The sequence below is a fragment of the Theobroma cacao genome, chromosome 8 (assembly GCF_053813885.1).
Source record: "Theobroma cacao isolate CCN51 chromosome 8, ASM5381388v1, whole genome shotgun sequence".
NCBI classification, from domain to species: domain Eukaryota; kingdom Viridiplantae; phylum Streptophyta; class Magnoliopsida; order Malvales; family Malvaceae; genus Theobroma; species Theobroma cacao.
The window spans coordinates 3,736,363-3,858,258 of record NC_142646.1 but is presented as its reverse complement, the minus strand read 5'-3'; the positions used below and the strand labels follow the sequence as shown (position 1 = coordinate 3,858,258).

The 121,896-nt window shown below is 36.5% G+C and overlaps 14 protein-coding genes and 1 long non-coding RNA gene across 23 annotated transcripts; 8 read left to right on the top strand and 7 right to left on the bottom strand.

The window, feature by feature from the left end:
- Positions 1-8,605: 8,605 nt before the first annotated feature.
- On the bottom strand, positions 8,606-9,467 carry LOC18591886 (protein ZW2). Its single transcript, XM_018125475.2, is given in 2 exon segments — positions 8,606-9,044; positions 9,047-9,467. Coding segments are annotated over 2 exon segments (549 nt in total). The 5' UTR covers positions 9,345-9,467; the 3' UTR covers positions 8,606-8,793.
- A 2,315-nt stretch (positions 9,468-11,782) lies between these two features.
- On the top strand, positions 11,783-17,750 carry SUT4 (sucrose transporter 4). Its single transcript, XM_007018300.3, has 5 exons — positions 11,783-12,738; positions 13,947-14,692; positions 15,058-15,121; positions 15,218-15,261; positions 17,456-17,750. Exons 1-5 carry the CDS (start codon positions 12,210-12,212, stop codon positions 17,612-17,614), a joined length of 1,542 nt encoding a protein of 513 aa, XP_007018362.1. The 5' UTR covers positions 11,783-12,209; the 3' UTR covers positions 17,615-17,750.
- Positions 17,751-21,851: 4,101 nt separating this feature from the next.
- Positions 21,852-24,159, top strand: ZF14 (MATE efflux family protein). Its single transcript, XM_007018297.3, has 2 exons — positions 21,852-22,177; positions 22,300-24,159. Exons 1-2 carry the CDS (start codon positions 22,049-22,051, stop codon positions 23,818-23,820), a joined length of 1,650 nt encoding a protein of 549 aa, XP_007018359.2. The 5' UTR covers positions 21,852-22,048; the 3' UTR covers positions 23,821-24,159.
- A 7,780-nt stretch (positions 24,160-31,939) lies between these two features.
- On the bottom strand, positions 31,940-34,666 carry LOC18591881 (uncharacterized). Its single transcript, XR_001928910.2, has 2 exons — positions 34,523-34,666; positions 31,940-32,703 (listed from the first exon to the last, which is right to left on the bottom strand). It is a non-coding gene; the product is annotated as an uncharacterized LOC18591881 (long non-coding RNA).
- Positions 34,667-35,071: 405 nt separating this feature from the next.
- On the top strand, positions 35,072-37,494 carry LOC18591880 (soluble inorganic pyrophosphatase 6, chloroplastic-like). The gene is made up of 6 exons (XM_007018295.3): positions 35,072-35,347; positions 35,533-35,693; positions 35,926-36,026; positions 36,119-36,300; positions 36,687-36,785; positions 37,087-37,494. Exons 1-6 carry the CDS (start codon positions 35,156-35,158, stop codon positions 37,177-37,179), a joined length of 828 nt encoding a protein of 275 aa, XP_007018357.2. The 5' UTR covers positions 35,072-35,155; the 3' UTR covers positions 37,180-37,494.
- Positions 37,495-38,760: 1,266 nt separating this feature from the next.
- Positions 38,761-41,865, top strand: IRX9-L (Nucleotide-diphospho-sugar transferases superfamily protein). Of its 2 annotated transcripts, none has more exons than XM_007018290.3 (4): positions 38,761-39,711; positions 40,463-40,712; positions 40,823-40,972; positions 41,335-41,865. In XM_007018290.3, the coding sequence occupies exons 1-4, from the start codon at positions 38,945-38,947 to the stop codon at positions 41,365-41,367; spliced, it is 1,200 nt and encodes a 399-aa protein (XP_007018352.1). In that variant the 5' UTR covers positions 38,761-38,944; the 3' UTR covers positions 41,368-41,865. The 2 variants fall into 2 exon arrangements, with proteins under 2 accessions (XP_007018352.1, XP_088665379.1); XM_088809253.1 differs by having other exon boundaries at positions 38,762-39,711; positions 40,823-41,039.
- Positions 41,866-42,255: 390 nt separating this feature from the next.
- LOC18591878 (putative disease resistance protein RGA3) lies at positions 42,256-46,843 on the top strand. Its single transcript, XM_018126402.2, has 3 exons — positions 42,256-42,469; positions 42,559-46,374; positions 46,524-46,843. Exon 2 carries the CDS (start codon positions 42,882-42,884, stop codon positions 46,371-46,373), a length of 3,492 nt encoding a protein of 1,163 aa, XP_017981891.1. The 5' UTR covers positions 42,256-42,469; positions 42,559-42,881; the 3' UTR covers position 46,374; positions 46,524-46,843.
- A 333-nt stretch (positions 46,844-47,176) lies between these two features.
- LOC18591877 (symplekin) lies at positions 47,177-66,952 on the top strand. Of its 2 annotated transcripts, XM_018125696.2 has the most exons (28): positions 47,177-47,626; positions 47,960-48,119; positions 48,500-48,592; positions 49,964-50,063; positions 50,256-50,427; positions 55,791-55,965; positions 56,254-56,382; positions 56,504-56,624; positions 56,721-57,106; positions 57,221-57,832; positions 58,889-58,957; positions 59,725-59,838; positions 59,917-60,162; positions 60,578-60,625; positions 60,743-60,886; positions 61,349-61,510; positions 61,600-61,662; positions 62,602-62,712; positions 62,820-62,903; positions 63,009-63,056; positions 63,286-63,360; positions 64,067-64,162; positions 64,387-64,467; positions 64,557-64,628; positions 65,076-65,120; positions 65,252-65,335; positions 65,454-65,557; positions 66,352-66,952. In XM_018125696.2, exons 1-28 carry the CDS (start codon positions 47,421-47,423, stop codon positions 66,461-66,463), a joined length of 3,912 nt encoding a protein of 1,303 aa, XP_017981185.1. In that variant the 5' UTR covers positions 47,177-47,420; the 3' UTR covers positions 66,464-66,952. The 2 variants fall into 2 exon arrangements, with proteins under 2 accessions (XP_017981185.1, XP_017981184.1); XM_018125695.2 differs by having other exon boundaries at positions 56,504-57,106.
- LOC18591876 (putative disease resistance protein RGA3) lies at positions 65,875-71,559 on the bottom strand. Of its 4 annotated transcripts, none has more exons than XR_016027853.1 (3): positions 67,463-71,559; positions 67,248-67,364; positions 65,875-66,127 (listed from the first exon to the last, which is right to left on the bottom strand). XR_016027853.1 is itself a non-coding variant. In XM_088808893.1 (3 exons), exons 1-2 carry the CDS (start codon positions 71,032-71,034, stop codon positions 67,495-67,497), a joined length of 3,471 nt encoding a protein of 1,156 aa, XP_088665019.1. In that variant the 5' UTR covers positions 71,035-71,559; the 3' UTR covers positions 67,153-67,364; positions 67,463-67,494. The 4 variants fall into 4 exon arrangements, 3 of the variants coding, with proteins under 3 accessions (XP_088665019.1, XP_088665018.1, XP_007018346.2); XM_088808893.1 differs by lacking the exon at positions 65,875-66,127 and having other exon boundaries at positions 67,153-67,364; positions 67,463-70,668; positions 70,738-71,559; XM_088808892.1 differs by lacking the exon at positions 65,875-66,127 and having other exon boundaries at positions 67,153-67,364; positions 67,463-71,081; positions 71,173-71,559.
- Positions 71,560-71,864: 305 nt separating this feature from the next.
- On the top strand, positions 71,865-73,805 carry LOC18591875 (ubiquitin-fold modifier-conjugating enzyme). Its single transcript, XM_007018283.3, has 3 exons — positions 71,865-72,337; positions 72,420-72,481; positions 73,494-73,805. Exons 1-3 carry the CDS (start codon positions 72,005-72,007, stop codon positions 73,621-73,623), a joined length of 525 nt encoding a protein of 174 aa, XP_007018345.1. The 5' UTR covers positions 71,865-72,004; the 3' UTR covers positions 73,624-73,805.
- A 1,129-nt stretch (positions 73,806-74,934) lies between these two features.
- Positions 74,935-79,380, bottom strand: LOC18591874 (putative disease resistance protein RGA3). 3 transcript variants are annotated; one of them, XM_088808890.1, is made up of 3 exons: positions 77,946-79,380; positions 75,625-77,780; positions 74,935-75,304 (listed from the first exon to the last, which is right to left on the bottom strand). In XM_088808890.1, exons 1-2 carry the CDS (start codon positions 79,210-79,212, stop codon positions 75,625-75,627), a joined length of 3,423 nt encoding a protein of 1,140 aa, XP_088665016.1. In that variant the 5' UTR covers positions 79,213-79,380; the 3' UTR covers positions 74,935-75,304. The 3 variants fall into 3 exon arrangements, with proteins under 3 accessions (XP_088665016.1, XP_007018344.2, XP_088665015.1); XM_007018282.3 differs by having other exon boundaries at positions 75,625-79,380; XM_088808889.1 differs by having other exon boundaries at positions 74,935-75,301; positions 75,625-79,380.
- Positions 79,381-79,803: 423 nt separating this feature from the next.
- LOC18591873 (phosphoenolpyruvate carboxykinase (ATP)-like) lies at positions 79,804-85,214 on the bottom strand. 2 transcript variants are annotated; one of them, XM_007018281.3, is made up of 13 exons: positions 84,855-85,212; positions 84,407-84,700; positions 84,118-84,290; positions 83,763-83,916; positions 83,586-83,670; positions 82,361-82,461; positions 81,876-82,174; positions 81,621-81,794; positions 81,412-81,477; positions 80,880-81,058; positions 80,566-80,735; positions 80,300-80,468; positions 79,804-80,182 (listed from the first exon to the last, which is right to left on the bottom strand). In XM_007018281.3, the coding sequence occupies exons 2-13, from the start codon at positions 84,676-84,678 to the stop codon at positions 80,039-80,041; spliced, it is 1,986 nt and encodes a 661-aa protein (XP_007018343.2). In that variant the 5' UTR covers positions 84,679-84,700; positions 84,855-85,212; the 3' UTR covers positions 79,804-80,038. The 2 variants fall into 2 exon arrangements, with proteins under 2 accessions (XP_007018343.2, XP_088665020.1); XM_088808894.1 differs by having other exon boundaries at positions 81,621-82,174; positions 84,855-85,214.
- A 5,562-nt stretch (positions 85,215-90,776) lies between these two features.
- On the top strand, positions 90,777-94,015 carry LOC18591872 (glutamyl-tRNA reductase 1, chloroplastic). Its single transcript, XM_018126150.2, has 3 exons — positions 90,777-91,201; positions 92,156-92,397; positions 92,525-94,015. Exons 1-3 carry the CDS (start codon positions 90,919-90,921, stop codon positions 93,653-93,655), a joined length of 1,656 nt encoding a protein of 551 aa, XP_017981639.1. The 5' UTR covers positions 90,777-90,918; the 3' UTR covers positions 93,656-94,015.
- Positions 94,016-96,785: 2,770 nt separating this feature from the next.
- LOC18591870 (Zinc finger (C3HC4-type RING finger) family protein) lies at positions 96,786-100,389 on the bottom strand. Its single transcript, XM_007018278.3, has 2 exons — positions 99,382-100,389; positions 96,786-99,274 (listed from the first exon to the last, which is right to left on the bottom strand). Exons 1-2 carry the CDS (start codon positions 99,754-99,756, stop codon positions 97,337-97,339), a joined length of 2,313 nt encoding a protein of 770 aa, XP_007018340.2. The 5' UTR covers positions 99,757-100,389; the 3' UTR covers positions 96,786-97,336.
- An 11,524-nt stretch (positions 100,390-111,913) lies between these two features.
- Positions 111,914-116,539, bottom strand: LOC18591867 (auxin-responsive protein IAA9-like). Its single transcript, XM_018126041.2, has 7 exons — positions 116,276-116,539; positions 114,875-115,320; positions 114,568-114,794; positions 114,268-114,494; positions 113,979-114,120; positions 113,050-113,111; positions 111,914-112,361 (listed from the first exon to the last, which is right to left on the bottom strand). The coding sequence occupies exons 2-7, from the start codon at positions 115,283-115,285 to the stop codon at positions 112,324-112,326; spliced, it is 1,107 nt and encodes a 368-aa protein (XP_017981530.1). The 5' UTR covers positions 115,286-115,320; positions 116,276-116,539; the 3' UTR covers positions 111,914-112,323.
- Positions 116,540-121,896: the final 5,357 nt, after the last annotated feature.

The following is a 121,896-nucleotide window of genomic DNA, read 5'->3' as shown; positions in this document are numbered from 1 at the left end:
TTTACCAGACAAGCGTCAGGTGCCCCCCATTGAAAGGCATCCGTCCTTCATCATTAATCACGGGGCAGGGGAGAGGTACGGTCAACGCTTCCTGGGACCGGTTCAAGGAAAATTGGGTTGCGGTTAAAATTATTTTATTATATGTTTTTGTACATTGACTTGACTTGATGCGTAATGTAAAGATGACCGGCAATAATTTTATTTTGACATATTAACGGTAATCATTTATAATAATATGTCAATTTACATTAATATCATTTTATATAAAATTAAAAATTTTATTTAACTTTTTTTAATAATTTAAAAACTTTTTATATAATATATTTTTTATTATTTATAAAAAAATATTTATTGTTAAGTCAAATGTTTAAATAATTTATTGTATTTTGTCTTATAAAAATATAGATTTAAGTTTTAATTAGTTATAGATAATTTACCGTAAGATTATTATCGTTTTGTAAAAAAGTAGGGTGATGCAAAGTACAAAAAAAAAACAGAAGATGACAGAAACAAAGAAAGAGAGAAAGTATGTATGATGAAGATTTTGCATTAATAAAGGCAGCGAGAGATCTTTTGTGAAACTTTTATATTGGACTACAAAAGTTCATTTCGCTTTTATAAAATATAGTTTCTTCCTTTTTGCCTTTATTAAAAAATAAGTCATTGATAAAAAGCTATGAAGTTAGTTTATTGAAGGAGAAACGAGCAAAAGGACTATGTAATATGAACATTTGTGTTCCCTAGCTAGTTAAGAAAAATATTACCTCTGTATTTTTGTGAGATTTTTCCTCAATTGGTTGTTATACCAAATTAAGATGGGATATTGCCTTATCACTTTACCACCTAATGAGGAATTAAAGTGGTTAATATTGGAATTTCTTTTCCTAGCTACCTTCATTTCTCCTTTACAATTCTCAGTTATTAAGAGCAGCACCAAATTAAACCATGTAAGTAAACATTATAAAATAGGGTTGGAATGAGACTTTTGGTAGGTACTTAAAAAATTTGTTTAATCTCAAAAAAAATATATTGTCATTATCATAAACAATTACTATAGTTCGCAAGAGTCATTGCTGTTCAAAGAGTTTATAATTAATTAACCTCCTTAATTTCTCTCTATTGTTATGGCAGTTGGTCGAATCATGGTTGGTGTCCCCCAAAAGACAAGAACATAAAATTATAAGGTAACAGCTAAGAGAATCATGAGCCCCTTAAAATAAGACAAAAGAAAATTAGTTTGTGCAGCAAATTTATAATTAAAATCTTTATGAATATATATATATATATGGTTGAATTTCAAGTAAATAAATAAATTAAATTAAATTAAAAATGACATGAGTGATATCATAGATGAATATCTAGCTATCTTTGTGATCTCATTCAGGACCACTTGGTAATAAGATTGCTTATAAGATGCATGTAGCTGTCACTTTTTAGTTCTTAACTTCAAGAATCACGAGAGTAACATCAAATCCAAAATCAATTTCTTTACTGCTTTTGTTTATTTTTGCTAAATATTAAGGGGGCAGCAGCTTTATTTTCTGATGGAGAGGTTTTTTTAATTTCTAGTAACTTTCATTCCTTTATGTGACATCAGATATCCATGCAAATGTTTTCCACGAGTAGGTGTTGATAGTTTACTAACCCACTTTGATTCAAATTTATTCTGGTGGGCATTCTCCCATCAATCTTTATATCGAAAGTTTTTCACTCATTTTTTCTCTTTCACATGGTTTCAATCACTTTTCATTCAATTGAGATCTTTTTTTTTTTAATTTCATTGATTTCAATTCAGATGATTTTAAATTCCATCAAATCAATTTAGAGTTCAATCAGATAGTTTACTTTTAGAGTCATCAATTCAGACGATCAAATTAATTTTTAGGCAAGTTGAGTGAACTTTTCAAATTTAAGTTATTTTTACTACATTTTACCCTATAAATAAATAGCAATTGAATTTAATTTCTTTAGAATTAATTAAGTTTGAATCTTTTACCAGTTTAAAATAATTATTTCAAATTCAATTCAAAATTAATTTTAAAAAAATTAAACTAGATTAAATCAACTTTAATCATACTAATCCACTCTACACACCCTACAAATTATTTTCTTTTTGTCAAACTTTAACACTCAATCATTTAATCTCAGCCCCCAAACAAAAAAAAATTGGCCTTGCCTCCATGTGAGAAACGTTCATCATTGGCCATATGCCGCCCATGAAGCACTAAAAATTGTGTTGTACTGACTAGTGATGATGGCCTGTCATAAAAATGCTTTTAGCTCCACAATTATATACAGATCGATAAGATTTGATAAAGGAGGCAAACAAGAAAGAACGTAAATCGAATATGAACGTGACATTAGTACATATATGTCAAACCAGAACTAAAAGAAGAGAAGAAACCCAAGTTCCATTTTTCCTTGGTAATTGCCTTTGATCTTGATGTGGTAGCAGACCAATAAGAAACTGACAGATTATTGAAAATAATTGAATCATCATCAGTCTAGGTTTGTTTTCTTTTGTCCTGGGCTGCTTCATCTTCTTTACCTAGTCAAAATTTTATCACCAGCAACACTAGGTGCAGGCCTTTTAGCCAAACTATGTCCTTGGGCTGCTTGATTTTTGTTTTGAATCAACCCTAGCTTCTACATCTTATCCTAATAATGTAGCACCTTTTGATTATTTTATGCAGCTTAGCTTTTGTCTTACCTTGCTGTGTTTCATTTGAATATGATTGTCGGTTGCTTTAAATGTGTCAACAATGTCGAGTGGTGAGTTCAATTATATTTTCTTTCTTTACTCTCTAATTGTTGATACTTAAACAACAAAGAATGGAAAGTAAATAAAATTGTGAGTGAAAAATGGAAGTGAAAATGAAATTTCTGTAAGTTATCAATGTTGCCGGGTTTATACGGTTCTTGTGTTCTTGAAGAAACCGGAGATGGGACTTGTTGAGACGATTTCCTTGCGTAGAAGGGAAACCATTTTCCTGACTTGAGTGACAGTGCCATTTTACACTTGAAGTGTGCTTTTCTGTCTATTTCGATTTGCCTGTTTGCCATGACAAAAGATGAGACAGCACTACCGCAAAATAAAAACTAGCAAGAAACAAACATTTTGAACAGGGAAGGGATCGGACGATTGGGTCAATGGTCGGGCTCTTCGTAGGGAACCCAAGCTGTCAATGGCTCTATGAACCTTTAAATAATAGAGGAGACTCTCATGTGAACATCCAAATGGGTAAAGAAATACAATCAGCTACGTAGCTAAACCTCTTACTTAGCTTGAATATGTTTCAAAGAGGATGTAGTAGGAGAAGACATATCCCAATTTTGAAGCAGAAACTAGCAGCAGACTGCATAGCATCCATCTACATGCATATGTTTGGATGATGTAGTTGTCATAGATTTTAGCATGCCACAAAAGAATCAGTGAATCTGTGTGATCCTAAAAGCAGTTTGGTTATATTCTTTAAAGTTTCTCAATTTCTGATGCAGGAAAGTTTCCATGTGAGAAATGAACATTAAAACCTCAATTGATTGCGCCTGAAAGAATATTAATGATAATCAGATTCTTCTCTTGATTGAGCCAAAAATGCCAGCAAAACCAAGAAGATCAACAGGTCTCTATTCCCTTGATTAATAATACAAACAAGAAAACGGAAGACAGGGCAAGCACAAAATTCCAAGACGATCCTTCTGAATATCCAGCATTTATTTAATCTTTTGTCCTTTTTAAAACGAGAGAAAAGAACACCAATGATCCCAACTCAAAAAGGGCGGCATGGTCCAACTTTTGCCAATCCTTTTCACACCTTGCCCACACTTTCACCTGTCCCCCAATCCATCAGATCAGAATAAAATCGGCTTCCAATTTCCATCACTCCCCTTCTATCAGCTGCAAAAGGAAAGAGAAAAAAAACAAACAAGACTGTGCCTGATCTGGCCATGGACTGTGGTCTGCAGTCATGGGTCCATTTCTTTTTGGCACCATGTTATCTTAAAACTGTAAACAATAATATCAAGTGCATGTTGCGTCATAACCCATCAATTCTTGCTCGAGCTTTGTTTATCAAATTTCCTACTCACTAACCCACTTCATTAAAAGAAGTTTGACCACCCCATTCATCCCTGAACTTTTTCTCAACTTTCACTTTGGCCCTAGCTTTTTCTACCTTTTGGCAGATATGAAAGGGAGCTTTAATCTTTCTAGTGGTCTAGAAAATAACTTTTTTTAACTGTTGCTGGGGCCCCTTTAGCGTCTAATTTCAATAGTCCGTTCAATGTTGGGCTGTTTTTTTCTATTTCAGAATGCTGGTGAATCATTTCAATCTCCTCTTTTTTTTTTCTGTGTCATTTTCATGTTAATTAGAGCAACTTCAAGCAATTTTATTTTTTAAATTTAAAGAAAAGAATTTAAATCTTATTTTTTAAATAAAAAATTATATATTAATTAATAAATTAAATACTCGAATACAAATTCAAACATGCATTATTATGGTGTCAAAATAATAGAGCATTAAGCTAAATGCTGTAATACTTCGAAATCTAACAGATTATCTCCACCAGGGTCGTTTTAGAGAAAATCAAGTCAATAAACGTCAATGTCTAAGTGGAGAGGAAACTGCAGTAGTATTCCTTATGAGTTTGAACGTTGAAATTTGATACATGGCTCATAATTCACCTCCAATATGCCGGAACCCAGACAAGGCTCATTTAATTTATCCTGAAGATTGTTTACACATTAATTATAAAATCGTCAATATAGATAGGATTTTCGTTACTTTGAAATATTTTATTTTTAATTGATAAAATACTCCAACCTTATAAATATTAATTAAATTTGAACACGACTTCTTGAACTTATATTTGAATATTCTAAATATTACTTATTAAATGTCCAATCCCGTTAAAAAATTTATTAAAATAAATTTAAAATAAAATTTTATGTATATAATTAATAAAAATTAAATTAATTCATAAAATATATATTAAAGTTTAAATTCATACTTAAAATAATTAATAAATTTTAGTAAGTATTACATTAATTATAAAAAATTATATATATAACTAAAAATTTAATATTAAAAATAATTATTTATAATCGAGTTTAAATAGTAAATATCTTAATCTTAAAATCACTACCTAAACTCAATTATAATATATTTTAATCTTACTTAATTAGATTAAATAATGTAAGAAATCCAATTATCAGGTGACTATTGTCATCTCCACTTAATTACTTATCTCTTAAACTTAATTTCACATTAAGTGTTTGTTTGGCTTGATTTTTTTTCAACTTATCCATCACTTAAAAGTAAAAGTTAGGTCAAATAAAAATTTGAAAAAACTCTTAAAAAAATAAACAGTTTTTTTTTTTAAAGAATAAAATTTTGAAAAAAAAAGTTTTAGAAAAAACTCCAAAGAGGGACTTTCTCTCCTCTTTTGTAAAAACACCTATCTTTTTTAGGAGAATTTTTTTTTATTTTAAAAATATTCTCATCTATTAAAAATAATTCTAATATTATCTATTTTCATTTTTATATGATTTATTATTAATTATAAATTTTATGTTATATAAAAATACTTTTTATACTTTTTATAAATAAAAAAATAAAATTAATTTTTTTTCATTACGAATAAAGGAATTTGTGATTAATAAAATTATTTATTAAATACCTTTTATGTTAATTTTAATCTAAATTAGAACTTATATAAATTATTTTGTTAAACAATTTATTTATAAAAAAAACTTATAAAAGTGAATTTACTAAATAGATTTAATTTAATTTTAAAAATTATTATTTTTCATATGAGCTTCACAATAATTTTTAAATTAAAAAAAAGTTAAGCCAAACAAACTCTAATTAGTTATCTGTTAACCCTTTCTTGCAAAACATCATGCTTTATTTCACATTAATCAATCCATCTATTAGAATCCAATTTATTTAATCTTTTGCATGGAAAATTTTCTCTTACATTACTTTAGATTAATTTGACCAAGAAAAAAGGTGATAAAGATACTCTTGTTAATGTTTATTTATATAGTCTCTCTCCTAATTTGACTATTACACTCACATTATTGGTTCAATTATAACTTTGTCAACATTCAATGTTCCAACTATTGTCAGTCGCAGATATATATACAATTCCTCTCGAAAATGACTTGAATAATAACAAAAAAATAATACCTAAGTAACCAAAAATAAAGAGCCATTTAAGGCTGACATGGTTGTTAACATTATCCGGAGGAGAAGTGGGGTTGGTGGAGGTGTGGCAGTCATATAAGGCTAAGAGATGAAACAAAAACCATGCCTCTCCACATATTCTATGGAAGGATTTTCTTTTTATTTTTATTTTGTAGACAGGGTGTTTCAACTTTCAACGTGAATTATGCAAATGGCATTAATATTTTATTTTATATTAAAATAACATTATATCCTGGCAAGCTATCTTGTGCCTTCCGTAACGTTTATTTGATCAAATTTCTTCAATTACATTATGGAAAAAAAAAAAATCATTGTCACCCACATATGGTTAGACATGGCTTTAAATTATTTGTACATATCTTGTCCATGTCGTAAGCACACACATCCCCACTGTTCTCTTTTAGTGAAGAGAATTTTGGATTATTTATTTTGTGCAGATTTCAATTTAAAAACCCATATTTTTTTTCAAATTAAAAAGAATATTTAAATGTAATAAAATCTTGACATTTATTTCATATATAGATTGCGGTGGAAAGCTCCCATGGAATGATGAGGACGGTATCTTAAAATTAGGAAATGGAAAGAAGGTTTAATTCATTGATGAAATAAAAGAGTTTCGATATTAGTAAGTGAAAGAGGCAAGGCATTTGGTGTCACCAGAAATTATAAAAAGGAAAATATCTTATTCTTAGAGAGAGGCTAGGAGGTATGATATGGAGTAGTGGCATAATGCCAAATGATACAACTAATTGAATGAAGTGTGGACACGAATATGCGAATCAAGGATCATACATTGTGGATAGTGAGCTCCCTACATAGGGAAAACAAACACGCCAAGAAATTCAGTAACATGTCAACGATTGATATGTTAATGTATTTCTAAATCAATATATATATATATACATAAATGGTAATGTATATGCATAATTATTTTATATTTTTTTAAAATTCATATTACTTTTTTTTTTGTTTCGACAATTTTGTTTCAATTATTTGTACTTTTTAATATAACATAAAATTGTTAAATAAATTCAAAGACGAAATATGTCAACTCATTTATGAGTAAATCAAATAATTTATCAATGAAATATCAAAGTCAAACGAATAAGAAGGACAAAAATATTGGAAGAGAATAGTGTTTTGCTTGTGGTAAACGTTAATCTCAATTCTCACGTCAAGGAGGTGAGGACACCCTCATATTTAGAGGTGTCAATATGGGTTGGCTTGGTCTAATTCAGTCAAACTCTTGTGAGTTGAAAAAATATTAATTGGGCTGAATCAACTCATTTTTACATGGGTCATCAAAATCCAACTCAACCCAGCCTTTGCCATGGGTCAGATTAAGCCAATGCATTTCTTTTTTTTTTAAAGAAAAAATCATTTTTACAAATCTATTTAACAAACTCTTTATCAATAAAATTATTTCATGATTTAATCTATAAATTGATTAATAAAAATATATTATAAATAAATAAATTACACTAAACATAAATAAGTAAATAAATTATATCAAACATAAATAAAATTTCAATTTTTAACACTAACTACCATACCATGAATATAAGTATATAATTAAATAAATAAAAACTTCAAGACTCATTTATATCCTCTTCAATTCTCATCTTTAAGCAAAACATTTGAATCTTGTTTGTACAGGAATAATGTCTAAGGTTTGAATCATTATTAATTTATTATCTAATATTTATTGCCATAAAAAGAAAAAGAGATATCAAGTTTCAATTTTAACTAAAATTATTAGTCTGACAAGTAAATATTAAAGACATTGAAATATATAAAATAAGTAATATAATTGGTAACTAAATTATTAATTTTATATAATTAAATATATAAAATTATTAAATTAACTAAAATTATTAATTTATTTTTTTTGACCCACAAGGTTGACCCACCTCAACTAAGAACAGTCCAGTAATCAGATAAACTGGTCAATTTAAACCTGATTTTAATATGAATCTAAATTTTCCAACCAATCTACTTCACTTTCAATACAAAATGAACCGACCCAATGAACGAGCCCCATTTTGACAAGTCTACTCACATTCATTCTTCAATGAGCCTTAAACCTTTGGGTAGACATGAATTTGCTCCAGGTAAGCCCAGCAACCTGCAGAGGGCTACAGAGACGAGAGCAGATCCCATAGGCCTGTAAGACTGTCGAGTCCAACAACGACATCAGTAGCGAGGTTCTTGAAAGAAACAGTTTGCTTCAGTTCCCAGCTGTGATCCTTGTGAGTTTGGGATGATTGAATGACTCAAAAAGGAAGGGGAAATGAAAACAAAGTTGATCTTAAAATCATAGTCCAAAACGAACAGAAATCATTGTCATAAATATGTCAAATTACAAAGAAAGTTGCATCCAGATGATTTTGGCAGCATTCTTTGAGGAGCGTGGCCTTGATCCACTCTTATTCAACCGCTGCAAGACAGAAAAAGAAAGGGGCCTTGATATTCATTATCGCAAATACAGACAAGAAATTGACGGCAGAGCAGATTCTCTTTCCAGAATAGCACAAAATACTATATATTAGTTATTAATTTGAAATTAACTCGCAGTTCCAGGAGTCTAGGCTAACCGCAATCCTGTTGCTCTGTGTTGGTCTTTTTGTAAACCCCATTTCCTTACTCTAAGCTGAAACTCAGCAGAAGCAGCTAGAAACTTCACTGTCTGCACTGGACTCAGGATCTCAATCACCTTCTTCACTGTCCCCATTGCCTCTGTCAACTCTCGCTCTTCTCTTCTAGTCTCGTATTTAACTCGCTCGATGGTTTCTTCTTGTTCCGGAGTTAACTCTGTTACTGAGCTGGCGAGTAGTTAAAGAGTAAGAATGGTTTGAACCCGCCAATCCAGAGCAAAGTCTTCTCGAACGAACTTAACCATGGTGGAGAGTAGAAGAGGAACACTTGGTCTTTCGCTGCCTTGGATTTCTCTTCTAAGTACTGTTCGTAGTGAGACAAGACTTCCTGAACCAAGCTTCCGCGCTGCTCGATTTCGTGCCCATCCTGGGATGTGAGTGCTTGGACGGGCTGGTCGAGGAAGTTTTCCTGGCGAACGAGCCAGCCATTGAAGAAAGATTCAAAACTCTCACGAACATTTGATCCATTTCTGTCCGCCATGGATGCTATTTGTCTTGTGAATAAAAAGTGAGTATTATTTTGCAAAGGGCTATGCAGGGAGGGGAAGGCGGTTTATATAGTTATGGAAATACCGACCACCGAGTGTCATTTGAATTAAATTATTTAAAGGATTGTTTACTTCGTCACTCCTTGATGACGGAGGGGTCAGAAATTTTGAATTTTCTTCAGCAGTAGGCATTTGGAAAGGCTAAGTAGGAGAATCAAAGTTTTCTGCTTTTCTTTTGGAGGAAGGTGTAAGCCGCTTTTCGTGCATTCATGTGTCGGAATTCTGGTGGTCTAGGAATGACATTTGCTTAATATGGCAATGCTTTGTGGCAGTGGAAGGCTTCTGACCATACCCATAGACAGAAAGATCCCAATGAAATCGCAATCTTACTGATGCAGGAATTTGTCCCTTCTTGTGCTTGAAGTCACAAGAATACAAGAGTGGCCTTTTCCAGGAACTGGGCTGCGGGAACAAATAAGGTTTAACATGGGCTTAATTCACTTCTCGGTACAGGCCTACACTGAAACAATAAATGAGGGCCTAAACACTAAATTAGGCGACCTTCTATTCTGTTTCTCTTTTGGGAAAATGAAAATGGACGATTATTCATTCCATGGAAGTTTTTTATAATTTAATGGAATATGTGACAACCTTTTCATCTTATTTATGAAATTTCAAAATTTTAGTGTAATATTTAACGATTCAAGAAAAATACTGTATAATATATAACCCAGCTGGCTGGCTGGCTGGCTTTTCACACTGCTGATCAGTGATCACTCTCTGTTTGTATGGTGCAGTCCACGGCTCGGTAGCTGATACAACCAAGGCCCCACATAGATACGAGATCGTGTTGTCTTTCCAAGTACAAGGAAGAAAGGACCGAAAGCACTGACAAAGACAAAACCAGATATGTCTAGCTGTTGTGTATAGTTGACTGTGACGAGGGAGCCGGTGGCCCAAATCTAAGGCACTCAATATTTTCTGCCTTCTTGGACGTATGTCGTACGCGTACGCCTTCCCCATTTGCCTTCGTCTTCAAGTGCAACTGATAATGGGCAGCTTTTGTCGTCGAGGTGAAACCGAGGTCATGTGCCTAAAAGTTTTCTTGTTTTTCTCCATCCCATCTTACCGTTTCCAATTGGATTGTAAATTCCCTCTTATCCTGGGTTTCCCCCTTAATTCAGAGACGCTTCAAACACTTTTCCGAAGACAAAATTAGACGTGTATATAATCATAACATATACGGATTAGGTGTGTTAACCCTAATTAAGATATGAATATTAACGTTAATCAAGGGTTCATTTAAAAGGATGTTTCATAAGATGTCATGGTTTATACCTTTCAAACCGTTTCCTTTAGTTTTTTTTTTCTTTGCATCATCATTCCTTGGGTGTTGCAAACCCCCACCCCCCAAAGAGTCTATTTGCGGTGCAAGCAAGCAAATAGTAGGCTAGCTAGCAAAATATTCCACCCTTGTGCTGAGTATGCTGATCACTAAAGTCATTATTAAAACAAGATCAACATCCAAAATAAAATCAAGCCTGTGATTATACATGTCTTCCCAAATTTCATTTCCTTACTCAAAACAATTTCAATAAATGTTGTATGTCATTTCAAACAGTACTTAAATTTGGCCATATCTCCTTGGACAATCATAATCCAAATTTTAGATATTTAATGAGTCGTTGTTTATTTTAATTTTTTAAAATTTTAATTAAAATCTTACCGTACTGGGTTCAATTTAATTTTATGTTGATTTATGTAATTATATTTACATCTTAATAAAAAGAAGCACATTCTTAATTAGTGATGAGAATTAGTTAAGTTAATGCAAGGAGCTAATTAAAGCATTATCTTTGGGTTGTGTTGTGTTGTGTTGAAAAGAAAGACAGTGACCAAAGTAGTGACCCCTTGACTAATTATATCGACAGGTGAGGGAAAAGCCAAAAGGCAGGCTAAAATCATGTTGCCAACACTTAGAAAAGGAGCCCCACATAATTTGTTGCCGTATAATAAATCAATAAATAAATATATGAAATGCAATGATTAACATTACTATATAACCTAATAATTTATCACCAAAAAGAACAAAAAAAAAAGTAGAATCATAGGACAGTGATAAAACGACAATCCAAACAGGAAGAAAACGAAGCAATCCTCTGGGTATACTTGGCAAATAAGCATAAGCTCTTTAATCTTAACTTTAACAGCCCAAAAGCTAAAAAAAGAAAGAAAATAAAAAAGAGTAAGCCAATTATTTATTTATTTATTTTTGAAGTGTTTGATTCAAGAGCACATGCTAAAAAGAGCAAAAGTTGGCCGACCTTGAGGGGCCACCTAAACAAACTTCGCAAATCCAACTACACGGAAATCTTTTAATTATTAAAATTTGTTTCTATTTTTTTCCCTAAAATGACCATGTTGTCTTGCATTTTTGTAAGGGTGGTTTCGTCATTTGAAGAGGAATCCTACAATTTCGAAACTGAACCTTATTATCGGGGAAACTTTGCCAGTTGAGGTTACGATGGATTGGAAAACAACAAAAATATCCTGAACCGATATTTGCCCTCGGAATAGCCTCAAAATTTCCATTTAAGTCAATTTCCTAATTTCTCGGTTATTTTCGCGTCTGGCTTCCTTTGTAATTTTCTTCAATTTGAAGGTCATTTCCATTACTTAGTTGATTATCTCGTCACAGTCTAACCTGCCAGTCTTCTTTCCACTCTCTCCACGGGAACCGCCACCTCGCACAACGGAAACTCAAATTTCAACGACCAGAGTACCAGAAATTCCGTCTTAGAGAGAGAAAAAGGAAACAGTTATAGAGAGAGAAAGAAAGAAGAAATCGTGAAATTCAAATGAAAGGGATGGCGATCCCCGAAGCAGACCGCCAACGAGCCAGAGGGAGACCTCCAACGTCGTCTTCAACTCGACCGGCAGCTCGACCGCCGGTTCGAGCTAGAGTTCGACTCCGGCAGCTGCTTCGAGTCGCATCCGTGGCGTGCGGGATACAATTCGGGTGGGCCTTGCAACTCTCTCTCTTGACACCTTACGTTCAAGAGCTAGGTATACCTCACGCGTGGGCCAGCATCATATGGCTATGCGGGCCACTTTCGGGCCTCCTGGTACAGCCTTTGGTGGGCCACATGAGCGACCGATGCACCAGCCGGTTCGGTCGTCGTCGACCTTTTATTGTGGCTGGTGCAGTTTCGATTATCGCTGCCGTTTTGATCATCGGTCACTCCGCCGATATCGGATGGTTGTTCGGCGATACAGGAAGCTACCGACCGAGAGCTATCGCGGTGTTTGTTTTCGGGTTTTGGATTCTTGATGTTGCTAATAATATGACACAAGGTCCTTGCAGAGCTCTTCTAGCTGATCTTACTGGTTGGTTTCTTTTTCCCTTTTTTCATGCATTTTCCTTTTGTTTTGTTTAGAATCATATAAACCCTAGAAGATACTGTTAGCTTAATTTCTTTTCTTTTTCTTTTCAATATTTTTTATGGAGAAATATGGTTATTTCGTTTTCTGTGGCATCTTTTTAAAGAGTAAAGCAAGGGAGCCATCACTGGACACTCATCATTGAATATTAATTATTTTACATTTGATAATTGGTAGTATTTATCTTTTTATGATTGTGCCTCTAGTGCTTGTCTGAAATTTTATTTTTTAAAATATGAATTCGGTGGACGGTTGTGCCCCTTCAGATATAGTTTTGGTTGTTATAATAATTACAATAGTTTTTTTTTTTTTCATTTTGGTTCCGTACAGTTTGTTGAATATTTGCAAATGCAATGTGATAGGTAAGTATATAACTGTTACCAACTTAGGGTCTACCTAAATGCAGCTTGATCAGATAATTTAGCTATCATGTGATCATTTCATTTCCTTCAAGAATGAATAACCTTCCGAGATTGTTCCACATGTATATGGTATGTATGCTGATCAGATGTTTTCCATCCCACATTTTTAGCAATCATGGGTGGTATGTAGGGAGGTTTCCAAGTTTAATTAGAGCTTGAAAATGCATACTACTAACAGCTCCTGCAATGTCTTGAAGTAGGTTGCAAAAGTTGTTTGTTTGAGCTAGACATAAAAATTCTTCTCTTAGGTTTTGTTTATTCCTTTTTCACATAGAGATTATCATATCATTGCCATTTTAAGCGATAAATCTTCATGTTTCAAAATATCTTATGTAATACTACTTAGAATGTGACTGTCTGAGGCATGGAGCCAAACTTCTACAAAAAGGTTTTCAATAGATTATCCTTTTTACTGGCACCTGAGATTATACTACAACATTTCATGATAATAATACCTAAAGTTCCTGCACATAGAATAGATGAAAGAAATTTGACAGCTATTGTTGCCAGGTTTGCAATTCCAATCAGAAACCAAGTGAAAATATTTCAGCAGTTACATGTTTTTGCATGTAAATGCACACACAAACATATTAAAGTTACAATGATGGGGTTATTTATATTGCCCAATACCAGTAAAAAATTGTGTCTGCACTTGTTTCATGTATAAAGATAAAATCCTTGGAACCAAGCTACAAATTGACATTATCTTGCTGTCTTTCTCTCTTATGTTAGGAAAGGATCATAGAAGAACTCGAGTAGCAAATGCTTACTTCTCACTGTTTATGGCTGTTGGCAATGTTCTTGGCTTTGCAACAGGATCATACAGTGGTTGGTTTAAGATTCTTTCATTTACCATGACAGCTGCCTGTGATGTTGACTGTGCAAATCTCAAGTCTGCCTTCTTTCTAGACATTATTTTTATTGCAATTACTACATATGTAAGCATTTCAGCTGCAAAAGAAGTACCTCTAGGTTCATTGGATAGATCTACACCCTTTCATGAAGAGGGGCCTGAACAGTCAGGCCAAGCTGAAGAAGCTTTTCTATGGGAATTATTTGGAACATTTAGATATTTCACCGGGCCTATATGGATAATCTTGTCTGTTACTGCACTAAACTGGATTGGATGGTTCCCTTTTCTTCTCTTCGATACTGATTGGATGGGTCGAGAGATATATGGTGGCCAGCCAAACGAAGGGTATAATTACAATGCTGGGGTCAGGATGGGTGCATTTGGGCTGATGTTAAATTCAGTTGTTCTAGGAATTACTTCAGTGCTTATGGAGAAGCTTTGCAGCAAATGGGGAGCTGGTTTTGTCTGGGGAGTTTCAAACATTCTCATGGCTCTCTGCTTTCTTTTAATGCTCATTCTATCTTATGTGGCAAACCATATGGATTATATCGGCCGTGATCTACCCCCAAATGGCATTGTGATTGCTGCACTAGTGATTTTTTCCATTCTTGGTGTTCCATTGTCGGTAAGCTGCTCTTTCTCCTACAGAAAATCATGTGATCTTTTCTATTGAATTTATCAAGAATAAAAGGTGAAGAAATTGTAGTTGTTTTCTGCACATGGACTTTGTGCAATCAACATTTGGATACCCTGCATAGGCATTCAGAAAATTAAAGTTAATCAATCTCCACTTGCTGATCTTCTTGGTTCAAAGATAAAACATCATCAATGATTAGGCATGAAAGTACTAAAATATTGAGTGTCCTATTGATATTTTAATGGTGAATTTGAGCATGACAGTTCTTAAAACAGGCCCAATTTTTTTAAAAAATTTTCTGGTAGTTTTCAGCTTGTAAATTTAACTAATGTCATTGGAATATTTTGTTGCAGATTACTTATAGTGTTCCATATGCCTTGATATCCACACGAATAGAGGCTTTGGGACTTGGGCAGGGTAGGCAAAATTTTTATTTTTGTATCTAAAATTTTCCTCTCTTTTACCGTGTCTAGAAGTGGCTAAGGCACTGATTCTCTTGGTTGTTTTCTGTAGGTTTATCAATGGGTGTCCTAAATCTTGCCATTGTGATTCCACAGGTATTGCTTTGCTCCTGAATTCATTTTATTGCCTTTGGGACTGCACTAAACTGAACTTCATTGGAATTTATTAATTTTCGGCTCCCTGCCCCTGACTTCAATTGACATGCCCTCAGTGTCCCTATAGATTCATGATGGGAATGGGATCCCTGAATTGATTATACATACATACATACATATGGAACTAAGAGATTGTAACACTCACTTGTTTAATTTTCACTTATTACACCTAAATAACCTAGTTAAATAAGAATTGACATCAATTGGAACAACAATCCCTCCTGAAGAAAATTAATCAAAAAATTTGCTAAGTTAATTGTAAAATAGATTAAAAATTTCATTGATGATTGATGTCCCAGCAGGGCAGGGAGTGTCTCCCTTGTCCCTGTCCCCATTCCCAATCCATGAAGTAAGCCCCGATATGAAGCTGATCAGGGCAAGAGGCAGAGTCCTTGTTGGGCCAGGGAATTTTTGTTTTGTTTATTATAAAAAGGGCAGGGCAATTTGACATCTGTAAATTTTAAATGTTCTTATGAGCTAATTGTTTAATGCAAGTAGCATTTTATTACGGTAGGTTTGCTTATAGTTGGTCTTATTATGAAGGGGAACATTCCATCACACGGAGTGATAAAAGTCATGCACTGTGCTTACATGTGTAGGAACTGCTGTTCATTTTCACCTACTCCTTATGGAGATATCACTAAAAAAATTTATGTGGTAGTATCATTTGTTCTTGAAATTATGCAATCACCTGTTGGATGCCTCTCAGTCTTCATCATATCCCAGTAGTTGGACTACTGATGGCCTCAGTTAACTTTTTGGTTTGATGGTTTATTTAATTGGAAATAAAAATGTGATATCAGCCTGTCATGCATGGGACCACTTTTTTGAAATGATCACATCATTCATTATAGCCCATTTGAATAATTGAAGTGGATTAGATTTCTGCCTTTCTTATAATTTCTGAAATGTGGTTTAAGTTTAAACAATTCATTCTTCTTAATGTCATTCAAACATTTTAACAAGTTGGAAATATGTTAATTTGTGTTTGTAGTGAATATTATTAGGTTTGGGGGGAGTTCTTGTTTCATGTTCATCTCATGAAGGATTTTAATATGAACACGCACATGCACACAGATAGTGCATTAATAGTAGCATCAATTTTTTAGGTGCTACCAAGCATCCATTCCAACAATTTGAGGGAAGAGATGATTTATGTATCACTTCTTGTAGTTTAGTTTTCAACTTCTGTAAATTTTCTTTTCCTGGAAATTCTTAGTATTCAAATATAACATGATTTTGAAATGATATGGTCTTATGCACTTCTCGTATTTGACTTAAAATATTTTATTTGCACATGTGTCTGTAAACATTAAAGTCTTAGGAACATATTTTAATACTCCGATTATAAGGATAAAATTATGGGGACATTGGATGAATAACCTTTTGAAAATTTGGGAAAAGCAAAGACTTGCTTATGTTTATGTGGAAGTTTAATGATACAGGTCATTAAAATGCTTCTATAGCTTTGTTACATAAATTGGGAAACTAATTTGGACCACCTCATTGTTGTATTAGTTCATAATTTTATTAGATTAATCCTGCCCCGCTTCAGTGCAAAGACCGTGTTCTCCTTTTTAAACTTCGATCTAGTCTGGCCAGCAAAACTCTCCTTGACTAAGAGTGTTTCAAACTAATCAAGGGCTTTCCTTCTCTATCATAGTTGTACATCAGTTTCTATAATATATAGCGAATGGCAGTCCTTTGCTCAAACTTATGTGAAATTGTAATTTATTGGTCTTTTTCTGTTTAAAAATTTCTAATTTTTTTTGCTAACTACACGTTAATTTTATCCATGATTGGTAACTTCAGAATGTTGCTTTTATTCTAAACATCTAGCATCATAAATTTGTAAGTTTACATGTTCTTAGCTTGACCCCTAAGTGAATGCAAGACTGAAAATTGCAATCGCAATTTTGATATGTTATTAAAGTATTTGTCCAATATATTTCCTTAAGTACATCAACTATGATCTTCTAAAATGCCTTCCATCTTTGGGGCTTAGCATTAAGAGAAAATATGTTACTCGATATTTTTAATGTGATGGAAATTCTGTGGGACAGGCTTCATAGCTCGTCTTTCTATTATCTTCTTCTAGCTACTTAAGTTGTGAAATTTTGGTTGTTAACAATAGGTCGTGGTGTCTGTGGGAAGTGGACCATGGGATCAGCTATTTGGTGGTGGAAACTCACCAGCTTTTGCCGTAGCAGCTGTTGCAGCCCTCACCAGTGGACTGATAGCAATCTTGGCTATCCCTCGCAGTAGTTCACAGAAGCCCAGGGCCCTCCCATGAGGTATTTTGTTGTACCTTATTTTTTGTATGCCATGAACATGAATATTAAATTGTTCAGATAGCAAGAGTTTTGTATATAGCTATTGTTACTTTATTGATCAATAAAATCATTATGATCTGAGGTTTTGTTTGCCAATATATTTTTCTATTTGACATTTGAAACACCGAAAGTTGAGCTGGTTTTCAACTAGTAATGAGCCAGAGTTCGGCTAGCAGTATGTTATGTTGCAAATCATGAGTGAATTACTGGACTGCATCACGTTTTGAAGCTTTTACATCTTTTAGAAGTTCACACCTTTACAATTAATATTTAGAAGCAAGAAACTCAAAACAGATCGTTTCTAGAACAGTAGCTAAGTTTCCAGAATTGCTCATTGAGGCGGCCCTTCAAAATGGAAATGGCGGACACCACGTGGAAGGAATGATGGAAAATGAAATACAACTAATGGGTATATTGTAGCTTTCATTGAATTCTGGCAACTTAAAATGTAATGGTAACAAATAATGTAGCTTTCAATGAAGTTTGTCCCAAAAAAAGGTATATTGTAGCTTTCATTGAATTCTGGACGAGCCAAGTTATCTAAAAATCAGTGGAGAATTTTATTTTGATGAAAAATCTGCCCACCTGCTTGAAAATGTTGGTGTAAGCCTTGAATGTTGATTCGAGAATTAGTCCCAAGACTACTTCCTTAGCACCAAGATAAGTTGCTGCTGATTGGGATCTATTCCTTTCGAAAACATCAACTTTTTTTTCTTTGTATGCATAAAATTTTTTGTATTTTGGGTGAAAGGAAATCTTGCAATTGCCCATTTGTGGTCCAATCATGATGGATTGGAATCTCATGCATTTTGTGCCCGAATTCGTTGTATGAATGTGGTGAATTGTGCTTGGTGGCCAACAGTAAGTATGTGAGTTGTGCTGATTGAAACCTTGATGGAGACATGTCTTTTATGCTCTTGATTTTTCCTTTTTTCTTTGAAAAGCTTGGTTGATTTTTATGGAAGGGCGCTCTTTATGATTGTTCTGTTCTTTTTTCACATATCTTTATTTTATTTTTCCTCTATTTTTTCGTTGCTTGCATCTGAACGTTGGAATAAATTCTTGTGTTTATTGCACTTTATCAGTATCCATGAAAGGCTGTTTTGCTTTCAATGCTCCCCCCACACAGCGCTTTCTATCGAATCCCTGTAGAAAAGCATTTAAAAGATCTGACCCTTTTAGAGTACAGTTTGATCCAGCATGTTACAATCATGCAAAAGAAACTTGTAGTCTTGTGGCTGATTAACACTGATAGAAAAGAACTTTCTACGTATTATGTGGGTAAAAAAAAAAACCCAAATGTACCATCGACTATGCATTGATATTGGTGCATTTGCATTTCATCAGACACAGCTGTGGCATTTGGATGGAACATTGGAAACAGGAAAACAGTAGTAGTAATAGAATATTTGTGACTTTTCCCCGTACAAAAATGAATAAAAAAAAAACCAAACCAAAGCAAAGCTTGCATTCTTGTACATTCAAGTTCCATCAAAGCTCAATTTGTTGACACATGAGCTAGTAAGAGATACCTTAGGGCATCAATGCGAGCTTTTTCCTTTCTTCTTCGTCTTAGCATCAAGCTTTTTCTAGGGGAAGAAAAAAAAAAGGGGTATGGAATCTGTGAATTTGTTCGAGTTTCTAGACAAGTGTGTGTGAGATAAAATGTTTTATTAATGTCAAATCCTGAAAGGTGTTGTCACTGTTGCATATCCTTTTCCTCCATTGAAACTTGTATTTGGTAATTGTACGAAGCTCTTCGGTGATGCCAACAAAATTGAAATTCTGTCTGAACTCCACTTCGACAACAACTTGGTGCAAAATTGTTTTATCTTTTCTCTTCTTTTTATTAAACTTTAGAAGCGAATAGAATCGTCGTCGTCATCATCATCATCATCATCATCATCATAGTCGCTCACCCTTGTGATCCTCGAACTTGTCAATTTCTATTTTTACAATGTGGCGTCGGATCTACCTTCGGTAAGCCCCACTTCCCAATTAGAATGCTAAATTCGAAATTGGGGTTTCACATTTTTTCAAACCGCAGTAATATAAATTTTTATGGGAGACGAACATTTGTCCGTTGGTTGTGTTGCATGACACATTACTCTCATCTACAGCAACTTATCGAGCTGGGGACACATGGAGTCTGACATTGGGGTGGGGGGGTATGGATTTCAGGGAAGAAGTAGTAATTTCTTGTATCTTGTACAAGAAACAAAGCAAAAATCTGATTCTTGAAGTTGCCCAGTGCCCCAGACTGCAGAATGAGAGGAAAAAAAAAAAGAAAAAGAAAAGAAACGGGTTATGCTGCTGCTGCTGCTGCTCTACTTGGTTGGGAAGGGTGATGGTAGGGTTGGGTTTCTGTTGCCCCTCCCAGTCCCAGACAGAGCCACGGGTCTCTCTCCCGCAGAGCGACAATTTCATCTCTGTTGTGAGGAAAGGGATACATATTAAATGGTTGCAATTGGAGCACGTAATTGTCTCTCAGTGTTCCCTTTCTTCCATCTGCCGGTTTTCCATACAGCCATTTTACTGTCATCTCCATTAACACACTTGGTGGTCCCATTCATGACACCAACACCTACCTCCACATACCCATGAAGATAAACCTTTTTAAACAAGACCCCGAAATACAGTTTTCCCTTTTCTTTTTCTTTGGGGTTATAACAACAAAAGGGTCAATAAAAAGAAAAAAGATCCACTGGATATGACACTTTGGTCACTTGAACCCCTAAATCCCCCACATGTTTAGCTCATTTCCCTAACCTCTCAAGTCTCAAGTTTCCCCGCTAACAAAGCATGATTTTGTTCCCCCATTTGGAAAACAGGGCAGTTTTCTTTTGCCCATCTTATCTCTCAAATCTTCCAATCTCTGACACATGGGGAGTAAGCAACTTGGAGGAAACTGATAACCTTATATATAGATATACACCTACACCAGACTCAGACAGCCACCCCTGATTATTTCTATTACTTTTAGCCTACTTGGATTTCAACAGCCCCACTGGCTTAAATAAAAATTTTTGAAGGGCCTGACTTCAAGAATAGCTTGATAACATACTTATTTTATTGCTGCGGATGATATGATAGTATTATATAAGATTAAGATCTTAGCATATCTCTTGATGGAGAAGCAAGCAATTCTTTTTCCTTTCTTTTTTGCACCACCGATGGCGCAGCAGCAAGCTCAGCCATATATGATAGACAAAGAAACTCCGCCACAAGTTTGTTCTTTGGTATTAATATTTTATTGCTTCAACGCCATGCCAGTATATCTGCTTCATTGCCCTCAAATAGAATGAAGTAAAAGAGAGAACAGATGGGGCCTAAAACACAGATATTAGCAAAAGCTTGCCACCCTTCATATTCCGCGACTAGTCAAGCGCCATGGAGTTGGTTTCCTTCACATGGGCTGTGCGAAAATGGAACATGCATGGCTCCCTTTAGAACATGCAAAAAAAAAAAAAAAAAGAAAACAAAAAATTATCTGCCTGCAAAGCTATAGCTAGCAGCCATTGTCCAAAAAAATACCGATATGCTCCTGTCATTTCGCCAAACAGAGGATCGAATTAATTTGCTTGTCAATCCACTCCCACTTGACAAAACTCAAGATAAACTTCTTTACCTTTTTTATAGTGTAGTACAAAAGAAAAACCTAAAAAGAGAAGAGAGAAGGGTTTCTTCAAGATTATCCACTTAAAGGGAAACAAGTAATTTAATTACTCTTTTTAAGAGTAAACCCACCATATGTGTGTGTATACATATATGAATACAAAATGGCAAAAAGGGCCCCCCATTATCATTATACCAAACTCTCATTGACCTGGCGGTTAAAAACAAATGCTACAAAATCACCTTCGTGGGGTTTGGGTTTCACCCCATCTAACTAAGAATATATTATTATATTAATGGAAAGATGAGAACAAAGGGCTCTGCTTCCCCTTGTACACACTTCACAGCTTTGAGCTCTCGCTCCGTCTTTCTTTCGAGTACTCCGCCACTCCGCGTGAGCAAAAGGAATACAAATTCGAAAAGACTATCCTCACATTCAGAGATAAGAGATAGAGAGAGAGAGAGAGAAAAAAAAAAAGAAAAAAAAGATAAGATGGCCGACCCCTACACCCTCCAAGTTCGAAAGCATTTCTGAGTAGACGCTTTTACAGCATCCTCCTGGATATATTGACACGCTCTTAGGAGTAGGCCCCTATCCCCTCCATGTATAAATATCCACATTCCTCCCTCTCCAAACCCCTCAAAACAAACAAACAGCTTTAAGCAAAGCAAAAACCGACTTCTTTCCCCCTTTGCAATCAGCCTCATTTCCTTTCTCTTCTTTTTGTTTCTCCCTTAACTTGTTTTATCCAGGAATTAAGGTTGCTAACCTCTGAGCTATGCGTAACCCGAAGCCATCTTCTCCCACGTCCTCATTTCTCTCTTCTAACAAAACCCCTTTCAGCAAAACCGTGGATCTTCCCAAGGATGATGAAGAGCAACTACATAGATTGCCAACGCTCTCTGAGGTATAACAACAGCTTAAATTGTGAAGACAAACTATATATGTAGCCATTTAGGAAAGAGTCTTCCTTTTTTTTCTTTTATTTGTCAGCCAACAGCTTATTTTTCTTGTTTTCTTTGCTTTCAGGCCATGGAAGAAATCAAAGCCATAGGGAAGATCTCAGGCCCGACAGCTATGAGTAGTTTACTTCTATATTCAAGAGCCATGATCTCCATGCTCTTTCTTGGATATCTTGGTGAACTTGAGCTTGCTGGTGGCTCTCTTTCCATTGGTGTTGCAAACATTACTGGCTACTCTGTAATCTCTGGTTTAGCCATGGGGATGGAACCCATTTGCGGGCAAGCTTATGGTGCCAAACAATGGAAACTTCTTGGTTTAACCCTACAGAGAACTGTGCTTCTCCTCCTCTCCGCTTCAATCCCTATCTCTTTCATGTGGGTCAACATGAAAGGCATCCTTCTTTGGTGTGGTCAAGATCAAGAAATATCATCCGTGGCTCGTACATTTATTATTTTCTCCATCCCTGACCTATTTTTCCTTTCACTCCTTCACCCACTTCGCATTTACCTCAGGACTCAAAGCATTACATTACCCGTAACTTACTGTTCAGCCATCTCTGTGCTTCTCCACGTCCCATTGAATTTCCTTCTCGTAGTCCATTTTAAGCTTGGTGTAGCAGGGGTGGCCATAGCTATGGTCTGGACTAATCTCAATCTCTTCCTCTTGCTCTCTTCATTCGTATACTTCTCTGGCGTATATAAAGATTCTTGGGTAACTCCAAGCACTGACTGTCTTAGGGGATGGTCCTCCCTGCTTGGTCTTGCTGTGCCAACTTGTGCCTCAGTTTGCCTTGAATGGTGGTGGTATGAAATCATGATATTGCTGTGCGGCCTACTTGCTAACCCTAAGGCTACCATTGCTTCCATGGGGATCCTTATTCAGACAACCTCTCTAGTCTATTGCTTCCCTTCAGCTTTGAGTGTTGGAGTATCCACAAGAGTTGGAAATGAACTTGGCGCAAAGAGGCCTGGACAAGCTCGCATTTCCATGATCGTTTCTCTCTTTTGCGCTGTAGCTATAGGCGTGGCGGCGATGTTGTTCGCAACCTTGATGAGACACCAATGGGGCAAGCTTTTCACTAATGATGCTGAAATTCTTGAGCTTACAGCAGTTGCATTGCCAATTGCTGGGCTTTGTGAGCTTGGGAATTGCCCTCAAACAACTGGTTGCGGGGTGTTAAGGGGTAGCGCCAGGCCAACCATTGGAGCAAACATAAATTTGGGGTCATTTTACCTGGTGGGGATGCCGGTATCTCTCTTGATGGGCTTCATGACCAAAATGGGGTTTGCCGGGCTCTGGCTTGGCTTGCTTGCAGCTCAAGTATCCTGCGCATTCTTCATGCTAGTAGTTCTTTGTAGAACAGATTGGATGCTTCAAGCAGAGAGAGCAAGTGTGCTGACACAAACAAGTAATAAACTTCCATCATTGCCCATATCAACAAAACAAGAAGAGTACTCCAACTCTAAGGAAACTAACAAGAAGGCTGATCTTGAAGGGATACTGTGCATTAATGATGAACTTGTGAAGCCTGCTTCATCACTTGAAACAGACCCTCTCCTATCTAACTCACATACTGATGAGCATTGATTAGAGTTCAGTTACCCCCCATTTTTGCCCCCACCTCATAAAAGAGTTTGATGTGAAAAATTATATTTGTTTTTAAGACTTTCCCACTTCTCACTTGTGCTGTACAAGACCCCTTTTTCCTTTTCTTGTTTAACTTTTCTTTCATTTTTGTTTCCTGTTCCCCCATGTTGTATTAATAACAAATGTAGAATGAAATAGTCATACTTAAAAATCACTTCTCCTTATATATACTTGGATTGAGAAGTGAGAGAGAGAGAGAGGGAGAGATAAAAGAAAAGGGTTAAGCTGTCGTTTGTTCTAAAGACGTGTGGAAAAGGATATCTGCCCTTCCTTTCTTGTTGTTCCCTTCCTTATTAGGCAGCATCCTTTGCCTGAGCATTACCTAAAAGGGAAAATTAGCATAATTAGCTGTTGGCCAATAAACCATCCCTTATTTCTTAATTCATACAGTATCTTCCTTCTTTTCCTGCCAAGTATAACATGTATCGCTCCTACTTTTAATCCCATCATCCATAGCCTTCAACCCCCTGGAGCTGCTTGTTATCTTAATTATACAAATTTATTAAAGTCCAGCCTTTTCCTTTGCTTTAAAGCTGGACCAATCTTCAAGAATTTTCCTTTTTCCTGATCTCTTTGTTTTTTAGTTAAACTGAAATAGTATTTAAAAAGTAAATTTATTAAATACACATGTTGGGTTTTTAATATAAAAAAGACTACTCTAAGCTTATAGACAAGAATCTCTCTATACAACTATGATCATATTCATGGTTGTAGAGCTATAAATATACACATACATGGCAATTAATTCCCAGTGGATAGATTCTGTACAATAAATTAGCATCACCAATAAAATTAAATCAAAGTACAATCTGGGATTCAAGTAACTTGGAAATAAATATAGGATTAACTGAATCTAAAACATGTGGACCCTTCCTTTTCTCCTAGTAAGTATTACCTAACCCCAAGACCTTTATGTACTGAATTTGTCCAAATAAAATCTTACTATTTTCTTTTGAATTAATAATCAAAGAAGTTACTGGGGAAAATATTCCCTATATCAATGGGAAACAAACAGTGATTCCATGTTTGTGACAGGATTTATGTCATATCAAACATAAAAACAAAAATCAAATCCATAGAAAAAGAGAGGGAGATAGAGAGAGAGAGAGAGAGAGAGAGAGAGAGTAGGGTTGTAACTTGCGTGTGTATAGATATATATACACAACAAAAAAACAAAAGCAAAGCAGTAAAGACTGATAATAATTGGCAATAGGAGAGAAGTATCCACTGAAGTCTGAAGAGAGGCCTTGGGTGGAGGGGTAAGGGGGGCCCCTGCTTCAACTGAAGAAACAAAATCCAGCTATTATTACCTCTGTCTACTTCTCAGATGACAAAAATTGGAGCAGTGCCTCTGCATTTAGCAGTTCCCCACCCCCACTCCCCCACCACCTCAACCTCCACTTCTTCCTTAATCCTTCTACAAGTATCTATAACACAATACCACACCCCATTGCACCCAAAAATAAAATAAAAATCATATAACTCTAGCAAAAATGAAAAAGGGTAAGCGTTTAACAAGTGATTTTTATTCATTCTTATGCATACAGCATGTGCATGCAACACAGAGAAAAGAGAGAGAGGATAACATGGAAAAAGCTCCCTCTCAATTGCTGCTTTTGAGTGGTACACGTAAGGCTATCTCATTTTATTCAACTTTTTTTATTGTTGTACTTTCATATAAATTCTTTTTTTTTCCCTCTCCCCTCCTGCCACCTTTCCTTTTGTGTTCCCCTTATCTTCTTATCGGCATAATATATACTATCTGATATCTCCATCCCTACCTAGCTATCCTAGTATTACTCCACAACATGCTAACTGTGGTAAGGAATTGCCTTTAAAACGTGTGGCATACCATTTTTTCGTCAAAAGAATTCAATTTCTCAACACCCCTTATGCTGCACTACACTGTTTCTCTTTTGTTTATCATCAATATTCCAAAAGTTTGTAGCTTTTGGACTTTTTGGTCGTATGAAGTATAAAGTAATATATCATCCCCATCATCTTTATGATTTAATTTAATTTATACATTACATCTTAAACTAATAAAGAATATATGAGCTTAATATGACATGCATGCAGAGCTTATTAATTTCATATGTATATATATATATATATATATTTCCCACATTTATCTTGACCAAACTTGCATTTTACCATGATACAGAATCTGAAATCTGTTACTAAAATATATAAAAACATGTTAATTAGTAGAAGAAAGCATGCAATTAAGCCAAGTTGATTCTGTCAAAAGGTTTGTATAGTAGAGTGAGTTAGAGTGATGGAGATAGGGTTGGTGTAAAACAGAAGTTGTATTTTTCCATGTAATAAATAGCAGAAGATGCTGTGGCAGTTGAAACCCTGGGATGGGTCAGTTGTTGGGCACATTGGTACTGATGTACCTTGAGTTTGGATAGAATCTGGTCCCCCATCAAAGTCCCACCCCAACAGGACAACTAACCTCTCATCCTTCCCATTTTACTACTAATTGTACTCAAAGTTTGTTAGGTTCCCCATGTAGCCCTAGATTGCAGCCCCCACCCCCCCTCCTCTTCTCCTTTCCCCATTAGAGCCCTGCCTGCACCACTTATATTCTCTTTTTCAAATTATCATGAATCCACCAGATATTTTGTCTATACCAATTACCAACACAATTATCAACTCATGTACTATCACATAGTTTCTGCTTTTCCCACTATGATTTCTAAACCCTGATGACCGTCCCCTCAAACTTATGATCATATTTCCTGAAAATGCAAATTAAAATAGCACGACGTAATTGCATTACATGCTTCAATATTTTATTATGTAGTTTGAAGATTTGAATCGCTTTTTCTCCGCATATACATTATTTTATCTTATAAGATTTACAAGACGAAAATAGTGACTATATTTAAAAGAATTGAAATCTAAAGATGTTTAATAGATAATATATACTACAAGACAATGACTCTACTGCAAAGTCGAGGAAATAAACACTAGCAATAAACAAGAATTATCCCCTAAGTATTTGATTAGGTCACCTAAACTTAGGTAATTTTTGTTTCCAGCCGAGTTATGAAAGTGGTCCATATTTTATCAAATAAAGTGCATTTATTATAAAATGGAACTGGTTTAATACATAGTTTAATTGCCTGGTCAAATTATATATAGAAGTGAGAAGGAAAAGCCAACTTTCTTGGAACAAAGTAGAGGTTTCTTTCATGGCTAGCTAGAGGGTGGAGGGCCAATCACATGAGGTCGTTTCATGACACTTTTAACCGCTAAATAAGCTAGAATTTGCATTGTAATTTTATGTCTGAATAAACAAAGACTTGAAAAGATTTTCCCGATGAGGCCCTTGAAAGAAAGGAATAATACTACAAATATATGAACTTTTTGGTGTGTTGGGAATCTGCTCAGATTGCCACCCATTATGGGATATAGCAATCAAGCCATCATTTTCCAGCACACTATTCTGGACTTTATGTCGAATATTTTTATGCCACGTGTCATTATAAGTCCTTTTCAAAGTTTTATTGGACAAGTTAGCCGTTGGAAAGCTGACACGTGTCCCGCATCTCAAACCACTTTGCTTGAACTTTATGTGCCATGGGAATCCCATTTCTTTAATTAAAAAAGAATAAATATAAACAAGAGAGAAAGGAAACAGAAGAGAAGAGAAAAAAAAAAAAAAACCCCAATATATAAATCAAACCGCCCCAATTGCTTGAAACAGTGGTGTGGAGTGTTAATGCACCAAAGAATTTGACAACTGAGACGATCAGAGTAGGATTAAAGAAATGCTTTACAACATGTTTATAAAGTGGCAATAAATAATTGGGACGATGGTTGACGCCCCAACAATACCTAAAACTGGCAGAAGGGTATATGTGCCATTTAGCCTATTTTTTCCCCTCTTCAAACATCTTTTCAAGATCCCCACTCTCCCTCTTTGGGCGGAAGCTGGGGTGAGTGGTCGGCCCTTGTCTCCCTTTTTATCCTTGAATGAAAGGGAAGGAAGCTGTGCCTCGCACTGGCCACTATCTTTTAAACCATCACAAGTGTTTTTCCAGGACCTCGAGTTTGTGTCAAAAAAGTTCGAAAACCCCTACTCTGATGCCACCAGACCCTGGCCGAAAGCCCTCCCTTTTGAGCTAAAAAAGCCTTCAAAACAGGGTGACTTGCTGACTTATTCAATCACTATTCTTCTCATAATGATGATCCACATTATTTGATGCCCCATGTCCTACATATACACAGCTACACCTACACTTGCCAAATTCCCTAAAGTGCTAATAATTCTGCAGCGTACAGTCCATATATATATATATATATATGTATGTATGCCTTGCAGGCCATTCGCACCTTGGGATTGCATGCAACCTAGCTAATCGTGCTTTTGGTCTATGCGTGCCATGATTCCTTCTTGGTATAAATTTAAACTCAAAATTTCTTAAATTTTTCTATAATGTCAAAATTAGACACTATAGATATGAGATGAGGAAAGTATTTACATATTTTTTATGTAACATGTTTTTAAATATATAATATTTGTATCAATTTAGATAAATTAAGCATTAAGAGAATATTCATATAAATGAGTTTTTTATCATAAAAAAAAAGAATCACGAATTTATACATATCTTATCCAGAATTTATCCATAAGATTTACGAATAATGAATGTGACGGAAACGTGGGAAGAGCATTCTTTACAAAAAATGGAATGTGTAAAAGGCTAAAAGGTTTTGGTTTACTTATTTGTTTTAGTGAGAGAACAATCCGGGGTTCGATTCGATTGTAGTGTATGACCAGGCTTCGCCATCAAAGCATAGCATGCTGACCTGAATGAGTGAAGTTTTTAGAAAGGGGAAGCCAATAAATTTTGTCAAAAGAAAAATGGATCATGTTGTACTCGTTCAAAGATGCCAATCGTGTGGCATTAGGATGGTCACGCAAGGACAGTAGGGAGGGCAGTGAGCAGTGGCGTATTGGCTTCCCCCCCCCCCCCCCCCCCCAAAGTTCAAAAGGGTCCCCTATACTTAGACTGTACAAAGGATCGCATGTTGGCAAATGTTTGGACCATCTTGCATATTTCTCGTAGGGCACATGCACTAAGGGACCGACACGTTCTAAATGACTTTCAATTTCCTTGTGGGGTGCCCTGGGTACCACTAGGAGGAAACAAGAATGGTCATTTGTAGGGGCAGGGAGGGGGTTGTCAAGTTTCTTGTGCATTTTTTCTTTTGAAGGTTTGACAAAAGTAAGAGTCTTTCTTTGTCACTTTGTGGAGAGAGCTAAATACGAACCGACCTTTCACTCTGGGAATGTCCCCATAATTAATAAAAGAAAAAAAAAAGGAGAAAATACATTTGTATAGAGACCCCACACCTTGTGTTTTCTCACTTACCCAATAAACCTTTCTCATTGTTTTCTTTGTCTAAATATATATATATATATACATATATCTTTCCCACACAAAGTCAATCGACCTTTTCACTTTTATGATATTATTGTTAATGAAAAGTCAATTACAAAGCAATCACCAGCCACCCTTCATGATCAGAGATAAGCCACGCCTTTTGCCACTACAATTAAGGGTGCTTAGGCTTTACGATAATCCTTTTTGTTTATTTGGGACAAGAAAAGAGAGGAAATTGTATCAACTCTTGGCTAAAACACACGTGGAGGATAGGTCTAGGAGTAGGAGAAATGTTTTTAAGTGTGCTTTTGATTATTGTAAAGTATCTTAACTTAGTGGTTTGACATTTTTTTTGTTTGTTTATGATTCATTAGTGTTTTGACACTTTAACCCATTTCCAGTTCTTTCATGGGGCTTTGACTATGTGAGCTTAGGTGGTTTTCAACTTCCATGTCTTCTATTCTTAATCGAACAACCCACAAATGAGAGGGGGAGAGAGAAAATGGTGTCCAACAAGCCATAAACTCTTTGGAATCAAAGGGAAAGATACTAAAACTTGCCCTGTTAGCGTTGCCTTTTTGGGTGGGGTTTGCGAAAAGATTAAGCCTCGAGCGTAATGGCTGACGATTATGCTGATGACTCTCGAGTTTTCAGTCAAAAGAGACTCGGTCAAACTTCAAACAAAGAGCATGACAGAGATTTGGGCCGGCGGACAAGAGTCTTGGCAATGAATAATTCGAAAGCATGTCCATTCTGATCGACACCACTAGTTGGTAGTGCATCCGGTTCAACTTCATTTGTTGTTATCCCCAACAACATTTATGTCTTGGTTACAGAATGAAGACAAGAACTTCATTCAAGTAAAGCGCAATGACTTGGTGGTTTGGTCTTTAGACTCTCAGTCAAGGGTCTTTTAGCAATGAGTAACACGAAAGCATACACACAATACAATTATTATCAAACAAATTATGGGCAGCAAGACCAAGTCCAAGTTTGTAGCATAGAAGTCAAGAAACATATATCCATTATTGAGCATGATGAAAGAAGATTCTTCTAAAGTTATGAATGATGGAAATCTATATGGATGTTTGCATTTACAATATTCAAATCTCTGAGTTACAATCATCATAGTTACGTTTCCTATAAAAACAATGACATTTTGCTAATAAATCAATGATAGAATTCTTCTGTCACAAGTGTTTGCATATTTTTCATCCCAAAACTCTGCAAATCTTAACCTCAAAACAGTTATTTTGGAGAATGGAGATAATGTAATAAATGATCCAGACATTCTTTCCCTGCTAATACCTGTTCAATGTAAACTGCATATTACGAAATGTCTGCAAGACAATGACATGTATGTTTTACATAAAAATGCGCGGGGTAGTCAATATCCCTACATTAGAATTTTAAAGCAAAAGAACTCTTTTCTAGAATCTCAAAAGTCTCATTGACTGGACCATTTCTAATTAGGATGAAGAATCAGAGTAAACTCAACTTCAAAGTTAAAATATGAGCATCACTTTCATTCATTCCCTTTGTGCAAATACCATGCTGTACTATCAGGACATCCTCCTGCTGTACAGAAACGATAAGAATGACATGTATAACTTTGAAGTTTACACAAGACATAAAATTCCAAAAGTCAAAGAATGTTCAAATAGTGTTTCTTATGTCGAGCTAAATCCAAGAAGTAGCTGTCCTAGAGGATGAATTTAAGAGAAAAACAAATATGTTGTTGAAGGCTTTACCTTATGCAACTTGGTAGCCATCTCTCATTTGTCAGTTCAAACATTCAAAATTTGACTGGAATTCTTGTCCTTACAAGTCACAATTTGCACTTTACAGGGTGCGTATGATCCAGTCTGGTTCGGTTTTGAATAAAATTTTTTATTAACTTGCACTATTTAGGTTTTTCTAACACCAAACTGAATCCTTCTTAACGAACCAACCCAAATCAAATTTTATCAGTTTGGATTGGTTTAATTCTTCGGTATTTAAATTTTTAATACTATTTTTAGTTTATTTAGGTAAAGTTAGAGATAACATAAACGTTTTCTATTATATAAAAAAAAAAGTAGTATAAAATATAATTAGAAATATAATTTGATTTGGTAAAAGGCAAAAGGATAAAAGAGGGCGCTCTGGTGTGGAGGGAGGGAAAGGTGGCAAGAGCATTCTCATCTAGAATAGTCTAGAGTGACTTGGTTAATTGATCAGCTATATCCAGGTGAATGGACAAAGTAACCCAGATTGATAAATTAAAGGCCTATTAGAAATTGCTGCACAGCTTTATGCCTAGAACAATAATAAACTCAATATACCTAGCTAAAAAAAGGGGGGAAAGTCAGAGCAAAGTTGTGATGTTTACTCAGAGCTCAGGTTTTCACTCAAAATTCTACCCTACGCAAGCATTTTAGATATGTTCACATTACCACTAGAATTGTCTTTACTATCTCCATTCAAAGAACGTATGACCTTCAAGCTGAATGATAAACACATTTTCTAGGCCCAACTCAGAAAACTCATGATATATAGAGCATGCAATGCCACAAATAGTTGCAGCAAGTGTGACACCAGGACCCAGAGAGATGAGAAAAGAAGAGGGATAGGGGGAGGAGCAGACAAGAGGCAGAGATAAAAAAAAAATGTCTGCAGTGTACAGAAATAAAAACACAAGTCAAAGCCATTTATTTACTACAATTTGCATGCTGTCTACAGGAAGTCCAATACAATACTTATCAGTCATCAATTATCCATTTTACATTTCAAAGACAGTCTAGACAGCAGGAACAAACCTGGTCCACTTACTATAAATTTCTGATATATGACCAACTTCACTAAAGGTTCTAAGCAATCTGCCTCAATACATTGTGTTTGAGACCAGAAAACAAAAGTAGACATCAGCTGCAAGCTTATTATACAATAGACATATTTGGCCCGTGAAGGAGCATCAACTTGAGCCCACAGATAGCTGGACCTAAATTCTATAGACAAGCTGATCCATCAATCTCAAAATCTAGCAGATGAGAAAAATCACTCTTGGTTCATAACTTTTCACCTATATTTCACCTTGGTAACCATTTCAAGTCTTCTGATTTATCTGGATCAACATGGACTTAGTGTTTTTATTATCATCATTCAAAGAACCTCTGTACTGGAGGCTTAATACTGACATTTCCTACCCCCTAGCCCAACATCCCTTGCCAAAAGGAATGCAACACATAAAAGTCATGCAAAGAAGTAGAAGCACATATCCCAATGTACAGAAGTAAAAATTGCAAAGCTAGTACAGCCGCTTATTTACCACATTTTAGATTCTATTCACGGGAACTCAAATAAAACATTCATCTGTCACCTTTTAATCTTTTGGTCTCAATGATGGCCCAAGGAATTTGAGAGTTGTTTGGCTTCTGGAAATTATCTGTTATTGGAGGCAGTTCAAAGTATGTTGTTAGAAAATTCTAGCTACATTTCAATACAATATAAGGACTTTTTGAAATTTTTTGGGGAAAAAAATGGTTTCATTTTTTATTTTCTTTTATTCTTTCATACATAGATATAGATTTAGATGTTGATACGATTTATACATATAACACATAGCAAAAACCTTTTCAAACAACATGTTTCACTCCTGCTATTTGAAGCCGGTAACTCAATGTTGAGCAGTTATGACCTGAAGTAAACTTATACATGCATACACATAAAAGGTCATGTCACACTCTCGTCCTCTCTCTCTTGGACACACAAACCTAAAATTTCAAAACCTCCAGATACTTATAAGTAAGAGAAACAATACTCTGACTAGCAACAAAATTGGTACAGATTCGATATCCGACCGGCTTGAGATAAAAATCTACCAACGTGAGGATGTATGGTGACCATATTACTCATATTCTATAAGCTCTTCTGATCTATTCACATTGCAACCACAATTGTCCTTGCTATCATCATTCAAAGAACCTACGAGTTTTGAAGCTGAAGATTGACACGTCTTTCCCTGACCCAAAATCTAAGAACCAAACCATCGTCTATCAATGGAATGGCTTGGGTGGAATCAACAGTATGACCTTAGTGTAAACCAAATAGAGGTCAGTCACAAATGCCATATATCCACAGAGATAATTGCAAGTATCCAGTTACTGCTTATATTAACTATTGATCATTCCTCTGCTATAAATATCTAGGGTTAACGTCGATTAATAAGTTGCAACATCTTAAGTTGATTTTTTAGAATGAAAATTCTGATCATCAAATTTTAGATCCAAAAGAAAACTTTGCAATTGACAAATGTCTTTCAAAACAGAAAAAAGAGCACCATGCAAGAAGCGATCAAGCATCTCATTTTCTGTGAGAAAGATGCCATAATTGTGGAACCATTAGAACAGTTACAGCAATCAGTCATTTACCACACATGCTTGTTCCATGTTGGCTGACAAATGTAAACTTTTATTACTTCCTTACTTATTTTATCCAGTCTTCAAATTAACAGCTAGTCTTAAGGCCCATGATTTTCAAATCATTCAGAATTTGATCTTTGTTCAGCTTTCAAATTTAACACATCATTTTTCTTATATTTTCTATATCACCGGTAGCATTCTCTATTTCTTTCCTCTAGAAAGAAAAGTTTCTAATGAACCTATCCTGTCTGATTGATTTGAGTAAGCCCAAAATCAAGTTCAAAATCTAACAATTGAGCTCGACTGACCCGTTACAGAAGGAAGCATAAAAAACTTGCCATTGTGTAGCATATGCAGCAGCCTCCCACAAATCAACCGAGTCTTCCCTTTGAAGCATATACACTAAATGAATGTCATATCATAATTGGCCAGTAATTGTCTTCTATTAGAATATACTAAGAATTAAAGACTACCAGCATTGCAAAATGTTCACCTAAAACAAAAGGGTTTAGCATAGGCATTGCTGGATACTACAAGATTCAGAACTAGCAACCCATTTTCTCCCATATTTCATTGCACCAAAAATGAAAAGAAAAAGAAGACTAAAAATTGAATACATTCGCCTATAATTCACTCCAAAACTCGGTTGCAAGCAAGAAACAGGCATAAATGGTCAGCCACTCATGGGATTAATAGCTGATTCATGTTCAATTTCAATATGAAAATCATGGAAAGGATTAGATCCTTGAGAATAGAGCTTGGCCAGATTAAGCTGTTTACTTTTTTAAGTTTCCAAATTTGAATGTAAAAAAGAAACAACAAAGCTAAAATTAGGGTATTTACCAGGGAAGTATGAACTGAGAATCTTCGTTAGCCATATTGTCGGAAGCCGCAGGAAACAACCGTTGGCGCTTTCCCTTCTTCATTTCTAGTTCTCCCGGTGGTTTTGGGTGCTTATCGAATTACAGGTTAGTTAATTGACCACGTGAAGAAAATAAATCAATAGTGTAACATTTATTTAAAATCCCCTAAACTTTAAGATTTTTTTTATTTTCCCCGTTGTATTACTTATTAACATTTATTTCATAAGAAAAATAATTTTTTTATAATTAATAGAATGAGAACTCGAATTTTATTTTTTAAATAAGGGTTTATGTATCAATTAATGAATTAATTATTTAAGTGTAAAAAAACCTTTTTATTATGAATTCTTTAGCCTCAGTTTCTTATTGACTCTAAATTGTCCTTCTTAATATATAAAATTCATTTTTTTATAAATTTTTTTAACATCATTTGTTTCACTAATCCGTAATTAATGTAAATGTTTTAAAAAAATAAAAAAGCGTGGGGCGTTTTGTGATATTTCAGAAAAACAAGGGAGCCAATGAAAAAATAATAAAAACAAAGGGAGATGTTTGTAATATCTCCCTGTTAGCCCCGGAAACCCGACGGTGGAGGCTAAATTTGGTCATAGAAATGGCTACCGTGGCCAGAGCTATAGCCTTAGCGGGAGCATTTCACCACTGTTCCCACATCACCATTAGATCACCAAGGAGACTTTACCATTCTTGCAGGGCTATCTATAACCCAAAGGTCCAAATCAAAGAGGAAGGACAGCCTCAGACCCTTGATTACAGGGTCTTTCTTGTTGATCACTCTGGCAAAAAGGTCACTTGCTTTCTTCGTTCCCATTTCCATCTTTCTTGTCAAAAATGGTTTTTTTCTTATTTGGGGTTGTGAGTATTTGTTTGGGATTTTGATGTTGGTTTTAAAAGTTGTGTGCTTTTTCTTGTTTAGAATTGGCAACTAGAATGGAGATTAGGGGGCTGAGCTGATTGATTAGTTTTGTGCAGGTATCTCCTTGGCATGATATTCCATTGCATTTGGGTGATGGAGTTTTTAATTTTGTTGTTGAGATACCCAAAGATACTAGTGCCAAAATGGAGGTTGCTACTGATGAGCTGTACACTCCAATAAAGCAAGATACAAAGAAGGGAAAACTTAGATACTATCCGTGAGTTTTTGCTTTTTCTTGTATTTAGTTGGATTTATGATGTGGATGGAAAATTTTGGGTTTGCATACGAACAAGATGTTGATATGAGTAGCATTTATGAAGTAATTATTCATCACCGGGATCATGGTTCCTTGTCAAGCAAAGAGTTTTGTAATGCTCGTGTGAAAGCTTATTATCCACGGAATCCTTAGGAAAATTAAATTTTTATTCTTTCTCAATATTATTTGTCAGTTACAACATCAATTGGAACTATGGATTGCTCCCTCAAACTTGGGAAGATCCATCATTTTCAAACCCTGAAGTTGAAGGAGCGCTAGGAGATAATGACCCAGGTATATTAGCATTCACTTTGTTTTGTTCATGAAACCTTGCCTTTTCTTAATACAAAGTTTTGGTTGTCTTTAATTGTTTTCCGAACTTTTAGTTGATGTTGTTGAGATTGGAGAGAGACAAAGAAGGATTGGTCAGATCCTCAAGGTTAAGCCCCTAGCTGCTTTAGCTATGATTGATGAGGGGGAGATTGATTGGAAAATAGTTGCAATATCTTTGGATGATCCAACAGCTTCACTTGTGAATGATGTTGATGATGTTGAGAAACATTTTCCAGTATGTCCTGTTGTCTGAAGCCGCACCTAGTAATTTATTAGCAATGCTTTAGTTAGAGGAAAAGCTTATCATTTCATGAATATTATTCTGTGTTATATATTAATATAGCATGTCTGTGCTACTTACTATGAAATTACTAATTGTGTCAATATTCAATCAAGAAAATATCTGCAACAGGTCAATAGCCGCAGATGCCTTGCTGGTAACATTATGTTGGCTCTAGCCTATTTTTACCTAAAACTAATATCTTTCCTCTTTATCTTGTTTCATCTTGTTTTCTTTTTGGTATGTATTTGGAATGTTGTCATGAAACTTTCTATCAATTATAACCTGGTGTTTTTTCAGTTTAGTAGTTGACATATCACTTGAACTCACCATCTATACAGGGTACTCTTGTTGCGATTAGGGATTGGTTCATAGATTACAAAATCCCAGATGGGAAACCTGCTAACTGGTTTGCTCTTGGCAACAAGGTGGCAAACAAGGTAGACTCAATTTTCTTACACTGTTGTTTGTTTTTCAATGTTCTAGCTTTGTTGGAACAAGAAAGGGCTTCCTACTGAATATTTTTATTTCACTGTACTGTTCTTGTTTTTGTACTAGCGGAACTTAACAACCTTTTCTACTCAAAAATTGAAAAAATGATCACAAATTTTGGCCCTCCCGGGGGAAAAACCATATGCCTCATTTTCTCCCCTTGAAACTTTCTAGTTCAGATGCTTTACCCTTTCTTTCTAATAATGGCTGGTTTTAACTTCTGGATTTTAAATGTGATATGACAAACAGGATTATGCTTTGAAGATTATCAATGAAACTAATGAGTCATGGGCAAAGCTAATGAAGAGATCTATACCTGCTGGGGATCTTTCTCTCCTGTAAACTAATGCCAATAATCTGATTGTGTAGTTTTGCTTTAGTAAACAATGCCTCGACAGATCATTTTTCACTTTCTTTTGAGTTATGTGTGTGGGGTGGGGGGGGGAGGAGACTCAAGTTTTGCTGAATTATGCCTCATATGGTCCATTTATCCTTACCTTACATAGCATCTCTTTCATTAATGTACTTTCCAACTTTCAAAAAAAATTAATGTACTTCCCAAGAAAGAAAGAAGCTTTTATGGTTACTTGTAATGGGTCTTTGCTACCTAAACCAGAGTTTATTAAATGGTAATTCATGTTATTTGTTGTCCCCTCTTTTTCATGCTCTCACAATATTTATTAGGCTAGATTTTGCATTTGGTTTGAATAAAAAGTTCGTGTTGATTTATGGTATCTTTTTAAAAGGAGTTAATTGTATGTGTAATTGTCTATATGCATCAATATAGAGTTAACTGTATTTATTGATGAAACACAAACTAGTTGTTTTGTACTTATCTTGAGTACTTAATTGATTGTTCTAAGCATGTGTTTTGGATTGAAGGGAGAAAAAGAAATCATGGTATGGATGGCCATGTCTTATCCAAACCTCCAAACCCACATTGGAATTGGTAACATGAGCCACCACATGATGAAACTCAATGGAAAAAACCCAAGGAACAAACAAATTTGCAATTTCAAACCGCCCTTCTCCCCCTTGTCACCATCCCCATTTTCTATGCCATGTGCAAACAATGTAGTTTGTTAAAAGGTGCAAGAAATTGATCAGTTCAAATTCAATCCTAATCATCAATACTGTTGGCTCTTAGTGGCAGGTCACTAGGTGCCATTTTTAGGTTCAATAAGAGGCCAAATTTTAAGAGAGGTCGTTTTTTCTCAAACCTTGAAAAGAAGCATCTTCCATGGATCTCTTCAACAATACGGTTCTGAGATCAAGGGCGAAATTAAGGGGGTAATGAGTGATAATGACCGCCGCTTCTCAATTTTTAATTTTCTATATTATTATAATTATAAAATTTAATATATATATAATATAATATAATTATTTTTATAATTACATTTTAATCACTTCTTATGTAAATTTTTGAATTGGTCATTGCAATTTACCGTCAAACTCAAATTAGGCTGTGTAATGAATTAACATTTATATATTATAAATCTTTGCTACTTGCAAAAACTTATTACTAGCATTTTTTTCCCTCAAAAAACCAAAAACTAAATGTTAAACAAATTGAAGTAAACCATTGAGATTGGCCAGCTTTTTGTTCAACCCCAACATTAATTTATATTCTACTTCTACATCATCAACTAAATTCAATTATTTTTTTGGGTCTCAAATACTAGAATGAGAGCAAAAGAAGGAGCCGTAGGTAGTCATTGGTAAGTACACTTGAATTCAAATAATTACATTTCATTTATGTAGAAAGATTACCAAATGATTTTGCAAAAATTCAAAACAAGCAAAATTTGCCACCTCAGCCGACAACAATAACTACAGAAGCCAGCATGCATTTCCACACCCTCATTGGCCACGTGTCTTTTTCCATTTGCCAGCACGACGCGTAACTTTAAAATAAATAAACAACAAAAAAAAAAAAAAACCAAGTCCACCCTGGAAGACGAAGAGCTCCTCCGTGCTCAAAAAAAAAAAAAAAAAAACAGAAAAAGTCTCAGCTCTGCCTCTTACTTCACTAGATCTCAGGCCTTCCCCTTTCGTAAAGATCCGATTATGTAATTTCCTTTTTTTTTAATTCTTGTTAACCAATCAGATGGCTTCGATCCGTCGAACTCTCTCACCAGCATATCACGACCGTTCTTACCAGAACGGCGCCGGATTCTCCTCTCCGTCACATAAGTTTTTTCCTAATGGAAACAGTAAACAGTTCTCATCGTCTTCATCGTCAGCGCATTTGCGGTTGTTATTCAACGCGGTAAATTTACTCTACCGCAAAGGATGGCGGCGATCTTTTTGCAGGTGCACCTTCTTTTTCCTAATAGGGTTTCTTTTCGGAATTACTCCGTTTGGACACATCGATACCGATATCCAAGCCAAGGATTTCACTTTCCCCGAACTTAAGCCTCCACATGTGAACCTCCAACTGGACGACCAGATTGTTACTTCCGTTTCGTTGGGCGTTAATACGAGGTTGCAAGAAGACAAGGAATTCACCGCCGATTTAATCGAGCCGTTAAAGCAGTTAATCGTCGTTACGCCGACGTATAATCGGGGATTCCAAGCGTATTTCTTGAACAGGTTAGGGCAAGTTTTGAGGTTAGTGAAGCCACCGCTGGTTTGGATTGTGGTTGAGGAGAAAGTGGCGTCGTTTGAGACGGCCGAGATTTTGAGGAAAACGGGAGTTATGTATCGGCACGTGGTGTGCACACGCAATTCTAGTAACGTGAAGGACCGAGGGGTTCATCAAAGAAACGCCGCTTTGGAACATATCGAACGGCATAAGCTCGATGGGATCGTGTATTTCGCCGACGACGACAATGTCTACTCGCTGGAGTTGTTCGAAAGCTTGAGAACTATTAGGTAATTTAACTTTGATCTTATTTATTTATTTTGGGAATGTTGCTTTTAAGAGAGTTAATGAGGTCTACAAATTTGGATAAAAGTTGGTTTTTGTAAAGCATATGTTGGGATGTTAAATAATTGTTGAATGTTTTTATTAACATTTTGTTTTGGGGAAGTTAGTTAGAGATGGGGTCAGTGGTAAATGGATGTTTATGGAAAATTTAAGTGATTTACTTGTGGTTGCTCATTCGCCATCTTAAATATATTGCCATTACCTAATGCATTGATACTTTTTGTTGGTGGATCAAATCAGCCTGTTACCTTTTTATAATTTGAGTAACTGGATCTAGTTTCATTTTCATACAAGTAGCAACGCATATAGCAGGGATTGTCCTATGTTTTAAGCCTTTCCTCAATCTTCTGTTTATTGTAGAATTGGTTGCTTATAAAGTGTCATTTCATCAGTTTGCGATGAGATTTGAATGAGGAATTAAGTTGAAACTGTTAGCTGCTTGTTAACAGTTTCCCCCGTTCAAAAGATAAATGAGGAAGTTCATAATTGTTTACATTGATTTTTCTTAGATCGGAATGATTGCCATTGATAGTTTGCTTCTAACTGAATTCCAAGTTTGTCTTGTTCTTCAATATGTTAGTGTCTGTAAAGAGTTCTTCAATGGTGTGGAGTAATAATTACTGTGAAAATTGCTTTATCTTCTTCTAATCGTGCTAGCATATGCAAATTTATAATACTTATCTTCATCTGTTGTAGCCGTTTTGGAACTTGGCCTGTTGCCATGCTTGCACAAAGCAAAAACAAGGCAATTCTGGAAGGTCCAGTATGCAATGGAAGTCAAGTAATTGGATGGCACACAAATGAGAAAAGTAAAAGACTTCGTAGGTTTCACGTTGATATGTCAGGATTTGCTTTCAACAGCACTATCTTGTGGGACCCAAAGAGATGGGGACGCCCATTCTTAAACCCAACTCGACAGTTGGACACAGTGAAGGAGGGTTTCCAAGTATGTATTTTACTGCTGCATTTTGTATTTTCACGTTGAAGCTATTGTGTAATATCTCAGGAAATGTCATAGAACGATTCTTGGCTTTGGTCACTTTTTCCTCTATGCAGGAAACTACATTTATAGAGCAAGTGGTGGAAGATGAAAGTCAAATGGAAGGTGCACCACCTGGTTGTTCAGGGATTATGAACTGGCATCTCCATTTAGATACTGGCAATCTTGTTTATCCCAAAGGCTGGCTACTTCAGAAGAACCTAGAGGTTACTTTGCCTATTAAGTGATGCGAAGCTCATCTCTACATTTTTTTGATGCGGAGTGCATAAAGGGGTATGAGATTTAATTCTGCTTTTGATTTAAATTCTCTGTATTTGTAAGTTTGACTTTGGTTATGAGAAAGATTGGCCTGCCTGAAAAGAAGGGTAACAGAAACACTCATGAATAGATGGCAAAGAGAGAGGGAGTGAAACTAATGAATTGAAAACAAGTGGAGATCAGTTATCTCTCAAGCTGTTTCTTTGTTTTGAAGTTTATAGTAATCATATATTTTGCATTTGATTTTAGTAAAATATCTAAACAACCTTATGCTGAAGAGTTTCTGATTGTAGCTATTTTCCTGTGACAGTCCTGCTCTTATTTTGTGCTGGTGGTTCATTAGTTCAACTTTCCTGAGCAGATTTTCTGCAGCCGTCATATAGCAGGCCCTACAGATATTCATCTGGCGGTGACAAAGAAACAGAAGATTTGTGACTTTTTGTTTCTAGAATTTTGTAGCGTGAATATTCTTACAGAACAAATTCTTGTAGAGTTCCGGTGCTTTGGTGTTTTGGGGGGGATTTAATTTGTTATTTTTCAGGAGCAGTTTACATTCCCCCCCGCTCCCCCATTCCACAAAAATAGGTTGGTGTTTGATGGGGGTTTGTTGTGGATCCATAGTCTATACCCTGTACTTAGGCATTGTATCGAAATCAAGGGCGATTTGTTACTTGTCCAAGCATTTGAAATGCCTTCACCTCATTCTTGTAAGTTCATGTTCTTTTGTTGTTTTCTCCCTCAACTTGGACGTTTGGTTCAGAATTTGGGATGGTTGAACAGGTCTCTTATATGTTGACATTTATTTTACTGGATTGGAGAAAGAAAATCGAATTATACTTTCCATTATGCGCAGACACGATTATTAATTCTAGCAGATGTTTCAAAGGTAAATTGGCATTTTCGTAGTGCTATAAGCTGATACGGCGCAAAAGAATGTGCTATTACTAATTTTGTCTTGTAAAATACCACACAACTTATGGAACTCTTCATTACCCATTTTCAAGCTCATCCTGACAGGCAGGGACTGATCATTTTTCTTTAAGTTTATTTTCCTGCACCTTCAATGCTTGCAATAACAGTTTGTCATGCAGCTGTCGCGCATCCGTTGGTCTATATACTCTATGGTATTCTAGTTGTCTGACAGAGACAGCCTCAGCTTTCAACCACTCCTAAATCCTATCCTTTTAAGTCCTCCTCCGTTCTGATTTTTCCCTGTTACTGTAGCAACTAGAAAGGGAAATTATTGGAGAGGATAACGCTCTTGTCTGCTCTCTGGATTCACCTTTAGGCTTTAGCCAAATCCAACATTCACGGATGCAGAAGTATTTAGTTGACATTTTAATTGCCTTAAATCATTTACTTTGCAGGCTAATAAATGGGGCACTGATTAACAAAGAAAAGGAACTTCCTAATTCGTTTCTTTTTTTTCTTCTTTAAAACAAATGGTAAGTCTGTTCTTTTTCCTGTGTTGTATCACTTTGTTTGGTGGTTTACTTACTCTTGTGTGCTTTTTATATTCTTCTTGTGACTACAGATGAAGGAAATGTAAAGATGCAGGTTAACGTCTTAATCCGCCACAATTACTCGGAAGCACCCAAGAAAGAAATACCGTCTTACATAGATAAAAAGCGAAGAGTCTTCTGAAGTCTCCGCGTTCCTCCAGCCACATGAAAAGTAAATATAGTAGTAGTAGTCAAATGACAGAAATGTTTCGTTCTGTTGAGAGCACCAAACAGGAGCCATCGTCATAAATTATAGTCTGAGAACCTGGAGGAGGCTCTGCTTCTTGGACCTGGAGGAGAAATCATTTCTCTCTTACATTTTTAACCTACCTCTTTTTCCTACTTGCTCCTGCACATGGCAGAAATAATTGTGTCTCCTCTGCTACAGGTGGTCTTTGACAAGTTGGCCAGTCGTTTATTACAAGAGATTGCTAATATACTTGGCCTCAAGAAGGAGGTTAGGAAGCTTCAAAGATCTTTATATGTAATACAAGCCGTGCTTGAAGATGCAGAAGAGCGACAACTGGCCGATAGAGCTCTGAGAATTTGGCTGACAGAGCTCAAGGAAGTTGCTTACGAGGTGGAAGACTTGCTTGATGAGTTCTATTTGGAAGCTATGCAATCCAGGAATCAGGGTGGCTTTGCTGAACAGGTACGCTCTTTCATTCCCTCCCTGGCACGAGTAGCAGGTTGTATGGATTTGTCAACTAGATTACAGCAGATCAAGGAGACATTAGAAGTGTTAGCAGAAGAGAAGTCTAGTTTCAATTTAAGAGAGATGGTCACTAAAGGAGGTAGCAGGAGACGAACGGCAAGGCAAACTGGCTCCTTTATAATTGAATCAGAAGTTTTTGGGAGAGAAGAGGATAAAGATAGGATAATAAACATGTTACTGTCAAGCAATAGTTTTACTAAGGGTGATATCTCTGTTGTCTCCATTGTTGGTTTAGGTGGTCTTGGTAAAACAACTCTTACTCAGTTACTCTATAATAACGACAGAGTAGCGGCACATTTTGATTTGAAGATCTGGGTCTGTGTCAGTGATGATTTTGATGTAGGAAAAATCATGATCTCGATCATAGAATCTGCCAGCAAAAATAAATGTGACATCTTTGGGATGGATGTATTGCAGTTTCGACTACAAGAACTACTATTTGGGAAGAGATACTTACTTGTATTGGACGATGTGTGGAATGAAGATGACAGTGAATGGGAGAGGTTAAGAATGTCACTGAGAAGTGGTGTGGAGGGAAGTAGAATTATTGTCACTACACGAAGTAAAAAAGTGGCACTGATGATGGGATCTACTTACACATATCAGTTAGAAGGTCTATCTGATAATGATTGCTGGGCTTTGTTCAAGCAACGAGCTTTTGGCAATAATGAAGTAGAGCACCAGAACTTGATTCCAATTGGTAGGCAAATTGTGAAGAAGTGTAGAGGTGTCCCTTTAGCTGCAAAGACTCTAGGAAGCCTAATGCGGTTCAAAAGAGAAGAAAGAGATTGGTTGGTTGTCCAGGAGAGTGACCTTTGGAATGTATCTCAAAGTGAAAATGGAATTTTACCTGCCCTAAGATTGAGTTACAGTCATATGCCATCCCATCTTAAAGCCTGCTTTGCATATTGCTCGATATTTCCGAAGAACTACATAATCAAGAAGGAGAAGTTAATCCAGCTTTGGATTGCAGGTGGTTTCATTCAATCGCCAGAAGGAAGGAAGTCACTGGAATTTATTGGAAATGAATACTTTGATGATTTGGTGTGGATGTTTTTCTTTCAAGATATTCAAAAGAGTGAAAATGGCAATATAATTGAGTGTAAAATGCATGATCTCATTCATGATCTTGCACAATCAATAGTGGGAAACGAATTCAATATGCTGGAGAATGATAATATAAGAGAAGATTTATGCCAAACTCGCCATTCATCAGTGGTTTGTAATTTCAGATTCTATGCAATTCCAGAAGTTTTATATGCAGCAACAAAATTACGAACCCTCATCTTATTGTTCCCAAAAGGTGACCTTGGCGAACTCCCCTCTAAGATATTTTCAAGTTTTAGATATCTGTGGGTCCTTGATATAAGCGGTAGTGGGATCAAAAAGCTGCAGGATTCAATTTCCTCCTTCATATTTTTGAGATATCTTGACATCTCCAACACCCATATAGAGAATTTGCCTGAAAGTGTTTGCAGACTTCGCAATTTACAAGTGTTGAACCTTTCTGGTTGCTATAATCTCATCGAGTTACCAAGTGGCATGGCCCAAATGAATAAACTGAGGCATTTGATACTAGATGGCTGTGAGAGATTAACCAAAATGCCAACTTGGATAGGAAGACTTCTGTATCTTCAGACGTTGTCGATGTTTATTGTTGGAAAGGAAGTAGGCCAACACCTGAACCAGCTGCAAAATTTAAACCTTGGTGGGGAGCTTCAGATTAGAGGATTAGAGAATGTAAGGGATGCAACATATGCAATGAATGCTGACTTGGCAGCAAAGCGAAACATTCTGTCATTGAAACTATGTTGGGGAAGTGTTTTTAGTGGTCTAAATGGGAATTTTGCTAATGATGACATGCAACAGAAAGTGCTCGATCACCTTCAACCACACGGGTATCTGAAAAAGTTGTCTATAAGAGGGTTCGGAGGAATCCGTTTGCCTGGATGGATGAGTATTTCCAAACTTCCAAATATAACTGAACTTGTGTTGGTTAACTGCAGGAGATGTGAATATCTGCCTGTGTTGGGTCAACTTCCCTTCCTTAAGGTCCTCTATTTACAAGGGATGAATGCAGTGAAGAACATTGGAAGAGAATTCTATGGTGATGGCACTGGGACATTGTTTCCGTCATTGAAAGAGCTAACACTCATGGATTTCCCTTCTTTAGAGTTCTGGTGGAGTTCCAAAAAGAAAGAAGAATTCCCTTCTTTGGTCAAACTAACACTCAGCAAATGTTTCAGGTTGCAAAACGTGCCATGCTTCCCATCTCTTCAACATCTGGAGCTACGCAGCTGCAATGAGATGGTACTACAGTCAGCATCTGACCTAACTTCCCTAAACATCCTTGTCATTGATGATTTTGCAGAGCAATTGATTCCCTTGGAAAATTTGCTCAAAAACAATGCTCTTCTCATGTCTCTCAAGATTAGTTCTTGCCCAAAGCTTCTCTCGATCCCTCCAAGTTTAGGAGTGCTTGTCAATCTGAGATCACTAGTGATACGCTGGTGTGAAGAGCTATATTCATTACCTCGAGGATTGCAAAACCTCACCACCTTGGAGTCTTTGGAAATAATTGAATGCCATAGTCTTATTTCCTTGCCAGAGGATATACAAGGCCTGCACTCTCTTCGATCATTGTCAATAGAGAACTGCAGTAAACTCATGTCCTTGCCAGTAGAACTGGAATTTCTAACAGCCCTTGAGCACTTGACTATAATGTACTGTCCAAATTTGGCTTCTTTACCTGACAGTTTCCAACATCTGTCCAAACTTAAGAGCTTATCGGTTTTGAACTGTCCAGAGCTGAAATGTCTTCCTGAGGGGTTACGATGTGCCACCTTAATGCAGAATCTAGAAATTCGTAGCTGCCCTGGTCTGATGGCTTTGCCAGAATGGGTATCAGAGCTTACCTCACTCAGATCTTTGGCATTATCAGATTGTGACAATTTAACTTCTCTCCCTCGTGGACTGCAATCTCTTGGTTCCCTTCAGCATTTGTCTATTCTAGAATGTCCAACTCTGGAAGAGAGGTGCAAGAAGGAGATAGGTGAAGATTGGCCTAAAATAAGTCATGTTGCAGATGCCTATATTGGATCACGAGAGTTTGAGAGCAGCGCAACTCATTGAGGTCTGAATATTTTTTCCCTTGATTGTTATCCGTCATATCAGTTCTTTATTTTCCATTACTTCATTTTAGTTGGCGAAGCAACATAACAAATATTATCTCTTAATAATTGCTAAGAGTTTCTTTCTTGTCTTGTCATGAACAAAATGCAGATTGAGAACTACAACTGCTTACTGATGCAGTTGAATCAGAGACTAATGGTTTGAGCATTTTATGTTCCTGAAGATAGTTCTGCACATTCCCATCATGTTAAAGAATTCCCTTTCTTTTTTTTCCTACATTTCTGTAAATTATGGACAGTGTTGATATCAGTCCCCCAGGACAACTTGTGTACAGTTAGCCTTAGGGCATGGTACCGGATTCTTACTGTAGAAAATATTGGATGACAGAATCTGATGATGTATTGATAGTGGCAACAGACATCAGGTTGCTAAATTTCCTTAATTATTCAGAAGAAATTATTTTCATATAATCTTGTGTACAAGATTTATTGTGGACCCTGAACCACTCTTTATTAAGCTCATGGAGAAAATGAAAACTGCTAAACTGCCAATCAATTGACTAATTTTTATCTTTATTTATTTATGAAATTATGTACGATTTAATTTAATTTTTTATATATATATGGACGTTTTAATTTTGCTTCTTTTCCCCTATATTTTATTTTTTGGAAGGATAAAAAACAAAAGAAAAAAAAACAATTAAGAGGCGCAATTTGCCAGGGGGCGCATGTTAGCGACGCGTGCGGCAAACGAGCATTAACGCAACGTTCAACTTACAAAACCCACTTCAAAAGCCCACTTCGACCCTATCTCCTTATAACGAGAATTCAACCTCTCTCCCACGACGCCAGAAAATTAAAAAAAAAAAAAATTCAAAATTTCTAATTTTTTCTCTCTCTCTGACCTCCCAAAAATTTTCATATGCTCCCTCTACTCCAAACCCCTTCACCCCTCGAAACCCTAACGCTTTCCCCCTTCTAACAATTCCACCCAAAATCGATCAAAATTCTACAGAGGGAAGCTGAAGCCGAAGCCGAGGCGGAAGCCATGGCCATTGCAGATTCTAGAGACCAAGCCCTCTCTCTCCTCACCGCCGCGAACAACCACGCCGATTTGGCGGTGAAGCTTTCGTCACTTAAACAGGCTAAGGATATTCTTTCCTCTCTCGATTCTTCCTCCGCTGCCGATCTCTTCCCGTACCTCGCCGACCTCCAGGGTTCTCCTGAGTGCCTCGTTAGGAAATTTCTTCTCGAGTGAGTTTAAAACCCTAATTATGCTCTTTCTTTTATATTAGTTCTTTACAATTTTGTTTTCTTTTTCTTAAATGGTGCAGCTGCATGCTTAACTCCTTCGTCTATCAGTTTTGAGATTACGCTGGTGAATGAGCTGCGTTTTTTGTGGTTTGATTTCATGTATTGCGAATGTGCGAAATTGGAAAATCTTTTGTTTAATTTCCTAGTTAAATATATAATTGCTGATCTTATTGCTTAGCAAGGCTCACTTTGCTTTGTTATCTCATTTTCTGTTGATAGGTTTCTAATGCTGTAGCTGGAATTTTATTCTATTCTTTTGTCAATGGTTGGCAGGATAATTGAAGATATTGCATTAAGAGCGATTGAGCATTCTTCTATACTAGTACCTGTATTAGTAGCGTTTTTGAAGGATAGTGACTCTGATGTTGTAAGGCAATCTATTGTTAGTGGCACAAATTTCTTCTGCAGTTTTTTGGAAGAAATGACATTGCAGGTTTCTCTCTACCTTTATAAGTTAACATGTAGTCCAAACTTAGTCAAATATTTATTAATGATTTTTTATCCTTTGCTGATAATATTTTATGTCTCCATGTACAGTTTGAATGCAATGCTTTTAGATTTTGAACATATATGTTTTGAACTATGAAAGATTGCTGTTGGTTTTGGATTACTGTTTTGTTATCATTTAGAGTGCATGATAATACGCTAATGCTTAGCAATGGTTTCTTTTCATTTTTAATGTCGATAACCCAAACAAATAATGGTAGGATCTCTTGGTCATGCTTGTCATATTTTCTTATTTGATATATCAGTCTAAATATCTAGTTTTCTTACCTACTCGTAACATTGTTCAATTTTTCCTGGAAATTATAGTTTCAGCAGCATGGTAAAGTTGACCGGTGGCTTGAAGAACTATGGATGTGGATGGTTAGGTTCAAGGAAGGGGTGTTTTTCATTGCATTGGAGGTATGACATATCCACTTCGGCTTCGAAATTCCAAACAAATGTGGGCTAATTTTCAGTGGCTTACTGCATTTTCATATTTTGACCAATTTTTGATAAATTGAAAGATTAGATGCTGAAGTTTTAGTACTGAATTAATATTATGAAAACTTTTTGGTTTGCTATTGAAAATTTATACACTAAATAGATTTTGATTGAGTTTCTTCAAAAACAGAGATATATGTTTTTATAGAGATTTCACATCTAACAAGAGTTAAAAAGTGGCATAAAATAAGATTTAATTAAAACATTTGGGTAACATTATGAAATGATAGCGTTTTTAAATATTATTAAAGAGAATGCATTAATTAGGTTTTAACTACTTAAAAACGTTTAGCAGGTTTCATTCAAAATTTTCGATTAATTAGTGTCCAAAATGAGTGACCAAACACATTTTAAATCTTAAATTTGAAAATTAAAAATTTCAGCAGGTTGAAAATTATCAACGAATTATCAAACAACACTTTGTTCTGATGGCCTTCATTCATTTAATATTGGATAAGTCTGTTCTTTTTCTTTCCTTCTTCCATTCCCTTGGGGAAAGTGGGTGGGTGAGTGGACTTGCAAAAAGGAGTAGCTTTTGAGTGAGCAGCTTCTTAAGGTTAACAGTTAGAAACAGTTACTGGATTGCATATTAGGTTTCCTTTATCTCCATGTTCACACTACAGAGAAACTGTATGTTAGAAAGCTAGTTTATCTCTTTTAGATATGTGATCAAAGTGACAAACCGTAAATTTTTGGGTATTTCACTCTTAACACTTATTAGATGAGAGAGACAGATAATTAGATGTTTTAATTTGAGGTGCTGATGGATCTAGGAGAAAAGCTTTTTGAGCTGAGGTACATATCCAAAGGCATTCTTTAAGCATCTAACTGTCAGTGACGATACATAATGTTCATAACTTGATACCTTAATGTGAGCAATAGGTTCTGAATGCTGGTGTAGGAGATTGTGCTTTTGGGATGGGGATAAAAGGTGGGAAGATTGCCATTTGTCAATGTCTTATTATTTGAAGGTTCTACAAACCAGGATGACTAGTCAATTCTGGCCCCTTCTGAAAAGGGAAAAGATGTTTTGCTGTCTTTTCTTTTTCATTTTCTCCTTTCCTTTATTATGTTGGTGGTATTTTTCTACTTGTTTTTGTATACTCGTGTGCTTAACATGTAGGTGTTTTTTCCACTTGCATTTTCTTTTCTTTTCCTTCATTTTTGTTACGCTTCTGGAAATTTATTCAGTTCTGTGGATAGAGCATTATTTAACGTTATAGCTGAAATAAGTTGATATTTTCCACTTGCTAATCATGTGCAATATGTTTCTTTGATTTGAATTTGTAGCCTGTTCCAGTTCGGACAAAGTTGCTGGCGCTGAAATTTTTGGAGACCTATGTTCTACTCTTTACATCTGACAACGTTGATTCTGAAAAAGTTGTTGAAGGTATTTGCAATCCGATTGTTAAGTGCTCCAAAGTTCTCTAGGACATGATTTGGTTCAATCCCATAAAGCCATGTTTGACTTTTTGGTTCATTCATACGATTTCCATTTTTTATATCATTCACAGGACTTCCATGTTGATATATTCTAGTGGCTGGTTTCTCTAGAAACTTATTTCTTTTAATGTTTCTCTAGCTACCAGAGGAAGTAGATGGACTTTTAATGTATCATGGCTAAGTGGTGGTCATCCTGTTTTGGATCCAGTTGCGCTAACATCAGATGCGCACAGGACTCTTTACATTTTACTGGACATGTTACAATCAGCCAGTAGTCTCCCTGGGTCTGTGACAATTACTGTTGTCAATTGGTGAGTTTTCTGTCACCATTAGTCAATTGTCTTTATTTGTTATAGAGGTTAGAGCCTTCTTCTTCTGAATTTATGGTATTTTTTTTTATTTTTTGGCTTTCTTGTTGCATTATTATTGTTAATCCTTCTCACTGCCTAGTTTTTGATAAAATCTGGAAACTTGGAGTTTAATTGCTTGATCATCTATTATTTTACCTCAATGTTTAATGTAGGATAAACATAAGATCATAATTTAAAAGATGAATTTTGCTGCAGACTTTCCTTAAGAATCTTGTTAGACAGTTCAAACCTTATGCTACCTATTTGTGCAGGTATTACACCATTAATAAGTTCATTCCCCCACCCTTTCCCCTCTTAAAAAAAAAAAAAAAAACCCTTTAAGAGATGACAAAAAGGAGGGGTGGGAATATAATCGAATTTTTGAGGGGGTCATAAAGCTGTACATCATATTGCTAACTTTTTTGTTTATTTAGCTTCATAGATTAGGACATATAACGGTTTGATTGGACTTGGAGAAAGAAAAACTGTTTTGTTCATTTTGGAGTTAATCAGCATGTTCATCGAAACTTAGTTGATCAAGAGTGCTTTACAGGTTGCCCTTTGCTTATTCCTGTTAAAGTTAGAGCTGGGAGCTTTATTGGCAGCTTCATTGTGCTTTCTTTTTCTTGTATCATTAGAGTCCAAGATGATATTATGCCCTGCCATATCTGAAGAGCACTTTCTTTCAAGCTAGAAGTTGACAGTGTCATGTAATGCTACTTTTCCATATGCAAACTATTGATTGCATTTCCTATCCATATCTGATCAATGAAGGTATTAAATTTTATACATATGGGGACTGCACTGCATTTGGCATTTGCCCTCTGTTTGACCATCTTTAAAAGTTTTGGAGGGATTGCTGAAGCTTGGAAACAGGTTTTAGTGCAAGTTCAACTGCTTGTTTGTGATATCATTGCAGCATGCTGTCCAGCTCTCTTTGAGGAGTTAATGGCCTTGGATACTGCTGCATTGCTGGTTCAGATATTGGGAGTTACAGGCTAGACAGTGTTCACATTTATGTGTACTATGGAGCACCATTGGCCAATGATAGGAATGGTTAAGCGGTGGATATAATGGTCAACTTGTGCTGAGAAACTTGGTGATCAGGCAACGCAGTAAACTTTTAGGGAGATCATATTATTATTTAGGTTTCTGCTGTATATTTGTGCAGCTGAAAATGTGCAAGCTACTTTAAAATGTATTGGTTATTTGACAACAGTTGATGCACATTAAATAGTTTAATAATCAAAATTCGTTTTAACTGGGGATTATCCCGCTAAATCTGCCATGTTTTCATTTTGAGGTTTCCAATTTTTGTTATATTTTATTGTCGTGATGCTGCATTCATGGAGCTAAGTTTGTTGGTTTTATGGTCAACAGTAATCCTTAAGACTACATTCTCTGCAAGCTCTTCAGCTGTTTGGATATTGGCTTAATTGCCTTTTTCTTGTAACTACTTCTCTTGGTAGGTATTGATTGGCCTCTTTGACCTGGTTCCTTGAAATACATTGTACAGCATAGGCATGGAAGTGGTTGGATTCAAAACTTTGTTGCTTTCCAAGAAAATTTTGTAGAATAACCAATGACTCTTCCTGTGATGTCTCAACCAGTTTCTGTCTGCACAAAGGCAAGCATTTAGATTACATATAAGGTTTTTGCTTAGGGCATGCAATTCAAAGTTTTTATCCATGGAGTAGTATTTTTAAGCATTCAAAAAAAATGTTAACAGATAATTTAGAATTTTTCCTCTCTCTTTTTCAAATATACATATTTTAAAGGGTCACATTGTGCAGATTTTTTATTCCAAAAGGGAAAGTGCATATAATGATTTTTGTACCGTTATCATCAAAACTGCCAGTTTCCTCTGAGCTTTGATCTTAGCAACTAAATTTCTTTCTTTAGATCACTTTAATCTCCAACCTTTATCATATAGGTGAAAAATGTATTATGTTCATTCACAACTTACCACTAGAAGAGATTCAAGAATTTGAAAGATAATCCTCAATCTGGTTACTTGAAACTTGTTTAAAAATTTTTTAAGAGTTTTTGTTTGATGAGATGGTGTGTGCTTCCTACTTGTCCTTTAGTTCATTGCTGCTAATATAGAGTTTATTTGTTTGGCATGTAAATGTATGTATTGCGAGAACCAAGCGCAGCTAAGTTTGCTGGTTGCACCATCTTTTGTATGTTGAGCAGGTTTGCATGCATGGTTGGTGGATATGCAAGAATTACATTTGCTGTTTTCTAAAAGGATAGCATCTTCAATGAAATTGAGATCCTAATTGTTTACGTTATGGGATACCTAGCAGCTGGGAAAGATGGGAGATATTTTGATATATATTGAGTATCTGGAGGACTTAACTTTCTAGAATGATCAACAATAAACAAGCTTCGAAATGGTCAAAGAAATTGTGTCCACTTTTAAAGCCTTTATTAGAGTAAATAGTATTGTTTGTAAGTAGCAAATACTATGATTTATCTATGAAATTCTTCAAATGTTAGAAAATATTTTATGCCAAAAAAAAAAAATCCTTGAACTCTGTCAAATTTGGACTGTAATTTATTGACAATATTGAGATGTTGCTTCACTGCATGTTACATACTTAGGCATGAATTTGAAAAAAGGTCTGCAAAAGATTTCTTGTTCATGTGATGCTATCTGTTGGTTGGTTTTTCTGTGTGCTGAATTCTTCTGTGTATTGATTGGATATTTAAAACAGGTTTTTTTGGTAGACATGCCTCATGGCTCTATGGGCATGGTTATTACTAAGTTAATGTTATTCTTTGGGGCTTCAGTGGTTGCATCCATTGAGGCACCTTCTATCTGGGAAATCAAAATGTAAAACATAACAATTCTGATTGCTTAATAATACCTTTTTTATGTGACTCCCTTGAGGCAGTATCTGCAAGGGTTGGCTGCATGTCTGCTGATAGTGTGATGCATGACTATATACCTGCTAATTTGCATTGCAGGTTAAATTCCTCTAGTTGTCAGTGAAGTTGGAGGCTGATATGCCATGGAAAAAATGGATTTTTTTTGCTTCCAATGTTGCTATTAGACTGTTTACTTTTCTTTTTTTTTTCTCTCCCCAATTTTTATACTAGATTGTAATTCTTGTCATCTGTTAAGTTTAAATGCTGACCTGAACTCATTGGGTTGACTTTTATTTTAGTTGATGTCTCTTTGTATTAACTAAAGTGTAAGCTCTATGTACTTAAAATAACCATGAAGCCAAAGTGTTCAAGGTCTGAAGTAGCTTGAGTCATTGATGTTTTAAATGGCATTCCACCAAGGATTTTTTAGGGAAGTGATTTTAACTTTTGGGTAACAAAGTGATTGCTTATATGTGTCAAAAGATTGATCAAGATTTTCTAGATGTGACTTGACCTCTTTGTGAAAATATAACCGTGCTCTGGAAATGCAAGCCTTTTTTGTATATGGTGAACTAATCTAGTAGCATGTTTTTAGGAGTCAATCATTAGTAATTAGGTGAGTATCATGAAGTAAATAGTTTTACTTCCAGTGAGGTTTGAATTGTTTAAGGATTTTCTCTTTGTTCTCTCACTTTGGAACTGCTTGAAATACATGCTCAGGGCATTTTTTGATCATGTTGGTTTTAATTCCTGTAAGGCATATGGAACCCTCCCTTTCTTTGCTCTTCATTTATCTTGGGTCATATGCTGTTGTGCTCTCCTCAGATGGACATTATCTGTCCGTTTGTTAACAAATATAAAGGAGTTAAGCATAAGGAGGAAGGGCTCTCTCTCTTTCATTCCTTCCCAATTGTGTATATGATGTTCCATTTGTGCATTTGTGAGGCAGACTTCCTCCATTAAGCTGTATGGGTGAAGTCTCTGGTTGGTTGAATTATTGAATTATTGGTTCAAATTGAATTATTGGTTGAGATCTCTGGTTGAGAAACTAGAAATATATGCGGAGAAAAAACTAAAATGGCTAAAACAAAATCCATTGCACTTGGAATTTATTATTAAAAGGGTTTCTTTTGTGGAAGGACTCAGAGTTGTGGTGACCAAATGGATGATGGAGGTTGCAACAATAGCAATTGACTGTTAAGAGATGTTGGAAGGGCAATGGCGTTGGCTTTCTGCATGTTCTTTGCTGGTGATAGTGGTGGGATTGGTTTTTCATTACAATGCATGGCATTTGTTTTGGAATCTGCAAATGAACTTGTCTTGGGTGCTGCAATAGCTTTAAGAGACCTAGAAGTTTGAATTGATTAGCTTAACTTTTAAGAGATACAGGTGTATCTATGGGTCGTGAGATATGTTCAAGTTCGATTATTGAATTGTTTTATGTTACTTCAAATGGAAAATAGTTGAAAAAGAAATTCGATTATGGTAATAACATCTGATGATTGTTGAATTAAGTATTATATTATTGTTAAGTGTGCTCTGTTGGTAGCCACATGGCAGTCAAGTATTTGCTGTCACTAGTTTTCTATGCTTTATTTCTGGTCTACTGTTCCTGGATATCCTGCAGAATAGTTAAAAAACTTGTTCCTAAATGTTGGTTCATTGATGACATTTCAAATAAGATTCTAGAGAAATATTTGCTCTACTGATATAATGTGGATGAATGTGGGGAACTAGCTTGTTCTACAGAAAGCGTTAATGGAAAGTTTCTGGTAATCAGTAGAAAGCTTGGCTTTGCTGCAGAGGTTTGCCAGAGCAAATTATAAAATGTTAGAGACAGGGAGCATCCAAATGAATAGTTGATTTCTGGGAAAGGTTATCTGTCTCTTGGGTGAAAGCTAGTGATTAAAACAGATATTTATGTCAATAATGGATGGTTAACAAAGGGTTTCTTTTTCTTCTTTTTTGTGAAGATGTATACTCATTTTAGCCCTTTTTCTTAGTTAGCTTGTTTTGGAGTTGCAATTGCTTTTGTGGTTTCCTTTAAGCTTGGGTACATCTGATGTACTGTTTTTTAAAAGCTTTATTAATGATAAAGAAAATGGGAGTGATGGTGGTTATTAGCTAATTGTGGTTCTTTTGAAGTGGGCTCCTAGGAGGAGTGAGTCAGAAATAATCTTCCTCTTTAGCAATTTTTTTCTATAGTACTAATCTGATCCTTGAGATTGGTATGAAAAGCTAACCTTTATCTGGACTTGTGATCGATTGCAACAACTAACAAGATGTCTCAACAATTAACTGTCGTTTATCTTTTGTCTAGAAATAACTATAGATCTTAGCTATTATGTTTTCATATTTGTTTGGTTGTGAGGAATTTGAATTCTTTTTCCACTGCTAGATCTACTTTTGTTATTATTTTTCTATAAATAATTGCCTTTTTTGTTTGACAGTCTTGCCGCCATAGCAAGGAAGAGACCCCTCCACTATGGTACTGTTCTTTCTGCACTGCTTGATTTTAATCCAAACTTTGAGACAGCTAGGGGATGCCATAATGCCAGTATCCAGTATTCCTTGAGAACTGCGTTTTTGGGATTCCTGAGGTGTACTAATCCTGCTATTATGGAGGTACGTTTTTAGAATTTTTTTCAATTCAGATACCAGTTACAAGACCAAATGATGCTTCTTGTAGTAGCTAATTTGTTATTTACATTATATGAATCAGTCAGAATATGGTATCCTAATATCAGTGTTTTCTACTTCAAGGCCAAAAGGTCAATGGAAATATGTACTACAAAGGTTTTTTGACAATTTGTGACTTGTTGCATTCAAAAATGAAACTTCGGCCTGTGTGGCCAGTAATTATTAACTTTAGATGCTGTTCAATTGACAAGTTGGGTATTATTTGATTCTCAGTCGAGAGACATATTGCTTAGAGCTCTACGAGCAATGAATGCTGGGGATGCTGCTGATCAAGTCATCAGACAGGTTGAGAAAATGATAAAAAGTAGTGAGCGTGCTTCACGGGAAACTCGTCCAGGCAGGGTAATGATCTTTTCCATAAAAACTGTTTTGTACATAATAGTAATAAGTTTCTTTCAGTGATAAGAGTTAGTATTTGGTAGCTTTTTCCTGTTTCCCATGATAAATAGAATGTCTTTGTCAGGATGATCAATCGTCAAGCCAAGCAGCTATTTTAGGGGATGTGTCAAAGAAAAGGTCTATGCCTCAGGATAATGAAGAACCAAGCAATAGTCTTGAGATGGTCTCCAAGCGCACTCGCTATGGTCTCAATTCCCACTCAATGTCACCTATTCAAATAAATGATTCTGGGCAGGATTCAGCTTCTGTTAATGGACTGCCTCCTAATGTTCCTCTTTCAGATGGCCATTGGACTCCTGTTGAGCAAATGATTGCAATGATTGGTGCCTTACTTGCTGAAGGAGAAAGAGGTGCTGAATCTCTTGAAATTCTTATTTCAAAAATTCATCCCGATCTGCTGGCTGATATTGTCATCACAAATATGAAGCACTTGCCTAAGGATCCTCCACCTTTAACAAGGGTTGGAACATTGCCAATAAATCAACAAGCTGGTTATGTAAATAGTCCGGCTCAAGTCTTGCCACCTCCTGCTCCAACAAATTCTTTGCATCCTCCACTTTCCACATCACAATTGCCTTTTACCTCAGCTGCTACAACCAGTTCATTATTATCTGATACATCAGTTGTCAGTAATTTTGCTGCAGATTCCAAACGTGACCCAAGAAGGGTAACCACTTTTTTCTGTCATCATTTGTTTCTTTGAAATTATTTTATCCTTTCATAGGTTTAGTATGTTTATCATTTTATTTAGTCAAATGGAAGTTAACACTAACTTTTTCAGGATCCTCGTCGCCTAGATCCACGACGGGCTGCTGTATGTGTTGGAGTGCCATCTCCACCTGTTCTGGAGGACACTGGTGCTGCACTGGCTGAGTTTGATGGTTCTATTTCTAGTAAGCCTTTTTCAGTACCAGTTGTTGAAAATCCCCCTGTGCATTCCATGTCTAACATCCAAAGTGATGACAAGATCATCGAAGGTCCATTGGTTTCTGGTGTTGAGCAACCAGGTCCCGAAGGGATTGTCCTGGGTGGTGTGGAAGACATTGTTCCAGTTCTAGAGGTCCAGACTTCTTCCAAACGTGCACCTTCTCCTCCTCATACAGTTGATGGAGATTCAGCTGAAATGAAGGCAGATGCTGAAGCCAAATATGAGACTGATGCATCATCTTTTCCAGAGTCTGATCAGAATTTTCAGGCTTCTGAAAACTCATCTTCTTTTGATGAGACTGGTCGTGATTTACCTGTACTACCACTATTTGTGGAGCTAACTGAAGAGCAGAAAAGAACTGTGAGAAAATCAGCAGTCCAACAGATTGCTGAATCATACCTGCATCTTCATTGGTCAGATTGTAGTCAGACACGCAATGCGTTACTTGCTCGACTGGTTGCTCAGGTGACAGGCTATATTTTTTTATTTGTCTCTCTTCTTGGAATGTTTGCTGCTCTCTCTTTATCTCTTGCCAGGCTTACTATTGTACTGTTTTTAATCTCGAAACAGTATATAGCTTACATACTGCATAATGTATGGGTGGCAGATTATCATAATAGATCTGGATTTCTAAATGAAGGCATAAAGTTTGTTCTGAGCATTACCTGCTCAACTTATGTGCTGTAACCTCTCCCTTCACCCCTTCATTGCTCAGCATCTAAAATTACTTGAGAAGAAAGACAACCACCTTGCATAGAGCAAGAGAGATTCAAATATTAAATAGATAGGGTGCCAGAGGTTCTGTGGGAATAGCTGTCTGCTTCAAGGAACAATAGGCTGATGGCAGCTTTTATAATATAAGCTTTTCTATTCTTGTTTAATGAACTGCAATTCAAATGCTTTGCAAATATGCTCATCACTGTGTATTGACCACTATTAACATAGGGCAGGTTTGGGGCAAATCTACCTATGTATTACTTATTTATTTATTTTTGGAACAAACTACCTACGTGGTATTCATGTGCATAGATTCAAGAAAATGAGGGATTCTTAGGCTTATGATTGTGGATAACAAGGGTTTGATATGGTCAAGTTATGATGGGAAAAGACAGACAGATCCTTCTCTCAGTAACCTAAACCTAAAATGAATTAGTGTCATGGATCAGATGCCTTCTAAAAATGTACACCTTTGTCCCAAACTGAGAGTCTTAGTTTCCTTTCTGGAATATTTTGAAGTAATTTCCTCTTCCTTTCTGGATGTGTTGAAATCCTTCTTTTTTCCCCCTTTCCCAAATTGATTTTGCCATTCCCTAGACTTGACTTTGCCAAAATGCTCCTACCTTGTACAACTTGTGCTCTTGAAAACCTACTAAAATTGCATAATAATGAATAACATCAAGAATTACGTTTGATGATTTCATAACTTTCAGATTCTTAGACTAATATCATAATGCTATGTATTATTAAGTGCCTGTGTCAAATGATCTATACAAAATCAAATGTGGTTATGTTTGCTTTCAGATTGATGGTGATGATGACATCATTGTTATGTTGGGAAAGCAAATTGTTGCAGATTACCAACACCAAAAGGTATTCGAGTTTTAATTTGGTACTTCTTTTCTGTTTTTGATTTTTGCCTTTCTCTTACTTTTGTTTCTTACTACCATTTTGAAGTTTTCTAGCGGGTGGTATAATAGCTTGAGATCTCTCTCTCTCTCTCTCTCTCTCTTTCTCACACACACACACACACATACACACTCACACTCACACATGCACAGACACGCATGCACACACAGGCATGCACATTTTTAGCTGTGTGGTTCTGTTTATCACATGATTTACATTTTATGTGATCCATTTGTTATGACACTTTGCTGTCTGAGACTGGTGTTTTGTTTGGTCAGATAGTTTGCTTTGGATTAATTTTACAAAGTTAACATCCTAATAAGCTATTCTGTTCTTATGGGTGTTTCTTGTTGACTGTTCATTGTCTTTGTGCAGTCTTGTGCGATAACTTATGGTTGTATCTCAGTTCTTCATCACATCTACTTTCTTTTATTTCTTGTTTATTTGTTGGTCTAGAAGGAAAATGTGAAACCAATTTTATTGTTTATTGAAGATTTTTGCTTAATAGACTCAGTGCCTACTATAGTGGATGTTATACACATTTAGTTCCGAATTTTACAGATTGTTGTTTTGACATTCAAATATAGTGGTTCTAGGCTGTTTGTCTTGGTCAAATGAACTTGCCTGTTCAATCAATCCTGAAATTGTATTGCATTTCTGTTTTTTTGCATATTTTGATTCCTCCCTTTGGAACTTTTTGTAACATCATGTTAATCTGTTACGTTGTTCAGGGTCACGAGATTGTATTGCAAGTTCTCTACCATCTATATTCTCTTACAGTCTCAAATTCAGTTGATAACTCTTCATATTCTGCTGTTCTTTATGATAAATTCCTCTTGGCAGTGGTAAGCCCTTGTCTAACTGAAGCAACCTTGTAACCATTTTTTCTTAGAATTGGATTTATCTAATTTGCTTTTCTGCAGGCTGAATCTTTGCTGGACACTTTTCCAGCCTCAGATAAGTCATTTAGTAGACTTCTTGGTGAAGTTCCATTTCTGCCTGATTCGGCCTTGAGACTATTAGATGATCTCTGCTATTCTGATGTATTTGATGTTACTGGAAAAGAGCTTCGTGATGCTGAGCGTGTGACGCAGGGCCTTGGCGCGGTGTGGAGTTTAATTTTGGGACGTCCAAATAATAGGCAAGCCTGCTTAGGTATAGCATTGAAGGTAACTTGGCCACAACAATCTTGTAGTAAGAAATTGGTCATTGGTTAGATGCTTTTATCTACATTTGTTGAATGCCTGTCTTAAATTTCTTCCCTTTTATTGCTAATGTTTACCTGTGGGAGGGTCCACACTTACATTACAAATGTCATTCAGATTTACTGGGCTATAATATTCCATATTCAGTGGTATGTTGTACTTGGGAGGAAGTGCAACAGGACAAAATCAGTTTGTAACTTTCCAGATGGTGAACAATTGTTCCCTCTGTTGTTAATGCACATTTGAATATTCAAAAAAAAAAATTCACATTCAGTGTTGAAGCATCATAAATGCACATAGCCCCACTGTAGTTATATTTTTGACCATGATTTATTTTGTCTTTCTGTTGCTCATATTTGTACTTGTTCCTTGATGGCAGTGTGCTGTCCATTCTCAAGATGACATTCGAGGCAAAGCTATCCGGCTGGTAAGAGAACTTGCACCTTTACAACATCCTGTCTCTCTGCTATCAAGCCTTTCAAGATTTTGGCTTCTGGTTGCAAAGACAAGTCCTTTCTCAGTTTTTAAAGTTTATATTGCACAGGTAGCAAACAAACTTTATCAGCTGAGCTACATATCTGGGGAAATTGAGCAATTTGCAACGAATATGTTGCTGTCTGCTGTGGATCAGCGTGCTGCAGGTGAAGAGTTGTTGCAGCTTGCGTCCATTGACGAAAAAGGCGAAAGGGTTAGATATGTGTTCTCAAAACCCCTTCTCTGTTTTCTTTTCTAATTGTGCCAAACTTCAAGATTTAGCTGGTGGCTAATGTAGATTTCACCACCATTAGTCCTATGGAGTATTTGTGAGATAAAGTTGGATTGATATTTTAGTACTTCTGTTGGTGTTTGGTGCATAACTAGCAATTGTTTGTTGCTTATTTTCAAGGTCTATATATCACTCATGCTTAAAAACCTGTGTGAAATTTATTGTGCTTTGCTGTCAAGTTCTACTTTGTAAGTTCTCTTGCATGCCTTGCCCTGAGGAACTGGGCCATTTTGTTTTAGCATATGTCACCATTTGTCAGTCTAAGGAGCTCCACAACCTACATTTCTGCATGTCCCAGTTCATGAATACGTGGACTTTGACAAGTCTTAAATTTGTTTTAATTTCTGACTTTCCTTAGTTTTTTTTGCAAAAAATTTTTCTTAGGGTGGAAGCGGGGACACATCTATTAGTGGCTCCAGTCTTTTAGAGCCCGGAGCTTCTGGAATTGACTCCATGGGTACAGAATCAACAAGCAATAGTGCTTCAGTAGTGTCATTTCCTGAAGCTCAAAGACTCATTTCTCTGTTTTTTGCTTTATGTAAAAAGGTTTGCTTCTGCTGACTATTTCTTTCCCTCTTTTTATGTGTCTTTGTGTGTATTTGTAGATTGTTAATGGATTTTTTCTTTTCTTTCAGAAGCCTAGTCTTCTTCAACTCTCATTTGATATTTACGGCCGAGCTCCAAAAATTGTAAAGCAGGTATGTGTTGTCTGTTGCTGTATTATTCTATCATTTAATTATTGGGACTAGATTAAATTAGGCTGCTTGTCAATGTAATCTGTTTTCCTGTGAATTGGAGTTGCTGTAGCTTCACTGAAAATAGTGCATGATTTGTAACTTGGCATCTGCTTCTGTGATAGTCATAGAGTAACTGCCTTTGTTCCCTGGAAATCGCATAGGTCGTAATGTGAGCTGGTTTTAATAATTTACCTAGCCTCATTAAGTCTCTCTTGTCAGGCACTTCATAAGATCAAGGTTTTTCTGAGCTGGCAGCAGTTAGTTTGATTTGAAAGTTCAAATTAGGTCCTCAAGCATGTGTGATATGAATATAAAACTGAAATGCTTGTAGGTAAGATCAAGTTCTAAAGCCAATTGGTGGTTTGATTTCCATCTAAAGTAAACCTCGAATCTTGGTCTTTCTGTTGTCTAATAAGTGTTTTAATTAGGTTCGCTCTTTGGTTGTGAATGAAGACTGAGTTTAGTTTAGGTCATGCTATCATGAAGTTCAATCTTTATGTTTATGGCCCTTGTTTGGTGCCAGTTTTACCTCCTTGTTGAATACAAGCCCATCAGAATGAAGTTGTAGGGTGCGATATGGAATTCTCTTTTCTTTCAATATGTAACTGTGAAAAATTGTGAGAATCAGTGACTGCCTTTGTATGGGAACCATAAATGCTTGCCTATTCATATGTGTAGTTATAGAAAAAACTTGAGAGGTTCTGCCACATTGGCCGTCTAGATTGGCCGCTTGCTCCACATTTAACTTTCAAGGAAATGGGATTGTTTCTCTTGACCGAGAAACTTAGTTGTGATCGAATAATTGAACTTTCCTTTCCATCAATGTTGTAACTTTATTTAATCATAAATGTAACTGTCAGTGGTACATTCATTTGTAATCTTGATTTTTGGCTAATACAGGCTTTTCATCGCCATATCCCTATTGTAATAAGAGCCTTAGGTCAGTCTTATTCTCAGTTGCTCCGAATAATATCTGACCCACCACGAGGAAGTGAAAATCTTTTGACACTGGTAGGCTCTATCTTCATTTCTGTTTTGAAAATCTACTTCAACGTTGCAACTCTATTTCTTCTGTTTATACTTGAATTACACTGATAGTGGTTTTGTCTTCTGGCAAGGTGCTGCAAATATTGACTCAAGAGACAACCCCTTCTCCTGATTTAATAGCTACTGTTAAGCATTTATATGAAACTAAGCTAAAGGTTTCTTTCCCAATATTCAGAGCTCCTCTATTTCTGCCTCTTACAGTTTTTCCTATGATTATATTTGTGCCATATGAACCCTTGTAGATGAATGTTTATTTGCAGGACGCTACCATCCTTATTCCAATGTTATCTTCACTTTCCAAGAATGAGGTTTGTTCTGAATTTTCCTCTTTTTCTTTCTATGTTGAATTACTTAGAAGGACTGTGTATGTTCATTGCATTTCAAAAATAAAGAAAAGATGAACTATCAGTGGTGTTGATCTGAGTTCACATTGCACTTCCATGAAATGGCTCCTTGAATACACTTGGCAAAATAACTTAAATTTTTCTTGCAAAAGTGGCATTATTCAAGTTGGCTATAACCATTATTTGTTTTCAGGTGTTACCTATTTTTCCACGGCTTGTTGACCTTCCATTGGAAAAGTTCCAGCTTGCACTTGCTCACATATTACAGGTACATGTGAATGCTCTATTTTCTGTGATTTTTGTAATTTCTTTTTTTCATTGAGTATGATAACTTTTTCCCTTACTAGTTATTTTCCACTTTTAGACATGAATTGTCAGGGCACATCGCGTCTGTATATTTGTGTAATCTTACAAGTGGCTTCACATTACTATGTTTTATCATTCTGAAGGAAAAAACAAGACCTTTTTAGAATCAACAAGTTTTGAAGATAGTTATTTTGGCTTACGAAATGCTCTTGAATTTAAGTTCTTCCTTGGCTGAGATATGTTTAGAGGATCTTGATATTTTATTTGGGTTCATAAACATCATCCGGAAATAACAATAGTTGTACATTTTCATTTTATGAAGCCGGACCTTTCTGAGCCACTTTAATGCTGGTTTTATTTTATTCCCCTTTGGATACTTAACTTTCTTTGAAATCTCAGGCCCCTTGTTGTTGCCACTGTTGCTACAGGGTTTTTTGTATTTGCCTGTTTCTTTCTCAAATTTTGCCTGTTAAAATGTTCAACAATATTTGTTGCATCTGCATCCGGGCATTATTAATTAATTTCTTTTTCTATGGGAAGCAAAGAACTAGGTAAAAGTAGCAAGAGTCTTAATTTATGGTTACTTTTTAAGTCTTTGCTGAGTTATAATGTTGATATGTAGAAAGACACTGTAATGCAAGGTTTTCTTTGATTCTTGGTTCTTCCAGGGTTCAGCTCATACAGGTCCTGCCTTGACCCCTGCCGAAGTGTTGGTTGCCATCCATGACATCATTCCTGAAAAAGATGGCCTTCCACTCAAAAAGGTATGTTGTTTATATAACTGGATCTGATGGTTTTACTAATTAAAGACACTTCAAGCCTGTGCACAAACAGATTTATTTAATACTTTAACCAAATAGGATGGAGTAAAACTTTGACCCACTACCACTCTGCAAAGTGTTGTTCATTTTGAGGACGCACAGATGTTTGTATTTTCTTCTACACTGTTACCCTAGTTGATATTTCTATATGGTTAAAAATTTTCCAGATAATGGATGCTTGCTCAGCTTGTTTTGAACAGCGCACGGTTTTTACACAGCAGGTCTTAGCAAAGGCCTTGAATCAGATGGTAATGTATATGTCCTCTGTTATCTGGGGTTATACCATGATTACTTTTATAATTGTTGTAATGTTTTTTCTTTTCTTAATGAAATTCAGGTTGATCAGATCCCACTTCCCCTACTTTTCATGCGAACAGTTATTCAGGCAATTGATGCTTTTCCTACCCTGGTAGGTCTTATTCTTTATTCACTTCATTCACATCTCGGTTCCAAATCATGTCCACTGCCTGGTAAAATCTTGTGTGGCAGTTTCAATTTGGTTTTATGGATGTTTTTGCAAATTATGACATTCTTGACCTTCATCTTAAATTATATTGATGTTGTCATCTGTTTATTAAATCATTTATGACAAATTTCTGGCTGAGCCTCTTCGAGACTCACAACTCCAAAACCAAGTGCCACTGCATGATCAAGTTACTTGTGTTGATTTTGCTGCATTGCTTTTCATTACTTTTTCTTATGTTTAAGGGTTTGTTGAATAGAAAATTTTTTTGTATGCCAAAAGTCATTGTTAATGCATGCTTTGATATGGCATTGGCTATGGCATGAATGAAATCCAGAAGAACACAAAAATTGACCCAATATATGTCTGAGCCCTATTATGTGTTGTATCCAGGTTGATTTTGTCATGGAAATCCTATCCAAACTTGTGAACAAACAGGTCAGTGACTCAACATATCATTTACCTTTGTGAGCTTTGGAAACAAGAACTGCACAACCACACTGGTTAACCTTAGTTTAATAATTGGCATGCCAGGGGGCAAATGATATTCTGTCTGTTATTGAGTGTAGGTATGGAGAATGCCAAAGTTGTGGGTTGGGTTCTTGAAGTGTGTGGCTCAGACACAACCGCATTCTTTTCCTGTATTGTTACAGGTACTGCTGGTTCTACTACATATAAACTGCTCTTTTCCCAAGTGCATATGGAGACCCTGCAGCTCGTTGGTCATTATGTTTAGGTTAACACCTTTCTTTTCCTGTTTGGTGATTGCAGTTGCCACCTCCACAACTTGAAAGTGCACTGAACAAATATGGTAGCCTCAGAAGTTCCCTAGCTGCTTATGCAAGCCAACCAGCTACAAAAGGTTCACTGCCTAGGTACAGTTCTCTAGATTCTAATAATTGGGAACCTGCCCTGTGGCAGAAACTGGAAAAGAAAAGGAAAGAAAATGCTGGTTTCTACACTTTTACTTCTTTTTGGTTCAACTAGTATTTCATAGATCATTCAGGATGCTTATCTGGTGCTCTAGTGCAATTACTGTTTTTTTTTTTTTTTGAAAATTAAGAAATTCATTCATTAACAAGGAATTGAACAATTCCCCGTAAGAAAACAAGTCAGCTCCGGATTTTAGGTTGCTATCAACCCATATCAACTTAAAATCCAGGCTTTGCAACTGTACACAAAACAAAGTATCTCAACCAAACCCATCCAAAAAATCCCTTCCAACAAGAATGGTCCTGTACATCAAATCAACCTACATACAAAAGATCCATCACATCAAAATAAGACTGGTTTCAATCAAATCAGTTCTGCATGGATTAACTCATTTCAGCTGCAGCCTTGAAGCTTTAAGCACAGGAGAACCAGACCCTTGCAAAACATATCAGGTCTCCAACCTCTGGTGCACCCTGCTTGAATCCCCTAGTGTGATTACTGTTAACAAGGCACTGTGAACAAATGTTGGGTCATTGGCCGAAGAAACAAAGAACAAATTGTTGGTTCATAAGATGCTTTCACCTACACTATTGGGAAAATTCTTGCTGGGTTATATTCCTCAACAAATTGGTGGCATTTAGTGGATTTTTAAACATAGATATAGTTCATATAGTTTATCATTTGCATTTGCATGCTGGCTCTGTATTGATTTCTAATTGCTTATACTATTTGGCAGATCAACACTTGCGGTTCTTGGTCTTGCAAATGAATCACATATGCAGCAACCCCATATGTCAACCTTGCATCCTTCAGACACTTCCTCAGTTCAGGGAGCAACTCTGACATGATAATTCAAAGCTGTTCAGAATTTTAGAATGGACCAGCTGCACTTCAAGCTGTTATGTGGATCTGATCACCGCGTCAGTCTTGATGCCAGGGTTTGATTCACTGAGGGAGGAATGTAAAGATTGGACCTAGCATATGACCATTGCTCAATCCGGTATGAGAACTAACTCGTTGCTCATAAAATAGCAATTTCTAGCAAGGGGTCACCATTCAAGAGGACTCCCTCCAGCTGCTTGGAAGATTGTACCATAGTTCCCTTTGTATTATTTCTTTTCCTTTTTGAAATTTTGAGAACAACTTACCGCCAAATTCTGGCAGATGTAATTAACGTGTGTTTCACTGGGTTGATAGCCCCCCAAAGCACATAAAAGGTTATCAATGGTTCCCTGCCAAAGGGATCCTATATTCTCAAGAACCTTGAGTTTTTGGTCAAGGGACAGTTCGATTTTAAGAGGAAAAATGAATGTCAATATATCAATTGGTTCAAGCAATTGTCAAAAGTGGTTCAAGCCTAATAATACGAGAAATGAGCTTGTGAATATTCCTGTTGTTTCGAAATTTCTTTTCCATTTCCACCCCCTCCCCTCGGCCCATTAATCAGGTGGTAAATACCCATATTTTGACATACAAACCTTTCTTTCTTGTTTTTCTTGGCCAAGTTTCTTTCTCATGTTAGCTTTTTATGAAGATATATGCCCAAATAATTTGATATAATAAAATACAGCATCCAAATTCCAAGTTCACGATGTCATTATTGGATGCTACAACACATCAAACAATAAGTACCTGATTTATTTCTATCCGGATGAACCCTCAGCGTATTTCCCTTTGTGTAAGTAATGCCTACCAGTCTGCAGAAAAAGAAAGGCTAGCACCAATTTGACTCAACAGCAAAGAACCAACCTAGCAGAACCAAAAGGGTAGTATATCAGAACTCTATGCATAACAAATCAAAGATAACAGAACTCAAGATTATTCTATGGAGAATGAAGTCGACTTACCAAGAGCATGACCAGATGTTTTGTATTCTACTTTATCGCAACGAGCTGCTGGCAACATTCTCTTTCCTGAGCTCTGGTGATCCGATATAGACATGTGCAATATGAGCTATTTTTGGCCAGTCCTTACCTATATTTTTCTTGCAATGTTGTTCAAGCCTTGGACATTCTTGAATAGAAAGACGCTGAAGGGTGCTCAGGCACTCAAGACCTTCTGGAAGTGATGTCATATTAGGACAATCTGATATCGCCAAAGATCTAAGAAGTGAAAGATTTGCAACCCACTCTGGCAACACATTTAAACCAGGACAACCATGGATTTCTAGATTTTGCAGTGCAGTGACATGTTTAATGCTTTCAGGCAGAGATGATAGCTCTGGACAGCTTAAAAGGCACAGACTCCTTAGCATGGAAAGGTTATGCCAGTCAGTTGGCAAAGACACCAGACGTGGACAGTACATAATCGTTAAGTGTTCAAGAGAACCAAGATGTTGCAGTTCAATTGGTAACGATCTAAGGTTACTGCAGTTCTCAATAGACAAATATTTGAGGGAAATTAGTCTATCTATACTCTGGGGTAAAGTGGAAAGGCTGTGACATTCACTGATCTCTAGGGACTGCAAGCAGGTAAGATTTTGCAGTTGTTGTGGCAAAGATAAGAGCTCCTCACACCAACGAATGGTCAATGATTTTAGAGAGACAAGGTTCCCCAAACTAGGAGGGATGCGGTGAAGCTTGGGACAGGAGCTGATAGTTAGAGACATGAGATGAACATTGTTCTGAAGCAAGTTATCCAATACAATCAACTGTCCAGTGAAAACACTAATAATTAGGACAGAAAGTGAGGTTACATTTACTGCTGACCTTAGTATCGTTTCATGGCAGTTCTGCAGGTCCAAATGCCTAAGAGATGAAAGTTGTGGCATATTCATCAACCTTGGACATTTATTGATGGTTAATTTAACAAGGGAGGGGAATTCTGCCCCCCCACTCATGCTCCACCAGAATTCCAAATTAGGGAAGTCTATGAGGGATAGCTCCTTTAATGATGCAAACGATCTGTTTATGTATTCTCCATAGAACTCACTGCCAATATTCTTCACAGCTTCCATTCCCTGCATGTGGATAATCTCTAGCACTGGAAGTCTACCAAAAGAAGGGAGATGTTCACATCTTTTGCAGTTGATCAACTCTATTTTAGTTAAATTAGGAAGTGCAAGAGTACTCATCCATCGTGGAAAATGGATTCCGGAGTACCTTTTTATTGACAAACGTTTGAGATTTTCGGGTGGTTGCAGGCAGTCAAGCACCTTCTCACTCAATCCCCAAGCAAAATCATTTCTAACAGTTAAGTTCAGCCCATCATGCTCATCTCCCCATGACAACTCCAGTGAATGAAGGAATTTCATTTTCGAGATTACTGCATTAACTTCTTCTTTCACATTCTCCAAGTTTCTGATTGTCAGCTCGCCCCTGAGCCGCAGCCTCTTCAACTGCCTTAAGTCATCACTCTCGTTTGACACAATAAAGATTGGCAATGTCTGAAGTAGAAAGAGTGCACCAATGTCATCTGGCAAGCAAGGTAACCTTTCACAATTATTGATAATCAGATGTCTTAGCATGCACATTCTCGCTAAGTCCCTTGGCAGGCGAGTTAAATCAGCGCAACCTGAAAGGTTTAGCACCTGCAAGTTGTAGAGGCTACTTATGGTTTCTGGTAAAGTTGCGACAAAGGTATTTGATAGGCCAAGGTACCTCAAATGCTTCAAGCAAGAAACCGTGCTTTGCAGCCTTTTGATGCCACTATAACCCAGATCTAGGACTCGTAGGTTCCTAAAATGTGAGAACAAGTCGGCTGGGACTTCACCAGAGCCACCTTTAGGAAACAAAAAAATAAGAGTTCGTAACTTCTTCGCTTCATACAAGGCTTCTGGAATAGTACATGATTCAGAATGGCATACCAGAGACATGTATCGAACCCTAGACAGATTTTTTGGCAGACAATCACGTTCAAATATAAAAAACTCTTCTCCAGCAACAGATTTTGCAAGATCGTGAACAAGATCATGCATTTTGCACTCTATTACATCACCATCACTGTTTTTCTTCACCTCTTCAAAGAAAAGAGTCCACATTAAGTCATTAAAATAATTGCTCCCAACGTTCTCGAGAGATTTTCTTTCTTCACGTGTTGTAACTGTTCTCATGGGGTATTCACATGATTCAATTAAGCCTTCCGCAATCCAAAGATGGATTAACTTTTCTTTCTTGATAACATAATTCTTTGGAAAGATTGAGCAGTACATAAAGCATCCTTTCAGATGTGATGGCAAATGGCTATAACTCAACTTTAGGGCTGGTAATATCCCCGTTTCCTCTTCACAAACATTCCAAAGCTCATTCTCCTGCACAGATAGCCACTCCTCTGGCTCTCTTTTGAAGCGCATTAAACTACCAAGTGTCTTTGCTGCTAAAGGAACTCCCCCACATTTTTTCACTATTTGTTTCCCGATTGGCAACAGGTCTGGGTAGTCCTCTTGGTCATGTGCAAAGGCGCGTTGCTTGAACAAAGCCCAACAGTCATCATGAGACAGACCCTTCAAATGGTGAGAAGACACTGTGCCCATGATTGTTGCAACCTTCGCACTTCTTGTTGTGACAATGACTTTGCTTCCCTCTGCACCAAACTTCAGCAAAATTTTAAGCTTCTCCCATTCATCCGCATCTTCGTTCCATACATCATCTAATACAAGCAAATATCTTCTCCTGACTAATAGGTCTCGTAGTTGAGACTGAAGAACATCCATCCCCAAGAGATCATCACATCTTCTCCTGGTTGCAGATTCTATCATCAAGTTAAGAATCTTTCTCACATCAAAGTCATCATTAACACATACCCACATCCTCAGTTCAAAATTCCTCATCACCCTTTCATCATTATAGACTAGCTGAGCAAGTGTGGTTTTGCCAAGGCCCCCCAAACCCACTAGGGGAATAACTGAGACAACCTCGTTGGCTCTTCTCTCAGTAGTTGACAGTAACATCTCTACTATATTTTCTTTATCTTCTTCCCTCCCGATAACTTCAGATTCAATCACAAAAGAACCAGTTTCTCGTTTTTGTAGATTTTTAATCTTCTCATCAGCATCTCTTTTCTTGAGCTTGAAGCTAGACCTCTCTTCCAATAATACATCAAGTCTCTCCCTAATCTGTTTTAATTCGGGAAACCTTGTAAGGTATGTCATAAAAGGTCTCAAAGAGGGAACAATGTTGCTCACCTGCTCCGTCAAGCTATTGTCGTTTTCTTGCAGCATAGCCTCCGGACCAAACTCTTCAAGCAAGTCATCGGCATCAAAAGCTACCTCTTTAAGCTCGCTTAACCACAACTTCAAATTTTTATCAGTAGCTTGCCGCTCTTCTGCATCTTGAAGCACAGCCTGCATTGCGCGCAACGCACGTTGAAGCTTCTTGATTTCATCCTTGAACCCACAACGACCGGCAATCTCTTTCAAGAACCGAGAGGCTAGCTTTTCAAAGACAACCTGTAGCAAAGGACACAGAACTATCTCCGCCATAACCTTGCTTGAAACAACCTGCAGAGCTCCTCTTGCCGCTCACACTGCTACGAAGTTAAAGGTCTCAAGTTCCTAGTAAAATGATTAATCGGCTTCTACCTTTGAGAAAATTGACTTATTCTAAGCAAAAGTGCAAACCTATCATTTCATTTTCCTTTCAGATGTCACATCGAGAACGTGTTAAGAGCTTAGAAGCTAGCAGATAACGAATCACCGGTGACCCGTCTTCCTCGCATAACAACTCCGGTCAAATCCTTTCAGTCCATTAGTTCTCTATGGTCACGTACCAAGTTGGAACACGTAGGTGTCAATTGTCAAAGGTCCCCGCTGTACAGTCAATCTTGTTTTCCAGTTTTAAAAGTTTCAACTGACGATGAAAACCAGCAAAGCCAGGGGAGAAAAACGTTGATCTTTCTGTAAACTGGTAGGACAGCCCTTGCTTGACTTGAGATGATGAAATTCAATGGTGCATTTAGCACGTGCTACAGTGAATCGCTACGTTCATGGAGGATCCAACAGGCACGTTGGGCCTAATAGCACCACATAAATGCTTTAATTGAATTACTTATTAATATAGTTGCTAATGTAATAAAGTATTTGACTTATTAATTGATGTATGATTCATATTTAAAGAGTAAAATTTAAACCCTTTTTCTCTAATTATAAAAAAAAAAAAAAACTCAAGTTACTAACACTTTGTCAACCCTTTTAACAAATTAAAATATTAAATAGGTTATTGTTGGATTTTCTATTTAAAGTTTCACTAAAATGTAATTTTAGTTCATTTTCCAGACCAAATACTATGTGAATTTCCAACTGTACCCTTATTGTTTATCCCGTTTGCCCGGAAAATGGAAAACCGAGTCTTTTAACGGAAATGCATACAAACAGAAACAGAGAGTTAGAACTTTTTCAATCGAAGATCAAATCTAGGGTTGGTGAAGGGTTCTGAAAAGAGGGGAAAGCCGAAATGGAAGGCTGGGACCCGAACACGAAGTCGACGCTGACCCAGATCCCGCTACTGACGACGAAGGCGGGCCCCAGAGACGGAGCGGCATGGACTCAGAGGCTGAAAGAGGAGTACAGGGCTCTGATCGCCTACACGCAAATGAACAAGTCCAACGACAACGATTGGTTCCGGATCTCCGCAGCCAATCCCGAAGGGACACGCTGGACTGGCAAGTGCTGGTACGTTCATAACCTGCTCAAATACGAGTTCGATCTCCAGTTTGATATCCCCGTTACTTATCCGGCCACTGCTCCCGAGATCGAGTTGCCCGAACTCGACGGCAAGACTCAGAAGGTGAAATTTGATTTCGCTTTTTCATTAATTGTTAATTGCTTGGTTTTGTAACTATTTTTTGTTTTTTTTTTTCTTTTGGCAGATGTACAGAGGAGGGAAGATATGTTTGACCGTGCATTTCAAGCCACTTTGGGCTAAAAATTGGTACGCAGAATTTTAGGTTTTCATTCTATTCGTTAATGTTGGTGGTTTGAATATGATCCGTTGAATATTATGTTCTCAGGATTTATTTTGCTATCGAGGAAATTAGGGATTTAGAAAGTAGAAGATTTTAATTTAGTATTTTATGTGCTTGTCGTTTGCAATTACTAGTCTAGCAGTCGGGTTTGATAGGAAATGGCAGCCAAAATTTAAAATGAAATGACTCAAATTAAATGGTTGTTGATGTACTTATGAGCAAAATGTGACCTTTGATCTAGTAGAGGAAGTTAACATGACATTAGCTTGAAAGTATTCATAATATTTGTTGGAACAATTTCATTTTAAGTACATCAATCGTCCTTGAGTTATTGCCCAATGTTCAATTTCATAGTTGAACAAATCATTTGTCCTGTCAAAAACTTGTTACTCAACGATTGTCCAAAACAGGCAAGTACTTAACAGTGTTCGCTCTTGCTGGTACAGTCTAATGGGTAGCAGCGAAACTAGGTTGAGTGGGTTTTTTTTTTTTTTTTTTGTAATTGGGGAAAGGGGGATTTGAATTTTGCTCTTTAGGCAAGGAGATCATGCACCAACGGATGAGGTAAATGCTCAGGTGCAAAAATATCTTTCAGCCACTACACCAAGGAAGCATCTTTAATTGAGTGAGTTAAATAGTAGTAGAAATGGAAACCAAAGTTAAATGTAAAGGGAGAGGAAGACATGAAGAGCAAGAGTTGAAAGAGAGGTTTTAGTGGGCTAGTACCATGCAACATTAATGTTGGATGGCCATTTTAATCCATTGTAGTCTAGTTTATCTGGTTCAGTAGGCTTTGTCTTTATATTTCTTTTACTCCATTAATCGGTGGTCTACAATGAGAAATGGAAGTTCAGGGATCTGTTTGCTCAAATCTTTTGTTAATGGATAGCTGGTGTTATAATCCTTTTGCACTTATTCATATTGTTTCTGCTGGAATTGTTGCTTAATAGTTCTTTCTTCTCTGATCTTGTTGTGCAGTCCTAGGTTTGGTATAGCACATGCACTTTGTTTGGGTCTAGCTCCATGGCTTGCTGCAGAGATTCCCATTCTGGTGGATTCTGGTATGATCAAGCACAAAGATGATGCAGCCTCATCTAATGAGTCTTAGTATTTTTCATGTTAAAAATGTACCTTGAGTTTTAGAAATAAACGTGCAGGCATAAAATTGTACAATTTACGGAATGTCTCTTGAAAGTGGTAAATTTATCTGTCATATGACCAGATAGATACTGTTGAAGCTTCTTAATTTCATAGTTTTGAAATGCAAATAGGATACAGTATTATTTTTCATTGCACTTGTCAAGATGTCAACCCAGGTATATGTCTAGCTTTACCCTCTTCTTCTAAGGGGTGCGTGCTTCTTCTGCAAGCCTGGGATCAAATTCTGGGTCTTCCCATCGCCAAGGGTAATTATGCTCCTATTGATGTTCCCCAAGGGAAAAGGTAGTACTAAAAAAGAGTTAACACCTAATGTGCAAGAGACAGAGTTGTAAGTGTGGTTATCATTCAAATGGTTAAACTTTATTGCTTTCTAGGAGTCGAGATTGCCGCATGACCGTGGCGTTGGTTATATCCGACAGAGCTAAGGTGGCATTGCTAATAGTACCAGTTCCAACTACACCTATCACGGATGGGTCAAATAAACTGCCACTATTGCTTAATATCAACACATTGGCTGTCATTTCGAGAACCTCTTTTTTATCATAAACTTGTGATTCATCTATGCGAGGCCCAGTATTGTCTGAGCGGTAGTGTGCTATGACTTACTTTAATTGGAAGTTAGTCATCTACCCTGCTACATCATAAAGCTTCCGTTGCATTTTGAAGTAGCCATAAAAGGAAGGCCACCGAACCTTGATGACTATGATTCCACCAATTGTACCATCCTGCGCCCTTTTGATACGCTCTTTAAGCAGGGCTTGACTCTTGTAGCAAAGTCATCAGCGTCATAAGCCACTCCTGTAAGCTTTGTAAGCAAAATCCTGATCTACTAATCTTTCAGTTGCAGCTCGTCCTCCGGCTTGGATCATCCGCAGAGTGTGCTGTAGCTTCTTGTCCCCTTCTTGAAATCTTGGCGGCGCCTTTAAGGCTACCTTTTTACATGAAAAAGCGGTAAGATTGACTGGGAGATGGCAAAATAGTTTCTTTCAAGCCGAGAAATGTCCACGAAACAGAGAGCTTTTACAGTAAAATTATAAGCAGCCAACACCTTGACTCACTGACCGGCGACCACCACCGTGTTCCCTTCTCTGGTGGCTGGGTTTTACGTTAGTGGTAGTTCTTGCATGATATTAATAAACAAAGCTCAGGAATAATAATTCTGGGGTCCAAAAGCGGCGGGCACCCCCAGATTTGATAATGGATGGTGATAAAACATCAGCCAGTAGAATAAATTAATTATTGCTTCAGGGAAAAAGACTTAAATAGGGCCAAAAAACTTGTACTGGAGTTTTACATCAATAATTCATTGTTCATACATAAACCACATACTATTACCAGTCATTTTGAAGCTTCATTATTTCCATGAATTACTTATACCACACAAATTGGAAATTGTTTCTACCCAGTGACTGTTACAAACGCTCCTGCCAATTAGACGTACATTGCAGGTGACCTTGAAGCACAATGCTGAGTAAACTAGGAAAGCTGCTCATACTGATATTCAGAAACTTGGAAAGCTGTCATTTGTATGTGCAAGTTGAAAGTAAATTGCAGATGCAGATCACATGCGTACGAGTATGAAATGCCAACATGCCGGACAGCTATATTTGTTTGCCACCGTAGTGCTACTGCAACAAGAACAAAAGTTATTAAAGGGGAGAAATTTTATGGATTTGATTTTATATTAAGAAAATATTTTGCAAATTACACAATCCACCACTTTTATGCTGAACTCATTATCTGGTGTTTACCAATACCCACTTACCATTTGCCATGGGCTTAAATGGTATAACATACAATAGTTTCAGTGCATTCCTTAATAAGGAATAACTCAGAAAAGGAAAAAAAAAAGGCAATAAACTAATCCCCAAATCAAATCTAATTAAATATCGAGTCCTCAGTGATAGTTTATAGCTAAAATGAACAGAAGCAATGAGAAAGAGTTTACCTACGAACTTGAGGAGCTGGCTGCAGTGTCCTTTCCTATATATTTATATGGGATGCGAGATATCTTCGGCCAATCCTCACCTTCCCCTTCCTTGCATCGTTTTTCAAGTTCAGGACAATGTTGAATGGAAAAGTGTTGAAGGCTGAGCTGCTGGATGCCTTCTGGAAGAGACTTAATATTTCGACATTCTGAAATTGCCAAAGATCTTAGGGAAACGAGGTTCTCCAAATTCGGAAGTGCCATGAGTTTTGGACAGATATGAATCTCCAGATTTTGTAGCATCTTCATTTGTTGAACTCCTTCTGGCAGAAATGCTAATTCTAGGCAACTTAAAATGGTCAACCTCCTCAGTGCCAAGAGATTATGCAGACCCTCTGGTAGAGAAGCCAGATTCGAACAATACATAATTGTTAGGCGCTCAAGGGCCGTGGCATGTTGCATTCCTTTTGGCAAAGTAGTCAAGCCATTACAGTTTTCAATAGAGAGCGATCGAAGTGAGCTCAATCTTTCTAAGCTTTGCTCTGGTAGAGTAATTAAACTAGGACACTCAACAATATCCAAAATCTCTAGAGCGATCAGATTTCCTAATTCATGAGGCAAACTGTGTAGCATCTCGCACCAACCAATTTTCAATGACTTCAGAGCTGTGAGTTTCCCCAAATTAGCTGGCAATGTGGGAAGTTTGGGACAAGAGATAATTTTCAAAGACATAAGAAGTAAGCAGTTTTCCAGCAGTACCTTTGGTATGAAAGTTGACTTTAGAAAGGAGTCAATAACAAGAGTCAAAAGTGTTCTTAGCTCTGCTGCTGATCTAAGTAACACTGGATCACAGTTTTGCACCGTTAAGTGTTGCAGGGTTGGAAACCTTGGCATTGTTATTAACAATGGACATTTCATGATGGATAGTCTCTTCAGGCAAGGAAAAGCTTCTGTTGAACCAATGCTTTCCCAAGTTCTTAGTTCAGGAAAGTCTCGAAGGGTTAGTTCAAGCAATGATGGAAATGGCCTCATTCCTCCACCAGAGAACTCATTATCGATTTTCACCACGTTGTCCATCCCTTGGATGCTAAGACACTTCAGGACTGGAAGTTGGCCAAGCTTGGGGAGAGTTTCACAACTTTTGCAGTTGATTAACTCGAGCTCTGTCAAATTGCTGATTGCGTACGGGTTCATCCAATGTGGGAATTCGCATCCTGGATATCCGTTTATTGACAAGCTTCTTATTTTGTCGTTTGGCTTAAGGTTTTCAATCAAAGCTTCAGATGCATCTTTGCTTTGTGTGGTTTGTCTTGATGTGTTCTGAGTTAACTTACCTTCATCACCATCACCCCAAAATAGTCCCAATGACTGAAGTTGCAAATGTCCGACAAGGGCCCCCTCAGCCCAATCTGTCCGAAAACAAACATTACCATGGACATTGTCAAGGTGCTTAATTTTCAACTCACCTCGAAGATATCGTAGACGTCGAAGCACAGTAATGCCCTCATCAGCAAAACATATTGGTAAAGTCTGAAGCATCCGTAGACGATAAATGCGAGCAGGCAAGCAAGCAAGCCTTGCACAATCCTTTATGTTTAAATGGTTCAGCTGTACTAACATAATTATTTCTTTGGGTAACTCTACCAGATCATTGCATCCTGAGAGATCAAGTGTTTGCAAATTGCACAGATGACCAATTGTCTCTGGTAATGTTTCAAGAGGAGTGTTTGAGAGGTCAAGATATCTCAAATATATTAAATCACCTATGGATCTGTGCATCCTTTTGATGCCACTTCCACTTAAATTCAGAATTTTAAGGTGCCTAAAACCAGAAACTAATTTTCTTAGGGCTTTCATTGATATATCTCCAGAAGCCAAGAGGTAGAGGGTACATAATTTATGAGCTTCGTACAAGGCTTCTGGTAGCACATTGGACCTGTAATCAATGTCGACCAATGCATGTCGAGTTTCTGCAAGATCATCAGCCTGATCACTGTTGCTTCTGTTTTCTATTGTCAAGAATTCATTTCCAGCTACATCTTTTGCAAGATCATAAATCAGATTAGGTACTTTAAACTCTACCACATTGCTACTACTTGCCGGTTGGAAAAATGACATCTTCAGTAAATCGTCGAAGCAGTCATTGCCAATTTGCTCAAGCATTTTAGGATCATAACCTGCAGATAATTGAACTAAGCCTCCCGCAATCCACTGTTGGATTAACTTTTCCTTATTTAAATGATAATTTCTAGGAAATATGGCACAGTATGCAAAGCATCGCTTTAAATGTGATGGCAAGTGATTGAAACTCAACCTCAAGACAGATAATATTCTGTTCTCACCTGCATCAAGGTTCCATAGTTCACTTTCTTGCACACGCAACCATTCATCTTTCTCTCGTTTGGACCGTAACAAGCCACCAAGAACTTTAGCAGCTAAAGGCACACCTTGACACTTGTCTGCAATCTGCTGACCAACAGGCAACAGGCTTGAGAAGGCGTCTTCTTCCCCATGCAGAAATGCTTGCCGCTTGAGCAGAGTCCAACAATCATCTTTGGTTAGGGCTTCCAAAAGGTAGGGAGGACTACTACTAAATACAGAAGCAACTTTTTGACTCCGAGTGGTGACTATAATTTTGCTCCCTTCTGCACCACATCTGAACAGGTTTTTTATTTTATCCCATTCTTCTTGATCATCTATCCACACATCATCCAATACCAGTAGATATCTCTTTCCGCATAATGATTCTTGCAGTTGGGATTGCAGAACACCCATCTGGAGGGACTCACACCTACGCTTAGTCACATATTCCAAAATTTCACTCAGAAGTTCCTTTGACCTGAATTTGCCATACAAAGAAACCCAAATTTTCATATCAAAATGTCCACCCACACTCTGGTCATTGAAAACAAATTGAGCAAGTGTCGTCTTCCCAATTCCCCCAATCCCAACTATTGGAATCGTCCAACTTTCACCATCGGACGATAATAACAAGTCAACAATCTTCTTCACGTCTTCGCTTCGACCATAAACTTCTGATTCATCCATGTAAGGTCCAGTTTCCCGCTTCTCCATAGTATCTAATCTTTTATAAGCTATTACTTCCCTGAATTGGAAGGTAGACATCTCTCTAGCTATATTGTCCAATCTTTCAACAATCTCTGTCAGTTTACGTGACATTTCAAAGCTACTTAAAATTGATTGAAGAGCGAAAGAAGTGATCCGAACCTGCCTTCGAGTTTCTTCATATATTGATACCGGAATTCTTCTGAGCTTGTATTTGACTGTATCGTTCGAAGATGAATATTCAACAGGAACCTTTTCTTTCACCAACTGTCTCTGCAAAACTTGAGTGGTGATCTCATCGAAGAGATCATCTGCAGCATAAGCCACAGCCCTAAGCTTTGACAGCCAAATCTTCACCTTCTTATCTTTCAGTTGTCTCTCTTCAGCATCTTCGATTACGGCTTGAATGATTTGCAACTTATCTCGCAACTTTTCGATTTTCTTCCTTTGATCTTTCGGAGTTTCCACAGTGTTGAGATAAGAAGCCAATTTCTCATAGATAACCTGTAGAAGAGGTGATACAATCAAGGAAGCGACTTCCATTCCTGAAGGAGAGTTTACCCCAAGTTAAGCTGCCGCAAAATTCAGGGGCTGGCCTCGGATTTTGAACTATAGCTATCGGTCAAGATTGTCAAGGAGAAGGAGCAGATGCGAAGGAAGGGAGAAGACAGCTGCCCACGGAAGAAGGGGTGAGAAAGCAAAAGTATGAGGGATGACCGATGACTCAAGTTCCAGTTTGTTTACAAGGAGTACTTGTCAACATCTGTCGTCTTCATGGGGCCAGGAATCAAACCATTCAAAGTGATCCCCTTTTTTAACCCAAAAAAATTAAAAAAAAAAAAAAGGTCCATTTTTAAAGCTATAGTAAAAGTAATTTTGACAAGTAGCTCGGTAACAATCATTAATCGTAAGTATAGTTTATAAATTTAATTTTTTTCTAAAATCATCTTACTAAGAATAATATTTTTATACATTTAATTTTAATACTGCCTTATCATTCCTTTTTAAATAATCAAAATAATAATATATTTGTTATTAACATCCAATCAATTTTAAATGATCAATTCCTTTCTTTTAATATATATATTTTTTATTTCAAGACCTAAGTTTGAATTTTTAAAAAAATAAAAAATATTTCTTCTAAATAATATTAAATTTATATAAAATGACTTGTATCATTCAAAACTTAATGAATTTACCCAAATACAAAATACTTTAACCAAACCCAAATGCAAAATCTGAAATAAAAAACCCACTCCAAAGAAATCCAGGACAAGAAAGAAATAGAAATACATTGCACGAGCATCCTACTTCTCTTAATTCCTTTTACATTGACCATCTCTCCACCAATCTCAAAGCAGTGGGCTGATCAAAAGATAGGACCAGCTGCAAGGATCTCCTCTGTCAGCTTGCTGTCTTTTCCAATCTTATAATTCGTGAAGCCCCCAAAGTTTTTCTTGAACAAACCAGCTAACTTCAATAGGGTATCATTGTAAGCCTTCTTGTCGGGCCACTGCAATTGAATAAAATCTCACGCTTTAGAAAGCTTACACATCGATCTAGAGACTGGAAGGATTAGATTCAATTAAAATGTATTAAAAAAATAGGAAAGAGAGGAATGGCAACTCACAGTGTTCACAGGGTCCAGGATTTCAGAAGGAACACCCTCGATCTCGGTTGGAATTTCCAGCCCAAATACGTCAGTCTTTTTGTAGTTTGCTTCCAAAAGGCTCCCAGAGTGAATGGCATTGATGATCCTTCTTGTGTATGCTAACTTAATACGATTGCCTGACCCGTAGCTGCACAGCAAAGAAAGAACATTATGAACACAAATTATTACTCGAATTCAGATGCATGAACTAGATGTTTTACCGTATAGTTACATATTATATATACCTTCCTCCTGACCAGCCAGTGTTGACAAGCCATCCTGTAGCCCCATGCTTTTGCATCTTTTCAGCTAACATTGCAGCATACTTGGTGGGATGCAGCATTATAAATGCTGCACCAAAGCAGGCTGAGAACGTTGCCTGTGGCTCCTTCACACCTTCCTCTGTCCCAGCAACCTGTTTTTCGATAAAGAAAAAATTTGCTTCTTCAACATTTACAATTATATAAATATGCACAATGATACTAATTAGTTGATTTTACAAGGATGCGTATCTATGTGGTATATATTTGGAAAAAATGCGGAAGATTTCTTGTAGTACCAGAGCTGTGTAGCCACTGATGAAGTGATACATGGTTTGTGCCAGGCTCAGCTTGCTCACGGGTGGAAGCACGCCAAATGCATCGCAAGCCAGAAGGATGACATTCTTGGGATGAGGACCAACGCATGGTATCTTAGCATTGGGGATATACTCTATAGGATAGGCTGCCCTAGTGTTCTCTGCAACCAATTGCCTTATCAGAACAGTGATTGGAATGGGACAGTTTCAAATCTATAAACTATTATATAGAGCTTATACATCCACCGGCTGTGTCAGAACTCTTTGCTACATATATTTATAAATTTTATTATGCCACCCTCACATCCTTGGATACTACCCCGAGCCAACAAAAATTATTTTAAGAGTTTAGACAAGTATAAAAAACTCATCTACTGATATATCATAGTGAAAAGTTAAGGTATACAAATGACAGAAAAATTCATTCCTTCATGCCATCCATTTCTAGAGGTTTATCAAGGCATCATTTTCCTAAACATTGAACGCTATTTAACTCATAAGGATTCTGCTTTACCTGTGACAGATTTATCTGAATGATCCACTTCTCGAGTATGCTCGTCAAATACCACGTTCTCTAACACTGGGGAACACAAGCGGTTAAGTTAGACATTTCAACAGATACGAATTTCTGGTAGAAAGCTATTGGTTCACTGTTAAGAAGCTAAATCATTCCCATCCATTTAAGCTTATTGCAGAAAATTAATGAAGATGATCGACTTTTACCAGTCCCGAACTTGATGGCATTCCAAATATCAGGCTCCTTCTCCTTCGACAAATCAATGCACTTAGCATAGCAACCGCCTTCTATATTTGACACGCCATTCTCGCTCCAGCAATGCTCATCATCTCCAATTAAATACCTGTTATGATCAGTGGACAGAGTTGTCTTCCCCGTACCTATAACAAAAGAAAGAAAATCAATCAGGAAATACATAACTACCGGTTCCAATTTGCAAAGACGGCTCAAAAATACTGTACCTGATAATCCAAAGAAAAGGGCTACATCGCCATCCTTCCCTATGTTGCATCCAGAGTGGAGGGAAAGGATTTGACGCTTAGGCATGAGATAGTGCATTACACTGAATAAACCTTTCTTCATTTCCCCAGCGTACTGTGTGCCAAGAATGACCATCTCCCTCCTGGCAAGGTTGAGGTCTATGCTAGTAGAGGTAGTCATGTAATGGGTGTACCGGTTGCACGGGAACTGCCCAGCATTGTATATAGTAAAGTCTGGGGTACCAAAATTCTCCAGCTCTTCTGGAGTGGGTCGGATGCACCTGTCACCCACCAATTCATCATATTATTACGTTTCTCCTCATTTCCTCATATTAACTTAAATTTTCATGCTTTTTGCCTGGTCAATTTAACTTAAATTTGAAACAACTGAATCAGACAAATCTGCTATGTTAACATTTTGAGAACAAGCAAATGATCCCGGAAAGTATTTTTGTTTCATTACTTACATGTTGTGCATGAACAAGGAATGGTATGCTCTGGCAGATATGATACGGACTTTGATTCTGTGTTCCGGGTCCCAATTGAGAAACTGATCATTGACAAAAACCTGAAACAGATATCCTGTGTCACCACTTTTCTTCAATGTATATTGTAGGTACTTCAGAATATGCACATTGATATACTAAGGAACATAAGGATTATCCAAGTTAATTGTGCCTAGTCTTGTCTTCTCTTGGGTAAAATCCACGAGAAAATCTGAGCCGTAAGACTCTGAGAGTGTCAAAATGCATTTCTTTCATCAGGTTTGAACAATATAGGGTGCTGGACGGACTGGTTTGTATGGCTTTTGTGATCAGTAAGATTAAGAAACAGAGTTGTTGGTCCTGTTTCCCACTCTCACTGATGCCGGTCTCTTGGTCCTGTTGGTCCCGTTTCCCATTCAATCTTTTTCTTTTTGTTAGGCTGTCCTGTCAACCCTCTAAAATGGTTTTTCCTCTAACTGAACATGGAGATATGGATCCTATTCCTATATTAATCCTTCCAAATGAACCATTATTGTGGAAGATGGCATGCATTCTAGTTTTAAACTAGGGACTATGAAACCATGGAAAAGCTCATAACAGAGAGGTAAAATAACCATACAAGATCATACATAGAATTGGATACATAAGACAAGACAGGCTAATTAACTCATAATAGGACGAGAAAAAACTGAAGGAAAGATGGTTGTCTCCAGCCATGTAGAAGATGAGGATGGGTTATTCAGATACATCAGCCTCCTTGCTGGAATAAGTCAAAGTATCATTGCGCAACCAACCATCAAACTTATTGTTTAGGAAACTACAATTAGTTATTATAGAAATGACAAATAGCCGTAAAGGGGAATGAGTACAATTAATGAGATCCAAATCCTTGAATTTGGGAATGGATAAGAATCCCAGCTGGCTTATAAATTAGTCAAGGAAATATCTTTGGGTCAAAAACGTAGCACTCAATAAGTAAATGGATTAATCCTTATAACAATATGCTTTTCTAGGCTGACTGCCAGCCAATTAACACGTCTTCCCCATGAACTAGTAAGAAAACGGATTATATTATGTAATGAAATCCAGTCTTTGACATGTTGGAGAATGAAGTGCAAATAGGGATAGATAAAGCAGTAAGCAACCGACAGCTTAATCAAATATAGAATTAGTGTTGAAAAAATCAACTGTGTGTAATTGAATATACCTTGTCCAAGGAGTTCAAGTAATCGACAGCTCTTTCCCTGTTCACCATAAAAGTATGCTCGTCCATTTCAATGTTGGGTGAGCCCCTGTCAAGGAAATAGATTACCTTTTAAGACTTTAACTAGTGTGCGAAAAAATTAAGAAAATTACAAGGGGTTTTACAAGAAAGAAAACTTACTTTCCCCACCAAAGTTCATCTTCAGTTGTTTCGTCCTTGACTACACGTTTGTCTCTGGGTGATCGACCTGTCTTTGCTCCGGAAAGTGTGGCTAAAGCACCGGTTGATGTTATGAATGACCCTTTTTCATGCTTAATAGCTTGCTCGTAAAGTTCTGTTCCATATTGAAGAAAATATTAGGTTGCGAAATCCCAGTGTAATGTTTCGTAAAATGTAGAAGTTGATGTTGCCACATTTTTGGGACTTGTCAACTAATTCCAGGGCTATTCCGGGTCGATTCAGCCCTTAAAGGCCAACTTGAAACTTGAAAATACAACAAAGATAGCAAAGAAACAGAGGAGAGAAACATTTATACCAGCAGGAGACAGATTGTAAAGGAAGTGAGTAAACTTGAGCGCACTATCACTAACAGCGATCGTTGGAGTAAAATGATGAACATGGGTCACCTTGGGAGTCTCATGCTTCCTCGAAGGGTCGCCTTTCACCACCTTTGGACCAGTCTCTCTGGTCAGGGATGCCAAAGAAGCACTGTTCCATAATTCTCCGGTAAAATTAAGCCAAATAATAATAATAATAATAATAATATGCACCCATATATGATATATCCAACCAAAAAGGCTTACGACGACTCATTTCTTTTGTACCTGATGGATTGTAGCTGCAGCTTTTGGCGTTCTATTTCAGAGATATTGTTGGCAAAAGCACCCTGAGTGTCAGTAAGGGGTGTAGTTGGAGCAGATTTCTTCTTCTGAAGAGAGTGAAGCTCGTCGATCGTCTGAGCTTTTACGGGAGCTGCACTGTCATCATGGCACACATCAGCTTCCTTCCTTTGCGTTTGGATTTTGGCAAGCCCGTTTTGTCCAACTCCACTGCTACCAAAACTGAACTCCCCATTTCCAATCCCACGGTTCGCCATAATTCTTTCTTTACCAATATATCTGTAAAACAATCAGATTTTGGCTTTCATATACAAACTAAACAACAGCACGCATTGATTAAGACACCTTGCGAAAAGAACCGCGCAAAACTAACAACCATTTATATACCAAACCAAGAAAAAATTACGTATACAAATCAAGCAAGAGAACGAACCAGAAAATTAATCTCTGCTCGAAATGACCAGGGTAAGCACGAAGAAAGAGAGGAAATCAATACAGAGAGAAGAGAGAAGTATTTAAGAAGGGTTCGACCATCCAAATAGTGTCACCTAGGCTGGAAAGCTTGGGAGATGTGATCTCAAGGCAATGAACAAACGCATATATAAAGGCTTCAGCAGAGCAGGAAACCTCGAAGTTTGGTTGAATTAACCATGGTTGAAGTCTTGAAGAGGAAATTTCCAAAAGATCGCATTGAAGATAAAACCGTATTAGTTTATTGATTGAATTTGTCACGAAACCAGCACACGTTTTTCGGTTTGCCAGGGCAGAGCTAGTCCCCTCATGCACCAATATGCAAAGTTTTTCGACGTCTGCAATTTTGTTTCCTTTTATTTTATTTCCATCAAAAAATTATTCTTATGATATAAATTTGAGGTCTAAAAACATTTATTTTTCAATGTCACATGTGATTCATTTAATTAATCACAAGCTATGCGTGAATAAAGGGTCCTATTTTATATGATCGGATTGAAATTTTGACTGATTGTGAGGTTATTTTTTCTGCATTTTTTCACTTTCATAATATAAAGTTAATTTGACTATTTTTTTCCATGGATTAAAAAGCTAAAATTAGAGACCAAGTTTTTCCTAATTATAACCACTTTATCAAATATTAGTAATGTCATTTTCAAATCAAATTAACTTTGTCATGCTTTAATTAATTATATGAGATGAAATTGATAAGCTGTTCTAGTGGGAAGCTTTAACTGTATGCAATTAAACCATATGTAATTTTCCATTTGATAATTATCTCTGTTGGCTCTACCAAAAAAATATAAATATCATTTTATGAAATGAATGAATCATATTGTATAGTTTTATTAGAGTTAAACTCTTTTATCTCTTCTAAATATACCAAAACAAATGATTACTCATTGATTTATAAGTGCATCTTATAATTTAATTTACTTTGATGATGATAAAAATAGAAAGTAAATATGTTTAAACCATATCGGTGAAGTGACCTTTCAATAAATCGGATGGTTGAAACAAAAGTACAAGGTTAAGAAGCCTTTTCTAAGTATTATTTTAATTCTGAGAATGATTAATTAATTGCTAAAATCTTACGTGACAAGCGACTTTGACTCTATGATTTTCAGATTTAATTTTTTTTTCCGTTCTAAGATAGACCATATTAAAATAATGGCATAGCCTAAGCAAAACCACGTTGGATACACAGAATTGTTGCTTCGTTTTTCTTCTTAGTAGCGTGAACATGTTCTATAAAGAAAAATGAATAATGATAAATGATAATGCTGCTTAATTTATCAACATGTTATGGTTGTATAATTTTTTTTTATCAATTATTTCTTAAGAAGATATCTGAGTATTTAATTTATTAATTAGTATATAATTTTTAATTTAAAGAGCAGAATTCAAATTTTTTTTTTCATATTCAAAAAAAGAAATATTTCTTTAAGAAAGGTTGAGGCGCACCAAAAAAAGGCCGTTAAGCTAGCTTGGGCCAGCTGGTTGGACTGTATTTCTTGTTGGACTCAGTGAATGTAGGGCATATTATGTGTACTCATAAGTTGAGTTGGGTATTAATTGGTAATAATTAATTAATTAGAAATTGCTTGAACAGCCCATACCAGACAATTAAAGGCCCGTCTCCAAGAAAATATGAAAAACTGAAAATATATAATTTTACATTAGTTGTGGACAGTGAAATTAAACGTTGATAATTTTGGACACAATTCGTGAACAAGATACAAGGAACTTAACGTGAATAAGTAAGTTTAGGTTTAAGATTGTTATTTTTCGAGTCTTAAATCCGTTTACGCATTTAAGATATAAAATTTTTGTATATTAGACGGATTAATCTTACTTGAACTATATGTAACACAATTAACCTGTTTGATGAAATGTATTATCATGTCAATTTGAAAAATATAACTTGTTTAACTAATTGCTTATGATATCCCATTAAACAAGTTAATCGTGTTTAAAAGAACTTGATGTATTATAATTGTATCGTGTCATATAAAGTTCAACTCAATTTGTTTGATAAATGTGTTAATTGTATTGTATCATATAACACGTTACATAGCCTTATATATATTTAGAATTTTGATTTATTTAATTAATTGTGTAACATTCGTGTTTATCCATGTAATTATTAATATTTTAGTTAAACATTTAAACATGATACAAATATGATATGATTATGCGAATGGTCAAGTTTAAGTGTAATAAAACTAAATTTATTTATTTATTTATCTATTATTATTATTATTATTTGGCACTACAAAAGCCGATTATAATTTCAAATTTGATTAGGCATGGCGAATGCATAGCTATCACTAAACTTAGGATTACAACAGCTTTGGACATCTGTTTTAGAGTTGTGCCTTTTTCATAGTAAAGCAAGATGCAGTACGGAACACCATATATATAATCACACTAGGCTGTAGCCAACAGCTTTGGCACCACGGCAAGATTGCTGAGTTTGATTAAATTTCTTCTGTTAAGTCTTGAATTCAACGACTAAAACCCTGAAATAATTTCTCTTTGGTTACGTGACCTGTTCAAGCTTTCCCCCACTGAGGTTTTAGGTATATGAAAGGTATTTTGTTCTAATATCTGATACATATAGACCCAAACCACTTCATCGGAATCTTAAACAAGCAGAAAATCGATGTACTTTAGTTTTCCCATCAACATAAAACACTCATTCAGGATCATGCAAACGTAATCTATCTAGTGCCATCGTTTTGCTTTGAGCTCAAGTATGCAGCTGAACTGACGGAAATATATTAAAGTGTAATTGATCATAGGATGAACTGGTCAGCATTTAACTGGGGAAGTATCATATAGGCAGATATCTACTGCCTGGTCGAAGATAATTAGCAGCATAGCCAAGGCAGTAATACACCACAAGTACTTTTTAACCTTTGACTAACTTCATTGAAATGTGTACTAGTATATATCTCCTCGTCCTTTGTTAGTGGCAGTGCTCCGAGCTTTACCACAACACAATATCATCTGAAGTTAGAGATTAAAAGGTTTGTTTTACCAAAATCAAACCCCTTTTTATCGAACAGTGTTGGAAAACCAGAGGTCAAGAGTCTATGAGCGACGACGTGCACAGGATTCTTGGAATGCACTACAAACATGTACTAAAAATGAAACCAAAGAAAAATTTCAAGCTAAAGCTACCCTAAATGGAAAAACCCTAATCTTCACACTAAGCAAAATTTTCTCAGAACCAGTAAGCACGAGTCTGAATGCTAATTGGACATCTGTTATTGCTTGTACTTCTTTTTCATTGTAAAACACAATGCAGGTCCCATGGATTCAAGAGAAAAAAAAAAAGGGAATATGTTGCAAATTAAAGCCTAATTAATTACCCTATCTGCATCCCTTTAGCAACAAGGCAAGATTGTCGGATTAGATTTAGATATGCTACAAGGCCTTGAAATTAGATAGAAAGTATTATATCATTCCTGTTAGCTGTGGAAACAATTTGCCTGAAGTTGGTTGGGAAATCGTGCAACTTGCCCTAATGCTAAATTTCTTCCTTATTTTTCTTTTTAATCAAACTACCACAATGAAATGTTCGAGAACATTTGATCACGTCCACCTTAACTCGTAAGTAACTTAAAATTAAAAACATAATTGAAGCGGATATTATACGCATCAAAAACACTTATTTAAATTATTATAATGTGAAATTTTTTGTGCTGTAATCTAGAATTAATATTTTAATATATTACAATGTGTATATCTCATTTATAATATCACAATTATTAAAACTGCTATTATTATGAGATATGAAGTAATTTTAAATGATTTGGTCATTAGTATCAATCATTTTTTATGCAAATGTAATTTCATTTTCACATTCTCAACTAGATTGAACTATTTTTGTTGCTCTATTATAGCGTAAATATAGGATTGAACCCTAAAAAAATTTTTAATTTTCTGTGCATAAAGATAATAATTTTTATGTATTCTAATAAATTGATTAAAATTTTTTGCGTATATATGAAATTTCTAGTGAGATTATGTAACACCTAAAATGTGGCTGAAATATCTTTCATTAGTTCATCATTTGGTATGACTTGAAGACTGATATGTTGTACTAGGCCTTTGAAGTACAACCTTTCTCTTGGAGGAATTAATAAAGTTGTTGGTCAAGGATGCAAAGCAAGAAAAGTTTAGTAGTTAAGTAAAAGAGTTAGTAATTGTTACAGAAGCAAGCGAGCAAGCTGCTCCACATCCTGGAATGTTAAGTGTTGTCAGTGTCCACGATTTCAAAGAAAAGCTTGTGGCGACCGGAGACCCTGAAATCTTAGAAACCCTATCTCCATCACACATGGCCGCACCCCACCCTCCCATCTCTTATCTCTTTTCTCATGGTATCTATCTTCTATCTGTACACCTCTTTGTAATAAAAGAAAAAAAGGAAGAAAATCTAAGTTATATCATCCAATGGCCAGCGGAAGTCCACGATGTGACGCTGCCAATATTTAGTTAGCACTAGATAGATCATCAGAATCTAAATGTAGACAAATTAGAAGAATCAAAGGAACACTGATGCTTTGATACTCTCCTTTGATTTTTAGTATATACAGGACTATATGTCCTTATCCCAGCTTTGTCTCATTAGGAAATGTAGAACTTTAATTAAAGCCCGAATAGGAATCACTGAATTGGATGGAATGGTACCTATAGGATCCTGTGAGATAATTAGTTGGACGGTATTTGTTTGAGAAGATATGCTTAAGTTTAAGTAATTAGATTGCAGCATCAAAAAACCACCTTGGTTGAATAGCAATGAAGCTCTTTCTCTAAATAAAGTGTGAAAAATAGATAAGAAATGGGGTTAATGGCTCTTCCACTTATGTCCACATTGGTGTAACAGATCATTATCCTCTTTTTAAAAAATTAATTCATTATAGGTCAAATGAAAGTTAAACCCACTCTAATACTACTTTACCACTCGATTATTAATCTCTCTCCAATAAATTAACTTGATAAAATATGTAACCATAATGTTTATAAGCTTTTCAAGATCTCTTATGCACTTGCGTTAGTATTTCCATATTTCATTTAACGATCATGTTTAGACAATTATTAACCAACTAAGAAAACAATTTTCTACATCAATAGTTAAAGTAGTAGCTTTAAAGTATGAAAAATAATATATATATATATATATATATATATATATATATCTAGTTTATTATATTCGCTTTTCAACTTTACTTGTATAATCACAACCATCCATCAATTATAAATTTGATTAAATATGATAAAACAAAAAAAAATAAATACATTTTGTGAGTATGCATTGACTAAATGAAACAAACCCTATACATATTCCAATGTTAAAAATTGATGTATTTCTCTCAAATTAAAAACAATACATCATTATTCTTGCTTGACAAAAAATCAATCTAAGAGCCCCTGGTTTGAACAAGTTGCAACGCCTTGGCCCTCCTTCTTTTACAATAAAGAAAAATCAGAAAGGAAATTAAATTCTTGTTCCCAAACAAGTACTAGGCTTAGCCCAGTGAGGGGACACTATAAAAGAGGATGAAGACAAAGGCAAAAGAATGGGAGTGTGGATAAAACGTGTGTTCCACCGGCCAATCAGAATCCAGAAAACAAAATCACAAATCCTCTCACCGTCTGCCTCGCCTAATCCCTTCGCCCAATCCCCTGTTTCAAAGGTTAACTCTAATTTCCTCACATTTCCTTTTTCATTTTTTCCCAAACACAAAACTTGACTTTGGACCGTGTTTCTGGTTCCTTGGTCAATTATTTCATACGGACCAAACCAACCTGACCCCTTTCCTTCCCCTCCCTTCCCTGAGTCCCTCCCTTCCCCTTTGTTTTTTCAACCAAACATACCTAATCAAACCACACGCCTTCCCCTTTTCTTTACAGGAAAAACCCATTTAAGCTCACGCTCTATTTCTCCCGTTAATTTGGGTTTTTATCTTTTGAGGGGAGGGGGGTTTAGATCGTGAGCTTTTCAGTTTTACAAAGCCATGGCCGTTTCTTCGACTTTTTCCGGTGCTAAATTGGAGAGTTTGTTGGTGAATTCTTGTTCATCGTCTTCGGCTTCTTCATTGCGGGCTTATTTTCCTTGTCAGCAGCAAATGAAGGCCTTTTATAAGCCTAATCGTGGAAGGAAAGGTACGGTTCAGAGGGGTGGAGGAGTTAGATGTGAAGTTGCTCAATCCCAGGCCGCTTTGGACGGCGAAAAAATTGATCCTTCTAAGGCTTCTGCACTCTCCGCTCTTGAACAGCTCAAGACCTCCGCCGCTGACAGTACGTTTATCGTTAATTTCTGCAAAATTGTTCTTCTTCTTCTTCTTCTTCTTTTTACCCTTCACTCGTTTTGGCTGAATTTCGTGTTATTCAGTTTTAGATTTGATTGCAAAACTGTTATATGATGAATGCAGCTGCTTAATGTCATTTGACTGAAATGCTTCAATATTTTTGAAGCACACCTGTTTGACTTGTTCATAATCTTTAGATACTTAAAGCAACAACTAACTGGGAATGTTAATTCAGACCAAAAAAAAACCCCATAAAATACATTATTAGATTCTTGTGTTCGGTATATTTGTATAGTTTTATTCTGTACGAGATGACAAAAAAAAAAGGCGTGTAGTTTGTACCTGCTACGTGTAGGATTGCTTGCTTTTGCTTCTATTAGTTGATCCCTGGGAAATCAAACTTTGAGCTATGCCTTGAATAATAGAAGCTATTCCTTACTTAATATGTAACCTTGGAATTGTATGATCAAAACCATCATCAATTTCTCCCATCTAATGGTGTAATAACAGCTAGTTCCTGAAGTTTTTGTTTTGAAGAAGAGGAAGAAGATGTCTCCGTGATCGGACTCCTAAAACCGATAGTTGCTTGCATAGGGTTCCCTACATTGTGCTCATGATTATATCGGCATAATTTTGGGCCTTTAATGTCTGGAACCTTCTCAATTTTAAGCAATGAACATTTAGATAAGACACTCCTTCATGTTAAATTTCGAATTCATATTATTAGAGGCCTACAATTTTTGCTGAAACATGTTATTTCTAATGAGAATACCTTTTTTGGCAGTTTATCTTTGGATCAATTTCAAATCCGTGATAATAACTGACAAGTTGGTTTCAGGAATTTCAATTAAATCTACAATGTATAATACTTTTTGTAAAATATACATGTTAATTTTCCTGTTTCAACTGTTTTACTGAAAATCTTGCAATTGGTCCATGCCAGGATATACAAAGGAAAGGAGCAGCATTGTGGTCATAGGGCTTAGTGTTCACACTGCACCTGTGGAGATGCGTGAGAAACTTGCCATTCCAGAAGCAGAATGGCCACGAGCTATCGGGGAGTTATGTGGTTTGAATCATATAGAAGAGGCTGCTGTTCTTAGCACCTGCAACAGGATGGAAATATATGTTGTGGCTCTCTCCCAGCATCGTGGAGTCAAAGAAGTAACTGAGTGGATGTCAAAGGTACATTATTCTTCAGACTCTATAGTCTTGTGATATTTAACGCTGTAAAATTTGTTTCATGAATTAATTTTATGTGAGAACTTTGAATCTGGCAGTAGTTGTTTAATTAAGTACAATTTGGTTGCAGACTAGTGGCATCCCAGTTTCAGAGATTTGTGAGCACCGGTTTTTGTTGTACAACAAGGATGCTACACAGCACCTCTTTGAGGTATCTGCTGGTCTTGACTCTCTTGTTCTTGGAGAAGGTCAAATTCTTGCACAAGTTAAACAAGTTGTCAAAGTTGGGCAAGGAGTTGTTGGCTTTGGAAGGAACATTAGCGGGCTGTTCAAGCATGCGATTACTGTTGGGAAACGGGTCAGAACAGAGACTAACATTGCTGCTGGGGCTGTTTCAGTTAGCTCTGCTGCAGTTGAACTGGCTTTGATGAAGCTTCCTGAGCCCTCACATGCTACTGCTCGAATGTTGGTTATTGGAGCAGGAAAGATGGGAAAGCTTGTGATCAAGCACTTGGTAGCAAAAGGATGCACCAAGATGTTGGTTGTTAACAGAAGTGAGGAGAAAGTTGCAGCAATGCGTGAGGAGATGAAAGGTGTTGAGATTATTTACAGACCCCTTACAGACATGCTGGCTTGTGCAGCTGAAGCTGATGTGGTCTTCACCAGTACAGCATCAGAAACCCCATTGTTTTTAAAAGAGCATGTCAAGGATCTCCCCCCTGTCAGTTCTGAAGTTGGTGGTTTGAGGCTCTTCATTGATATCTCTGTTCCGCGGAACGTGGGATCATGTGTCACAGATGTTGAAGGTGCACGAGTTTACAATGTTGATGACCTTAAGGAGGTTGTAGCTGCTAATAAAGAGGACCGACTACGTAAAGCAATGGAAGCTCAGGCCATTATTACAGAGGAATCAAAACAGTTTGAAGCATGGAGGGATTCACTGGAGACCGTTCCCACCATTAAAAAGTTGAGAGCCTATGCAGAGAGAATTAGAGCTGCAGAGTTAGAGAAATGCTTATCAAAGATGGGTGAAGATATCCCAAAGAAAACAAGGAGGGTTGTGGACGATCTCAGTCGTGGTATTGTGAATAAACTTCTCCATGGCCCAATGCAGCACCTGAGATGTGATGGTAGTGACAGTCGTACTCTGAATGAGACCCTTGAGAACATGCATGCACTTAACAGAATGTTCGACCTTGAGTCAGACATATCTCTTTTTGAACAGAAAATTCGAGCCAAGGTAGAACAAAGCCAAAAGTAAGCGTCAAAATGGAATCTCACACTACAATCAATTACACTTCCTCAATCAAATAAGAGGAAAACTTCCTCACCTTGTCATGAGTATTGGTCTGCTGTAATCGAGTGACTAATCAATTTTAGGTCCTGCGGGGCAAATTTCAATTCCTTAATTGGTGTAAGACACCCTTGCTTCTCTCATTTGGCTTCACGTTCCTCCATTATGTTTATTAGTGGTCTTTCGGCTTTGTAAGGTGCAGTATGAGGTGAGCTTGATCCGTGTACTGATTCTTCTGTAGAAAATTTATGATATCTATGGGGACAATATTAATCATTGTAATTAATTTACTAATTATTTTAATATAGAGCTAGACTTTTCTGTAAATGCATTGTATTGGGCTTTTTCTTATATTTGTTAAGTGAAAATTGGTAATATCAAATTAATATTTTATAGATGTATGCTTTGGCTGTCTGGAATACCTGGCTGTACTAGTTGGCTGTAGTTTGTAAAGATTTAATATAACTGAGTTGTGTGATTGCCAGAGTATAATTCCTAAATAAGTTAATATTGGGCTTTATAAGGGAAACCCATCAATGCAAATTATTAGGTTAAGGGTACTCAAATATTTGACTCATTAGTTGATGTATAATCTCTTGTTTAAAGAGTAAAATTTAAATCTCTTTTCTCTTAATTAAAAAAAAATCATTAAGCTAGGAAGATTGTAAAGAAGGCATAATCAAACTTAAATTAAAAAAAAAAACCTTAGTTCTTGTTGTTCATCATTATAGGTTAGTGGGAGAATGGGAGCCTTTATTTCGGGACAGGAATGGAAGTTGAATTTTGGGCTACACCAATCTAATTGCATATATGAGCTGTGGGCTTATAGGAATGGAACTTAAATGCACTTCTCCATGAGTGTAGCTGATTTACTACTTTCAGGTCCATAAGACAAATGAACAACTAGGGGCAGGTACAAACAGGTGCCTCCATGGCGGACAATTCTGTGATCACGGAATTTCCTATAGCTTGTACTCTGATGTTAGTATTGGTTCCAAGGTAACACGCCACATTTTCTGTAGCTCCCTACTCTCCGAACTTTTTTCATTCTTTCTTTCTCAACAAAACAAATGGAAGAAGACACAGAAAATCAGGGGTGTCCCCTGTTTCTAACATGTCTCGTGGCTGCAATTCGATAACACAGGGAGCCACATTGAGAAACAGTAAGACTCCAAAAGGAATCCCAACTGTACATTTGAGAGACTAAGGTCCCTGAAAACCACATAGTTTCATCAAATATCAGGTAAGAGATCACACATAATTATGGTTAAAAGTCCCTGGCAGCATTATTCACCAATAATTCGGATAGAGGCGTTACAATAGGACCATTATTTTTGTCATTTTGGCATGAAGTGATATATCGCAAGGACAAACCAGCTATGGCTTGGAATCCAAGGACAACCGAGTGAAAATGAGAAGACGTGCAGGTTTTTGTGAAGACCGGTTGCCCCCGTCTGTCAATATAAACTGCAAATTTTGGGTCCATGATGTTGTTTATTCCTTGTCAATAAGATAAGAATTGTTCTTTATTTTTAGGTGCCTAAATAACACTAATTGCGCAGCTAAGAGACTTGCAAGCTACGGCACCTTGCGAGTGAGGACCAGGCCATATGGATTTAATTCCCATGGGTTCTATCAATCAGTTTGAAACGAATGCAATGCCCCCAGTTGTCAACTTTAGTTAACAATTCTTGTTATGCTGTAAAATGCAACTCCCTGTCCCTAGCTTTTCTGATTTGTTAAAAGGTGTTGAGCTTTGAGAGCTTATAGGAAGGAAAGGGCTAAAAGAGGGGCCATCTTCATCATAATTCCTTAATATTGGATTATGATTGCAAGTAGATTTTTAGCCTCTCGCTGTTAAATCTTTTCAAATTAGGAGTTTGGAACTTTCCTGCAAAGAATCTTTAGGAACTTGGGGAGTTGCAAAGGGGGTCCCAAGAACGAAAACATGAACATCTTTTTGGGTCCCAACTCCCTTCCCTCTCTCCCCCCCTCTCAAAGGTCTGGAAAAGAGCAGGTTGCCTTTGAACAACAGTGACGCGAGTAAACTACAGCTCTTTAATGGGCTCTCCATTCAAAGCTATGCAGCCTAAGCTTGCATCTTAACATCTTCATAGAAAAGAAAAACCCAATTTTTCTTAGTTCTAGATTTCAACAAAATCACAATTCTCTTGAAGCACACGAAGAGGAGGAGAAAAAAGAACCAAATGTACTTTTAACAATAACAAGCAACAACCATGTTCCAAAAGCGAAGCAAGCGTGGACCTTCCTCGGCTCCCCTGCATGTGGATAACCGGTGAAGCCTCTTTTAACATGGTGCTATCTGAGTACTACTTCTGCTAACCAAGGAAAAAAGGTTGAAGATGGCCCCCACTGATGGTCACATTATGACATCTACATCTGTGCCTGTACGCTGTCCGATCTGTTGGCAGCTAAATCTCCACCGTTGGCTGGGTTGTTGGAGTTTCTGATCTGGCGATGCGGTGGGGCCGTGCACTGGGCAGTGAACCAGGCAGAGACAGAGGGTAGCTGTTCAAGGACAGATCAGAGAGAGCTGTAAACAACATTACTACTGCAAGAGAGGAGCTCAAAATAGCCCTGCCCTCAATTGCCAGAATCAATGGACAGAAAACCTCACGGTGGGAGATTGTGATTGATTCGACTCTATAGATAACCCATTGCGGTATTGCCGTTGCCCTTTGCCCATTGCCGTCCACCCTTCCTTCAGGTAATGTTTTCATAAGTTGAACTTGCTGCCATTGGTCCTTTTCAGGGGTATCAATGAATAGAATGCCCTACGAAACGATTGGTCTCGAAATACAAACACCCTTAAACATCATTAGGATACTCAAAGTTACGAAAACGCAAAGGGGAAATCATAATTTGCTCCATTTTGGTATTTGAAATTTTCATATATCAAAAAAGAAAAATAATGGGTGATAGCAGAAAGCAACATGGTAATGTGGGGGCTGAAGGGGAAGCCCATCATCTTTGTCGCAAAGTCTATATATATATATATATATATATTTAAAAAAAGGTGTAGATTTATCATAATTCAGAAATTCAAAAGCAGAATCAGTAATAACCATAGAGAATATAATAACAAGAAAATGATTCATTGATCATTATCATTTCCAAGTCCTAGCTACCCCAATCATTTCTACACCATCTCCTGCTCCTACCCTTTTTTTCTTTTTTAACTTGACCATCAACTTATCCGAAACCCCCCAAAGGGATAACATTATAAACTATATAAGTAAATAAAGAAAAAAGATAAAGCATTAATATCCCACTTGCCAAATAAAAAGAAACCCAATTACCCTAGCATTTACAACATCGTAAGATGATGATGAATCATTAAAAATCCCTACAGTACAGACACAAACTTTTTCCTTTTTTTTTTTCCTGCACATAAGATAATGGGAATGGGGATTATATTTCAAGGGAAAAAAGAAAAAGAGAGACAAAATACAAAAGTTTTTTTTCTTTTTTAAAGCAACCCAACCAATCAAATTCTTGAATTTTAGTTTATAGTCCATAGCAGAAAGGCCCGCGCCGTCTGCTACCAGCTTTTTTCCATTCTATTACAACCTTAATCCCTCATTTTTCTCCATTTTTTTATAAAAATAAAATTTTTCAAAAATAAAACTAGAATCTGGCATTTTCGAAGCCGTGTAGATCGCTGACTCTATTCAACGACTTCTTCATGATGGCTACCTTGGCCAACTTCTCAGCCGCTCTCCAAGCCGATGACGGTGTAAGTGGCTCCCCGTTCTCATCCATCACCACCATCGTCGCCTCCCTTTCTCTCTCCCTCTCGTTCACCCTCCGGCGTTGGATCTCCATCATCTGCTGTTTCCTCCAATGCAATTCCGCCAGCTCAGTTTCTAACCCTCTTACGTACTCCTCAGCCGACAAAGAATTCGACTGCATCAACAAGGCTCGAGCCGAAGCCAACAAATGGTGAGCGCTTGTCAAGTCGTTATTGCACTCGATCAACCTCCTCGCTTCGGCGATGGCTCGAGTTGTGATAAAAAAGAATCTCAAGCGTTCGATTTTGGGAGCCGATGATCGAACGGCATGAGGCCTTGGTACGAGAAGCGCTTGGTCTCTCCCGTATACAACTTCTTGCGAAGCAGGGTCCTTGTAAAGACAGCGAACACACATCACATGGTGGGACCCAACCGCCGATGTCGGAACTTTCAATTCCACTAGTAACTCCCTTTCTTCCTCGGCGTACAAATCGCCAAGCCGCACCGAGCTGGAGGTTAAGACAGAAGGTCTTCCATTACAAGAATAAACAGCTGTGATTTCAGCTGGGGCTGAGTCAGATACGAAGCTGAGCTGGATTCTTAAATCTTGTACCACAACACTTAGTAAACCACCAACGCATTTCGCGAACGCATCCTCAGCCGGCTCATGACTGTAACCGCCACTTTGCCCGAACCCGAACGCGTGAACCGGTATTTCTATGTGAGCGAAACGAGTGGACGACACGTGGCCTGAATGATGCCGTTGATTAGAAGCATTGGATTGGACTCGTTCATCCTGGCCGTCGGATAATAACATAATGCTAGCAACTGGATTTCTCTCCCTCCGATCCTCGAGCACTTTCGTAGCTTTTCTCAACGCCTCTCCAACGCTGGTTCCTTGACCGCAGACGAGCCGGTCAATAATGCGCCGAGCAGCTCGTTGACCCTGAGCCGTCATTCTCCGCAAAGGCAATAACCTTTTTGTACTAGCCGAGAAGGCCACAATTGATAACCGATCAGCCGAGCCGAGCGAGGAAAGCACTAAACGCATGGCGCGCTTCAACATCTGGAGTTTAGCACCGGTCATGCTTCCGCTCACATCAAGAACCGTAACCAAATCGATAGGCGCACGATGGGAAGGGTCCAAATGTGACGCAGTATTGCCACTATTCCACGAAGAAGCTTGTACTTTAGCGGGGAGAGGCGGTGGGGCCTTGATTTTTAAAGCCACGGCGTAAGTTTCGTATCCACGGCCCACTGAAACGACCGCCGTTTCAGGAGATAGTCCGACCTGGACATTCCTCAAATCACGCCCGTTGAACGGGAGTACGTCATCAGATTTGACGGCCGATGAAGGGTTGGGATTGACGAAGAATCCTTGGAACTCCTCGACGTCGTCGTCTTCTTCTTGTTCAATGTTTTCATCAGCTTCTGGAATGGGAATGAAGCGGCCACCGGCGGTTGGGGAAACCAATGGTTCATCGTCATCGTAGGACCTTAAATCAGATGGTTTAGGTTTGGGTTTGGGTTTTGGTTTTGGTTGTGTTTGGTTGACAATTCTTGGTGAATAAGATTCGATGATTTTTTTCTCTTCGATTCTTGGTGTGGTGCTTTCAATTAAAACGGTGTCATTTTGAGGAGGGGTTTGGTTCTTGTGAATGGAGAGAAGAGGAACATCCTTCCAGGTGGTATTGCAAACGGGGCAAACGAGGGAATCATGTTTACGAACATGAGCAGCTATGCATGGAAAATGAAAGGAGTGTGCACATTCCGCTGTGTAAATGGCTGTTCCTTGACCTGTCTTCACGCTGTTCAAACAGATTCCACAACTACTCTGCCAAATTCAAAGAAAAATAAAAACTTTAGTCCAAAAAAGCCAACAAAGATTCAAAATTTAACTACATTTTGAACGTTGGAATTCATAATTGTGTTATTACTTACTCTAAACTTGAAACTGTTTCTGAAAAGTGAGAGCTTGAGTGGGGAACGAGGAGAGGAAGGATTTGAGGAGAGAATTGGTTTCGGACTTTTAGTGGCTGATTTAGGGGTGGTTTTGCATTGGAGAGTGGGGCTTTCTTTTGTGGAAGGTGGTTCGACAGTAGTGCGGCAACGGAGACTCGGGTGAGAAACTGGTTGAGATTGAAAACGGGGAGTAGAAGGGTTACTTCCACCTTTAAAAAAGCTTAACTTGGCACAACTTCTGGGGCTGGGACTTGGACTTGGACTTGGACTTTGTTGTTGCTGCTTGTCTAAGACAGTGGTTTCAGGTTCTCTAGGGATTGTAGTGCAAAAGGCTCTTCTCCAACCAGTACCCATTTTTCAGTGTCACCCAAAGAAAAAAGGTAAAGAGTTTAAGCTTAGAAGAACCAACAAAGTAAGTAACACACACTCTCCTTTTTCCTTCCTTTTTTTTTTCTTACTGCTGCTTTTTCGTTTCTCGCTGCTCTTTTATCTGTATCTAACTCCACCTTTGTTTTATCTTTTTCGATGAGATGAAGAAAAAGAAAAGGAAAAAGGGTTTTGTTTTGATCGATCTGAGGTTGCGACAGAAGACAAAAGGGTAGGATCAAAGCTTAACGATACGAGCATGGGATCAAATGCGGGAAAAAGCAAAGAGACAAACCAGTGGGATTTATGATACAAAAAACCCAGCTGTTCCTTTACCCTTTTCTATTTCTTTTTTTGCTCTCTCTTTCTTTCTAATTTCTATATCGATAGCCCCAAAAAGATCTCTGCAACTAAAAAGGCTTGAGATCTACTGCTCCTTTTCTCTCTCTCTCTCCCTTTGCCCTTTCTCTATTTGCGAAATCCAGAGATGAGCTTTTCTTCCACTGAATATTTATATTCATTGGAAATGGTAACTTAAAGGAATTTTAACCTGTTTAACCGGCACGTGTTGGTTGATTTTTCACGTCACCGGTCAACGATCAGCCTCTCCTTTCCCTCCCTCCTCCCTTCTGTCTCCACCACGTTATCCCCACCGACCTGTTAAAAGCCTCATCATCCCACCATGCCTTTCATGCTCCATGCACTTTGTATATACCCCCCTTCACGCGCTACTTCACCGCGTGCACATGAATGACAGTTCTGAGTGTGGAAGCTGTAGTCTTCACTTCCAACGTGCTCCTCACTCCCGTCTCTCGCGAGTATTGTTATCAGATTTGAAATTCTCGGGGTTTCTCTGTTATTGATGCATGATTCATATACGGTAGGTGTCAGGAGATATTATCTTATGCAATGTTACGCATCTCATCATACTGTTGATTAGGGTTCTTATTCTACTAATCTTAGCCGTCGATTAGGTTGAATCATTCAGCGATGATGATGATGATGGTGATCCCAACAACTTCCACGTCATCATTGAACCAAAGGTTGTTGGTATTGGAAATTAGTGTAGTACTAAAAGTTTTCATGCATTTTAGTAGGAACCTAGGATGGCAGGCTATACCGATTAAATTTTGCTAATAAAAGTAAGAAGCTTGATGTCAACGAAGAGGCCTTTGCCAATGCCAAATCTTGGAGTATTAATTACCGTATCACTGTAAATGAAAGGGAGAGGGGCTCAGACACCCACCTGTTGGGTCCTGTTGTAGGGGGGAAGGGTGTGGGTGTCAGTGGTTCGGAGACCACCACATTGAAGGTCCACCTTGGCCCTTGGGGTGGGGGTGAGGAGGGGTTTGAGTCTCGGTCTCGGTCTCGGACTATGTTTTGCGGAGTCAAATTGGATGTTTCACCAACAACAACGGTATTGGGGGGCCAATGTTTTAGATGATCAGTTTACCCAATTCAACAGCCCTAGAAAATCAGTTTTGTCGGATGATGAAGACGCCAGTGATTAGATAGCTCTGCGTTTAAATTCATAGAGATTAGTAGCTTGACTTAAATTTCATTAAAAAATTTTTAAAAAGATTAATGGTGCATTAGCGTTATTAGGCTCTCTTGAATTAAATTTGCAATCCCTATAATTTGGTGTTTATGACTAACCATCTGAATCCCTTTTCTATACGATTAGCTTTCTAATATATTTGATTCTTATAATCAAAGTTTATGGCTTAATTTGATTCCAATTATTTGAACTCTTAGAATTTAATTTCTTTCATTTGAAGTTTGAACAGCCCTGGGTTAACCTTTTTATTTATTTTTCTTCTTTAATATTGTTTGGAATCGAGACCGAAAGATCATGTCTTCATTCTTTTTCACTTACTCCAACCATGAATTTGAAAATGAACCCAAAATTTTTCATGCATTTATTTTGATTACAGAACAACAGCATGAATCACGTGAATGCATACTCTCTCCTCCTTATATACCCCAAAACCATGCCAACTTTGCTATTACTGCTCTCTAAACGTCCATGAATCACATGAGATGCATACTACTTCATGAAAATTAATTTCTAATTAAATTTTAACGATTTTAAATTGAGTAAAAAAAATATAAAATAAATTTAACTTGTAAATTTATTTAAAATTAGAAGTACCAAATTATGATAAAAATAATAAATATCTCTATACTCTACTACTTAATTAATATTTTTAATAAAATAAAGAAGACGATCGATCCTTCCAAATAAAAAACAGTAAAATGTGGAATTAAAAACTCTGATAATAAATGAGTTATCGAAGTTAGCAAAGCAAACGCAACCCCAAAAAGAATTGAATCACGGATTTGGTACCTTCCCAAAAACAGCATCACCCTCACAGAGTAAAACACTTGAAACTTACTATTTTTTTTTTTGGGTTTTGACATGCTGGAAGGAAGTGAATGAGTGAATGCGATATCAAACAGTCAATAATCCCGACACTCACGTGGGGACCCCTTCCCCTTTCCCCATTTCTCTTTAGGTCTAAATTTAACGCCGTTACGTAAAGCTTTTAACCCTGTCGCCGCTGACGTTCCTTCGCTCGTAGCCTCATAGCCGTAGGAAACCCAAGACAAAGAAAGAGAAGCGACTGCTATGGCCTCTGTGCCTCAACCCAGAGGTGTTGTCAAATGTCAACTCCTTCCGGGAATAAAGTATGATACTCCCCAATCTTACCCTAATCATTATTTTTTTAATTATTAGTTTTAATCATTTTTTAATCTAGGTTAGGCGAAGTAAAGCCACTTTTTTTAATTTCTTTGACTGCCTTCGTGTTCTTCTAGACCAAGCACTGCCGTGTGGTGATCGACTACAAAAACTGAGAAGAAACATTGGTTGCAGCTACTAGGGGCTAGTACTTTTAGTGATGTTCAACCAAATTTTGTTTCTAGTGCTTATGTTTTGGGAGACAACACTCAACTTCTAACCAAGTTTTTACTGCCATGCGTAGAGAATGAGAACCCAATAAATGCATGCAGCATTTCAGTTATATAAAAAAGAATGGTATAGTAGGCTATTAATTAACTTTGGGTATTGTGGACATTCCAAATTTGGGTAGGAATCTGTCTTAACAAACAAGTAAGAAGTAACTTGTTTTTTTTTTGTTTGTGTAAAAAGGGTTCAAATCCCACGTCTCTATTGATACATTGGATTTTAAATATTGATTGTTTGTGACAAGTTCATTGATTAGTTCATGCTTTGATGTTACATTTCAGTTAGGATTGGACAATAGAACAGTCGATTATTGACCAAATGATAATAACATTTCATTAATTAGTTGTCCATCCATGTTTGTTTCCTTTGCCTTGCATTATTATTCAGGGGTTTTAAAATATCTTTCTCGTTCTCATTGTACATTCAATAGTTTTCATCATACCAATGCAAATAATCACATGTAAATCTTATGTATTAATCATGAGCCAAGTTCTACAATCAATCTTAGTAACGAATGAATATGTTATTCCACACGTAAAATATGGTGAACGCTTGATAAATCATGCATGTATGTTCATTGAACCACCTACTACTCTTTGGGCATATGCAACTTGAACTATCAATACTCATCCCACTTGTTCATTAAGGTTTCATTAGCAAAAATTAACAAGGAATGGTTGTATTAATCAACGATAAGTTAATTCAATGATAAATGATTTTTTTATATATAAATATTACGCGTTCCAACATTATATATGCAGACGTATATGATATATAAAATTTTTGAGCAATTTATTTATTTTATATATTTTTTTCTAAAATAAACTTTAGAATTAAAATAGTGGGGAACGGTTTATTGACGTGGACGTTAAGGAGGTGAGATTCATTCAATTTGGTCGTCAGTGGGCACTTACGTTTGCAAAATGGTCAACAATATAAATGCATGGCAAAGTCACTAGCAGTGGGAGTCGGAGTAGTACATTATTAAGAGTACCGAGGTTGTTAAAAGTTCAAGCTGGTAGGACCCACCCTGTTTTTCCACTCCACGTGGCAAATCCATGCCATGTGGGATGCCCAACTCATCATCAGTTGTCCACGTGACAAGTCAAAGGTTTGTTGACTAAAAAAAAAAAATTTAATTTTAACAAATCTGGTCTTTGTGGTTGTTCGCTTGTCCTTCGTCGCCAAGGGAAGTCACAGTGCCCTTTGTGACATTCTTTCCTTCAAAGGGCAGGAACCATTTCGTCCTTTCTTTTCTTTGTTAACGAAGTAAGAGGTTATAGATGCTTAACATTTATTACTTTGATATTTTATTTCAGATATCCCAAGATTTTTCGAGATTTCTTAATATAAAAATAATTTATAAATGTATTGATAATACCAAATGCATTAAATATATATTGGATGATACCATACAGTGACAGTACAAATTATGTCAATGTCAAGCAATGAATATATCAAAAACCATATTAATGAATATTAAAATTCATAATTTCCATATTAATTAAAATTAAAAATATAAGATAAGATAATATCATAAAGCTAAAAGATGAGCCGAAAGGTCGTCAATGGCTCAAAGGATTTTTCTTCTTCATGAATAGCTACTTGTTTAACGCATGTCTGTGGATGGAATTATATCAAACAAATTAAATAATAAAAGCTTATTTTCAGAAAAAAAAAAGAAAAAAAGAAAATGTGGCCACCATACCGGTCCGGGAGGGTGATGGGAAGCAAAGATAAATAAAAATAATGGAAAAAAAAATGGATCACGTTTTTGTAATTGACTCCTATTTAGGTTTTATCTCTTTGGTATGGAACCAATATTTAATGTCATATCTGGTCTCTGGGGATTGGACCCCTGACCCCTTAATGTCCTACCATTGTAGGTCATGAACCCATCTCTGACTTAAGAGCCTTAATTAAGAGGAAAAGAAAAAAAAAAGGGCAAAAAGAAAAGAGAAATGTCTTCATTTTGTGTAAGAGAGTAAGACTACTCTTTAATTATTTCAATTTTTTTAGGGTCTAAATCCAATGTTTTATATACTCTATAATGTGGAAAAGGGAATATTTGAATTATTTTTTTGTGGTTAGCATAAAACAACAAATGCTTAATGATTGATCTTAGATCATAAGGCTTTCCAAGGCCTTTCCTGCCTTAGAAAGAAAATCCAAACCCTTACTTTCATTTTTTTTGTTTGGGGTCTCTTAATTTAATTAGGTTATTTGTCAACTATAACTCCTAACTCAGTTCTCAACCATTAGACAGTTTTGGAGGCCATCTCTCTGGCAAGCACATGATATATATCAAGCAAAAGGTTAGGTTTAGAATTAAGATGGATGCATCTGATTTTGGACACTACTGCCATGTTCATATTTTAATTCAGTTCAATCAAAGGTTTTATTAAAAAAAAATAAGTGTTGATTGTTCTACATTATATTGAAATAGTAAATGAATGTGCTATTCTTTGGCTTCTAATCACAGAAGAGAAATGAATAAAATAATACTGTTGAACAAACTAACATGATCAAAGCCCACCACATCCTCTTGACCAAAGAGCAATAGAAAATTTGGCATAAAGTTTTTTTTTTCTTAATTTGTTTTGTAAGATCAGGTAACACTGCTAATCACCAGATGAAGAACTACAGAAATCAAATGAAAAGCTAGCTCTACTTGCCTGTACAGCTTGAAGAAAAGATCCATGTTCTGGCAAGTTGAGTATTGAAGGTTTTTCAACAGCAGAAGAAGCCAATTTTACTGGTGTTGGTCAATTAGAATCTGGGTGTGATGAGTTAGCAATATTGTTATAATTTTTTTTTTTTTTGGAATTGGATTTGCTTAATGGAGATGGTTTAGAATATGGGAAAATGCCCACATATCACATGACCAAATTGGACAACCCATATGGAAAAGATCCCATCATTTGCTAACCCCCAAGTTGAGGATTGGTTGCTTGCAATTTGAATGCTTAATTTATTATAAGCTCTAAAAGCCATCATAATAAAATGTTATGCTTTTGACTAAAAATCATTCAGAGCACCTGTATTTAGTCACCCATGTTCAATGACCATTCTCTCCTTCTAACCTTCATTCATCCTCTTCCTTCTTCTCTTCTAAATCCATTTCAATTACTCCTACTTCTCTTCAAGGATCAGAAACTAGCCTGGAATCTCTTTTAATTCAACCAAGGGCAAATTTGGCTTTACAGTGTCCTCTTAAAACACATGAAAATGGAGCAATATAGCATCCAAAGAGGCTTTAACTAATGAAAAAGAAGCTAAGTACTATACTTTCTTAATTATTTAAGTAATTAATGGCCATGTGTTGGTGTAAGCAGTAAGTCATATGGGAGATGTACGTACAACAAATCATGACCAAATCCTGGACGCCAGAGATCTTTGATCATAAATATCTCTTTTACTTAATTATGGGATCCCAAACTGCATGAGGGCATCACATTAATCTGAGAGATTACTTAGATTTCGTTATGCCAAATTAAATTAGGATTAGAAAAAAGATGGTATTCCCCTTTCTTTCCCTCTGACGACCCTTGTGAAAATATGGGGGGAAACTGGGTGCGCTGGCGACGGCGTGGCGTTGTCATAAGCGTTAGCTACCACCAACCTATACCAGCATCCAATATTATAAACAAATGAATATACAAATTAGAAAGACTGCTCTCAGATTTTGCCATGAAAAGAAAAAACAGAAGATGATTGAATGGTGATTCAAGTGTCCAAGGTTTAAAACCAGTCTTTGGCTTTGAATTCTGAGAGAATAATTATGGAAAGTGATCTCCATCAATGGAAAAGTTTAATGTGAAAGTTTGATAAAGTTGGGGGGTATTCTCTTCTTTGCATGAAATTGAAAAGGAAAGCTTTTCCTTGTGGTTTGTTGTTGAGATTGTTGTCATTAATGGGGCACATGTCATGAGTTATACTTCTATAACTACTAGAATCACCCAACAATCATACACTATTATTTTAACTTTGGCATGACCAGCATGGCTATTGTTCATGGTATTAATTATTATAAATAAATGCTGGGGCTGGAATTCAGTGCAAAACCCATCAAAACTGTTGGTTGTTCTTGGTTTTCTGAAAAAGAATCAGGTGAAGGTGGAGCTGGAACAGTTACTTCTTGGACAAGCAAAGGAAGGTGGGACTTGGATTTGCTTGGACCGTGAGAAATTTGGCTTGATCAGCCAAGACAATTGATCAAGTTATGATGCAGCCGAGTAGTGCACACCGGCTTTGAATTGCTGTGATGTGTCCAAATGGGTAGCGGTAGCCATTGTCAGTATATTTTTGTCATGGGGCTGATACTTTGGACTAAAAAAGGTGGCTGTGCTCCTGAAAATAAGTTTAGCTTTCATATTATTCGCTTCACCAAAGACAATCCGCGTGACATATTAATATATCTCAGGATAAAACTTCTGGCAAACATCACTGTGGTAAAAAGAAAAAACGATTTGGACAATATACAAATGGCATAACTATTTCCCAGAATTAGGATAATATCATGTGATGACAACGCTATCAACTGCGTTTTAGGGAATTCATTTGTGTGTGAAGAATGACATGCCTTAAAGGAAGAAGCTTCATATTTGTATGACAGAAGAAAATTTCATAAGAAAATGCTATCAACTGGCATGAGCTTAGTTGCTTCAGATCCTAATCATTGGATCTATGTTTGGCCCATTTAGATTCTCATAGGCAAGGACCCTACCAACGAGTCCTTCCATGATTGGGGCACTCTTAAAACTTTGCAGCAAGACTTTGCGACTTAAACTCTGCAGATTCCCTTTAGCTCTGGAGCAACCTAGCCAAACAGATGTAACCCTTAGCCTAACAGGGGAGAACCATGATTTGTGCGAGGTTGGCGTGTAAATACTTGCTTTTTCTTGCAAACCAGCTTGAGATGAGGGTGTTGTAACTGGTTCTGTTTTTTAAGGTTCTAAAATCCAGAAAGCCATACCAGTCACAACAAGTACTAATGATCCAGACCCTTTTCATATTGCAACCTTTCTACAATAAATGTCAAATGTGTCCTAGGGACCAAAACCAAAAGCTGATAACCCTAGCAATTACACTTGTAGGCTAGTTATTCTTTTCTTCAACTCAAAAAATAAAAAGAAATAGACTGGCGTGCATGTGTTGTCATAATCTTCTGGATGTTACTTGAGAAGTAGCCAGTAATTGGGTTTGTCAAAGTCATAAGGACAGGTAAGTGTATCTCTTTTAAAAATGATATGGGTAAAGTTAGATGAGAAGACTAATGGAAAAGCAAAGCATGAGATAATCTAAATTATCTTGCCTTACCTGATGAAAGATTGGAAACCACTGCAAGAAAAGAGCGTTTCAAAGTTCTAAGTAGCTTTGGTAGGTACTTTTCAAACTATGTGGATAATCGGCATGCAAGAAAAGCTGTATTCTTTTGATGTAACCAGTTAGTTCTGATCTTTTTCTCTTTAGTCTTTACCTCCCAATGAATCTGGATACCCACTTTATTCACTTATATTTATTATTTATTTATGGTTTGTGCTTGCGTTTCCAATCTTCTAACAGGTACCTTTGAATTTATCACTATCTAAACCTGAGCAATGAGGTTCAAGTTAAGGTCGATTTCACATTGGCAGATTGGGGCATGGTGGCAAAGTGACTTGAAAACTACAGAGAACAACAAGTCATGTGGACTGTTTTAATTGACTTAACTTTAGTTTTCAATCAGGTTCACTCTCAAGACATCAGAAGCATGGTTACCGAGTAACCCCATGTTCTTGTGCATGTACACCAGAAACATACTGGGAGTAAGCTTATTTTCGGATCTCTGTCTAGCTATATTTATGACTAGCCCTGTGCCCTTACAGTTCTACAAAATGTCACGTCTAAAAGGTTGCATTCCCAAAGTAAGGATGGGCTTGAAATTGAAACGAGTTGAACATTATCAGATACATACAATCAGTTAAGTTGAAGATACCCATGCAGAAATTATTGCTTGCATTATTGTAATCAGCTGACTCTTGTTTTAACAATTATTTTTGTATGTAGTCTTTAGAGTCAAAAGCTGCATTATGGAAGTTGATGATGGGAATTAAAAGAAACATGAATCAAACCAAGAATTTCTCTAACCAATCCTTATTTCATGAACTTTGATTCCAACCAACGTTACTGTACTTACTAACCACTCCAACTTCACTCAAATATTATAAATTAATCTATACAATATAGGGTAGGGTACTACAGAACAAAGAAATAATTATAACCTTCACATACCCCACTCTTATTCATTTCTCTGACCAGGATTCTATCAAATTAATTATGATACTTTGGAAAAAGAGGGGATGGGCGGAGATGGGGGATGGTTTTTGACCAGACTATTCCAACATATGTTGCAGATAAAATGCAGAGAATAAATGGACATGGCATGTGAAAATTATTCACTAGAACCAAACTTTCATCCATCTTTTCAAAGTTATGCTTTACCACTCTTTGACAAGAAATTTTGATCCTTTTCACACAATTCTTGTTGGCATCTTTACTAGCATCAAATGGGCGTTTTTATCTTTGCCATTCCTCACTGCTAAACCTTCTGCAAAGCTCTCAGTCATCTGCCATTACTGCAGGAGGGTGGTGTTCTCTTTCTTTTATGAGTCATAGAAGGAATGGGCAAAGATTTGGAGGGGGGTCATGGTGTTTTAATACAATCCAACTCAAATGTAATCGTTTATTCCTGTGAGTCAGACAAACCATCTCAATTGATTTATGCAAAACATACCTGAAAAATGATATGGGTAACTTTAGATTTGGAAGTAAAAGACATAATCAAAAGCTCTACCTCAATAATTAACCTCCATGTATGCGTTATCAACTGCTTAATTATTAGATGATAAAGGAGAAATAAAAGTCAACAAGAGTGGATAATAAAGTGCCGAGAGGCCTATATTATTCTGAAAAGTAGTCGGGCAAAGGCTAAAAAGCTGATAAATATAAGGAATGGGACGAAGAGTACAATGTTCAAATGATGTGGAAATCTAAGCATTATCTGTATGGTAGTTGAGACCAGATACATTTTTGTTTCAAGGTTGACATACCTTTGTGTAAGACAAAACCGCAGTATCATTACTCTCTTTCCTGTCATCCCACTATATTAGATCAAAAGGTTCATAACAGGCCGGTCCTGCAATCACTGAGGATTTTGACTAAAGATGGGGTCGTCTCCACTCTCCATATGCCCTTCCACTGTGGAGCATACAAGTTGGAATTTTCACGAGATCGAAATTTAACTAGTTCTAGAGACAAATGATCAAAAGAAACAAAGAAAGATTACACAATCCAGCCAAAAGCTTCTTCTTTTTGTTCTTTTTCTTTTATCGTAGATGTCAACAAGTAAACTGCTAGGAACTCACAATGGTGTAGTAATTATCCTGATTGAGTCGGCCGAGTGTGACAAATGTTTGCTGTATCATTCAAAAATGTCAGGAACTAACATGGAACTTGGCATAAAACTTAAAGAGGAAGCAAGTTCTGTCTCACATAATACTAGTATATAAAATTAACTAGTCTAGTCTCTAGTGTAAACAGATGATTCCCAAGATATTTTTCTGGGCCAGAAGTCTGTTTGCTCCAAATGCAGGATCCAGCAAAATAACTTAAGCAGTAGATGTAAACATTTGCAAGGTTTCGGTGCTAAAAGTTCTAAAATAAGTTTTTTCTTTTTTTTTTTCCATTTCCTAAGCAAGGTGATGTAGGGGAAGACAATTTCTGATGCTACAGGGAACAGCAACCTAGAAACTGATCAAAGGCTCTGGCGGGCACTGGGCAGTTCGGATAACATCTTGAGAATTGACAAAGCTCACTACCCTAGCAGCTTTCTACTCCAACTTAGCTGGCCCAACGAAAAAGGTGCATTGGACCTTAAGCTATTTACTTTTTTAGAACAAAATGAATGAACCTTCACAAGTCCTGAACCATGTTTTATTTATTTATAGCATGACAGCAGATGTATTCAAATATATAGTTCTTTATTCAAACCATGCCAATCCCAGCTTCTTAAACGAAGTCCAGGTGCCCTTAAGGCCTTAACTATGTTCATTTACAAGAGAGAAGAAGAGAGTCCTCACTTCATGAGCTTCTACCCATAATGTTTGCACTAAAATCCCTTCCAAATCTCAGTTATTTGAGAGGGAAAGGCCGACATTACAACACCCTTTTTGGCCTTTACCACCTACTGCTTCTGAATTTGCTATATTTGAATATGGGTATTCTCCTTCCGTTTCCCCTTCCCCTAACATACGCTTAAATCTTCAAAAAAGTCTGAATGTCCATCAATGAACTAAATGAGTAAGAACTTTACCCGTGAACCAAAGGGACTTTGACAGAGACAGGGGAACTTCGTCATTTTCATGAACCTCAGGACCTCAGCCAAGAGGTTAAAAGCAGACAAATTTCATTTATAGCATATAGCGGAGAAGGTCAAGGTTCATCCTATCAAAATATTGTTCATTTCCATCTCTGTCAATCCTCCTCCGTATCAGTTCTCAGGCCCCTTCCTGCTCACCTGTTTAAAAACAGGGATGGAAAAATAAATTTACTTTTGAGAATCTTTGTTAATGCAACACCTCAATTAATGGATTTGACCTCGTCTGGGGCCCCTACGCAACTATCTCCGGATGCCTAGTTGCAAAATCTTATCATCCACGTGCACAAGGTAGAAGTCCTGCAACAAGCTACTGTTACTAGAATATATGATACAGGACAATGTGACCGCAGGACATTGTAGTACCAGCTACTCCTTTCTCTAGGTCAATGCCCTGAATGGCCAACATTTTGGTGCCCCTACCATCCAGGGCAACCGGCCTTCCCCCTTGGCTAGCCCCCACTTTCCATTACATTATTTATTGTGAGCAAAGCACAACAATAATGCAGTCTCTCACATGCTTGATGGGGCTATTTCCCGACAAGCATATCTAAAGGGATGACATTATCTTCAGAAGTTTATGTAACATGTCTTGAAACTCAAAACCATAATAAAACTTTTAACATGATTCAATATGGATGCATTTCCACCGCCGGCCAGTTTCCAGGTCCTCTTTCGATCGGTTAAATTTAGCAGAGTACGGGGTGCATACCGAGAAAAGATTTAAGTAAAAATGCTTGCAAAATAATGGATAAGCGGAATTAACACACAAGCAGCAACACAGTTAATACAATCATGTCAGGGTTACAGATAATGTCGAGGTCTTCCACCATACAAACACACACGATAAAGTTTTCAACAAACAATGCACTTTACAAACAAAAGATCCTGTGTGTGAACAGGGACTTGTCCAGACTCTAAACCGATTGGATCTTAAAGTTACTCACAAACACTAGGCCTTGATGGTTTTACAATTTTAGAGTAAAATAGGCTTCCATGACATAAATTCCCTTGCAAAGAGAAGATAAACATAGCAACATAGGAAAGCAGATACCCATGATCTCCTACCCACTCCAGCATCCTCTCATCCCTTCAGAAAGAATCTTGAATGATTCTACATCTTCTCCAGAAAGGCTGCTGGATGGATAGCAATAATCATGTGTGATGCTTGCTAGTTCCGGTTCCTGCATTTTTCCACGGCCCTTGGGGCTGGATGCAAAAACAAAAAACTCCATTAAAAGAGAAGTCAATGAGTTTTAAACAAACTTATAGGTATGGACAATAATTAACATGAACAAGTACTGTAGAACCAGAGCATCCTCATATGCTCTAGACAGAACAAATGGTGGCCCATTTTCAGAATGAAAGAACCTGGGTCAACTTGGAAAAGCAATAATTCCAATACACCTTTTTTTTTTATGCCAAAGGAAAAGTATTGGTATCTAGTGATCCTGAAAAGGAGATATGTAAGAGACCCAGAATGCCTTACATTCACATTATTAATGTATGCAAACCACTGTCTGAAGTAATTAACAAATCAGTGTGACATAAGTTCAACAGCAAAGTTGATGCACTATTGCAGACAGCAGGAGAGAGGAATTATGATGGCATTTTATTAATTTTGAGTTTCTTAAATCCTCAAAGTTTGAACACTGCACAATAATTTAGATGTTGTAAAACAGTAAAATATAATGTGGTGATTTAGATGTCGAATTAGTAGGTTATGGCACATAAAAAGGCTTTTGTCAACATAAGAATACTCATTGCAGAATCCTCTATACTATCTACATGTATATTAGGCATTTCGTCAGAACTAGATGTAAATTATTGAAATAGATAAACATACTAGCTGATGCCAAGACACTCAGTTGATGGATAAAAAACACAAAATATTTACCAAGTCCAATGGCATCAGAGCTTTTCATGATCCTCAGCCTTTTGCAGGTACCAATAAACATCCTGAAACAAGTACAAAATTTGAATTAGGCTGCACTGAACAGCCATTACTTGAGTAGAAAATTGAGTAATAAATACTAATAAGCTGAACTTCATAATGCACCGACATATTCTGACTCAGATTGAATTGATGCAGACAAACGGTAAGATACTGAACTCTGAAGTTATGCAGCTAGAGTGTTGAAGTGTGAGCCAAAGAACAATTATGCCACAAATTGGAATCTATTGCGAAAATAAGTGCAGGTCAAGGAGTATGAATTTTAATTTTCCTATCTACAGATGGCATACATGTTCTGTCTAATACAGTTGTTTTATCTTTCATTTTATGGTTAATGAACAGCTTAATAAAGAAAAAAACCAGCAGAAAAATTAGTGGTCAAACCAACAATTACATGCATGATCATTATTACACAATTTTCTCTTAGTGCTAATGAACAAGGGTTCCTTTCCTTTTTTTTCCAAGGGCTCCGACAAAATCTGATAGATACTATATTAGGTATAGTTTGCATGTTGTACTTATTCATATCCCTTACTGATTCAAATATGCTCTTCGCAATTCTTATAAAGCTCAAGTCAACCAGAAAGATTAACAAAAGGTTCTAAATTAATATGGCAGAAACAATTTCTGTTCTATGCCTTGCTTTCCACTCCTATGACAGCATTTTGTACAACCAACCCAGTAAGCATGTTTTCACTTCTTCAGAAGTAGAACAGCCTACATTTTGCTTACAAGCAGATAATACATTCTTATATGGTGACTCAAGTGCTAAAATATGGGTAGTGTCATAATTATCAAAATGGAAGCAGAAAATGAGATGTGCAAACATATAAAGGGGGGGGGGGGGGGGGGGGGAAGGGGTTAGAGCTTACACCCATGGGACATCACCCACAAGCATCCAGTCACCATCTTTATCCTCATAAGTGAGAACGTATTCTGATCCATGTAGTAGATCCTTCAGCTTACTTTCACTTAGCAGCTCCCTGCCCAGGGTTCCATGAGATCCATATTGACCTGAAATCATAGCAAAGTAGCAGTAACTGGATCCATGCAAACAAATATTACTGTCTTCATATAAATAACAGCTGCACATAATTTACGTACATATAACATTGACAGCCTAAAATCTTTATATTAAATTGAAAGATTGAAATAGCTCACCTATGGTAAAACAGCTAAACATCTTCTCAAGGGCAGAAGAGAGCTCCTGATATTTAGAGTAGTTTTTCAAGTCTACTTTCCTCAAATAAGGAGCACCATCCATGCTGACCTTAACAAACAGAGCACCAGCCCCTGCCTTTCCATCTACTTCATCAGTGTTCTTTGAAGTGGTGGCCAAAGAGTTCTTCCTAAATGATCTAATAGGAGGCCAACCTACAACCTGTGCCCTGCAGAAGGAGGAGGATCAGAAAACCTTCTCATGGTGAAGCCCAAATTTATTACAAACCCATGCACACTTACTTGGTAGCAGGTGCACCACTGTTATTGTTTGCAGATGCATTAGGATTGGCCCTGGTCTCACTGGCAGCATGAGGCCTGTCCTGTACCACCTTCTGGTTCGTTATCTCTTTGACTTTTGTGGGTTGAGCCCCAAGGTTTTCAAGCACGGAACCTGGTTTAAGTCCCAAGTTCGAAGAAGGCCTGGGTGACAGCATCACATCTACTTTTGAATTAGAAAGAAATTTACCCTGCAATATAGATTAGGTACTTTGCATGTTAAGACCTTTTAATACTAGTCTTGCTATTCATTAGTAGCAGTAGTTCCTACCTGTGAGAACCCATCCATTGCATCAGAGAACCCTCTTTTGTTGCCTGAAACGACAGTCTTTTGTGATGCGGAGCAGTGACCATCACTAGAAGGATGTAAAGGGAAAAGGGGTTTCTCATCGAGTTGAGGAGAGCTTAACAAGCAAAGCTCTGGATTTCTTTTAGGCGACTGGGATCCAGGAAGCCCAAGCCTAAGCTCAGTTGCCTTCAGATTCAAATTACCCTTGCTTTCCTCAGACACAGGGGAGCCGACAGAGCTATCCACGGAAGAACAATCAGACAAGCCCATGTAGTTGCGCTCCTTCAATTCAGCACTATTCTGGCACACACTGTCCATTGAGCCTGAAGAACCCAGACAAGTTACATTGCTCTGACCCCCTTCCTCCTCCACGCCAAGAAGCGGCGGAGACATCAGAATTAGGAAAAAAAAAAAAAAAACAACACAGCCTGCTAAATTTAAAGATGACCAAATTTATCAGTATTTGAACAATTAGAGAAGAAAAGCTGCATATATATAGCAACAGCTGGCTACCCCTATCTAGCAAACTATATTAACATGGCAGAATATATGATTAATTATAGACTATCTCCAATCTAATTAAACAGCAGAAAATTTTTAATAGATCCTTAAGAAATAAGAAAAATTGAGGGATAACATAATCTAAAAGTTATAACAACGTGAATCTTAAGGATTAGAAACATCACCTTTGCTTTTTTAATCTTGAAAAATCTTAAAAGTTAAAGGGCAGAAAAATAAACAAATAGGCTTATGAAAGAAAGAATCAATCCATAAGAAAGAAACTAAAGCTGAAGAAATTTGAAGCATTCTTACATGTGAAACAAAGATAAACTAAACTATAAAATATCAAACAAATTGTTTTACTGATAATTAGATAGCTGCAATTTTAAGTATTTGCTGTTAGGTGTTGACCACTGTAAATGCATGCAAAAAATAGAACAATAAACCGCACACACGCCCCAAAAGATGGGGGGCAAAAGGCAAAGAGTTTTAGAGGAGAAATGATAGTGGTATTAGTATATAAAAGAAGCAAATAGTTGTAGCATGTTTGGTTGCTGAGAAAAATGGCTAGAAAATTGGAACAACTGTGAACAGAATTTAAACCTAAGCTTTTAAAGCTTAACTAAGACCGAGAGTCTCGAATTTGAGCTAGCCTACACCCTTTTGCACTGTAAAGAACACTAAGTGAAGCGAGATTCCTGCATTTTTTTATTTTTCTTATAGTTCTTTCGATTTTCCTCAGTTTTCTCAGGAAACAAACACCAGCTAACGAGAAAGCAAGAGCCAAAATAACAACAAAATTCTTCCAAAAAAAAAAAGAAAAAGGCCTCTTACAAAACAAGACAGAAGAAGAGAAATGAGGAGAAACTAAAAAAAAATTACCTGATTGGATTGGTGGATCAGAAACTGAAGATGAGGATCAAAATAAAAAAAATTTAATTTTGTTTAAGGATTGATTTCTACTCAGAAGCAAGAACTAAGAAGAGAAAGTATTTCCCTTCTTTTTTTCTGGTTTTGTTTTTCAGAGAGAGAGAGAGAGAGAGCTAAGGACCCTCCATTGGTCACAAAGTAACAAAAGCTTATTTGCCGTCCGATGTGAAACTCTTTGCATTAAAATAAGGCACTTTATTTTTACTTTTGTCTCATAAAAAACACTCTTCCTTTTTTTTTCCCTTTTCTTTCTGCCCCTGCTTTTCGCTCTATTTCTTTTTATTCGTTTATTCTGTTTCCTTTTTTTATTTCTTTTTAAAGTATCCGCCGAACAACTCGAGGGAACGCACATCAGAGGGTATGGATTATGGATTGGTTTCACCCGAGCCGTTGATCTTTTTTTAATGGTTGATCATGGATAAGGGATTTGATTATATCTGACAATTCATGTTAACGTATCGTAAAGTCAGACACGATTATATATAAAATATGTTAAAATTAAATATTAATATAATATATTTAATATTTATATCTTAAATTTAAAATATATATACGTACACATATATATTTAATACACGTGTAATATCACATGACACGATTAACACGTTTATTAAACGTATCAATATACGATACGACACGATTAATAACACGTTTAACATGATTAAATAAAAATATTTATAATTAAATAAAATTTTATTATTTAAAATTAAAACCTATAATTATAAAAATAATTATAATAAAACAAAAGTAATAATAACATCAAATAATCACCAAAAGTTAAAAATTAAAGTTGAGTATGTATAATTATATTATACCCATTATAAAATTAAAAAAACTTATTAAAATAATTATTTAAAATTATTTATATAAAGTTAAAATAATTTTTAATTATTAATTTTTAATAAGTTAATAAATGTGTTACGTATATACATTTAAACACAATAAGATGATTAAATACGATAACACGATTAAATAAATATATTTTAATATTTTTATCATGTCTGACATATTAAGATACGAAAATTTTTGTATTTTAATATATCAGATATAATTAAATACGAAATATGTTAAAATTAAATTTAAAATTTATTTAATTTGTGTCTTTTCATATTATGTTAACGTGTGATTTCAAAATTACCAGATCTAAATTTGACCTTCCATTTCGTTCGCTGTTATTTGACCATGTCGTTTAAATTCTAGAAGCTTTCTATCATTTTATTATAAATAATAAAAGTATCACATCAATTGATTTTATTAATAATTTTCACTATAAATAAAAAAATAAAATTGACATAATTCTTTTTTTAGACATAATTTAAAAAAAAAGAGAAAATATATAATACATGGAGGAAAATGCTCTCTCGCTCTGTCATTATGATGTTTCCCATAAGATCATAGGTAGTGGGCAGATTAATCAAGTGACCCACCTTGTCTTTCCCCGCGCATACGTGTCGTTACCTCCTTCGATTTAAAGGCTAAATCACGGCATCTTTCACATGTCCTAAAACGCCCTTTTTCTCTTCCTCTTTGAATCAAACACCCACACACGACACACGTGCATCAAACCAAAATGTTAAATCTCAAAATGGCACACTCATTAACAGAAAAATTGACATTTCATTTTCACAATTATTCTCCTGGCCTGATAGACAATAAAAAAATTAAAAAACCACATGAGTTATTGGTTTTTACGTTGGTACTAATCTTTCAACGTACAATGTTCTTGTAAACGATACGTTGTCGTATCATGTATAAAAATAAAAAAAGAAGTTTAAATTAAGCAATTAATTGACGAGTGAAATACTTGGTAATACTAGCTGTTACTTGTGAGGCAAATGGCTCATGCCCATCATATCACTGCCTTGTTTCTTATGTGAGCGAACCACCTGCAGTTTTTGTGCGAGAGGGAGCCTGACACATGCAAATGCCCGTACCGGTTTTTCCCCCTCCTTTTTTATGTTTGTTTGGTTCACGTGTATCTAAAAGCCAACACTGCGCGAAGGCAGTGGCAAACTTGTCTTTGCATATCAGCATATTTCTGGAGACCTTCTAACTAATGTAGTCTATTGTCTTTTTCTTCGCTTTATTACCAATCATGCATTATTCGCAGTTTATTTAGGCTTCCCTTAACTTCTTAATAAGTTGTTAAACAAATAAAAGTAACATGTAAAAATCAAATCAGTTATGATTGAACATAAATAAATAACTATAATGAAACATCATTTTTTAGTACAGTAATTATTTAGTTTTTTTTTATATATGTAGTTATTACTTTCTAAATGTACTTTTATTTTTTTAATTGAATATAAAAAATAAAATAATTATTAAAAGAAAATTTAATGTAATGTCGGTGACTTTTTATTAAAATTTAATAGATAGTTCAATTAGTTTTGTAGAATTTAGAACTTTACATATAAACATGTAATATGAAGAAAAAAAAAGAATGATCTTTGCTTCTTCTTTTTTATTTTTATAAAAGAAAGAACTTTGCTTGTTTGTTAATACATTGTAACTCACTAAATGATATTTAATAGAGTAATTAAGGAAGTATGTATTCGCATGATTTCTAATTAATCTAAACAAATTAAAGGGTAGAAGAGAAATTTTATTTAAAAAATTAAAAGAAAAAAAAGAAAAAAAAAGAAGAAAGCATTAGGGAGGGGGAGAGAGAGAGAAAGAGAGTATAAGTTACGTAGGGAGAGAGCATTAAGTGGGGAGGAAAAGTTAGAGAGGGGACAAAGAAAAACAGAGTGAAGCGATATGATGTGTTGGGGGACAAGAAAGCGGCTTTTAATTTTGGATTGCCGGGTACAGAACGCGACATATAACTTCCATCACTACCTCTCTCGTATTCCACACGCTCCATGGCTATTTACTCTCAAACACGTACAAATCAGGGGGGGAGTATGCTATGGATTGAGAGAGATTTGGGGCTTCAGGATTCGTGGGGAACAGGGAAGTGTAAAACACGCACTTGTATATGATTATGCGGGATGGAGTGGAAAGGGATATAATTTGGAGAAGATATTTTTTACTGGAATATTTTAAGCAAGGAAGGATTTAGTAACCATCATTAACTGCCACTAGCTGCTGCACGCTTTGCCCTTAATCCATGCATACATAGGGTATCATAGCATGGTTCCTCGGCATAATCATCTTCATCATTCATCATCATCAACATCTATCTCTGATTTGCTCCACGTCATTCACACGCTATCATCATATGATCATGTTGCTAAACCCATATCATTAGGTTTAAACAGGCAACAGCTTTTTCCTTGCATTCATAGATTTCGATTGGTTAGTTCTTAATTAATCATTTCCCGTGAGTTCTTTCCTTTGGTTTGATTAAGGAAATTCTTCCTATCAAGTTCGTATTATTATAATTAACTAAAATACGGCAAAACCACCGCGTGTGGGTGTAACAAAAAAAGGTGATAATTCCGAAGGGACAAAATTTCGTAAAAAAAAAGAAAAGAAAAAGTCAGTTATTTAAAAACGGCTAGTTTTAAATATATTTTATTAATTTTATATTTATTTAAATAATTATGTTTATTCAAAATGTTATATGCGTGAAAGTTAATATATTTTTGTGATTAGTCTCTCATCTTTTTAAATATTTTTTAAATATTTTCTATAATATTCTATTTTTGAAAAAATTCACAAAAATGAGATAATCTTCTCACATTGGTAAATATAAATTGATTTCATCAATACCATACACAACCAATTACTTAAATTTCATTAGATTATTGAAGTTTATATTCTTCTATACACTTAAATAAATAACTAGTGAGATGAATACAATTTTTCAAAAAGTGATATTAACTATATTTTTAATATTTTGTTCACGTGTTCTAGTCTTTCATAGTACCACTAAATTTTGTGCCATTAATGATTACAAGAATGGAAGGGAAAAAATAAAACGTAAATTAATTAGTAGTTGTCATGTAACAGGTGGTACAAACTTTAGTTTTTTTTTTTTATAATTAAGGAAGGGTATTGGAATTCTACTATTTAGGTAAGAGATCATGTACTAATTAATGAGTCAAATACTAAAATGTGATACAAACTTTAATTATTGCTATTATATATTGTTAAAATAAACTTAAAAATACTTGCGAGAGTTGTAATTATCTAAAGTGATTGATTTATGTGTGCTTCATACACACTTAAATCTTGCTTGAGTGAGTATTCGAATATTTGATTTATTGATTAATGTATTATCTTTTATTTAAAAAATAAGATTCGAATCTCCTCTCTCTTAATTAAAAAAAAAATCTTACTTGAGTGAATAATTATTTTTTACAATAGATGATTAAAAATTAAACCACTGTATGTGTAATGGCTTTAATTTGTTTTCTTTAATTATCGTCGGAGAAGAAAATTCTTAGTTGGATGCCCTATATATCAGCAGATATTTCGGGATTTTGTCTTGGAAAAAAAAAAGAACCATCATATATTAAAAGTAAACCTGATCCATGAAGATGTTGGAGTTTGGCACTCTAATTCAAAGCTTCGAAAGGGTGGTCAACGAGTGGACCATGAGCGCTACAAGGCCAGGCGTTAAGGTCGTTGGGCCTGTTAAGCAAGCCTCGTAGGTTTTGTTCTTTTAATGATGTAATAATAAAAATAAATTAAAAATTCATAGAAGGTGACCTGACTGCTTCTTAGTGTTTTTTTTTTTGGGCTTCATAGTCTTAATTGCAAGCCAGCCTCCATGTCTGAAAGCACACGAGATAAGGCAGAAATGGATATTGTTCTGAAAGCTATTCCACACTCTGAAATATTTATTGTTCTTGCTTTGCTGCTGTAATTTCAGCGTCCTTTGATTTCAATGTAATTCTGAACTATTCAAATTTCAACTCTTTTTTTGAATGATCGAATTATTATGTGGATATTTTTAGGCATTTAATAATGTAAATGCCAGTGGCTGAGCCAGTCTGCGAGTGTTTTCATGGTTGTTTGGCGGAGCCAAATTTCAGTAAATTCCTGTTTTTTTTTTTTTTAACAGCGGATTTGGGCTAGATGGGTCTATATCTGTATGGGTGCATAGGCTAAGTTGGGACATTTATTTTTGCATGAAAGATTGATAATTCTCAGGCTGGATCCAAAGTTCATGGGCCTTATTTAGAATGAATTGTGCAAGGATATTATAGAATTAGCAAGGAGTTTGATCATTGATAAATTCAGCATCTTGGTACGAAATGATAGGCTGTTCTATCTTAGGGGAATGGCCAAATAATATATGTATATTCTTTGAATTATATATATCCACTATTAAGTATTAAGTCACAAGGTTGATGAAAAAGTTGATGGGCTTTTTGTAAATGATCAATTTAGCTTGCTGGACAAATTCTAGGCCCAAGTCTTCCAATTTATTTTGGTCCTTAAACCTTGAACTTTGTTCAATTGGGGAATGGAAAGAAGAAAGGAAGGAAACAAAAAGCTTAATTCCATGGTTAAGCTGTAACAGCCAATAGGGGAGGGGGGTTATGCACCCTCACTATTAGATTAAAATTCTTCCTTCCTTGTTACCAAGTTAAGCTTTTCTTGAGGGATGTCCTGCAAAA

Excerpts from the sequence above, each read along its gene's own strand:
- SUT4 (XM_007018300.3), top strand. The coding sequence starts at position 12,210 with ATGAAAGGGATGGCGATCCCCGAAGCAGACCGCCAACGAGCCAGAGGG. Across the intron at positions 14,693-15,057 it reads TTCTTGGTGTTCCATTGTCG|ATTACTTATAGTGTTCCATA; the intron begins GTAAGCTGCTCT and ends ATTTTGTTGCAG. Across the intron at positions 15,122-15,217 it reads GGCTTTGGGACTTGGGCAGG|GTTTATCAATGGGTGTCCTA; the intron begins GTAGGCAAAATT and ends TGTTTTCTGTAG.
- ZF14 (XM_007018297.3), top strand. The coding sequence starts at position 22,049 with ATGCGTAACCCGAAGCCATCTTCTCCCACGTCCTCATTTCTCTCTTCT. Across the intron at positions 22,178-22,299 it reads GATTGCCAACGCTCTCTGAG|GCCATGGAAGAAATCAAAGC; the intron begins GTATAACAACAG and ends CTTTGCTTTCAG.
- LOC18591880 (XM_007018295.3), top strand. The coding sequence starts at position 35,156 with ATGGCTACCGTGGCCAGAGCTATAGCCTTAGCGGGAGCATTTCACCAC. Across the intron at positions 35,348-35,532 it reads TTGATCACTCTGGCAAAAAG|GTATCTCCTTGGCATGATAT; the intron begins GTCACTTGCTTT and ends AGTTTTGTGCAG. Across the intron at positions 35,694-35,925 it reads GGAAAACTTAGATACTATCC|TTACAACATCAATTGGAACT; the intron begins GTGAGTTTTTGC and ends ATTATTTGTCAG.
- IRX9-L (XM_007018290.3), top strand. The coding sequence starts at position 38,945 with ATGGCTTCGATCCGTCGAACTCTCTCACCAGCATATCACGACCGTTCT. Across the intron at positions 40,713-40,822 it reads CAGTGAAGGAGGGTTTCCAA|GAAACTACATTTATAGAGCA; the intron begins GTATGTATTTTA and ends TCCTCTATGCAG. Across the intron at positions 40,973-41,334 it reads TACTTCAGAAGAACCTAGAG|TCCTGCTCTTATTTTGTGCT; the intron begins GTTACTTTGCCT and ends TTCCTGTGACAG.
- LOC18591878 (XM_018126402.2), top strand. The coding sequence starts at position 42,882 with ATGGCAGAAATAATTGTGTCTCCTCTGCTACAGGTGGTCTTTGACAAG.
- LOC18591877 (XM_018125695.2), top strand. The coding sequence starts at position 47,421 with ATGGCCATTGCAGATTCTAGAGACCAAGCCCTCTCTCTCCTCACCGCC. Across the intron at positions 57,833-58,888 it reads TTGCTCGACTGGTTGCTCAG|ATTGATGGTGATGATGACAT; the intron begins GTGACAGGCTAT and ends GTTTGCTTTCAG. Across the intron at positions 65,121-65,251 it reads CCAAACTTGTGAACAAACAG|GTATGGAGAATGCCAAAGTT; the intron begins GTCAGTGACTCA and ends TATTGAGTGTAG.
- LOC18591876 (XM_007018284.3), bottom strand. The coding sequence starts at position 71,034 with ATGGCGGAGATAGTTCTGTGTCCTTTGCTACAGGTTGTCTTTGAAAAG.
- LOC18591875 (XM_007018283.3), top strand. The coding sequence starts at position 72,005 with ATGGAAGGCTGGGACCCGAACACGAAGTCGACGCTGACCCAGATCCCG. Across the intron at positions 72,338-72,419 it reads TCGACGGCAAGACTCAGAAG|ATGTACAGAGGAGGGAAGAT; the intron begins GTGAAATTTGAT and ends TTCTTTTGGCAG. Across the intron at positions 72,482-73,493 it reads CCACTTTGGGCTAAAAATTG|TCCTAGGTTTGGTATAGCAC; the intron begins GTACGCAGAATT and ends CTTGTTGTGCAG.
- LOC18591874 (XM_007018282.3), bottom strand. The coding sequence starts at position 79,212 with ATGGAAGTCGCTTCCTTGATTGTATCACCTCTTCTACAGGTTATCTAT.
- LOC18591873 (XM_088808894.1), bottom strand. The coding sequence starts at position 84,678 with ATGGCGAACCGTGGGATTGGAAATGGGGAGTTCAGTTTTGGTAGCAGT. Across the intron at positions 84,291-84,406 it reads CTGCAGCTACAATCCATCAG|TGCTTCTTTGGCATCCCTGA; the intron begins GTACAAAAGAAA and ends ATTATGGAACAG. Across the intron at positions 80,183-80,299 it reads TCCTGGACCCTGTGAACACT|TGGCCCGACAAGAAGGCTTA; the intron begins GTGAGTTGCCAT and ends ATTCAATTGCAG.
- LOC18591872 (XM_018126150.2), top strand. The coding sequence starts at position 90,919 with ATGGCCGTTTCTTCGACTTTTTCCGGTGCTAAATTGGAGAGTTTGTTG. Across the intron at positions 91,202-92,155 it reads CAAGACCTCCGCCGCTGACA|GATATACAAAGGAAAGGAGC; the intron begins GTACGTTTATCG and ends GGTCCATGCCAG. Across the intron at positions 92,398-92,524 it reads TAACTGAGTGGATGTCAAAG|ACTAGTGGCATCCCAGTTTC; the intron begins GTACATTATTCT and ends ATTTGGTTGCAG.
- LOC18591870 (XM_007018278.3), bottom strand. The coding sequence starts at position 99,756 with ATGGGTACTGGTTGGAGAAGAGCCTTTTGCACTACAATCCCTAGAGAA. Across the intron at positions 99,275-99,381 it reads GAAACAGTTTCAAGTTTAGA|AGTAGTTGTGGAATCTGTTT; the intron begins GTAAGTAATAAC and ends TGAATTTGGCAG.
- LOC18591867 (XM_018126041.2), bottom strand. The coding sequence starts at position 115,285 with ATGTCTCCGCCGCTTCTTGGCGTGGAGGAGGAAGGGGGTCAGAGCAAT. Across the intron at positions 114,495-114,567 it reads AGTGGTGCACCTGCTACCAA|GGCACAGGTTGTAGGTTGGC; the intron begins GTAAGTGTGCAT and ends CTCCTTCTGCAG. Across the intron at positions 113,112-113,978 it reads GTGGGTGATGTCCCATGGGT|GATGTTTATTGGTACCTGCA; the intron begins GTAAGCTCTAAC and ends TACTTGTTTCAG.